The following is a 144,179-nucleotide window of genomic DNA, read 5'->3' on the forward strand; positions in this document are numbered from 1 at the left end:
AACTTAGAGTCAGACTTGTTAACAGTGGTGGTGAAAGGAACCAGACGTCCAAAATGTTTACTGTGTCTAGCGGTTACATCACAGACATTATTACATGAAATGTTTGCGAATATGTTACCTGACATGCTTTTACCTGACATTTGGCACAAAACATATATTTTAAAATATATGCAGGGCAGAGAGGTCCATGCATGGTGTTATAAGGCAAAATAGTACCCAAAACTCAGAAGACACGTGTAAATTGTCTGGTAGTTTGGATAGTACATACAATGTCTATATTTGCATTTGTAGACATTGCAACCCCTGGTTCCCATCACCACCACTGAGAAGAAAATCTAAGTTGATAAGTTTCTCACAATGCACCATATCAAAACACTCTGAATGACTTTATTTACATCTCAATTAGTGAATTATGCAGAAACTTTGAAAAATTGGTGAAATTCCCTTTTAAATTTGTGCACTCACCAATACACCGTGCACTCATACACTAAGCATAACACATCTAGTGAAATAAAACTGATTCTGCATGTCTCTCTTACAGGAGAGAGAGAAAATCTGAGAAATCGGAGAAAATGTCAAAAAATGATTGATAGATAGAAAGAGAGAGAAAGAAGTGAAGAATGACCTGATTTTGTCCTCATTAATGAAATGTCATCATTTGCTAACTGTTCAGCACTGAAAAAAAAAAAAAAAAACTTCTGCACTGCCGGCCCTCAGCGTACGTGCAGCCTGGCAGTGAACTTTATGCAACTCTCATGTAAGGAACACAGCTGTCAGACATACTGAAGGTAGTGTTGAGAGATCACTGGCATTAGCATAAATCTCCATCTCCATGTGAAGAACAGTTTTTAAGATTTTAAGCAGCGGTAACTCCTTAAATTTCAATACACTGTAAACATACAGTGCCCAGACATGAGCACAGTGACAGCTCTACATGCGTTTTACAGCTAAAGAATGTTACCTGCATCTTCAGTGCACACACTCGCAACATGATCTCTCTCATATCTCCACATAGATTCCTGACATTCTGAGAATGACATCACTCACAAATTCCTAGACAAGTCACATCCAGACCCCCTCACTATCAGCAGCTCTACTTGCCAATAGTTTCATATGTGGGAACATGATTGATGACTTTAATTGAGGGTGTACTTTACAGACTTCTTCAAAAACAACTGACTTTCTGCTCAGCTCGTACACAACTATTGATCAGCGGTTGACACCAAACTTAAAGTTGTCCTTCACAGTAAGGAATGTTGCTGTTTGACAGAAATAATATGATGAAAATAGTGTAGATAAGAGCCCTGTGGCTAAGATTCATCTGTTGCTATGTATCCTTGAGGACGCAGTCATCTACATTCTCATCAAAAGACAGTCTTTTCATTACTATGCAGCACTGTGAGCAATTGAGAGTGAGCATGGATTTACAAGGCAGTTACAAGACTATTGTAGAGCTAAGAAATAATAGAAATTACCACTAGCCACAAGTTACTATCGTGCAAACTGCATGCTTGATTTATTCAACCCTTACCACAAAATGAATTAAATTGTTAAGTAATCTCAAATAGACTTCCATAATCTCTGCAGAAGTGGGTATAATATACTAAACCCATATTCAAGTAAAATAAAAAAGGTGAAACAAACATTCAAGTAAAGTAAAAGTGAATTTCCAAAAAAATATTTTGAGTAAAAGTACAAGTCAGTAAGTAAACAAGTAGCAGACTAAACTGGCAAACCCTATTTAAAGCTACACTATGTAAGTTATGGGGATTTGAAAATATTTAATTGCACATGATATGTGGACAAACATTTTGTAATGTCAGTTGTGCTTTGGACCCCTTACCTAGTAGCCTGTCCATGATGTTATAAGACTTATGTACAGCAGCGCATGAACAGCATTTCTTAGCATGTTTTTTTTTTTTCTGCTGACTCAGAGTAAACCAAAAAATCTTACCTAGTGCAGTTTTAAGTACTGAGTAATCTATAAAATTGCACTGAAGTAAAGTACAAACCTGTAAAGTACAAAATTTTACTTAAGTATGCATAAATGAGTAAATGTTACTATGTACTACTCACCCTGGGTTTCTGGCATTGTTTGACACACTGTTATCTTTAAAAACTAAATTCACAAAAAGCACTTTTATTCATTTTTACAGATAGCAGTTTGTCATACAGTGCCATAAACCACGTACTTTACAACTGAACATAGTTTGAGAGAAGCATGTGATGATTCAGGCATGCAGTCTGTACAATGCTAATGGGTAGCTGTAAGCTTGTTATAAACTCATTAGCTACATTATAAACTTGTTCTAAACCTATTAGCTACATTAGCCTTGTAGCTCCAGTGCAAAACCAAACAAGCAAACTTTGGACATCAAATTGAGCTAATTGACTTCAGTTGGTGTAAGTGGAAAAGTGTATACATTTATTTAAATTTTTGGCCAAGTGAATTTTTGCTTTAAAAAAGCCAGGACCTGCTAGCAGGTCCAAACTTCCAGTTTGTAATGTAGCCTCTTAAAATAGATGCTAGAAAGGGGTCTCTGCAAGATGCCATATTTTGGTTAACTAAAACCCTCTCAGTTAATTATAATCAATATTCAAATAAATAATCAATAATGCAAAGGTTCCAGGATGAACCCATAAATTGGTATAAAACATGTACATGATGTGAAGCTTCCTTTAAAGGTTCTTCACACTCACAAATCCTTTTCAATCATTTTCAAACATGGTTATTTAATGAACTTAATGTGGTTCTTCTATGGCATCACTAAAGGAACCCTTTGTGGCACCTTTTTTAAAGACTGTAGTCTGTAGTTATTGGACAATAAGCCTTAGCACGTTATAAGCTCTATACAGACCAGTGCTCATATGTATCGTAGCTGTAAAGTAGTCTATTATGAGCTCAGCCCTCTCGGAGGTGTGTTGAGTGTCTGATGTGTTAACAGTGCAGGAGCGGTGTGTGCTGATAAGGGAAGTAGACTGTCATCAGGCCCTGCCACTGATCCTCCTCTTCCTTTCCTTTCATTCTCTCTCACGCACCACTGAGATGTAAAAGCTTTTTTGGCACAAAGTATAATTTAAGTAAACATACCCAAACGTAAGTAAAGTGCGTTGCTGTCCCCTCTCACCCTCAGAAGCAGCTTTTTAATGTACAACTCTCATCGTAATGAATAGGACGACCAGCTTCCTCTCCATCTCTCACTGAGATGCTTGTCCCTCTCCTTACATTTCTATTTGTTTGTCCCATGTAAGCAAATCAGTGTGACTTGGATTTGTGTTGCCAAAGCACTTCGAACAACAGTGAGGACATCTTTCCTGAACCTGCCCTTTGTCCTGTCCCTCTGACCCAACTCAGCCCTTCTGCCTAAGGCTAGTGGAGCGTGGTGTGAGAGATGAAAAGCAGATAGATTTGAGTGTGTTTGTGTGTGTTTGTTGGGGGGAAGGGCCTAAGGGGAAGTTGGAGACGTCACACAGCTTCCAGCTTATAACTCATTACTCAGCAAAAAAAAAAGCCTGTAGAAGATCAGATAGTGATCAATGAGTGTCAGGAGGTGAAAGCATTCTTTCCACTGGACATGGCTCAGCGTGTTCCTTGCTCCATTACTTCAATGACCAGTCCTTCTGTATTACAGAGGTGTAGTCTATGCTGTATGCACAGATATACACTAGGACCACTAGGATTTGCCCGCTTAATGCAAAATCATACATGTCTGTGTTGCAGGAGTGGAGCACAAATTCCAGATCCATAGAGGACCTGTGTAGTCAGCTTCCCTGACATGTGTGCATCCTCCTTAATAGAGTAAATGTTAATGCCAAGTTAGCAAAAATAATGAATAAAAAAAATCTGTGAAAATAATTAACAATAAAGCCATACTCAATGATAAAAGACATTCAGAAATATATCTAAAGTTAAAGTACACCATAAATGTAAGAGTGATGGGTATTTGAAGCTAACTAACTGTTGTGGTTATATTGCTATGTGCAATCTAGGCTAGTCTTGCTAACAGCTAATCACAGTACCCACTTCTTCAGGTAAGTTAGACTACACTACTCCTTTTTTCATACCCTCTCTCTATCTTTCAAACTGCAAAAAATGATATTTTGGCAAGTGAAATCATCTTAAATCTGGTGAATATATCTAATATTTCTCAGTATTAGACAGATAATTCTGCTTGTTTTAAAAAATAATGCTTGAAACAATCATCTGCCAATAGAATAAGACAACATCTCTAGATAAAATAGCGTAAAACAAGTAAGAAAAAAAATAAAATTATATAACAGTCTTAACAGACATATTCACTAGATTGAAGATTTCACTCACAAAGAAATCATTTTTTGCAGCACTCACACACACACACACACACACACACACACACACACGATGATCCGCCTGTTTTCACTCTATCTGATCTCCCAAAAGCTGGAAAACTTACTGATTGCTATCTGATCTTCTGCAGGTGGGTCAGTTTCATTATATGTTTGCAATGTAAATCCCATTTCCCATATCCCAAATAAAAGAAATGTGTACAAAAAGGAATCCCACTATTATATTCCATCCTGTGAAGTACATTATCCACTAGAGGGTCAGCATACGTGGCCAGTGTAATTATCTTGTCCCCACTGTAGAGTCGCAATCAAGCTTCATAGAATGTAATTACTTCATTCAACGTCATAGTTAACGTAACTTTAACTGCACCACTATCAAGGACATATTTTACAGGGCACCATTCATGTTTAGTGTCTACACTGTTGACTTATTAGCATGACTTTGTTCAGGATTTTTGTCCTGTCTATTCCCTGTAATATCAGTCTAATCTCAGAGAGTGTTGCTATGGGCCATCTCTGTAGTGCATAATGTAATATATGACCATATTAATAGTTTGCTATGGTGTTGATGGTGTTATCTAGATTAAAATAGAGCACTGAAGCTCAGGAAACTCAAAAAGACAAATGGCAGGTTTTAACTAGCCGCTGACTCAACAGTCTAGGATCTTTTCCCCCAGTTCTTGAAATACAATAGGGGCCATGGTCTCTATCTATTTTTACAAGAGCAAAACAACAGAACATATTGTTTGTCTCAGGCATGAATTGCCTGTCAAAGCCCAACCTGCATCTGAAATCTTATAAAACATAATATTTTATAGTACATTTCTAAACTTTACTGCTATTCCCCACCATAGCACTATTCTACCACAGGACTTTGGCATTATGCAATCAGTCGTGACACTGGTAATCATCCCATTCTTCAGACACTTCTCTCATAATGGCGGTTTAAAAATGACAGAGAAGCCTTTGACACTAGTTCCCTCACACTCTGTCCCTTGACAGTAAAAGCCAAGTTTTCCATTGGACAGATGAATGGCAGTGGTGTGAGAAGGAACTTAGCCGTCTTGCTCTTCCCCCACAGGCTAGAGAAAGCTGTAAAAGAGAGCGATACAAAGCAGAAAATATTTTATTTCCCAGCCGGCCTTTCACTCGTCACTCACTCAGCCCCAAAAAGCCTCTCTATTCAGGCTGTGGTCTTCCAGGCCATTTCTTTCTTTCAAAAAACCTGCTCTCCTTTGTGTTCGTGTTGTTTTCCTCTCTCAGGCTCCTCTAGCCTGAGGTTGGACTTCTCAGGGCCAGTCTGAAATACCAGCATGACATGAGAATGAATGCTCTATACAGAGAAAACACTGCATGGCAACAGGACTGAATAAAGCAATCAGAAAGAAGAGCAACTGCTTAAGCACATTTATACAGCTACACTCCACATAAACCAGCAGTTCACCTCACTGTCACTAAATATACAGTATAGCAGATAATGTACCAATATGAATATATACTAAATGAAAGTGGAATCTGTAATGAAAACAACACACATGTTTATTGTATGACTAAAAAGATCTTTTTTTCTATTCATTTCTCTTCAAGACTTTAAAGTATTAGTGTTTCAGTGTTTATATTGACATGCATTTCATTTTTATTTTAGATACAGGAAAATATATGTACACATTTGTTTAGAATTTCAGTATATGTAATATATGTATTAACACATATTGATCATTTAAAAAAAACAGATTCAAACTAATTCTGTAGTGGAAATCACTGCACGGGCTCAGGAACACTTCCAAAAACCACTGTCTGAGAACACAGTTTGTCACTGCATCCACAAATTAAATGAGTTAAAACTCAAAGAAGAAAACATATATAAACAGGATCCAAAAATGCCGCCACCTTCTCTAGGCCCAAGCTCATTTAAGATTGACAAAGGTGAAGTGGAAAAGTGTCCTGTGTCACATCCTCCAGGCTGAAAAGGAGAGGGAGCATCCAGCTTGTTATCAGCGCACAGTTCAGAAGCCAGCATCTGTGATGGTATGGGGTGCATTCGTGCACATAGCATGGGTGACCTGCACATCTGTGAAGGCATCATTAATGCTCAATGATATATACAGGTTTTGGAGCAACATATGTTGCCACCCAGTCTATTTCAGAGAAGGCCTTGTTTATTTTAGCAAGACTGCCTGCAGTCCAGACCCTGTCCCAACTTTTTTGAAATGTGTTGCTTGTATTAAATTCAAAATGGGCATATATTTTTCAAAAAACAATAAAAACGAAAACATTTTTTAGTTTCAACATTTGATATGTTGCTTTGTACTATTTTCAATCAAATATAGGCTTTAAATTATTTGCATACCATTGCATTCTGTTTTTATTTGTACAGCATCCAGACTTTTTTGGAAACGGGGTTGTACATACATCCGATTTGCCTGGAATTTCAGTGCTTACACATCACATACCTTGATACACAGTGCCGTAAAAAAGTATTTTCCCCTCACCCGATTTTTTTTTTTTTGGTAATTTGTTGCTGTTATATTTCAGATCATCCAACTTAATTTAACATAAGATGAGTCTTTTATATCACTTTTTCACAGCACTGTATATTGCGCATATATTTCAGCAATGAGAAAATATGTTTACATATATTTTGTTTGTTTGAGATTTCAGTGATAACACATCACGTACATCAACATACAACATACATTCTAAATAAATATTAGAATGAGGAAATATATGCACATATGTTTTTCCTCAGTATGAGACTCCTAAATATTACAATCTGTGGTTTTAGAGAGAATTAGAAAACACATAGATGACACAGAGATAATAGGCCTACTCACTGAGGCTGTGATTCACTCCAGTAAGTTGATTCTTGTTGGAAAATGACTCATCCTTTTAGCACCATAGTTTCCCTATTATGTGATCATCAGAGTTTGGGAGTTTTCCTTAACAATGACCAAAACACACCTCTCCATTTTTCATTCTTCTGTGAGGACATGGAAGCTACATGTCCTGACATGCATCTCATGCTTGTATGTGGGCATATGCTTGTGTGTATGTGTGTGCACATGTATGCATGTCTATTAGTCTCACGAAACATGAGTAAAACTGGAACCCAATTCGAAAAAATAAATACATATGTATATATTCACACACACACACATATATATATATATATATGTGTGTGTGTGTGTGTGCACTCACTTGGCTCTGATCTGTCTCGTGTGTTAACGGAATGTCCAAGGTCAATGGCATGGCTGCTTTTGCAGTCCAAACAATGGCAGCCTTAAGGTGTCACAGCCTCGTACTGAAGTCGGGTCTTCAGTCTTCTCCAGTGTGGCAGGGCATGAAGAGCGCCCCTCTCTTTCTGCCTCCTTCATTTTAAGTTTAGACAACCTTAAGAAAACATCCGTGCCCTCACACGACGCTTCCTCCTCCTTTTAATCTCTGAGACAAAAAGCTTTTAAAAAGAGCTGAAGAGGTTTGGGGAGAGGGGATCTGCCTCAGGAGTACAAAGAAAGGGAGGAAACCACAGAGATAGTGGCAGAGGGGCTCTGTAATTTATCACCTGTTGCCCCTGGGCGGTCCTGTATGACAGGAGCCCTGTGACTGTGTATGTGTGTGTGCAGCAGAAGAATGTGTGTATAGGAGATATCGGGAGATCTGTTTCTCTGTCACAAATTATGATGTTTTCATTATTTTATTCATCAACACCAGTTTTTCTATCATGTTTTGGTGAGATCAGTAATACTGTTTGAAGAATCAGTATGCATTTCTTTATGAGATGGCCATTGACATAGTACAATATAGTTTATCTGTCCTAGTCATTGGCTTATGGACTAAATAATCAGGCCTACAGGGAAACATGTTAAACACTAAATGAGGGAGTGCTGTAGCCATTCACTAGTAGAAGAGAGCAGCATCTCATATAAGAGTTCTGTGTGGGAAAGAGAAAGATTATCTATGGTTTAACTGCCACCATGTGGTCAGCTAAAGAATTACAGTATTGCTTGTCAAAATGTTTTAGAACGCATTAATGCAGACTTGCACTTTTTTCTCTACTAAATATGTTATTTAATACGGTTCAAGTTGTAGCTTAACATATCAAAGTATCCACATCCTACTTTTTTATCTTACTGTCTACTTATGAAATTCGTGTACCAGAGTTTATGTACCAGAAACAGTCATAACTATGAAATGTATATTTTGAAACTTTCACACTGTTTATATATTACTAAACCTGTACTCAACTACGCCCTGAAGTTAAACTAAAGTTAGGCTGATCCAGCGCCTGCGGATGAGCTGTGACATTAGTGACCTGTATGCAAGTCTCTGAACTGAACTGATCTCAGATCAGCTCGGAGTGGTTCTAAATCTGCGTAATGACGCAGTCGCGGTTTGACGTGTTGATGGCAAGTTTGATTCAGTTTGTACGAACCGATTCTTATGAACTGTCCGGTTCAATCAACCCAACTACGGATTCAACGATTCTTTGATTCACAAATCAAGTCAACTTTACTCGCATTTCATATACGATGAAGAGGTTCTTAATGTGTCCCAGTGTAGCACTTTATTTTATGATTCTATAAGATTAAAATAGTTTACGGAAAAATCTAATGTACAATTTCTCCCCAACCCCGGACAACACTAAGTTAGTTAGGTTAGCTTACTTGGCAAAGACATGACTGGTGCCCAAAGTTTGCTTCTTTAGTTTCGCAGTAGAGCTACAAGGCTAATATAGCGAATATAAATATCCATAGTCTTTCATCACCTGTTAGCTCGCTAGATTAGCCTGGTAGCTCCACTGCAAAACTAAGCAAACTTCGATGACCAACATATATTCACCAACTTTTAAGTGGGAATTTTTGTACAAAATTTTACGTTGAACCATTCATTTAAAGTCTGAACGATAGTTGGAATTGTATTATGAGTCTTCAGCCTACGAGGATGTAAACATCGAGTTGTGCTACAAAACCATTTCTATTCGGTTAGCTCTTAGGAATCGGTTCGGCCGAAAAGAATCAGTTCACAGGAATGATTCATTCGCAAGTTGAACACAGGTAGTGGTGGAACAGTGAGCGGTGTGGCGGTGGTAGGGAAGGTAGCTAGCCTGCTGGCTAACAGCACTGGAAACGGAGTAACAACAAAGTATTGTGTGGAAGGAAAAACACAAAACTATTACCAGAGCCCAGCTGAGTCCAGGTCGTTTCACAGCGGGGTCGACATGTCAGAGACATACGGTAATGTTGCACACTTTAGCTAGGCAGTCCGCTCATGCGAATAGGCTACTGCAGATGGGCTAGCTGAACTGTTAGCCTGCTAGCTTACTGACACATCAACATAAATCTGTAGTTTTTGACAGCTGGTTCACCAGATAAGACAACAGGCCTGCCTTCAGGTGTCTATAGTGTATGTTGCAGGAGTCCATATACACCATTCATTCAGACCCTGTTCCTCTACAGTGAGAGAGCTTTTGGCGGATTGATGATTTCAACACTGCATCCGCTTCCAAAATGGAAGCTAGCAATCAAGCTAGCCAGCTAGGTTAAGCTAACGACAGTTGTTTTGCGGGTGATAATTTTGTAGTCTGGCTGGGCGGTGTAGTCCATTATGTTTTGTTTCTTCTTCACCTTTTTCAAGTGCACATTTTCTTTTTGATAGAGCTGACATTGTAATAGCGCATCAGTCTGTAATTCGTTATGCGCTAGTTAATTAGCTTGATAGCTGTACAAACATCCAGTGTAACAGCTGTTCACTCCAAACTAGCTGGGCCAAGTATGTTAGTTAGCTAAATAAGCTAATGTTAACGTTACATCACCATCCTCGCTAACATCATTAATGTCAAAACTGGACATGAAGTCCAGTGTTGTGAACAGCACACTGTCCTCGAGTTAGTTTAATACGGTTCTGAATCATTCATAACAGCACCTACGCCGTTTGAAGCAAGCTTGTGCTTACGCGTCTCTCTTAAGTGTGGTTGCTTTTCTGCGGTAGATGAATCACACGACTGATCTAAGACAGAGAAATCATTTTGAAACTGTTTGTTCCTGGTATTGCTCGAAGCAGGGGGGCGTTTGTAGCTCTGATGTGGTAAAGATCAAGTGTGGAAAGGTCAGTACTGGAATCTTTCCCACATTGGAGAGCTACCTTACCTGTCTGATTATTTGAACTTGGTAGTTGCAGAAATGTTTAATCTACGTGTGTGTGTGTGTGTGTATATATATATATATATATATATATATACACACACACACACACACACACACACACACATATATATATATATATATATATATATATATATATATATATATATAGGTGTAACATTCCACAGCACTGCAATTATATATTACACCAATTAATGTTTTGTAGAAAAAGACTACTTTTATTAAAAGTCATTTTTTATGTTAATATAAATAATACAACACTTGATGCCCATATTTCTAGCTTTTTATTAATTGACAGTATTTTCCATCAGAGGTGATTTTTCAGTAGTATAGCATAATTGTTATACCATTAGTAAATACTATCTAGTGTCAAAGTCAAGTGGGGATCATTTATATGCAAAGTTATTGATTGAAAAATCCATTGAGATTGTATTGGATTTCACATTGTTATCTGCCTCATTAAAAGGCCTTAATTCAGATCTATGTGAGATCAAGTCACTTTGAAATCCATATAGGTTGTCTCTGTTTTCTTGCCCATCTTGTGTCTAATTTATTGCCTAATGTGTTTGCACTGTAGTATGATGAAATATTCATGGTGATGTCCGTTTCAGGTTGCTCAACCCCCCCAACCCCCTTCCTCTCTTACTGAAATTGAGCGCTTTTCCTTCTGTTCCTTCTGCTCTTATGCTTTATGCAGATAGTGAATGGTGTATGGCTCTCTCATGTGCTGGAATTGTCCTATTGATCTATTCAGTTTATGCACAGTATGCATGATTCACTTATTGTGCAATGTCAGTAAATCTAATGCTTGGCGATAGTTATCTTTAGCGGTGCCAGGGTGATGATTTTCAGTTCAGTGGTACCTAATAAATAACCATAACATATTATTCCACACATCTGCCCTGTGTGGCCTTTGTGTCTAATACTGTGTGCTTCCAATTACTTGGAAAGAGCAGTTTAAAATATATAAAATAAATATTTCCTTTCTGGAAATGAGTTTTTTGTGTCATGTTCAATAGTGTTTAAGGTGTAGTTTTAAGAGAATAATATTGAACAAAGTGATCCATTTAAAACATCTGTTGCTGTTTTGGGATTGCAAGATTCTTTTTAGTCTAAAGTACTAATACTGAAGAAGTACAAGTTCATTAACTTAAATACTTAGTTAAGTATCTTCGGATACACTAAAAAATGTCATGTATTTGGAAGAATGTCATAATATTGAGGTTTATCAATACCGCCCAGCACTTGGTGTGCCTTATGCGGATGCAGCAAAATATGCCCTGTGGTTCACTTCTTTCTCTTATGTTGTGTGTCATCGTGGTTCATTCTTCTGAACCAACTGACCTGTGACTCTAGAGTCAGGCTCGAATAACACTCTTCTTGCGTGTTTACTTACTAGGAATCCTCTTTTAGTCACTGTAAAGAGGATGTTTTCAGTAAAAGCTCAAAAGTTGTTTGTCAGAGCTACGTGTCTCACACATGTCTCACAAATGTTCTGTGCTGAACAGCCATAGGAAACTTAAGTAGGGCACACACAGTCACTCTGATGCTGTCTCATCATTGAAAGCATGGAAATCCCCTTTCGTTGCACACCAGTTATTCAAATACCTTACCATTTGTTTGAGTGTGCAGAGAGATAAGAACTTTATCATTGTTTCATGAGCCTGGGCATGTTAAAATAGGGAACGTGAATTAGATTTGTCAAGGTTTATGATACGCTGTTGTACAAACGTCAGTAAAAACGCAGCTACTCAAGCGTGCACATTAGACCTGATAAACTATGTGATTGAAATGATTTCCCCTCCCCCCACGTCCTAAGAAAGGGAAGTAGTGCACTCAGTACGTAAGTAGTGCACGCAGCAGTACGTTTGCACTATATAAGCACAGACGTAGTTATAAGAAACTATTATATCTCCTTTATCGGTCATTTAAGGCTCATACAGTGGATGGTGAGGAAGGCCATTGTTGATGAAGGAGGGTATGAGTACACTTGCACCTTTTGATTTTCCATGAAGGAAAGTTTAAGGTCATGTTGTCAGAACACACATACACTCGCACACAATAAACAACCCATAACACACTAAGTTCATTGCTTATAGACAGGATGTTGGTTCAGTTGGTTAAATAACACAGACGAGTAAAGAATTTGTTCCAGTTTTATGCATAGGTCCTTTTCACAAAGTGACTTAGTGACAACAAAGTTAATATAAAAGGGATTTCTCCTATAATTGTTTCATTCTGTTAGAAATTTAAAGTATGATTATCCAGGCTAGTTTAATTTTATGTTTGAAATCTTGACTAATTATTTACTTTAAGTGACTGCAACTTTAGAGCAATGTAGTGGACTTCATTTGCTGCAATGCTAACAGAGGGATTTAGAGGTTTAAAAGCAGTTAACCTCAAACGTAAGCTGATGTAAATGGTTTTTGAAATGCAGAGTGTGAAGAGAAATGTTTTACACATTTGCTGTTACTCTCAGTTTTATTAATGCTCGTACCAAATCATTTGAACCGTTTGAGCAAACAATTGAAACAATTGCCGAGATCTCATTTGAAGTTTTGAAACCCATGTTTCGCACATTGCCTGATGTCATATAGGCTGCATATTGTATCATAAAGGTTTATATATTTGGTATGAACTGACAGCTCAGTGGGAGGTGCATTCCTTTTCACTGCTGGACAACACATACTAATATTGTCTGTGCACAAAATAGAGTCCCTTCGTAAGTTTACAGAGGTGTCAAAACAATCTTTTTCTGCTAAACTTGTTTATTCACGTCATTCAGCTGGTGTTGAGAATTAATCCTAAATATGAAACTCTGTTTTGAGGGTCAAAAAGCACCATAATGCCAAAAAAAGTTATAATAAATTAGGAGTGAGTATTATAATAATGTTTTATAGTATTGTGATAAATTAGGTCACAATATGGCACGATACGTGAACATTGTCAGTTCAAGGACCAACTGCATGTTTCTCTACTTGGAGCATAATTACATAATTATTCTTGTTTGACTGTATTAGTGCTGCACAGTATATGAAATGTTAAATAAAAATAATTGTACTCCTATTTTTTGATCATAGTTTTATAAACGTGGCACTGCTGGGGGATTATGCCTGTTACAAATTATCATACCTCAGAAAATAAATATTGAGATGCATACCGTGTATCATAAAAATGTCTGTTATGTATTTTTGCTATATTGCCCACCAGTAAATATAAATGTCCCTGTCTGTCGCTCTCATTTATTCCAAACTCTTTCCCAAATGACAAACTTTAGTGCTTTGTTAATTATACACAAGAATAAGGCACAGATAATCAGTATTATTGTGTGTAGCAGCAGCAGCAGATGTATAGGTAAAAAGAAGGTGCATTTCAAACACTTGTAGTCTGCCTCGAGTACAAGGGTCCCAAAAGGATAAAAACATTAACCATTGTCTCGCTCATTTGTAGCGTAACTATTCTCCTCTCAATGTCATGCTGTCCATGTCCGTCTTGGGCCCTGTTGTCTATTTAAACTGCTGCTGGCCACATCCGCTGGTGGAATGAATCCTGCCTGTGTTCAGAGCCTTGTGGTTGAGCGGCTGCCCGGCCTACACACACAGATCCCTCCTCTATCAGTAAAAGGGCTTTTGGGACAGGCCATGCTCAGGCAGGTCGGCACCTCGACCCTGTGCTCAGCTGCGTGGGTGGGGTCAAGATTTCAAGTCAGTTTCAGCCTGCCACCACATCTGCGTACCCCTTTAGTGTGCTACTAACATGATGTCACTTGCTGTTGTCAGTGGTAAACAGTGGTACTGTTTTTTGTCATGGCAAAACGTGACGGATTGTGAATGTGTTATTTAGGGATCTGCTTCAGCACTTTACCCACAAGGCTGCCAGCTTGTTGCTTTTCTGTTCTGCTCTTTTCGTTACCGTTCATGGTTGGTTTCGGTCACAGTACTAACTTCCTGAAACTACCAAACTGCTTCCCAAAACTTCTCTATATTACATCTGTACGAACTTCTATTCTGCTGTAGCCTAGATAGTTAAGTCACTAAATGATAGTGTAGTGCCATTGTTTGGAACAATACTAAGACCTTGGCTTGTAGGCCTGTCACAGTTGTTATTAAATAATAGTCTGATTGCAGTTATTTGAGCTGATTGCAGTTATTTTACACAATTGTTAGCTTTTACAGTCATATGTCAGTATTGTATTGCAACAAACACAATGTGAATTGGGTGTTTCTTCATCCATTCAGTTGCTGCAAATACATGTAAATAAAAGAGAGCAGAAAATTTATTTAATTGAAGCATGTCATAAATTCTAGGAAAACAACAATAATTCTGACTTCAGACTGGTGCTGTGACATTTTAAGAGGGCAGCAGTAAGTAATGTTTGTTTTAAACAGGTTAGCTAATCAGTCAGCTTTAGGTGTGTACGTTAATATACAGTGAACAAAAAAGACCATGTTCATTGTAGTTGCTAAGGCAATTAATTGTCAGCTAAAATTTCATTGTGACAGATTGTGACCTATTTGCTTGTTTACCTGCCGTGAGATTGTCAGTGCGAGGTTTCAAAAACAAATTCCCCACCCAAAAGAAGTAGCAGCTTAACACCGTAAACTGCTCAGCATCTAGAAACCTAAAAGCATGCACTCTTAAAAAAAAATATATATATATATATATGTGTGTGTATGTATATGTATGTGTATATATATATATATATATATATATATATATATAAACATACACACACACACACACACACACACTTTTGTATGTATAAATCTCTAGCAAAATTCAGTTACCACAGAGAATTTATATAGGTCTCTGTACTTAGAACAGAAACTAACTCTAAAGACATTGCTCATTGGTTTCTCATTGTTATGAGCAGGTTCTGAGTCAACAGGGTTTCTGTTCTTGGAGTAAGTACATGTAAAATTATTGTCCATGGTAATCGACCATATGTTACTGATGTGGAAGATAGAGATTAGGTTGAAAAATACTGAAGTGTTCCTGTAAAGCACTAACCACTGAGAGGTTCTTCAGGGAACGAAAAGTTCATCTCTAAAGCACCGTTTATTGTGTGGAGTAAAGTTATTGTATCAGACCTCACAAAAAAGTAAAAAAAAATGTATACAATAAAGGTAGAGAAAGATTGAAGGATGATCCTTAGATAATAAACTGGTTGGAGGTAGAACAAAGACAGGCTTCTAGCACTCTCTATCTGCGATTGTCTTATTGATTTTTTTTTCTCCCCTGCTCTTTCTCTCATCTCTCTTCTCTCTGCCTTTTTCTTCCTCTCTGTTCTCTGATCTCTCTCTTATGGTTTCAGATTTCCTGTTCAAGTTCCTTGTGATTGGCAGCGCAGGGACTGGAAAATCCTGCCTCCTTCACCAGTTCATCGAGAACAAGTGTAAGGGCTTACTGATACTTTACTACACACACACATTCTCACACTCTGAGGCTTTAATTAAATAATGACCTTTAATTCCCTTAAGTGTCAGCAACATGAGAGAAAGGCCTTGTCTGTTAAGCTCTTTGAAGGAACAGTAGTTTTGAATGCTTCTGAAATGTGAATAAGGCACTTAAAGTGAGATCATCTAAAAAGGCGAGTGAAAAGTGCACCGTCAGGTAGCATAGCAAATTCCCTGCTGACATGTTCTATGCAGAAATGTAGAAATTGATCATAGCGAACTCTGTCTTTCATTCACCTAAAAGATGAAAAAACATGGCTTAACAGCGGAAAGGTTCTGTGGACCAGTTAGCGTTGTGCAGCTTTTTAATGATCCATGAGCAAAATTAAGTCTGGCCAAATATTTATTTTAAACTGAATCTCAAATTGATTCAGCATAAAGAAGAATAGACAACTTAATACTTTAACAATTAAGGCAAATGAAGTAACAATGTATGATGTTTCAGTCAAACAAGACTCCAATCACACTATCGGCGTGGAATTTGGCTCCAGAGTCGTCAACGTTGGTGGCAAAACAGTCAAACTGCAGATCTGGGACACGGCAGGGCAGGAACGCTTCAGGTAAACCATATTATTAATTGCTGTGGGTGATGGCAAGTCTTAATACTGTTGGATATTGAATAATCTAATCTATTTGTGATTTTTCATAGGTCAGTGACTCGCAGCTATTACCGTGGGGCAGCTGGGGCACTTCTTGTCTATGACATCACAAGGTAAGAGAGAACCATCAAGGGTCACTTTTGGGTTTAGGTTTAGTCTACCTGAACCTGAACTAGTAGATCACCAAGCGATTTCAGTTTAGCACTGAGAAAAAAAATAATGCATTGAATTGAAATTTAAAATAGGATTGCAGATACACCCCTCTGTGTCTTCTGTGGGTCTCTTATTTACTGTCTTTCATGGAAACCATTGTCAAGACTAGGCCTCGTAAGTGCAACTGATCAGAGTAAAGTGGGCGAGGAGGAGGAGGAGGTGGTTATGCTATGCATGCATCCATGGTCAAATGACAGTACTTTTGCTGATTGCTTATAAATTTTAAAAATATTTTGTTTATTTATTTATTTTTTTATTGTAATTAATTTTGATAGAGGATTATCACAGTGGGCACTGAAAACGTTTTATTCTGCACATACACGTATCCAGTCTCTGAAGAATTGAAGTCATTTTCAACACATGGAATATCAAAAATAGCAACAAATCTTATCATATAAAATCTGAAAGCATTGTTACTCCAATGCAAGGTTACTTTTGCCTGACATTTTACATAATTAAACACTAGCATGTGAGGGATCTAGGGGTGCAAAACTGCATGGAATTATTGAGACGTAGGTAGAACCACCTGTTCACTTCTATGGCAGTAACATATCTAGAGGGTGGCAGTAGTGCTTTATTTGATAAGCTCTGGGTCCCCTTTGCGCTGTCTTAGTAATAGAGATGGAGGGAACGGCGTGATGTAGAGTGACAGGATTGTAATAAAGTGTCATCTTCAGGCAGGCAGCAGCCCAGAAGAGATCTAGTCTATTATATCTTGTCTATTGCATTGACTGGGCTGCGAGCAGAAACTCGAAGACGAAGGCTGAGGGAGGGGAGGAACTAGAGTGTTGGATTAAGTGTGTTGTGGTATTGTTCAATAAAGAAAGGATGTATGTGTGTGAGTTAACAGCTGCAGCCCAAGCGTGCACCCAATGCCTTGCTCATGAAAAAATATTCTCTTAAAACATTCTCTTATCCTTGCCGTCAGCATGGTCTTATGGTTACCATGGTGAGTGATGACTCAGTCAAAACAAGTTTCCTGACAGAGAAATGTATGGTGCAAGATGAGTCAGTCACAGATTATTTAACTGTTTTATTTTTTTAAAACATTCAGGTGTCTCAATCATTTAGTCAGAAAGTTTTGAAATAATGATGACTAATCTATACAAAAATGAGGTATAGTTCAGCACTAACCATTTACAATATTAACCTAATTAATACTGCATGCAAGCTGTCCAACTATGACTCTATCCAAAAGTATCTAGACACTCTTTTCAATAAGTGGATTCATCTTTTCAGCACCAATAAACCCTTTTTCACACTTCTGTTTTCCATGCCACAGGGGTCATCATAGTAGGAAAAAACATTACAGCAGCAGCAGTGTTTACGAATAAGAATGTAGAGACATTTGTCCTTTACATTGTCTCTGATGTAGAAGACCTGCTTATTTTTACATCAATATTAAGGTATTTACCTAAAGACATCATTTGTTTGGTGGAGCAGTTTTCATTTCCAGAGAGGAGCAAGCTTTACAAGGTCTACAAGCTTTTCTTTGAAAGTTACCTGCATGACTACAAAGCTAACTAAGGTAACATCACTCTTTTCTGTTCAAAAACGGTTTTTACCTTCTTTATACTGCTCGCCCATCCATTGCTGAAGCTGCATGTGCCAGTAGGCTTCTAATAATGTAGACCATGTGAAGCTTGCTCCTCTCTGAAAATGAAAACTGCTCCACCGAACAACCAACATCTTTTGTGGAAAAGTTAGGTAGCTTTTAGGTTAGGTACCTTTTATAATAATGTAAAAATAAGTGAGTCCTCTCCGTTCTCATTCTTAAACACATAGCTCGTGTAATCTCCTCAGAAAAGCATTTCCAGTAGTTGTGATGCTCTAGAGCAGCTGCACATGAGCCTAAGCTTACCATGCCAAGTACCAAGTGTCAGCTAGAGCGGTATAAAGCCTCCCAGCACTAGGCTATGGAGCAGTGGAACTGCGTTCTCTGGAGTGACGGAGCACCATCCAACACCTTTACCATGAGTTGGAGTAGAGCACTAATCATCTTACACCAGTACCTGACCTCACTAATGCTCTTGCGGCTGAATGCAATGAAACCCTCACAGCAATGTTCTAACATCTAGTGTAAAACATTCCCAGATGAGAGAGAGAGTGGCAGAAGGAGAAAGTTTTCTTTGCATTTTCCTGGGTGAAGGAAGCAGTGAATCAAAATGGCAGAATTAATTTTAAGCAGTATGGCTCATATTTTGTTGTGTCTGTGTCTCGTTAGTCGAGAGACCTACAACGCTCTGACTAACTGGCTGACTGATGCACGGACATTGGCCAGCCCCAACATTGTCATCATCCTGTGTGGGAACAAGAAGGATCTGGATGCAGATCGTGAGGTCACATTCCTAGAAGCGTCTCGCTTTGCTCAAGAAAACGGTGAGCACCCAATAATGCCATTTTGGTTCTTTGAGATCAAAGTTTAGTTACTTCCCAAATCCAACTATTCACAGATGCTCCTGAAAACATTAGTTAGCTAGTAAGGGTGTACAATATATTAGTGGCTTATGTTATTTGCAGATAAATCTGAAAATTTCATTATTATTATCGGTCCAGTAGTGAGATTACCAGTGGTTTGCAATATAGCAAGGCAGAAATGCACCAAAGACTTTCAGTACCACTAATCCAAATTTGAAAATTCATTATTCCAAAGATTTATATAGCCTAAAGCATATGATGCAGTTAGCATATTTAGAGTTTGAACCGGTCTTGCTTGCTTGCTGTACTTCTTATGGATTGTACTGTGAACTTTGTTTGAAATGCAAAAAAAAAAACAACTATATTTTATTGGTATCAGTATCAGCAACAACAAGATGTAGGTTGTGGTTACTTTTGTCCACCCAAAAATTTTGTTCCCTATTAGCTACATTAAATGTGATCAAGAGGGTAATTCTTGAAGAGCGGGTTTGGATTTGACCTGAAATGTATTTGCATCTTGTATTTTATTTAATAGTGTTGAGTTTATTGGAAGACTTTGATTTAATGGTTTTGCATGAAACACTGTGTTGGGTGAATTTTCAAAGATGGGTCAATCTGTGTTATTACTTGTACTTTTCAAGCAGGACAGATAGACCTCTTCTCAGTCATTTCATTTACTGATTGTTACTTGCCTTTTTTGCCATAGAGTTGATGTTTTTGGAGACAAGTGCTTTGACTGGGGAAAATGTGGAGGAGGCCTTTCTTAAATGTGCCCGCACAATTCTTAACAAGATAGAGTCTGGTAAGAGAAAAATCTACAGAAGCTAAAAGAGATCCGTCCAGAATGGTTACAGATGTTTCCTAATGCCTCTTTATCAGGATAATATTTGATGATGAACAATTGTAGTTGAAATTCTATATTCAGAGAACTCTTTGTATGTGATTATGATTTAATCCCGTTATATAAGCAGCTGAGAGTGTAAGGAAACAGAGAAACCTTTGTTGATCGGTGTTTGATCTTGTATGTCTGTCCCTCATCTTTGTGTGTTTGGGTGTGTGTGTACACGTACAGGTGAACTGGATCCTGAACGAATGGGCTCTGGTATTCAGTATGGTGATGCATCTCTGAGGCAGTTGAGGCAGCCGCGGGGATCTGCTGCACAGACCAAGCAGCAGTGTAACTGCTAGGGGTCGGCCCCGTTCCCTTCCCACTCCCTGACTCTCTACACATTACCTCCCCCGCTTTAGGTGAATGCAGACCTTCAAATGCAGTGCTTCACTGTCCAGTCTTTAATTAAATTGAGTATTACCTTAATGTCCTACCCTCTTTTAGTGCTTCACAGATTTACACTGGGAAAAGCTACAGGCTGTAGTGTACAGTTAATACCCAGATAATGTAATCAAAGCCCTTAATGATGAAGTTTAGAAGATAAGGAGCCATCAAAAATCACTGCAGTTTTCAAACTTGCAGAAACTCAGGCAATAGATAGTAAGGTCTGCAGTATATAGTGTAATAAAAAGTGAACTGAGATAATGAGTTTGAAACTGCTCATCTAGTGTTGTTTTTATGCTTTGTACCACACTGGAAGAGCCTAAAATACAGTGAAGATTCAGTTATCCCTCTTTTGAATGCATTTAGACTTACATCTCTCTCTTCTCTCCCTCATCTCTCTCAGCTCCGGGTGTCTCTGGGTTTGCAGGTTAACTCCCCTTCCTCTGTCCCACTGCAACCCTCCACACCCAGACACATCTGGATCGTTTCTTATGAAGTCCATCTGCAACCTTCGCCCACTGACCTTGGGGAGTGCGCGGCTGGTCTTGGAGTGGTGACCCTGACCGAGTGTGTGGGGCTGGGAGATATGGCCAGTAGAGGTGACTGACTAGCGAGACTGCAGCCTTGGTGGCCTGGGGGAAGGGTGCTTTGTAGGGACCTTGCAGATTTAACCTTATCCTGTGATTTTCATGTGTATATACACAATCACACTCACATTGTTTGTGTAGATAAACAGCCATCAACCCCTCTCTGCCCTGGGAAAAACAAATCAGAGAGAAGCACAGGTAATAATATTCTTTATTGATATAAAGTCTTAAACAAAATTAACATCCATTAGTCAATTATTGCAAATCCCAAGATTAAAAAGAGTAATAATTTAAGTTGTGCTTGGGTTTTTCCCCTGCTTAATAAATATGCTGAGCAAACTTGAAGGGGTTGCTGGAGAAAGTAACACATTTGCTGTTTCCATGAATACCCACGCACATCCCCAGCTTTGAGGAAATGTTGCTCATAAAGTACAGTCGACACTCTGTGTTGTGCATTTACTGTAAGTTCCCTTTTATGCCTTGTATGATTATATACCCTGTAAGTCCTTGTGTTGGCTAAGCACCTAAAGGGAAATTTTCCAGTTAGCATTCTTGAAGCACAAGCAAGGGGAGATGGTAGATCATGTGAACTGGCCCTTGAGACACCCTTGGTCACCCTTATCTGGTGCATATCAGATGTTAACTGCAGCCCTGGCATAGTTTGGGCCACAAAGGCTATCTTAATGATGACCTGCACAAGCCATTTTGCCCTGCTCTTCCTCCATGGAACTGGTGTCCATTTAATGTAATCTGAATTAGCTAGCTGTATAACTTTTACTCACGTGCAACATACTGCGAGCCTCTTGGGCCCAGAATGGACTGATTTTATTTTCCTGTTTTAGCCTTAGTGAGAGATTTCTTTATGTCATACAGCTCAGTCTCTCTGTAAAAAAGCTGTAAAGAGGCCCCAAAAATATAGCACCCTAACTGACCTCAAGGCCCCACCCACAAATGCATTCTTTTATAGCAACAGCTTGGACAAGCTTTATTGAACGCTGACAGTTTATTCAACCTATTGTAACACACTTCAGGTGTCTAGTTTAATATTGAATTTCCAGTTTAACATGCTGTGCTACTAAACTGGATTGTGTAGCTAACCGAAACTAGGTATTTTGGAAATGATGAATTTGAAAACAAATTAATACATTTAAAAATATATATCCAAGCCTAACAGTGTTAGTGTGTGCCTTGTCAAACACACAAAATAAATACCATTTTAAATTTAAAGATACAATTTGAAATTAATAACAGTCTAAATGTAGGATTTTTTTTTAAATTAGGTTGAATGGATTTTTTCCCAATGTTCTATGAAGTTTCTCCAACCACAAAACAGTAGCTACAAAAGAACACATTTGTGAGTGGAGCATAGGTAGGTCGATTAATGAGGTTGATTCCAGTAGTAAAGTGCTTATGTGCAGTTCATTGAGAATGCATGGAAAAACCTGAGTCGTGATTTCTAGAGTACTGAAAGTGCATATTTGTAGTATATTGTGTATCCCAAAAGATTACGGAGGCTGATTTTTGCACTGTGTGCTGAGCTAAGAACCATCGCACAGCGCAGTGACTGGAAACCATCCTCATAAGGCCACTTGACCGACATGAATGATCAAACAAGACTAATTAAAAGAGGGTATTATTCCTGAGTTTAATGATCTGCCAGACAGGCTTGTTGTGGGTGTGGCAACACACAGCTGATTACAGGCGATGACCAGCACAGTGCCCTGCCCTCTCCCACCTTACTGAATCGCATCCCCATTCCCCATAACCAACACAGTCAAGCCCATTTCAGCCTCTGTGTTTTAAAAATACCATCTCTGTGATGTGTGGTGGTTCTTCTGTTTTTTGTTTTTTGTTTTTTTTTCTCTGCAAGTGCACTTTTTTTGACTGTTTATATACTGTACCTATAGAATTGTAAAATTTATAGTAATTTAAATATATGCTGTAATGAAAATTATTCAAGGAGGGATCATTCCTTACTAAAGAACAACTGAGCTAAGTCCGACACCATTTCAGTGGTCCGAAATGAAGAAATAACTGTATGTGCTATATATAGTATATACGTATGTACTATACGCACTGGGCAAGGAGATTTCATGTATTATGATAAACTAGGCAGTGTGCCTTTGGCAAAGAACGTAGCCTCAGTTCACTAACAATGCAAACCCAAGTCTTAATCATTTTGAAAGGGTTACATTTAATCGAGAAGGTGGTGCGTTCATCGTTCTGCCTCAACTATTCTGAAATGCTGTTGTATGACATGGTGCTTGTCTTTGTTGAAACCACTTAATAATAATAATGACTGGACAGACTCCAACCACTATTTCTTGATTAGTAAATAACAAAGTTGACATGAATCTAGCACGTGTGCATTGGCAAGTGAGTTTAAAACTGGTTCTAAACCACCACAAGGATCTTAAATATGACTGCCTGACTTTGAGGTACATGAAAGTACTGCTGACTAAGCCGACTAAAATGAGTTGTATGTTACTGTATTTAACTGGTTTTGGTAGCAGTGTCTGTGACTACATCTCTCTGAACTCTAGAGTTCAAAGAGTTGCCCAAATACTGCAGAAACTCAGTTGTTGCTTAGTAACCAGTGTGATTTTGTTCATCCATAAATACTGTATATCTGAATCATCTATGCTGTAAATAAGATTGAACTTGTCTATTGAATTGTTTTGGGGGGAGTGTGCTTGTTAATTTTAAGGATTATAAGTAAAGTTTGCTTTTTTATGTTACATGAAGAATGAGGGTTTCTTTGGTGTCCATTCCATTTTATATATGCTTTCATCTTCTGTAGAAATGTGAATACACACCTTTATGTTCGTTTGGAAAATGTTTATTTCCTGAGAAACATCCTTTTACCTTAGTATTGTTTATTACTAATACAGATGAAATATCTTTGAAGACGGGTGCAGGAAGAGTCCAGTTTTGCCTGCTTAGTGTGAAAACTGTGTTTAAACTTCAACTGTGATGAAGATGTAAGCATTTGGTCTGGTTAAACTATCAACTGTGCCTTCTTTCTATGCTCAGAAACTGTAAAAGAACACTTCACCATAACACAAGTGAAGGCAAACTCATTCAGGACTAGTTAGCATGCTCTCATTTGCTGGTTGCTTTCATATCGCTAAATTATCAATGCTGGCTTTTAGTTATTAAGAAATAACTGAAAGACAGTTTTGCAGGACTAAAGGGAATTCTTTTAAATAAGTAAATATTGGCAGAGTTTCAAAATTATATTTTTATTTTTACACCTTGAGTATACCATTTAAATGACCTTTGCTGGTGTAACAGCCCCCTTTCCACCAGTAGATGGTGGTGCAGTACAGCTAAACTTCTTCACCATAGCTCTACATTAGACATTCTATACTCTCAGGGCAAACCATTTAGTTTAGCAGCTTAATTGAAATGAATTACAAACATCTCAGAGCCAAAATGAAACCAATCAACTGAACATTATTTCATATTTTATTTGTCTCATTTCTGTGGGTTTACATATTGATACGAATACACCGAGTGGAAACATTTCCTTCAGTCTGTCATCTCACAAGGACAAGTGCATAAGATTGGATATTTCAGACAAAGGCAAAAGGAACAATGAGGAAAAACAATTAAAATACAAAAAAAAAGAAAATACCTCATGAAACTAACAGTTAAGGACCAGTTTCAGATGCAGATTAAACCTAGAGCACAACCAAAAATACTCAGTGATTTAGGAATAACTCTCCTCAGAACTAAGCTTAATCAGTATCCAGAAAACCAGTCCAAAGAGACTCAAGGCTGAACAGAGTGGTTGCTATGGAACCACTAGTACAGGGAGCAGTGCCACAGAAGTTGGAGATAAAAGTAAATGCAGTCTTTTGTCGTGGGTTCTTCCTTTGAGAGCCGTAAGATCTGTTCAGCCTTGCTTGCTAAACAAGCTCCGCATCAGTGTATGCCTTTGTTCACATAACCAACACACCACAATTACTGGTAATAACTCGACTTCTTCAAGGCCTGTTAGATGTTCATATAGCCTGTGTGCTAATGCTGGAACGGAAGGCTTATGTTCAGCTCTGAACGTGTGCACGTTGTGAGGATGTAAAGACGAAGCTGTTTGCCTACTGGAATGAAAATGTTTCATATGATCAGACCCAACACATACATGTATATAATGCATCGATACACAATATAAAAACACTTCACATTAGACTGTGAAATTCTGGTTTCCACTTTCCTTAAACTGGTAATTTTATGATTTAAAAATGAAAAGGAATGAATATTGTCTTCCAAAAAACAGAACTCCTGGTGCAGAGATTCACAGATGAATAAAGCAATATCTACTAAAAGAATTCATGGGAGATACATAGAAGCAAATGGACAGTTCCAGTAACATTCCTTCAGAATGAGTAGTGTAGACCTCAAATAGTCAATGGATGTCATTCCCAGTGCCAGGGTGGTCTTTGTCCATCAAGTTGCTGGTTTAGTGTCAATGAAAGGGTACAGACAGGTTGTCAGTGCCACTCTTTTGTGGCAACTGTTTCACAACTGCATAAAAATCCAAATCTCACAACATGAGAATACAACTAGGGGAAATACTTGGACAATATTAAACCACAGAGGCCCCACAAAAATGCATGTCCACCTTGAGATTCATAAGTAAATGCACCACTAAAAAGAGAAAGGGAACAAAATGGCCAGCACCATTTTGTGACCCAAAAATGTAAGCATATATTATGTAAGATTCTGTCAACATTTCAGGGGCATGTAATGTGTTTATACTCCTTTCATGAATGAAGCCTTTCCAGAAAAGATCATATCTGTAATTTTGCACCTCGTTCAGAATCTAAGCGTCTTGGTTAGACACCAGAACGTCTGTAAGGGCAATAAGAAGCAGAGATGCAACATACAGATTCAGGCTTTTCACTAAAACCTTCATTAATTTGTCCATTCCTGTAGATTTTCTTGTCATTACAAAACACTCTTACACATCAAACATCTTAAAATCTTACATAGCATAGCTTTAAAGAAATGCTGAAATGTTCGTTTACATATTTCATGAACAACATCCATACACAGAAACAATATCACTGGCTTTCAGCAGCAGGAGGAACCTGCTCCAAGGGTAACGCATGGCTGCGACGCAGTAACATCTCTATTCTAGTGACTGCAGCATGAGAAGCTGTTTGAGGACCTTGGTCTGGCTGGTCTCTCGAATCTCTCCTGCCAAGAACATCTCATCCACTACCGTGTACACCTGAGATATAGCAGCACAGGGCGTCACAAATAATCCACACTTTTACAGAAAGAAAACATACAAAATGAAAGCTAAACATAATCAACCGTTTCTCTGGAAATACTACACCAAAAATGTGAACACTGCAAACAATGAAGGGCCCATAGACATCATACCAATCAGGCCCATCCACATATTGTTCACCATTACACACTGGCCCTTATTCATCAAAGCTGCGTAAAAAAAGCGTAGATTTGATGACGTACAAACAGCTCTGGCTTTGGTACAAGGCAGAAACATGCAGAAAGATTTGAGGACAAAAGATAAATCAGCTTCAGTGTGTTAAATCAAGCGCCAGCCTAGTGGTACCTCACTTACATGAATCACACCCTAATTCATGTAAATGTTATAGTAGGGAACCAATAAAACGACAGCATTTAGCAGCTCGTGGGCCGCTGGCTGTAGCTTTTAGCCGGAGTTTGAGGTTAAGCGGTGACTGCACTCCTCCCCCTACTGACCAAACTTTATAGCGTTAAAATTACAATTCCTCGAAAGAATAAAAAGTAAAATAGACAAAATATCTTTTTCTTTTTTAAGATGGTAGAGAGATGTGATTGAGTAGTGTGATTATTTAATATTTAAATGCTGTATTATTGCAGTGTGTGAGATGCTTCTGCACTAGCTGTGTTTTGTATCTCTTTGACTGTGTCAAAAACAATTTTTTTTTCCAAAAGAAACATTACTGTTATTTTCTATTTTTATTCTTATTATATATATACACACACATATACATACATATAAGATGAGTCTGATAATAGTTTTGGCTACTTAACCAAAATCCGCAAATCGAGCATTCTTTTCAAGTTGGTAAACTATTCCGCTCAAATTTAGATGCACTTCTACCAGACGTGAGTTTGATCATATAGATAAGCCAAAGATGAAATTGATGAAAATGACACTGTCAATGAAATCTCCGTGCACTCATTTTATTTCAGCAAAATATGAGACTTGACCATGCGCAGCGTTGATGAGTAAGGGCCGATGTCTCTTTTGTAAAATACTCCTTTAAGAAAAACCTCAATACATGCTCATAAGATCAAGAGCAAGAGTGAGTGATATCTATACGACAGATCATATAAAGCACCCATTAAAGCCTGTGTCATTAGATGTGATAAGGGTAATTATGCGCAAATGAGCTGATTTTCTGCACTGTGTTTTCTTTCTCTTTGCATTAAAGAGGTTAACAAAGAATGCCGCTGCTGCTGCTACTTCTAGCGTGGGCACAACTTTGTTAAGGCTCATCCAGTAGGCGGATTTAAAAATACATCAGGCAATTAGCGACAGAGAAGCTGAAGACAATTATCAGAGGCAACTCTTAATTGCTTATACTTTTCCTTAAAGAAAACCTCCCCCATGCTAAAAAGATGCGGATGCTCTTAATTGTCTGATTGTTGTAATTATGCATCAAATACCTGTTGCCATGGTATTGAATTCCTACAAGGCTGTTTTTTTTTTGTCCTCCTCTGCTTAGTATTTTCTATAATCTTTAGCCACAGAATCATCCCTTCAAGTTAACACAGTGAAAGCTATCCTAGCTGGTAATTACAGTGTATTTTTTTTACTTACCTTATAGAAATTGAAGACCAAATCTAATTCACACACATTGTGGAAATATTCATTCAAAACCTGAAGAAAGGCAAGAATGAAGTATTTAGATCAGTCCATAATGAGTTTCATCTCCCTTGTTGTTGCAAATTAGGTTCCATACTTCAAAATTGCTAACTTAAAACTCATTTTGTGTGAGATGTAAGTTCAGGGATGGGGAGAAACCAGTCAACTACCCATATGAGCAGCTAAAACAGACTGCAGCATTAAAATCCTGTAGCTTTAAAGAATGTAACACATAACACTACTATGTCAAAGTAACATGTCAAACACTGAACAAATTACAGTTACAATCCTACATCTAGGAGCATGTCTATATGCAAAAGTCACAAATTATTCAGCTGTTTCCATTAGAAAGCAAAGGGCCCATTTCATGGAAAATTTCATTTCCTTCACTTTTTTGGACATAAAGGGAGTTTGAAGCCATATGCAAACAATGTTTAAGCTTGAAAACGTACTGTTCACTACCCAGTCCATACAGTCCATGTATGGAAACTATGCTGCATTTTGAATTCATTGTTTCTGTGAAACTCATTTACATATATCTACCCATCAGCCTATAGCAGTTCAGCTCCGCCCATTCATATTTAAGTTCTAAGGAGTGTTTCAGCTCTTGAGTGGTTCTTGAATGAAGCATGATCCAGGGTAGCCAATTAGACCAGAGGTCATTTATCTTACATTAGTCTTATAGGCAAAGTCACAAGAACAAGGTCGGAAAATGGACATGTACACATTAATTGTGACCATTTCTGGTACATAAAACCACACACATGGAAATTAAATATAAGAAAACATGTAGAACAAATGTAGATTCATAATGTGACTCCTTTATTTGATTATGACTACTTAATATTGTCTATCATAATTCAACCACTGCAGTGATAACCTTCCCAGAGTACTAATGTTTTTTTTTACGGTTAACCGGAATCTAGGGTAAAGGTCCAAGAAAAATCTCAGCCAAACTTCATGTTAAATAATTGATGGCCTCTTATGGGCAACATATAACTGTACACATCCTTTACACATAGCAACATTAAGCATGTCACTATGTAAAGAGCTCACTATGGGGCCAAGCTGATGGAGGGGAGGGGGTGTTGGTGGGGGTGATAGGGGGGCTGTGTATAGTGCCGGCCAGAGGAAGTCCCAGCATTCCAGGTCACAGTGCTCTTGAACTACTGAGCACTGGACTCCCTCACAGCCACATTCCGCCTGTTCCTCATACGTACAGCCTCAGAAACAGGTTAACAGGTACAGCTCAAATACTTGAATGCTATAAGATTTCCTGTCACTGAGTTTGTTTTAGCTGATTATATGGTTACTGGATTGACCCCTCCCCATCCCTGGAGTTATACAAAATGTGATATTTAATTTACCATGTCTGAAATATGGAGTGACAAAACAAAATTTAATTAAATGAAATAAAAGCATAGAAAACTGTCAGCAGAGATAGAAAAGTGGTAGAACTGTCAAGATTAAAACAGTAGTCATCGTGATAACAGTAGCGAAAAAAAACAGCAGTATATCTGGATCTAAAGTAGACCTAAACACCAGAGTTCTAGAGATGAAGAAGGAGAAACAGCTAAGAACTATTTAAAGGATTACCTCCACAAAGTTATGAATGCCCTCCAGATAAGCCAGGTTATTGTCAGTGACATCCACGCAAATACAGAAGTACAAACCAGCATACCGTCTGTAGATAATCTTGAAGTTTCTGAACTGTAGTGTAGAGAAATACAAATGATAAGGCTTCAAGTTACCATTTTGGAGATACAAGGTTTTGTTCTGACAGCGACAACATACATGTCCAAAAGTTTGTAGACACCTGCTCAAACCAACATTCTTCCAAAATCAAGGTTATAAATAGGCGGGGCACTGCTGTGTGGATTTAACTGCATTCAGCCACAAGAGCATTAGTGAGGTGAGGTACTGATGTTGGATGATTAGTTCTGAATCACAAAAGCCACTCTAACTCATCACAAATGTACTGGCTGGAGCTCCATCACTCCAGAAAACGTTGTTCCACCGCTCCACAGCCCAAAGCTGGGGTGCTTTATACCCCTCTAGCTGACATGTGGCTCATGTGCAGCTGCCCTTTTTTTATTGGCAATTCTTTTCTGTTGAGATTGTGGTTGCTGTTGGAACAAAACCTTGCATCTCCACTTTGCATGCATCTGACTGGGTGCACCTTGAAATAGCTTAACTGATTGATCAGTAGGGGTCTCTGGTTAATTTTGGACATAAGTGTAGTGAAGAACTGATGGTTCTAAGACTTCATAGAAGACATACTGTATGTATGTCTTCTGTGAAGAACAGTACAGAAAACATTTAACAATTTATCGTGCCCAGGCCTAGTAGAGTGGTTAAATCTAGCAGGAAAAAAGCAAGTGTTTTAGGCAGTGGACAGAAGAACCGTGTACCTCTACAAAGTTGGTGTGCTTGGCATCACGGACAGTGACCACAGCATGCACCTCTTCAATGAGCTTCTGTTTCTCATCATCATCAAACTGCATGTACCACTTGGCCAGTCTGGTCTTCCCTGCTCGGTTTTGGATCAGAATGAAGCGAATCTGCAAAAAGGGCACGATGTACATTAGTTTAACATGCAGAGCTTCAAGCAGGTCATTCTGATATTCTAACAAAACACTCATAACCACCTCATAGATAGGAAAAAGTCTTAGTTTATCTTAACTGTGGTTTATGGGAATCAGCTGTGAGCGTGTTTTCCTGAACAGATAGCTATGTCCCGTTAGCTTCACATCATCCTTTAATCGTTTCCACACTTCGTTACTCGATTCAGCTCTATTAAATGTTAATAATAACATAATATAGGGGATAAGGATTGGTCAACATGATTAGCTAGGACTAACTAATGTGCATTATGTATAGCTAGCTGACTAATAACGTTATCTAAGCTGGGTTATCTAGCTAACGCTAGCTACGCCTATCCTAACAGGATCTAGTCACTGGACATAACTGTAGCCATTTTTATGCCGAAATAACTTTCCTACCAAATGTATTAAAAATTTACATCGATGACAAATCTTTACTGATACCTGTACTGCAACAAGCCGGTGAAGTGTACTGTAACTGGATTTAACACTACGTTAGGTCAGATTAGCTACGAAGCTAATGTCAGAGATCTAAGTAACGTTTCCCTAGCGGAGGCTGGCTACCAAGTAGAAAAACCAAAAATCAAACTCACCATTGTGCTCCTGGTATACGGACAGCTGAGGTATCGCTCAGTGTAAGGTAACAGATAAAGCTAGCTAATGAAGCTTTGACAACGTCTGCACATAAACATGTAATTAAAATAAGAAGAGCTCTATGGGCTGCTCCTCTGCCGCTAACCTGCTGTTTTTCTAGCTAAGCCGCTGAAGGCCCGGGGAACTCTGAATCTTGGGTAATGTAGTTTTGTAAGCGCTGTCACTATATAGCAGAGGAGGGGAAATAATCTATTCAGAAACTACAAATACCGTCTTTTATCTCTGTGTATAATGACGCAGAGGGCACGTTGGATCATGTGAGCCGTTTCATTTGATTTTTCTTTTCGTTTAATTTTATCTTTGGTGAACATTTCACCGTGTACGTTTATTTTTAGCATAATATAGTGTTTTTAAATTCCCAAATAGAGAAAAAAAGTAAAAGAGTTTTTAAATCGGTTTTACATGGAGCGTGTGGGTAAAATACAGAATGTATATGGTTCTTCAGACTGATGAAGAATGTGTTGTATATGTTCAAATACAGAATGTCTGTTGGTCATATACCAATGTCATGGAGTAATGCGTTATAAAAAATAAAAAAAAACAAATAAAAAATAGAACAATCACCAAAGAAAAGAAAACAGAATACGTATTGATAAACAAATAAAAGTACAGCTCCAGGCTGACTATGTTGGGTTGAGAGTTTCATTGCATCATAAGTCCTGTCTGCCCAGTGTGTACACTAGCTTGTTTGCAGGTGGAGAGATTATCCTATTTAGTGTTGAACATTGTCCAGACAGCTTGGACAGTTTTGTTGAGGGGAGAGTTTGAGCTTTTGATTGCACAACTGTGAGGGAAGAGAATGTAGTGGCCCTCGGGACTAAGAAATGTTTCAGCTGCAAACTTGAGGTAGGAGCTGCAAACTCTGATAACGTGATATTTTCACTGCAGCAGTGTTTTTGTAGGATTTGCTTGTTTTGGAAGAGGTTCATGTTGCTTGAGCTGTATGACCTGTATTACTCCTGTAAATCTGAGTCCCTCAGAGTGTATATTAGCCTTCATTAATCTCAGTTTTTTAATTAGTATATTAATATTTAAATAGATAAATAAATTAATAAATTCAACTTTTTTTCTTTTTTCTAAAGATGTTATCTTTCAGCATGTGATTACCAGGCCAATACATGTACACACACAAGTCAGATTTTTTTTTTTTAATGGGTGACAACATCAGATCTAGTTTGAATTATTATTATTGCTGTTTATGTTGATGATGCTGATGATGTTGTTTAGAACCACACCAGTAGTAAACAGTGATCACTTGTAGGCCTATTTAGGTAAATTAAAAGAGAAATGTAAGATTGTCCTATAGACTTTGCTAAAGATGAAAAAATACAACACACTGAATTGTATTGTAGTGTATTGTACTGTATCATTATAATGTGACTACTGTTGACTACTAGCCTGTGGCTAGTGTGTAAGCTTGGTACTATCATATGTATGATGTGGCTAAAGCCTTAGATCAGTATAAAGCACAACTTTTGTTTAAAATATTATACTTTTATAGTATTGAATGCTTTAATGATTTTCTGTATTAAAAATCGGGTTGAATTGTGAAATTACTGTATTGTATCAAACTGAACAATGAATATTGCAAATCATTACATGTAGCCCATAGCATGTCCATTGCTTCATCTCATAGCAGCTGAAAGATCCATATGACCACCTTTTTTCCATTTCTCTCTGAAACAACACATTTTCTTGGTTCTTAAATGTATTTGAATTCTCAAACTTTACTTTCATTACCACCAGTGCCTCAGGGACTGTATTCTTTGTAATTGTTTCATCAGAGAATCAGAAAGCATAGCGCTCGCTCCCTGCTATTAACAAAGCAGGACTGAATATCAAAAGGAAAGAAATAGAGTCAGATATTATGTGTTGAGCTGTGTAGTGATATATAAAACTCTGAAGTTTTAGGCCTCAGTTTGATCCGTTTCATACTCAAGAGCTATATGCATAATGTGTTCTCTTAACTGTGTTCAAAGAAAAATGAGAAAGATTAAAAGACATGTAGTGGGAAGAATCAGAATTAGGCTTTATTGGCCAACTACATTTGCAAATACAAGGAATTTGTCTTATTGGCTTAATTACAATGACAAAAAAAGCTGACAATAGAAGTTCACATGCAAAAATTTTTCAAACAATGTGTGAGCATAATTCTGAAACATATTTCCACATATTTCTGACATATATGTACATATTAAAAATTGAGACCATTACACACAAACACACACACACACACACATATTATATATAATATATATAATCTACAAATATCTGCAACTGTTCAAATATAGTTACATATGTGTCAATAGATTGGCATATATTTAAAAGCTACCAAATGACACAAGATCCCATCTGAAATGGCACTTAAACCCTGGTCTCATAAAGAACATCATGTTCAATTATAACATTATGGCTGATTTCACTAGCCTAATCTTTACTTGATAGTTTCTGTAAAAGTTTTGATTAACTTTGATTACCTAAGCTGGACTCTTTCTTTAAGGAAAGAAATAAATAACATTAAAACCCCCACACAGATACACACATATCTTTCTTTGGAGTTTTGGTGGTACAAAATCACACATGTTGACATATATTGCACATATGTTTTGTGAAGAAATATATACATATTTTTTTGTTCCATATGGCGAACATATAAACATATATTCCTGTTGACTAGCATACATACAAACATCAATAATTGTAAAAGAAAATTGTAATTGTAAGAACAGAGTGCAGAATATTTGTGTAAAGTTGATCTGATTGAGATAAAGTAAATAACAGGCAGACATTGATGCAGATTAAAAACAATGATAATTACTTTATATATATATATAATATATATATATATATATATATATATATATATATATATATATATATATCATTACTATTTGTATTTGTCTTATTGTTTTATTTATTTATTTATTATTTTATTTTGCATTATTAGTGTCTGTGTGTGGTGAGTGGAGTGTAGTGTAATGGTGTGCTTTGTGTTAGTTGGGTGTTGTGTGTCCAGGCGCTGTAGAGCTGCTGTAGAGCTCAGCTCTGCGCTGTTCTCCCGGAGTAAAGGAGTAAAGGGAGGAGAGTCTGGGAACGGGAGAAGAGCCGCCATTATTGGGAAGCTGAAAAAACGCACTTACACACGCACACACATCCACACACACCGTCAGAGGGTTTTTTTGGCTGTTCGCGGTGTCGAAAACGCTTTTCGCTGAAGAAGAAAATCGCGCTTTGCTTTGGCAGATGACATTAGTGCTTCTTCCAGCTGCGAATGCTCCAGTAGACACGGGCAAGTCAGGATGTTTGGGGCACAACAAAGGAAATAATAAGTGGTCAAAAACAACGTGGTGAACCCAGGGGAAGACACAACGATACAGGGCTTTCTTTTTTTTTCCCTCAACGCCCCCTCCTTTTCTTTCCAAGCAGAAAATACAGTGAAAGATCCAGACATTCCGGGCTGCCCGTTCGTTGCTTCATTGTCTTTCTGTTTCAGCAGTAATAACAGAAACACGTTCAGCAGATTGTGGCGAAAACTTTTCTTTTTTAATGGAATGGTGATTGAAGGAAGAATACTTTCTGGAAACGGACAGCAGCCAAGAAAGGGAGCTATTGAAATTTCTGGGACTACGGGAGCACTCTTATTTCTCTTCTTTCTTGTCTCTATTTCATTTCTTTCTTGAGCCGGTTGGGGCTAAACAAACGCTGCTGCTGCTGCTTTGGCTTGGCTTGGTTTGGTTCGGTGAGCCTAGCAGAGCAGAGCAGCCGAGAGAGAGAGAAAGGAGTGAAGCGGAGTGGTGGAGAAGGCAGGCAGGAATGCTATGGTATGTACCAGTCTTTTCCTTTCCTTTTTTTCAGTTTCGATAAAAAAGAAAAGCACTGTAAAAAGACAGTAAATTAATGATTTGGTGTCCATGTATCCTCACAGTCACTTGGACAGGGGGGTGTAAAGCTGAGGCAATAGCACACAAAAGTGAACGGAGTAGCCTACAGATAAGACAATTTGCAAAAGAGTAAGCTTTCCTGTTTTTATTACTAGCAGCTGGCATGCCCGTGTATCATTATAGTTAGCTGTTTTACCTCCTCTGGGCCAAAGAAAGTGCGGGCTGCAGTTATTTATTTCTGCTTTATTTCATACCAGGGCTGTGGAAGCTACTTCTAGCTATGGCTGTCATGTGGCGAGTGTAAGGGTAGAACCCAGTGACTAGTGCAGTCCTGTTGGTCCTATTGTTATTTCTTATACAGCCTTTCCTCCTGGGCTTGTTCTGGCAATACCAAGGCTTTTATTCAGATAAATCTGAATTTGTCTAGTGAAGATGGACATGGGTACATATGTAGATACTGATGGACAGATCTGTAAAGAAAAGGTAAAAAAACCAAACAAACAAACAAAAAAAAACTCCACAAAAATGAAGGTATTTACATTGTGTTAAAGCTGGGAGAAGCTTGTTGCCTTTTAGCCTTAACTCAGCTGAAACTGTGCCCTGTCTACACACAGCTGTGGACAAGAAACCAGTCCTGCTCCTCATCTACAGTACAGCTTATGACATGTTGGGTGTTGGTGTGGTCAAGGTTGCTGTACGAAAAAACAATGTTAGCAGAAAAAAAGGAGGGTTCTAAAATATGAAAAGTGAGCTAGTGTTTTGTGAAGGAAAACATGAGCCCTTCCCTGCTGTTGCCAGGCCTCATAGCCTCATAGCTCATGACATGTTTCTCACCACTGGGTCACCAATTCACCACACAGCAGTGAAAAATATATCTGTAAAGATGTTCAACGAAGGCCTCCACTCTGTAAACTAATTCTGTTAAGCATTAAGCAGTGCGCCGCAAAGTTTAGCCCATAAACTTGTTGTGAAGGTTTCAGTCAGTTATTAAAAAATTGCAAACTTCAGACACCAAAAATGTCTTGGCCAGTCGACTGCAGTTGGAGTAAGGGGAAAATTCTGTAAAGTCAAATTTTTTCGGTGAACCTTTTTCATTGTAATACCAACAAGGCCTCAATTTTGATGTCAGAAACCCATAATGTTTTTTTCCCATTTTAATATTTTGACTTGATGAGGCCTCTTGAAAAAAGTCAGTTCCTCATTTTAAACATGTCAGGCCACACTATGTATCATGTTGCAAATCAGGGTAGAAGTGGATGTTTGTGATGATAAGTTAGTGTTTAATAGCATGGCCTTTCAGGTTGCCTTCAAACCGGACTTTGGATGTTAGTCAATAGCTGTGTTTGGTCTAAGAGTGGATACCATTTGGATGCATGTTGCCCACTTGTAAGCGGTTGTTTAATTTAAGGACTTTTTTGGGGCTACATAGTGTAAAATGTGGTTTATTGGCGTTCCTGCAGATTTACATCCATGGAGGCCTAGCTCAGAGGGAATATAGAGAGCATTGAGGAGTTTTGCACGTCAAAGAGTTTGAGGAATTTGTTGACCAGAGTTAACGGAGCAGAAATGAGCCCATGTTCCGCGGCTAAGGTCATGCAGTCAAAAGTTTATCAAATCGGGAATGAAGGGTAAGGGAGAATGGAATGTCTACCCAGTCAGTCTTTTCTGTTGATGTTTTCCTTTAGTCTGCCCACCGCATCTCAGAATTTGGATCAGTTGTGTCATTTCAAGTAATGTTTCATAAATGTAATAAAGTAGGAAAGCACTTCCAAGCATTTTCACTCTCTTATGTTCACATTCACATGCATGCTGAACTGTATTATGTCACCTGGTCATTGAATTTGTGTAATTCATAAATCATGCACTTTGTGGCATTCATGAGCCTGTATTCAAAGACAACATGGAATATTTTAATGGGCATTGTATTCATGCTAATTATATCAGAATGGATACATAAATGCTCACCAGTTTAACAGAGCTTACCTTCCACTTTAACAGAGCTTAGGAATGGGGCATTATACAGCAGGCTGGACTCGAGGTTAGATGTTAAAACATCATCCACCCCCAGGGTGGTTTCTGTCTCAAAAATAAGGTATCACAATACTTGAAGACATTTTTGTGATATGTATTCCAACAGTTGGTTTTTCAGATTTTTGATAAAGTGTCATGTTGCCCACCCCTAGAGCACCCTGATTTTCATTATTCAGGTTTTTGTGCACTGTGATGCATTAAATTCAGTAAAAAGAACTAATCAGAATGCTCTATTTTGTAATGTAACATGCAGTGAGTGCTCTTTAAGCACTGATGATATTCACACTATGCTTGGAAAAGCATGTTATGACATCATATTGTATCCATTTCCCATCAGTTTTTTCTTCATTCTGTTTCCTTTTTTTGTAGATTAACCATAATATGCCATCAAATGACCTCAGAATTTTCTAACTTTTCAGCATTCATACATTTTCTGGCAGTGGTACAGTTGCATGCAAAAGTTTGGGTGCCTCTGGGCAAATGCTTTCATGTATATTAATTTTAATGTAAAACCACTCATTATTTGCTGAATTTAACATATTGGAGGAGGTAGGGCATAGGGGAATCATAAAGTGTGGCCTGTGCAAAAGTTATGGCACATTTTATGTTTTATATTTCCAGGATGTTAAGGTCAGCATATTAATAGAAAGTATGCAAAACATTTGCAGAAAAATGCCATATTTTAGTTTGCTCCTTGAAAAGGGGGTGTTAACTCATTTTCACTTAGAAAATCAAGTGTAATTTAATTGAGAGTGTTCAAACTTGTGCATACGACTGTATCTGATAACTGTATATGTGTCAGATTCATGCAAATGATTTGGCCTGGGATATTTTGTGCGTTTTTTGCTTTTGGTACTTTCTGCGAGTATTCAGTTATATAAGGTGTTCATCTGCATTACTTGACCACACCCATTCCTTTCCTATGTGGGGTAGTAACCAAACTGCACATTGTTCAAACATCTAAGACTCTTCTCTGTTAGCAGTTTCTTTGGCTTTTAGGGCTTTTTCTCTTTCGTGGGTTCATGGTGATACTACATGTGTACACTGGAAAATGAACAAGCTTTTGCCTGGCTGAGTGTGTGGTACCCATGAATGGACAGGATAAAATTCAGCATTTATTGACCTTCCAATACAAATCACTGCTTATGAGGAGCATTAGTGTTCAGTAATTTATGTTCTCTCTGCTTTACTTGAAAATAACTTACCTTCATTGATATTTGTTTTAAATATGGAACTTAGGAATGTGTTTTATCATCACTTCAGTATTTCAAAAGCTTCTTGTCTTCACAATTGCAATCAGTATCTTTTCTTTCTGAGAAACATCCAAACATTTCAAGTTGGGCGATGAAAACGCTTGATAAAAGGAGTCAAGGGCTTACACGAGTATAATCTCTCATTCCTGAGCTTTATCAGCACTATCTTACATATATATTCCGGCTTGTATGTGCTTCAGTTACCCAGGCAACTCAGCCTCGTTTTGGCCAAACACATTGAAAACATTTTAAAGCATATTTACCATCAACTTTTAAATAGTTGCCATGTTTTTTGAATACTGCTAGAGGACTTTGACATAATGAGTTAGATATTTAGACATGTGGACTTGACTTTGGCATTAATTAAACCATTTGCTGGTCTGGCAGGCCTGTCCCATATTCTTCTCACATTCGCTAATAGCCGTGCCATTTGCAGAGGCAGAAGCCTCTTTGGTGCATCTAAGAACCTTAGCCTCTCCACAGGCTGCAGATAATGCTGCAAACTATTATATCTATTATATGAGATTAATTGGCCCAGTGTCTGGGCAGTATGAGTTATCTTATTACCAGACTGGTTAATGAAGGATGGTAGCTTTTCATAACATTTTCATGTACCTTGAGCATTGGGCCATGGCTTTATAATCCTGATACTGAGTCTGGTTTATTTTCAACCAGTGTGTCATTCGTTATGCATTCTGAATCATAGGTGATTTCCATACTGTTGCAAAGCAAGTGATGCCTTGTTTAGGTCAGGGAGTCAGTCTTCGAGTTTTCATTTTGTGAAAGAAGGTGGTGGCCTGTGAATCCAGTCACTACAAGCCTTGACTGCACCCTAACTTGCAGCCGTTGTCTCAGTTGAATCCAGTGTTTTTTAACAATCGTTCTCAACTTTTCATGCGCAAGTATTGATCTGAAGTAACTATTTGCCAATATCAAGCAGAATATCATTTTAAAGGGTTTGTTTTATGAGGAATTAAGTGGGTTTGATTTGAATCAGAGGCTTGTGCTTGATAAAGCGAGGGGCTAATTTTAGCTGCCTTAGAATGTCTACCCCAGATTACACTGCTCCTGTTCTGAATGGCTGCCTTGTTTGAGAGTGGATTACAACAGAAGGAAACTTGCATTTTGTAATGTGGAGCTGAATTTCCATTAAGAAATCTGCTGGAGTTGAACGAGTTCTCCTGACCGCCCCCCAGCCACTCACACCACCCCCTCTCCGTGCCTTGAGTCTTTTGATAGTGCATTACTAGAAGGGAGTGTCTCCCAACAAGGGGATTCAATATGAACCAACATTAACTGTCAATAGTGCCCCGAGAAGCCTTCTAGAAAGCTCTGAAGACACTAGAATCAATAAGAAAATGATCATGCGACTGTAATGGATACCGCCGACCCTGTAGACCGCTCTGTTCAGATGCGTTCACCACAAATGATCACATCTGCAGTGGTCTTCTGGGGGGAGGGTAGGAGGGTACCCTTTAGTCTAAAGAAAAGGGGGCTAGCCATTGTCAGAGCGTTTTGAATCACCCGCCATCGGTCTTGCCAACAATGGAGGGCCACGTTGTTTTAAAGAATGGTGTCCATGGTGATGGAATCCCAGGACGTGTAGACGTTCTGCACACACGGCCTTACTTGCTGCAGCGCCTCAGTCCCTATTTGTGTCATTCAAGAAACAGAGGTGGGAACAAGTTGAAAGACATATCTAAACCCTGTTCTTGAGCTTTAATGCTGTGCTGGTGCATTGGATCAGCGGATGATGAGTTCTGTCAATAATCTGTCCTCTCTGCGTTCGCGCTGTGGCCTTGAGTGCGTATTGCAGTGACTCAGCATTTTACCTGAGGAGAGGAGGGTCTGGAGGGGAGAGAAAAGTGACATAGTGAAAGAAAGAGAGAGAAAGTGAGTCAGGCTTATGCAGGGCAGTGAGGCAGCGGTCAGAAAGTGTGTTCATAGCTTCCACCCTGCAAACATGGCAGACTCCCTGTAGTCTTTAGTTTAACTTGTGTATAGATCTGTGTTCAAGGCCATATATATGTGAACTGATGTTTTTGCACATGCCACCAACAAGAGACGGTGTGAATGGACTGTTGCCATGGCCACCTCTCACTTCTACACTGTTCTTTGCTGTTTTTTAGGGCTGTGATGATAACTCAATTGAACTTTATTAAGAAAACAAACCTTCTTACTGAATCAGCAATGACTATTGGCAATGTATATTTTAAATCCTCTCCTACAGTAAGAAACAGCCTGATGCACACCTAGTTATGCATTTTTGTCACACAGTATTTTTTAAGGCTTTTTATGATTATATGAAATATCGTTTAATACGTGGCATGGTAAACACTTAAATACTTTGTTTTAGTATTATCAGTTCTTTTAGTGGTCCCATGTGATCCAATATTTTCCTTCCTTTTAGAAAAGTTTGATGTGGTGTGTAAAATATGCTGAAAGTTTCAAAATGTATCGTTCACTTTCCAGTCCATGCAGTCCGTATATGTAAACTAAGCTGCAGATATGAATTCATTGTTGTGACGTCACAAAAACCAGCACATTTACATACATCAATCTGTTTAGCCTACAGCAGTTTAGCTTCATTCATTCACATTAAAGTGTTTCAGCCTGTACTGCTTTTTGCAGTGAGGCACAATTCAGGACACCCAATCAGAGCACAGATCATTTACATATATCAGTCTTAAAGGGACAATAACAAAGTCAACCTGTGAAGTTATAAAGGATAAAGAGAGGTTGGCAAATGGTCATGTAAAAATGAACCCACACAAACGTCATAGGTGAACCTCAGTGGAACAAAAGACAAATGTAGGATGTGGCCCCTTTTAAATAGACTAACACTACTTTGGCATTGTATTTTGTAAACCAGTAAATGCTGGTTGTTTATCAGGTTTTATGTATTAAGCATTGTGATACTCACTGTTTGTACCAGTGTCAAAGTTCTGGTATTGTGGCAACTCTATTTAAAATCTGTGAACCTATTAAAACATATTAGAATCTATGAAATGCTGCGCCTTATTTGCTATTATTCATTTAAGCCTATTTTTATTGTTTGGCCTTTTTCAAAACTCAAGTCACATAATCGATAGTGACAGCTGTAGTGATTTTACTGTTCAGCACTGAACTCTACAGAAGTCTACTTTCTGTCTGGCTTTGTTGCACTGGTTTGTCATCGTTTCTTTCTCTCTCCCCTCATCCTTGTTTCATCTCCTGTTGGCCTCCATTTCCTCGCAACTTGCTCCTGTAATTTTGCCGCTGCTTTGCTGCTGGTGGGATTCCCCCCTTCAGCGCCACTGTTTCCTGCAGGATGTCCCACCAAAGATGCCCCTGGTAAAGGGAGGTGGGGAGAGAGACGAAGCAGGAGCCAGTGTTCAGGAGCAATAGACTGTAGTATGAGAGATGAGAGGCTTAGCTGGAGCCTAGCCCTCTCTGCAGGGGACATCCCAACATTATTACTTACCTCCGTTCTTTACTCTGTAATGTGATGCTGGTCATTGAAGAGTCAAAGCTGAAACGTGCTTCCTCTTCCAAAGTGATTTTCATCTCGCCAGATATGTTACAAAGCAAGTCATGAAGTAGTGGCTTGTGGTCGGTGTTTTGATTTCCCCTTTCGTTTTTTTTTGCGACATATTGTTTTTTAATGAAGTATTTTTAAAACTCTCCTAGTTTATTTGTCCAAAAGTATTTTAGAAAAAATAGTCAATAGACTACTCATACTATTGTAATCGATAGCCCTAGATTTGGTTCAAGCGCTATGAACTGTGGCTTCCATTCACCACTACGGCTTTTCACACTTTTGATGGCTTAATTGTGACTGTCACTCCCACCTGTGTGAGTGAGTGTGTGTGAGAGAGAGAGGGGGCGTGTAAGCGCGATGAGCCTGTAGCAGCAGATTATAATTAAATGTGGCAGGTTTAATCACAGATAGATCAGTAGTCATAAGAAGAGGAGAAAAAAGAGCAGAGAAAATCCATGATAGACAGAAGACCAACAGCAATGTGAATGTCTGTGGAGCTCTTGCTCATGTCCCCTAATATCTTTGTTCAAAAATGCGTTCCTTCATAGCGACTAATGTGAGGTTGGACAAAATTTAAGAGCTGTGGCCAAAATTCCATTCAACCTAGTTAGATGTTATACGACAGTTAGTTTTCGACAACACAATCTGAAAGTTATTGTGAACACTTCTCAACCAGTCATTCAGCTGAGCACCAGTTGCTAAGTAATGACATGTTTTACACTGCAGGTAAGCATGACTAAATTTATTTTTAGGCTTATTGTATTGGGCTGTGAAAATGCTTTACAGACCAGCTGGAACAAAAGGACATTCATGTTAATCTGGTGAATATAAACTGAGCTGAACCTGATATTGGGACAGCTGAATGGCTCTGCAACACAAAATGCTGCAACTTTTATAGTGGAAAGACACAGTCGATACAATGTTCAGGGCTTCTTTTCTTTACTGTTTTATTTTTTACAGGATTGTTGTATGAAAGCAAAAGAACACTTTGTTTAGATCCTCCATATAATGTTGCATTTCCAGTTTAAAATGCTTTGCCACTGCGCTGATCTGTGTTGTGGCTAATCAAAACTTGGCAGTAAGGTGGGCAGTTTTATGATAAATTACATCACGACATACTTTTCAGAGTATATCGCAGAAATCGTTAGTACTTAGAAAGCAATTTCCAGCAGTATGTCTGATTAAAAAGACAGCATAGTTAGTCCTGTTTAATTGTATTTAGTGCAGTGCAGTATGTTAAATGTTGAATACAAATCATTGTATTTGTAGTTTTGGTGTGATGGTATTTTTTAAAAATGTGGCACTATTTTATCTTATTTAAAGTTATCAGATGTCAGGAAAAATGTATATTGTAACATATCTTGAAAAGTTCTTGAAATATTGTGATACTATATTTTTTTGCCATATCACTCACCTGTACTTTTGAAACAAGTTTTGCAGTTTTGAAAGAACAGCAAATTTGTCCCCATTCGCTCATTGCTTAACATTAACTTACTTACTTGACAAAAGTAAATCAATCAAAACAGTGTGATCTTTCATACACATACAAAATAAAATAATTTTATAATTACTAACACTCCAAATATAGATATTCTATGAAGGTTGTCCAAACTTTCAACTGTTGCTGCAAAAGAATGCATTTTGTGGCCAGAGTATGGACAGGTCAGTTTTAGCATACGCCCAGGCTGATGTCAGAAGCTGTTGGTCTGGGCCCTCTGGTCTAAAAAATCTCATGACCATTGTGGTGTCCTTTAACACTGCCCAGTGCCTACTGCGCAAATTCAGTGACCACAAGGGTGGAGCAATGGCATCAGCGCTGTACAAAAACGACCTCTAAGGCAGACAGTGTTTTAATTTAATAAGGTCTGAGAAAGGTCTGGTCAGGCACATATATAGGCATTTCTGTTCTTTCTCATTCAGCCATAAATTAATGATAAAGGCTTCTACAGCTGTTGTCAAAAGTAGATTTGACACGTCTCTTTTTCTCTCGTATGATAAGAGAGACATTTCGGACCATATTTTATCTGTTCTGACACATTCCTTATCTCACGCCCTGTCCAGGGCGCTGGTCGATGACCAAGTGTGGCAGGGTGCTGGGCATGGCATCATCGATCGCCCCTGCAATGGCTTGTCATCCTGGCACCACTTAGCTAATGATGTCCTCGCTATCGCAGGGAAACCGGGAAAGGGGCCATAAAAGTCGGTGCGCAGCGGCCGAGGGAAGATAAATGGGATTCATATAGGACAGGGAGTCAAGTGTTGTCCGAACTGGCAACAAGGGGTTTCTGTCTGTCTTTGTGTCTTTCTCTTTTTTTAAATTCTTTTATAATATTTTTTTATTCCAGTTCTTCCCACAGGGCTTCTCAAAAGAGGAAATAGATTCCTGTTTATTTAGTTCCACCTCCATTAGCTGCTAAAATGTTATCTCTGCAATCTGGCTCAAAGTTTGCCGCCTCTAGCCCGGCCGTATCCTGCCCCAGTGACACTCTCTCTCCGGATACAGTGTGTCCTTTGTTTTTCTACAGATGTTTGGGTGACCTGTCTGGGTCCACTGGATAGGAGCGGTATCTTAAAAGTATAAATAAACAGCAAACACTTCAAATGCTTCATTGAAGCCACACAGATACCGAAGCATATGAGTAATTTTGATTCTGAAAAGATTTTGAACATTGGGCATTATTTGAAAGGGTTACAGCTTACCCATTAAAGAGTCATGTCTGCAACCTGAAACCTCATGACCATTGGTTAAATGGAGAGCAGAAGTGCAAAGAACATGTATTAGAAGGTGTTAAAGGGGTTAAGGTTTCATTTTTATGCAGATCCATGATTCAATTTTGAAACAAAATGTAACACAGCAGCTTTATTTTTTCTTAACTGCAGTTCTGGAAAGATGAGGTTCCTTGATCTTTATATATTAATCCAGCTGCAGTATTCTGCATGCTTTGCACTTTTTGCTTTGTGCAGCCTGCAATACATACTGAACCGTGGCATATTCAGGGCACCAGGCAGACCAGGCTCCAGCAGGTTTTCTTCCACTTTTTTTCTCATCACAGGCAAGAAATATAGTTGTTTGGAAGCTTTTCCTTCTTCATGGTCAATGAGTTGGTCGCTGCTGAACTAGATGGTGATGCTTGTTAGTTTCAGGAAGACTTTTACCAACACAGGCTGCCAGATTGGTTGTTAGGTCATAACCTGCTTCTTAGGATTAAAACTCTAATCCCACAATGATTCAATTCAGTTATGATTCCTTAGGGAATGATTCAAAGCAAATTCACAATTTTATTATTTAGGTATGATTCAGAATTACTTTTTAAAGAGTACTAAATGCACAAATGTGACTGGAGAGTTTTTGGGCCAAAAAATGTGTGCATACTTCATTGAACATTGTTATAATCAATAGTTATGCGCTGAAATGACAATCCTTGGTTGAAACCAAAAACAAAATTCAGGACACACTGGGCCAAAAAACAGTGCTAAAATTATAACAGTATGTAGGTGACAGTCTGTGACACCAAACCTAATGTCCAGGGCCACAGAGAATGTTTGGCCATTAAAGGCAATGAACTGCATTTTTAAAATTTTGTTGTACTTTGCACTTTGCACTGTCGTTTGTTTTGTAATTTCAAAAGCTGTGGCTACAGATGGCGTCGGCATATGAGCAGGAACTTTCCTTTCTGCTTCTGTGTGTTGCTTCGAGCAGGAGGCCATGTTTTTAGGTGGTCTAAAACCTGACTTATGTCCCTCTTAGAAACCATGAAACAGTTCCATGTTGCAGGTATTTTCACTGTTGGCCTGCTGCTGCTCAAACTGTTTGAACGCGTCTGCAGATGTGCTGACCAGCACGCAGGGGCAAAGGAAACAGTGTTTAAAATCAGAATATAAAAATAAAGTTTCTCATTTTTAATACCATTCAAATAATTTATGAAGTTGTACATGTTGACACTTTGTTTTATGCAAAGTTTTTGAACAAAATTCTCAGCTGTTTTTCTCTTGTGACTAAAAACTGAAGAGCCATTATTGGCCCAAGATTTTTGTTGCCCAAAAGTTTGGCGCATCCCAAAGTCAATTTTAACATTGCAAAATCAATGCTGTCCACGTGCCACCTCCATGCGTCTAGTTCATAGTGAGGAGTTTAGGCAGCTGGTGTAATTTCATTACTTTACGTGATATGTGGTAGTACCTGTAGTACCTCTGAAGTGCAAAACAAGAAGAATATATGGTCTAAACAAGAACATTCAGACCAAAGGTACAGGACCTTTGACACCCAGTGCTTTTTCATGAGTCGAAAGTATGTCATGCAGAGTAAAAAATGTTGTTTGTGAAACACCAGATTTCTTGTAATTATAGTGCTGGACTTCTATAGAGGGAATGCAGGCACCTTGTTAGGGGTGTGGAGTGGAAAAAAAAGAAAGAAAACATCTTAGTTGCTGGAATGTTGACTGGCCGGTAGTGCCATTGGATGCTGAAACTTTTGGCTGGTTTTGGCTTTCATGCTAAAACCCAAAGAGGGACTGCTCCCTGGGTCAGCTGCTCTGTCTGTTGACATAACACAGCCAGGTCAGAGGAGCCACAGCACGAGAGATTGGGAGGCATGTTGTCTACATGTAGTTTTCTTCTCACAGCGATTGTGACTAACCTCTCTGTGACCCAAATAAGCGAGGACGTTTGGTAATATGAACAGACACGCACACACACTCTCTTTTTCTCTCCCTCTCTCTCTTGCACACACATACACGCAGTCTAATCTCTCACACTTCCTGCAGTGTCCCATAGTGCAGGCCTTGTGTAACTGTGGCTGAACAGATTCTGGATGGAGGCTGTAGGGGTCAGGGGGTGAAGGCTGAGTCCTCAGTAGGCCTACAGTTATTCTGAAGGCAGATAGCAGTACTGGAATTAGTGCTGCACAGGGGGAAACAACACCAGTGCTTGGCTTTTGTTTAGGCTCTTTTACGTCAGTGCAAAAAACAGGCATGGTGGTTTTGGGTTTGGATGTTGACGAGCCTCTTGACGGGGCCTTTTTGTTGAAGGGTTGTTTCTTGTTCCTTGCTTTCCTTGTGGTACAGACTCAGCTCAAAAAAGAAAGAAAGAAACAAAAAAAAAAAGCTTGGCATGCCCTATCTTTGGGAGATGGCAGGTTTGATCCCCAGCAATGCCATAGACCATGCGTGGCTGGGAGTCTAGGAAAACGCAGTTGACCTCACTCTCTTTGGGCTCTTTTTCCTATCTCTCAGTGCTGTGCTAGGCAACATGCACATCTGTTAGGTATTGTAACTGCATTGACAGCGTTTTCCTCCAAGTATGTTGGGCTAAAGAATGACGCTGCGTTAATGGCAGTTTAGCAAGATGCAGCGGAGCTTCATGTGACTCAGGATGCATATGCAGACCTTCACACTTCCAGCTGTGTGATGGGAAAGACTTAACTAGTGGTGAGAATTGCCATAACGTAATATGGGCTAGTATTTGGTAAAAAGGCAAAAAAAAAAAAAAGACCTCAGTTTTGTGTTTCTCTGGCTTCTTTTGGCCATGCAGCTCATTTTTGCCTTCAGTAATCCAGCTATGCTTTTCTTTTTCATTGGTCTTAATTGTTTCTTAAATGTTTCATTTACAGGCTGTTGATTTTTAACAGGTTTAGATTAGCGCTGTCCCAATTACTCAACCAAACTTTATTACTCAATTTAAAAAGGAAAGATCTATTAAAACGTACCTTCTCAATGAACTGGTAATGATTAGTTGGTAGGTTGCAGGTAATAATGCATATTTTAAAGTCTTTCTTACAGTGAGAAAGAGGGCCTAATGGATACACCTATTTATATGCAGTTTTTGTCACAGTGTCTATGTTTTATTTAATGAAGCTGCCATTTTTGCTATTTGGCCTTTTTTAAAACTCTTATTACATTTAGAAATCTAAATACTCAATTACTAAAAGAATCGATGGTGACAGTCCTAGTCTAGACATGTTTCACAGTAAGGCAGCCTGTTTCTGGACTCGTTTGACATGCAAATTAATTAATTTCAGTAATTTCAGCATATTGGCATGATATGTCCCATAGTGTACTGAGGAGGAATGCAGAACTTTCCGGATGGAGAGAAATGTAGTAAGGGTGTGATGCTGTGACAGCCCAGAGAGAGGGAGAAATGAGAAAGGAAATGGATTACAAACAAGAAATCTTCACATCACAAATACACAAACTCACCAATGTGTGATTTTTATTTTTTTTCCTGGGGGGAGGCACATGAGGGAGAGTGTTAAATTCAGTCCTGTAGTTATCCACCACACCACCACCCTGAGCTGATTATAAGAGGTAGTCCGCAGTGGGTGCGGTGAGGTGGGCAGCGATTGGCTGTATTAAGGCTGGTGCGCAGGTTTAGATGTCTAATCTCACGCAGATCTGGACGGATGGGGATTCACGAGAATGAGTGTGGGTAAATTACTGTTCCAGGGTAGGACAAATCCCCTCTTATCAGATGTGCGCTCTTTCTTTCCCTCTTACACGCCCTCCCCCTCATCTATCGCTTTATCTGTCCCTCTCTCCAGGCCCTTCCTTTGCGGTTGGCTCTGTGTGCCTGTGGGGACACGTTGTGTTGGGGTCTTGTGGATAGGCCGACTTTCTGACAGATTTGTTCAGTATCTGGCTTTCAGCAGCATCCCAGTGCTCCGTGGGTGCCAGCAGTCTGCTGCCCAAAGCTAGGAAAGCAGGCTTGTTTTGTGTATCTGCAGTAGGGCCTGACCAATATATCTTTTTGCTAATAATATTGGCTTATACAGAGGTCCCACAGATTTATCAGTATTGTCAAAAATCCTACCAATGAAGAATACAACAATAGTATTTGAAAGCTTGACAAATCATCAACTAATATTAGTATTAAAAAAAACAACAGGAAAACAAATAATATCGGCATCAGCCACAATTTTCAAATCATTCAGGCCCTAATCTACAGCTGGACTTCACAGCACCACAAAAACATCTCCCCTGTGTCTGCCAAATGGACTGCGACGACTTCTCCTCTCTAATCAAACTGCTCAGTTTATGACACATGCAGTCTGTTTGGCGTTATTGTCAGCCCGTGTACAGCAGCTTGCTTTCATCCATGGATCAATACTGCCTGTAGCTTGGCAGGCTAAGCAATATTGCGTGGATTGATGTTGCACTATGTGACAAGCAAGGCAAACCTCTAACTCTGTTTGATAAAGACTGTGGCCTGTGAAGGGGCCGTAAGTCTGACATTTTTGGACCAAGAAGTCCGGCATAAGCCTTGCTGGAGCTCAAAATCGACTGTGAAGAGGTATTTAGCGCTAACATTCACAGGTTAAGCTTGGTGGTGGTAAAAGGAGACTGCTGTGAGTCTGAAAGCAGGAGTTTATTTGTATTGCTTGGATGTAGCTTCATTGAGATGGAGGGCAGGTTGATGAAATGTGTTAGCGGCCCGTCCACTGATCCGATAAATCAACATAAGTGTTGATGCGTGAACGCACAAATAATTAGAAATCATGTTTGCTCTTCTTGTTCTCTCTTCTTTCTTTGAATTGGACCTCTGTTTATACAAAGGTTCTCATTTTTATGCTTTTTTATGTGTAAGCATTGTGGCTCATCTAAAATGGAGCTGAAAAACTGGCCATAAACCTGTGGCCCTCGGAGTGTATACATTTTCATGTCAGGCAAGTAGATTTTGTGTTCCTGGCAGCCACAATGTGGGCAAACAGGACTAACCGGTTCGGAAACAGCCTCAGTGTCATCGGTTCACGTTGGTGTCAGCAGGCACTGTGCTGTTGTGCTAAAGGTGGTGGTTAAAGCCAACACTACGCATGCCTTAAAGACCTCTACAGGAATCTCGCCCGCTTCTGCAAACAGGCTGAGCCGAAACCACCCGCAAGCGTGTGATGACAGAATGCTGTCACCGAGCAGCACGATGGAAGTAAAGCTGCCGTGTACAGACGAAATGGCATCTACGGAAGCTCTCCTCTACTATAGCAAGGTGTTACCTTTATCATCAGCCGTTAACTTCAGCTGACTTCATATTAACACACAATAAGAGGTCTCTGATTGTGTTTATGCATTGAAAGATCACTTTAGTTTTGTGATATGTTATTTCATAGAGTAGTTTTGCAAAAAAAATCAGATTTCTTTTGAAAACTTGTTAGCTACATTAGCTCCACTGCAAAACAAAGGAAGCAAGCGTTGGACACCAAACAATTTTGATTGGTGTGGTGTGAAATGGTGCATTAGAGGAACTTCTCAATTCCTTTACAGGGGTGGTAAAGTGAACTAGTGGCTACAGTGTCTACAACAGAATGTATAGACGTTTCATTTGCTGTCCAAAATGACTAGTGAACCTACATATGTCTTCTGAGCTTTAATGTGCAGTGCTGATAATGGTAAAATAGTGTTAAATCTAAAACAAATGTGTTTTCGGTTACTATGTTGCTTTTCAACACCCTGCATGTGATGTACCTCTCTGACATGAACAGAAAGAAATATTTATTTGTCAAAACCTTTTATGTCTCACGCATCAGTGGAGGTATTTGTATTCATTTTATGTAATAACTCTGTCAGGGAGATTTTAGAGGCATTAAATGTTTCAGATGTCTGATTCCTTTCACCACCAGTGTGAAGGATTCTAACTCGATATGGTTCTGTAGAGTGGTGCGTTTCATATCTAATCCCTCTAGATGACTTTGTTTACATCTTTATGATTTAATTATGCATAACGTGTGAAAAATTAGCGGAATTCCTCTCCAACTTTAGCATCCTGGGTATACTAACACGGGTCAGCAAATGTTAAGAAGAGACGTTTTGTCCTTTCAACAAAAATCAAACCACCTTGGGAGACATTTTATATCCATTTTACCATTTTGGCTGTAAATGTGTCTCAGGATGTGCTAATGTCCTAGCATAGGATAAAAAATATAATTAATCTCTGGCAGGAAACAAAAGTAGAACAGTTTCTTGTAAAATGTCTCTTTCACCATTCAACTTTTTACGAGGCTGAAGTCACTTCTCATTCTCCAGCTTCTTGTTTGAATTTTCCCATTCCACCTTAAATGGTACCTGAGGTGCCAGTAACTGCAGCACCATTTAAGGTGGAACGGGAGAATTCAAACAAGAAGCTGGAGAATGAGAAGTGACTTCAGCCTCGTAAAAAGTTGAACGGTGAAAGAGACAATTCAAACAAGAAGCTGGAGAATGAGAAGTGAACTTCAGCTTCACTACTTTTTAATGTATTTCAGTTTCTCGTTGTAGATTAAACGTATCAGCTAAAGTGCTTGTAAATTCAGACGTCAATTCGTCTCCAAATGATCCATGTTCGTCTTAAATCTCTCTCTTTGCCCTTTCGTGAGCTACTAGCTAGGCAAGATTGTTTTCTGCATTGCTATGTGACCAGCAGTCTGTGCGGCAATCTTCAGGGTTAAAGGTTGGTGAATTAGCAGTTGTAGACTACATTAATTCCAGTACATTTATAGTTATAACTGTGTTACTGTAAAGAAGGAATATTTTATTTTTCCCTAAAAATCTAATTCTGCCGTAGAGCTGCAACAGGGCAGTGAAAGAGCCGCTGCCGACCCCTGCCCTAACATCTGGACACTGCTAAAGAGTGAAGAAAACCGCCAGTATTAACTATACTACACATTCCAGTATACAGTTCCAGTGGAATAAGCCTCTTTCCTCATACTTGCCCTGTCAATTGTCTGTCCATTTGCCCTGTCGGTCATGCTAATATGGTGTATCATAACATCTTGAGGCCCTTGCCTCGCTCTGCTGCAGGCTCAGAGACACCAGCACAAGCTTGTTAGGGTGTCTGTAGCAGCTGCCGCTTGCGTGCGTTAAGCTAATCTGCGGCATACAAAAGACATGGAGAGGAAGAATTTATGTCATACACGTTCGGAGAAGAAAAGGCAACGGGAGCAAAATCTTTTTAGCAGGTTGACAGATAAGGCTCTTCCTTTTTTCTGTGTGGCGGTTTTTAAGCCACGTTAAGCTGCTTAATTAGTCATAATCTACAGGCCCAGACTGAGGCGTAGCTAATGAAGTTAAACACACAAATCCCATCCCACTATCCCACTGTGTGGGATTGGACATGATTGAAGCGATGGCCAGCCGCGTGTGTGTGTGCACGCGTGCGTGTGTGTGTGTATTTTTGGGATGGGTGGGGGAATTGTAGGTGGGGAAGAAAAGCTGAGAGGATTTTGGAAGTCTTTTTATACAGAAATGGAGGATTTTCATGTTTTGGAATATGTGCAGTTTTGGCAGCAGGGACTGTGTGGCACAGAAACAAGGCTGATTCCCACTAGGCATTGCTCCCCTTTTTTGTTGGATACTGTCACATACTTAAATGTGCTCTCTGTCCCTTGAGTCCTAATCGTTGTATTCACATTAGGCTTTTTGTATTTACATCCAAAAATCCAGATGCAAACAATGAACCATAATAGCTCAGGATCTTTACTCAAACTAGGATTGGACAAAGCAGTGACCACAGGGTAAAAATGATCTAATTGAGAATTATCATTGTCAGAGGAAAACCTCTGGTTTTGTTTGTTGTTGTTGTTGTTGTTGTTATTATTATTATTATTATTATTATTATTATTATTATACACTATTTAATAATGCCTGCTGGCCTTTGCATTTTGTGAACATTTCAGAACGAATGGACCAACAGAAATGGTCCACAATTAAGTTGAGTAAGACAGGAGTTAGATGCATTTGTGTTTCAGTGGCTGTATTTTAATATGGCTTTTTGCATTGTGCAGCTATGGATTTGTTATGTTGTCTTATGATTCTACAAGGGAAATTTGTCATTTTGCTGCTTAACTATGCCCAGTATGGGAGCAGCACAGCATCGCTTGCAGAGCAGTGCCACCTGGGGCAGTGGGGATTAAGGGCCTTGCCCAAGGACACAACCAGGAATGGTATTTGAACCTGCAACCTTCCGATTGTGGAAAATATCTAGTAATTATTTTTTTCTGGCCAATATTGTGATTGTGATTTAAATGCAGTTGTTTTCTGTAAATTAAACTATAATGTTTAGGTTAATTTTTTCAATTTAGACAACTGTGAATAATGTAGGATATATTTAGGGCTGTCATAATGATTACATAATCATCTAATCACAGTTGTTTGAGATGATCACAGTTATTTAGCTGACTAGTCATTTTCCTCAGTTGTTAGATTTCGTTCTTATTGTGCTGCAACAAACAAAATGTGATTTGGGTGCATTTAGGCAAATAAATATAAATAAAGAAAGCAGTGAATGTGTTCGTTGAGACATCATGGGGCTCATGAAAAATAGAGTTCTAACTTGGTTCATTCTAATTCTAACTTTTTAGCAGGTAGGTGGCCGAAGGAGTGTTTTGCTTATATTTTCACTCCTGTGAAGAATGTGTTGCCTAGCTCAACATAATTCTGTGTACCTGTAGACATTTTTGTGAGTATGCACAGAGTATTGATTTAACAGTACAACCAGTGTTAGCTATCGATTTTAAAATTGCATTCGTGCAAATTGAGAATTGAGATAAAAAAAAATAATAATAATAATAATAATTTCCGTTCACAATACAGGGCAGCCAATTAGAACAGAGGACATTTACATATCAGTCTCTGATAAGTCACAGCAACAAAATCAGCCAGTTTAATTATAAGGGATAAACACACTTTGAAAAATGTTCATGGAAAAATTCACATATGACTTATAAGTGAACCTCAGGAAAAAAAAGATAATACAAGAGAAATGTAGGATATGGGTCCTTTAAATCATTAGTCAGAATGAAGAGGATGGATTTGTTTTAACCTACTGAACTCTGGGTTATACCTCAGCCTGTTTTACCATCTCCTATTTTCATTTCTTTCCCATTCCTCCACTCTTTTCCACTGGACAATCTCTCTCTCCCTCTCTCTCTGTCTCTCTCTCTCGCGCTCTCTCTCTCTATTCTGCTGACACACTCTTGCTCCACTGAGCTATAGCCGGCCCCTCCCCCTTTGACTTTTACCCACATTCCTCAGTTCCTGCAGACTGCAGCCATCCCAGTGCCCTTGTATGTGCATAACCTAGACTATGTGTTCAGTCAGTGAACATGGACTGTGGAGAAGAGTGTGTGTGTGTGTGTGTGTGTGTGTGTGTGTGTGTGTGTGTGCACGCAGGCGGGGGATGTTCCACCTCTGGGACCCCTGGATGATTTTTGTTCGGCCTGTGGAATGCTCACTCAGATGGTAATGACACACAGCAGATTTTCTTTCAGTAGACTTCATTACTACTTTAGATTATACAGTGTCGCCTTATTACATTTTTTCACTGCCTTTAAACTCCACAGTATTTTAAAGATTAATCCAGCTGTTCTATGGATTTTCACTGTAAAATTAAAAATCTGCACTATTATACATACATTATACATACCTCATATGTCCAAAGACATCCAGACACTTCATTAAATTAGTAAATTCAGCCACCCATTGCTGACACAGCTTGTATAATCTTCATAGGATCTTCATCCTGCCAATAGAATGAGATCCTCTGAAGCAGCAGCAGTGCATAAGCTGACTTTCACTATGCCCAATGACATGCATTGTCTAGAGCAGAGGTCTTCAAACTGGTCCTCCGGGGCCCCCAGACAGTCCACATTTTTGAAACAACCTAACTCACAATGCGTAAGGATGGAGCAAAAATGTGGACTGTCTGGGGCCCTGGTGGAACAGTTTGAAGACCTCTTCTCTAGACAATGGGGGGCCCTGAGGATAATTTTTGAAGACTTCTGGTCTAGATGGTTACAAAGCCCCCCAGCATTTGGCTGTGGTGCAGAGGACCTGTGTTCTCTGAAGTGATGGAGCTCTATCCAGTACCTTAGAGATGAGTAGGAGCAGTGTTTGTGATCCAGAACTCTTAATCCAACATCAGTACTCTGCCTCACTAATGCACTTCTCATTAATGCCTTTGTTGTAATAAAGGGGGCACAAACTCCATATTATATCCTTGATTTTGGAAGAAATGTTGGATGAGCAAATCCAACATTTGTTTTGGACATGTAGTGTAATTTAATATTAGGGACATGTCTGTAAACATTCACTCAACCAAAGATAAGGTAGAGACCTTTTTTCTGACCTCCTATGATTGTTTATCATGCAGTAACATTACATACAGTGAAGTTCTTTGGAGTTGAAGTGAAACAGTGTCTATGATATTAAAGCGCAGAAGGTCAACATTTAAATAGTGAACTGTATGTTTAAAAAGGCTTCGATGGCTATATACATTTCACCAAATGAAGATGTAAGTACCTCTTAATTAAAGTTGGCATTTTGCACTTTGACCTTAAATTGTTTTAATTCAGATCCAATGTGCTGGAGGACAGAGTCAGTTCACTATCTAATTGGTTACAGATTACACCGTATTATCATGTGAAAGCATTATTTATTTTACCATTGTAAGTTTTACTTCTAGAGAAGCAGTAACAGTGATATACACTGATGTTCAGTGCGGCCCTCAATGAGCAGAGTTATTATACCTTCAGCTGGCTCAGTGGGCCAGGCATTGTAATACTGTCTCTAATCGATAAGCCACTGTAGATTAGATGATACGTTAATTCAGAATGTAAGTGGCCTGGTCTAATTGCAGTTGTCTGTTGGCTCATGGTCTTGCTTGGACAAAATGTTTACATAAAGTAAACAGAGCTTTTAATGTTAATGGCTCCCTCTGCTACAGGTTTAAAGATTGCTACTCTCTGCTTTTTCTTTCCTTCTTTCTCCATCGTTCTTTTTTTTTCAAAAACAATGTTTGCTTGTTTGCCTCTGTCATTTTCTTTCTTGCTTTCTGTCTGTCTCCTCTCTCTCTCTCTCTCTCTCTCTCTCTCTCTCTCTCTCTCTCTCTCTCTCTCGCTCTCTCTCTCTCTCACTCTCTCACTCTCCCTCTCTCCCTCCTTCTCTCCAGGGTTTCTCTATACCCCTCATGACTAAAGGCTGTATGGAGCTGGGTGGAAGTGGTTGATTAGACTGCAGAACGCTGAGGGCTGTTTTGTTTGGCTCGTGAATGAGCCGCAGTCTTGGGACGAGTGCTGGTTTTAAAAGGCCGGGGGAAAGTGACCTCTCCCCTCGCTCAGATAGAGCACCGAGCTGCCTTTCCAGCAGTGGACAGGAGCCATATCTTCCTCCAGCAGCGCACCTGGCTGCTTGCTCTTTAGATTAAGTAAGGAGGGGTGTCTGTATGCACCCGAGTGTTCTGAAAGGTGCTTCTTGGCCGTGCAGCTTTTAGAAACCGATAATTTTTTGGAGCTTCTCCGTTCTGTGACTTTGAATTACACACATGCATGCACACACATACGCGCAGCGAAAGCACAGTAACAGTTTAATGCATTCATTACAGAGAGAATAGTTGGAACTTGACTTTTCTCTTGCATTCATTATTCAGTACAGAAAAAAGCAGAAAGCTTGCAGGCATTTATGGTGTGTTTCTGTCTGTGTCTCTGTGTCTGTCTGTACGCAGTCATTAATTTATGCATTATATTAAAAATATCTGTCTCTCTAATGTTTCGTATGAACGAACCACAGGTTTCTAAATAGTAATCTGTTCACTCTCCTTTCATTTAATCCTGGCCTCCATCTTTAAACAGCTTTACAACATAATTTGTTTGCTTACAGCTGCGTTCCCTACCCACTGTTCAGGTTAATATGTATTAAGTGGATTACCACACATCTGCCTGTGTATTTGAGTTTTGTGTAAAAGTGTGTGTGTGTGTGTGTGGCCTTGGGCTAAACTTCCAAAGGACAATTTGTGCAACACAGACAACCCCAAGCCCTCCCACCTACATGATACATCATCAGAAGGTAGTCTTTTATTTGGAGAATCTCGCTTCAGAGACTACTTTTGCCCTACTGTAGGTAGAAAGTTAGCATGTTTACAATAGTAAGTAGTAGGCCTGGGCGATAGGGCAATGTAGTTGGATATTAGAGATGATGGACTCAATGGCAATGTGTAAAAGGGATAATTGGTGTTTTGATAAAAGAACTAAGAGAGAATTAAAGTGGACTAATTTACCATTAAACAACTTGAAAAATAGGTTGTGAAACTGGGGTTTATGTTTAAGAAGTGTTCAGGCTCACGCACCAGTAGTCAGATTCACAGAGAGAGAGAGAGAGAGAGAGAGAGAGAAAGTATAGATGCTGATACCAATTATATCAATATATCAATACAAATAAGTATTAAGGAGGGCCACTCAGTAATCCCCCTCACTAGCCCACTAATTACTTGAACATATTTCTTTTCGTCAGAAAACACGAAGACGCATCAGCAGTACACTAGTTTTTGTCTATGGTGTTTGATTGTTTACTTTGGCTCTGTGATATCATGCAGAACATGGTTCATTCTAGCTAGAAACACTACATAATAGGGATAGACCGATATGGGAATTGTGTGCCGATATGGAAATCTGTTATTTTTCATGTATGCATGTGCCAAAACCGCTACCTTATTTGTTGAAAGTTACAGACATCATGCAGACACCTGAACATTCTGCTCCTTTAGAGCACAATAAAGGTCATGAAATGTCAGTTTTAAAATATCAGCCATATCTAATCCTCTGTTTGATGGCAATATTTTTTTCTTTTGGGTTACAACTTGTAGTCCTACTGCAGCAGTAGCCCTAGGAAGGTCATGTAGGCTAGGCTTGTGATAGCGTGTCACGGAAAGTTAGCTTGTAGAAAGTCGCTCAATCCTCCACCCCTCGCCACTGTCAACAACTAATGCTGCACAGTAATAAAAATGTTCAAGGGGTTCTGTCCAGAGCATAAGAGAGCTTCGACTGAAAGCTCAGAGGAACTAAAGCTAGATGAATGACTCCAGACCCTGAAAGACAATCTATCTCTCTTCCACCTTTCCTACCTCCCTCAATCCCTCCTTCATGTATCCCATCATTGCTTGGATTACCGTCCACCCACTAACATTTGCTAAAGCCAGCTTCAAATCTCTCTCTCTCAACTAAGAACTGTTTACAGTGCCTATGCTGTTAGTGTCCCATAAGCCATCCACTGGACCCTGCCAAGATATAATTCCACTCCCTCTGTACTGCCCTCTTCCCCCTGCACTCCTCCTCCTCCTTCTCTTTCTCCTCTGTGATCGCTCTCTGCTGTCCATCCGCTGTCCAGAAACATCAGCAGTGAGCCAAAATTAAAATTGGGTCCTGTTCTTCAAACCAGAACAAGGGCACTGGGATGAATCGGCGTTTTGTCTCTTGGCATTCATAGTCAGGGCATTAGTGCCAGGCCAGGCTGCAGCAGACTTGGCATGGTCGCTGATGGTGTACTCTGATTATGGATGATGATCAGGGGCCTTGTGGTAATGAGTAAGAATTGGTTGTTAAAGTGTTGAAGAAAGGACTGAAGAGATTTTCAAGAGATAGAGAAGCATTGTGTTTTTGTGTATGGATGTGTGTTTCTGTGTGTTTTAAGTGCTTAAAGGAACAGTGTGGTGAAAATTAAAGTTTTACAATTTTTTCTTGCGTCACGTGTAGCCAGTCAGCCATTTATAAAGTTTAGAAATTGGGTCTAGATCTACCTGGATTAGCATTAGTGTTACAGAGAAATATGGCATTTATTTATGTAGACATCCCATTCTAAATCCATAGGCATTAATATGGAGTTGGTCCCCTTACACTCTTCTGGGAAGCTTTCTACAAGATTTTGGAGTGTGTCTGTGGGAATTTTATTCCATTTATCCTGAAGAGCATTTGGTGTTGAATGAGAGGACCTGGCCCGCAGTCTCCATTCTAGTTCACCCCAAAGGTGTTCGATGGGGTTGAAGTCAGGGCTCTGTGCAGGCCAGTCAAGTTCTTCCACACCAGACTCATCCAGCCATGCCTTTATGGACCTTGCTTTGTGCACTGGTGCTCAGTCATGCTGGAACAGAAAAGGGCCTTCCGCAAACTGTTCCCACAAAGTTGGAAGCATAGAATTGTCCAAAATGTCTTGGTGTGCTGAAGCTTTAAGATTTCCCTTCCCTGGAACTAAGGGGGCCTAGGCCAACCCCTGAAAAACAACCTCACAGCATTACCCCCCCTCCACCAAACTTTACAGTTGGCACAATGCAGTCAGGCAGGTAGAGTTCTCCTGCCATTCGTCAAACCCAGACTCGTTCATCAGACAGCCAGATATAGAAGTGTTATTCATCGCTCCACAGAAGTGGAGTGCTTTACAGTACTACCCTCTGTATATATATACACACACACACACCTTGATGAGTTAAAAATGTAGCTGCACAGTGCCTTTTTTCTGGCCGTGTAGTCCTAGCATTTAGCATGGAAACTGCATGTCTAAATTATCATGGACTTGCCTCAAACTGTGTTTTGAATTGTTAAGTAATCTCAGATAGACTCGCTGGTGCTTGCTCAAATAGACACTGTGGTTTCTGACACTGTATGACATACTGTTATCTCTAAAAATGGGCTGTAAAAAGTAAGGATATAATTCGGGCTTCAAGACAGCTGCTCCCATTGCTTTTAGCTATTCAGAGTCCTTTTATGCATTTAGGATAAGGGAATAATTGTGTAAGCTTGGATTTTTCACTTAACTTTTTATTTTAATTACTTGTACTCTTGATCTGTTAGCATTCTAACAAATGTATGGTGCTAATGTGTCTCCACCGCAGTGGAGTTTTTATCATCCCAGTAACGTCATTTTGCCTTTACTTTTTGCAGCCCTCTGCGGTAGGCCTGAACACTGGCCTTCCTCTCTCATCCTTTCTCTCCTTTTCTGTGTTTGTCAGTCACACATACATTGCTGAAAGAAAGAAACCCTTATCTTCCACCCCAGATTCACTCAGTTCATGCAGTTGCATGCAAATGAATAAATATTCAGTGTTCGCTTCCTCACTCTCTCTCTCTCTCACACACATGCGCACACACACACTCCAATACATTATCTATCCGTATGTGTGTGTGAGTTGGGTGGTGCTGTCAGGCGGCCATGCCATGCTTGATGAATGGTAGCGTTGTCACTGCAGTCAGGTTCGGCTCTTTTGTGCCGTGTATTTTATGCCGTGTCTCCGCACAATGCAGCCAGACGTTGCTGCTGTATGTGGGGGTGTGTTTTTATTTTCCTCTGAACAGCTCTTTGTTTGTTTGTGCTTGGACAGGACCATTTAGATCAGAGCAGTCATTTTTCCCCATGCTAGCGCCCGTGGCAACAACCGTTCAATCAGATAAGTCGAAGCGTTCGTAAAAGTGTGAAATATCTCGATTTCCCCCCACCGCCACCCTGCACTGTCAATATTGCACTTATAAAGATGTAATACTTGGTTACACTCCCCCAACTGATTTCAATCTGATAGCCTGAACATACTCATTCATAGATAAAGTGCATCTGTAGATTCACAAGAAACTGGTGTAGACAATGATGTCTTAATTTTATAAGACATGTACCCCCACCCATTGTTTATTTCTTCCAACATAAAACAGAGTTGCTCCATCCTAGACCTGGAGATCTACCACCCTGCAGAGTTCAGTTCCACACCTGATCCAGGTTATGAAGGCCATCAGGGGCATCTGAATATTAGAGCCAGGTATGCTGGATCAGAAATGTCCAGAGTAGTAGATCTCCAGGACCAGATTTTTCCACCATTGATATTGAAGGACTATTGAATTTGTACACTGCATAATTTGTATATTCTGCTTTTTGAGATAAATTTGTTTGTAATTTGATTCAGTTAAACTTCATCATTCTTTATCGTTTCAAAAATATTTTTCAAAGTGCGACCATTTGTGTATAAAATGCCCCTGAATCTCAGTAAGTGAGGACAAAAATTTGCCCCTTAAAAAAGGATTATTTCCTACTCTGCTTACGTAGTTTTATGAATGATGGACTGCTAGAAACCACCCTGATGGCAAAGGCGAACACAGGCCCACGCACAGGTTTTCCGTGTAGTTGTGTGATTAATGAGCGGAATCGGCAGTGTGAAATCTGAGAGCCTCTTGTACTGCCTGCCTTCTCCCTTAGGAACTGTGTGATGCATATGCTGTAGTCTCAGGGAAAAAAGAGGAGGGAGACGCGGGGGAGAAAGACTGAACACCCCTCTTTCCTAGCAAGAGTTTGCACAGAATGCTTCTCATAATCAACTTGAATCTACCCCAGTTACTGCTGAAGAGCTTCATACACTGATAAATGATATGTGATGTATATCGGCTGGGAGAAGCTTGAGGTAACTCAATGGGGCGATGCTGGATTCAGTCTCAGTTTATTGTGCGAGCTCTAAGGAAGCTGTCAGAAATCCTGCCTAGCTGACATAAATGTATGTAGTTGGTACTTTCTCTGCAGTGCAACCAGTAGCCCCATAAGAGGAAAAAAAAAAACTCCTCTATTTCAGAATTTTTCAGACACTCTGTGGAGTAGGCAAATACATTTTCAAGCAGCTTTTCAAGTGCACTGTAATTTATCTTGGTAGTTATGATTGTTGCAGAGCCAGGTCACATTTATAAAGTTTCCCCTCAGTGAAGTTAGTGTTAATGTAATGTCTGGTCTAGTTAACTTTTACAGTGGTGTTTGGGAATTTAGAAGTTTTACCTGGAGTGGACTAAAGTATGCTTGCTGTTGCATGAACTAGGGCTGGGCCAGATGATGATAAATTGATGATGGAACACTTTACTGAATATATCATGGTATCCTCACTATTTCTAGAACATTGAACAACTACATGCCTCATAAAAAGATACATAAACATAGAACTACTGTTATGCTGGTTAATTTTGTCAATTACAGGGTGAATCTCATTAGAGCTAAATATTGTAATTCATATTGCGTATCATAAAGATGTCTTCAAGTATCATGACTCTTATAGGAAACTCCAAGTAGGAAAGCACATGAATGACCACACACATGCTGTAATGGCCTCCTCTTCCAAAGAGGAAAGAGCTTTTAATATTTAGACATATAACCCTCTTTTTAAGGGAGTAACAGGAGTTCCAGTTCCAGCACTAAGAGTGTAAACCCATAATACGACAAACATTGAATGACGAGTGAAGAAAACTGAGCAGATTCTCTGCCCAGAATGGGATTGAGAAACAACTCCTACCTTTAAAGATGTTCCATTAATCTTTAAATGGTCAGGCTGTTCAGCTATATCATAATTTCAGTTCCTCTAATGGATTCATATTGACAAATCAAATTACAAATTACCTTGGAAGTCTGTGGATTGTTTGTTCAGGAACACTGTGATAGGGAAGGAACCCAGATGGTCTCTTCTGTATTCCGTTGATAAATTATTTAATTTCTTTGGCAGAATAATGCAGCCAAACAAAATGTACCTTAAATGTATATATAAAACAATCAAATTTGATTTAAGAAATGACCATGAACGGTAGTAGTGAATTGTGGCAAGTGAATGCAAAAGGAGACACAATCCTAAGTCTGTGAAGGTGTAGAACTTGTTGAGTCCTTTTACCTGCTGCACTCCTGCTGTTCCATCATAGGGCATATGTCTAATCATGCCCATTTGCAGTAATGTTCAGGTTTTTAGTGGGGTTTGTGGGATGTAAGGGTTGAATTATTTACTGGTGGCTTCTGACAGGCGTTCGAACATGTGCAGAGAATATAACAGCCAAAAAGCAATCAGACACTCACCAGGTGGGAGCTAAATCTTGACGTTATTTCTATGAAACTTGACTTCCCTTAGGCTCTTGTAGGTTTTGAAAGCTTCTGCTATAAACTCGAGGTCGCTTCCTTCAATTTCTTCGCCTTGGCCTCTAATGTTCTCTCTATTTCCTCTAACCTTCGCGTTTTCGCTTGGGTGTCTCTGAAGCATTCCTCATAATTGCTCGGGTACAGTAATGGCAGAAAGAGCACTTAGACCTCTCTCTCTTAGCTGCTCTGCCTCTCCAGCCTCATTGCCTCCTGCCCCAATGTTTGCACTCCAAAAAGTAATCAGTGCAAAGGTTTATCTGAGCCTAATTCATTCATTCCTCTCTTTCTTGACGTTTTTTTTTCCATCCTCATGAAGAATGGTTTATTATCTCAGCTGCTCTCCTCCCCCGTGTTGTGGGCGTCGTCTTTGAAGCCCCTCAAGGTCGTTGAGCGTGGTGCGCCTACCTGACTCTTTAGAGAGCTTTGAGGTAATTTCCCTTTATCTCAATAAAAAATCTAGAAGATGTCAGCTCATCTTCCACCCCTCCCTCTTTCTGCCAGGCCTGTTGTCAGGCTCTGGTGATAAACGGTTCTGGAAGCACTTGAACCCACCCCAATAGCAGACAGGCATCAGCGTAATCCTCTCAGATCCCCCATGACAATCAATGTCTATGAGAGAGGATGGTCTGTGAAAGGAGGTAGCAGCCTCAGGTGGACAATGGAAGGGAGTGAATGCAGATTGATTAGGAAAAGATGAGAAAGGGAAGTGTCTCGCCTGCTCCCTCACTCTAGGTGCTGTCAGATTAAAGGACTTTTGAGGCGCTTGCCCAAACTCGTGCCAGACAGGGTCTCTCAGCGGTCAGTAAGAACAGATGAAGGTTACTGTACAGCTTTACATCTCTCGGTTCCTAAGAGCACAAAAGAAATAATGAGATTAGATCATGGGAAGCGCTGGACCTTTCATGGACACTAGGATTTGTATGAGTGTCTTCATCAAGGCATGAAATGTATTTGACCATCTTCCTCATGTTGGAGAAAAGTGTCAAAACTACCAGCGCCGCAGGCGGGGCTGTTGTACCAACCCCCTAAAGTCGTTATTGGCCCCCATATATCACTACTTATGTGATTGTACAACCATTACTCAAGCGTAGTTGTGATGACTTTATAAAATACAACTATTAGCCCACAATAGAGCACAAACATATTGTGGGCAGTGTGAAAATGATTATTATAGAGATAAATTACAATTTTCTGAGCATATTGCGGATACCGTCTGTACTTAACGAATGCTAGACCATTAACCATCATATTCATAGACCATTCATTTCTTTTCTTTGCGCTGAGCCCATATGATCCCAGTTATGCCACTGATGATGGACATTTAAATCTGATCTAGTTGTGGTGTCACCAATCTGCCTTGCCCCAGAAGTGTGCTGATTGGCTGTAAAGTGCAGTGAGGTGTGGTCAGCCTGGCTGAGAAGGCCCTGGGAAAAGTGGTGGCAGTGGGAGGCAGTGCCAGTCATGAGCTTGTGAAAGCATGCTGATGAAGGTGGGGGAGGCACACTAAAGCTAAGTAAAGGAATTCAGCAGGAGGGGTTCTAAACCTCTCGGATTAACACCGCAAGGCCTGTAAAATACAGCTTTTTTTCCTCCCTTTCACTCTGGTCCAACAAATGAGGCAAAATCTCGCTCTCCCACCCTCTTCATTGTGACATATTGACCTACTTTTGCCAATGCAGGTCAAATGTAAATTTCACCATTGATAGCAAGCTTCACTAATGTACTGCTGAAATCTGCCTACTGCTAGCACTACCCACGTTAAGTCCTTTTCCCGTGCGTAGCTGCTGTTTCTTCTTCTGCTTGGCAGAATCTTGGCAGAGGGTGCTTCTGTGTTGAGTGTGTGAGTGTGCTGGTGGCCTCCAACTGCTGTCCCATTGCTCTGGGTCAGAACGAAGTGAAGGAGACATGTGGAGACTTCCCACCACCTGCTGCGAATCAGATGGTATCTCTTGGACACGTGGTGGTTTTCGCAACTGCAAGTCCAGTCTCATTTGGTCAAAAAGCTGGTGTCAGATATCGAGCTCTTCATGCTGGAGGTCTGTGGGGTTTATAGCAATGCCATTGTTCTAAAAGTCATGTTTTTGAGTTGCATTTCTGTCACTGTCTTCCACCTCGTTAACGTCATCCTCTGCCAGGGTGGTCAGGATTGGATGTGGAGCAGCGGTAACAGTTCCTGTAGGTTCTTGGGCAGCTAATCTGCTGTGGTAAGGAGTCAGTGGTTATTGCTGACCATTACTGAGAGAGTGCAGGCGGGATGAGGCTAATGGCATTCCCTCTCTGACTGCCCATTTAAAATGGACGACTAGGCACAAAAACCTCCAACCTCTGGCTGCCTCAGGGCTGTTTTTGCAACTGCTAAAGCCAGAGGCTAGTGTGACGGAGGGGGCAAGGAACACTCTTACACACCTACACAGTTTTTTTTTCTTCCTCTCATTTTGACAACAAAAAGTAGAGAATTGACTTTAGTAACAGAGAAAGGAGAAAAATCAGTGTTTTTTTTTTTTTCACCCACTACATGATTCACGCACTCTGAAGAAAATTAACAGGAAAAATCTCTGCAGCCATCTGCCTCTGCAGTCAGAGCTGGTTACTGTGGCAACAAGTAAAAAGTCATTATCTTTAATTGACACTGTGGCAAGTTCAGGTGTTTTCAATTGTATCGTTTGCTCTTTCTCCCCAGAAAGTGAGTCACTCATCTTTGACTCGCCTTTAGTTAGAAAAAGTTGTTTTTTTTCTTTGTGCCTCTTTCCCAATCACTCTCTCACTCTTTACAGCTCTTGTTGTCTGTTGACATTGAATGATTTAGTAGTCTCTCTCTCTTTCTCTCTCTCTCTGAGTATGTGAGGTCACGTGTCCCTTAAGCTCCTGTGTGCTGTTATAAAAGAAGGTGAAAGCGCTCAGTCATCTTTCCGCCCATTCACGAGCTGGCAGCGTGTCCGGACATGTTCACACAGTTCGTAACACTCTTTAAGTAGCCGAGGCCCATTAGTGAACTACTGCTGCTCAGCTGTTCCTAAAGCCCTGTTAACTCCCTTGCAAATCATTACATTCTCACTGCCACTTTCTCCACTCTTTCACAGCTTCCCCAGTGCTGTCATATCACTGTATGTGTCCCCTGCTCCAACTCATCAGATTTAACTCATGAATGGCTTGATAATGAAAGGATGGGTTTAATCTAGAGTGCTAAAGCAGGTGTGGCCCTCCAGGACTGGAGTTTAGTTCCACCTGGACTGCAGCATGTCATACTCAGTTTTCCTATCTGAAGCAGGTGAGAATAAATTGAATTCTTTATAGTTGGGTTGCTCAATCCTCGTTCTGGAGATCTACCACCCTGGAGAATTCAGATCCAACACACAACTGGCTCTAATGCTCAGATGCCCCTGCAGGCTTTCATTACCTGAATCAGATGCATTACGTTAGTGTCAGCCTCTGCAGGGTAGTAGATCTCCAGGACCAGGATTGAGCACCCCTGCTGTATAGAGTAAAAGATAAAGTGGAACGCTACCCAAAATAACACCAAAAAGGTTCACTTAGGTCTATTAGATGTAGTATTAGCACTCTGAGATTAGTCTCATGAGGCCATACATGGTCATGTGAACAGAATACATGACTGGGGACAACTTATTAAACTTTAATTGCTAGATGTGGCAAAATATACTGCAGACAATAGTATGTCCCCTCTAAAACCTGCCCCCAAATTTGTCTAGTCAGTACTCTCTTAACACAACACAAGCACTTAATAACATAAGCAAAACAAGTTAGCTAGTGCAGTACTATCGTGGACTAACCTAACTGTTTTTCCTCTTGCAAGAGGACATGTTGATTTTTACCTCAGAAAATGTGTTCTCTGCAAAATCTGTTTTTGTAGCGACCTTTCAGCCATGCTAACTTATGTCACATCCATGAGCTAACGATAAGCTTGTTGTTCTTCATTCCTCTTCTTTGGGCCCTGCCTTAATAAGGTTTTGGATTGATTTTGAAATTTCGCCCTTTGTTTGTTCCCACCCTAATATGTGTTCCCCACCCACATTTAGCCCTGGTTTATCATGATTGTCTGCAGCCCAAATATTCACTATACATTTGTTGAGGAATGAGGCAAGTCAGCAAGGCTCTGGTTAGCTAGCAGTAACACCTCAAACTCTTATAGGTGCATCCTCCATTGTCATGATCTTTTCTTGTTCTTATGAGGTAAATCGGCAAGAACATTCTACCCAGGATTGCGTCAGTCCTTCCCAGTCCCTAGGGCTTTGTTTAGAACCACTGGCCTATGCCAGTGTAATGCTTAGGCTAAAGTTGCTAGATGTATTTGACAGCATGCCAGAAAATGAACACATTACATGCTCAGCAAATATACATTTTTAATGACAGCTGTTCACTTTTTGTAGGTTCACACTATAGTTTCTCACTGTGCTCGAGAGATTGAGTGATTCAGGCTCACTATGTGAGCCCCCAAACACTGGAGGGAATTCAGTACATGAATAGAGACATCTGAGAATCCATCATCTGCTCTAAATTTAGCTTCTGTGTTTTCTCACTAGCTGAATGTAGTCACTTGGTGCACTACTAGTGATTTTTTTTTTCCTGTTGTTGTACTGTAGGTGCTCTTGCTTGGATGCAGAATGTGTGTGATTGTGTTCAGGTATTGCTGTGAGAGCAATGTAGTGGATTTGAAGCGTCTCGCACACTCCTTGAACCCAGATGTTCCAGATGAATAAACTTGCATCATGCATTAAGCAGCAGAGAACATGATCAATGTTGGAGTGCAGTGATTTGTATTTGCTTTGATATGGAATTAATGAATGTGTTACCTGTGTACTTAGTATTTCAAAGGAAATCTGAGAAGCTGCATTGTGACTGACTGTTTAAAAAGCACTAAAAATAAAATGACAAACTGAAATTCAGGACACGTTGGACCAACAACTGAAAAAAGGTAACAATATATAATAGGTGATAATATATAATATAGATATTAAATAAACTTTCTAACATTACAGTTTGTGCCATGACATCCAACATACTCAACTACAGGGAACGAATCATCATACTTTGCATGAACAGTGATTACAAATTGCTTGTCTAACGTCCCAAATACAAAAGCATGAAATACTTTCACAGATTATCTTATCAAAGATTTCTGTGTTTTCCTGAAAGCGCTGGGCCTCCTAATACCAGTGGAGACCATAACGAGAAAAGCAACAGTCATCAGTTTCACAAACCAACATTTAAAAGTTTTAAATAGTTTATTTACGTTTGCTTTTGTGCACAGCAAAATTAAAACCTGTGCTGTTTTGGCTCACAGTGATTGGAGTAATCATATGAAAATGGGCCGTTTGAACTGTTTAGTCTTTGAGAATGAATGAGAGCATAAATTTAGTGGATTTCTCTTTCTTGGTTAGGCTTGTTATAAAAACAGAAAGGCTGATTATGCTTGTAATAAAAAGTTAGTATCACCTAAGACATATGACTGTATAACAGTGTGAAATTTTGTTTAGAATTTTCTTATTTGTTTACTGAATTGGTGGCCTGTAAGGTTCTGAAGTTGGTTCTACATTTGGTGGACTGTTAAAGATCCGATGAATCCAGTCCTGTAACAGATCTAGCCTGAAATGTCAGAGTGATGCCATGTTAGCATACATTTCTTCCTGTGGGGTTGTAGAGTGTTTGAGTAGTTTGAGCGTGATGGCCAACTCTTAGATGCTTATCTTAAAGGGGGATTCCACTGATTTTTCAAAATTTCTGCATAATTATGTCATTAAAATGTAAACAAAGTTATTCAGTAGTTTGATCTGATATGCCCTGCTCTAGAGAAATTTACCAAGTCAGAGTTGTTCACAGTGGCGGTGATAGGAACCAGATGTCTAAAGAGTTTAATGTTTCTAAAAAATGCCTCACAGAAAATAATTACACTACACGTTAACAAATAAACAAATAATGGCTGAGACATTGTTTTATGTTAGTTTTGCAATAAGCTAAAACATGGACGTTTAAAGCTATTTTTGGTATTTTTTTCCTCTACCATAAATATAAAAATTCTCACACCTATCTTGCACTCGCTGAAAACACGTAACTGTGCAAACGCGTAACTATAGGCGTGCCTGCTTCCCTACCTGCACAGACAGTTTCACACTCATTCACATACACACCCATACAAGCCTTTGATCTTCTGATTTTTATTTTTTTTAATTGGTCTCTGGATTCAGCCCTGCATGAACGCATTTTTCCTCTGAGGGAAAATGTTATATATTTAATTGGTGTATTTAAGTGGTGACCAAAACATGTCTGTGTGTGTGTGTGTGCGCACAAGTTGTGTCTGTGTATGCTCACTGTTACTACTGGAGCATATGGCATGGCATAAGTGGAGAATATGTGTGTAGAGGCCATCTGTTGGAAAGAGAGATGATGTGCGTTTGGGCAGGCCTTTTATTACATGTAACTCACATAAGCATAGAATTATTATCGATATTTTAATTTTCTGTACGCAAGATTTATTTCATATTTTGGACCTAGTTGACATGGCCTGGGTTTCCAAAACATCCATCAAGCTTTCAGCAGCACCAAATTTGTTTTTTTGTTATTCACCATTTCTACCTGAAAGGGCCATATCATAGAAAACTGAAGTTTCCTCACTTTAAAGAAAACTTTTTTTAAATAATACTTCGAAAACAAAACTTTTCAAAGCATATTTTACAGTCCAAATATGGAAATTGAGCTACAAAAACAGCCTGCTTTCTGTTAAATGTTTTTGCAATGTCATGAGAGCCAACTCTTACACAAAATTCATTAATCCTTTTAATATGATATAGTGGTGCCTCCATACATTTTTTGATACAGCAAAAGTGGTTCAAAGTCTGCCTTATAATAATGTGTTACCATTTTCATTCTGTTGGAGTACATAATGTTATAAAAGTAATGTTACATTATAAAATAATGTACATTATAAAAGTACAATATTTGGGGAAAAAAAAGCTGTGCCTTATATTGTGTCAATCTAAAGCCAGCAGTTTACTTCAAACAAAAGAATATTTTTTTGGCCAAAATGATAAGGTTTGAGTTTGCATATTGCATTATATGCTGTTTGCTGAACAGAACTACTCATCACCTCATTGTTTGTTCTGAGACCTCTCTATGACTGTGATTGGTCCTAATCACCGTGTCATGTGTTATGGGACTTCCCCTGACTGTGACTGGTCCACTGCACAAAGTGGGCTTCTAGCTGTGCTGAGATATACATCAAGCTCTTGTCAAGTATACTTATACAATAGCGTGTTTGGCTTTAGTTCGATTTTGTTTAGTTCTCTTGTTGTGTGAAGTATACTGCCAGCTTAATGCTCTAGCCACAAGCTAACACATTAGGTAATTTGCTATTCATAACACAATGAGACGATGCAGTACGCTGCAGAAGAATAGAATAGAATACAATGAATTGTATTCATGCATTTCTATTTATTACAAATCACTGTTTGACAAAAGGCTTCTATATCGTAGCGAAAAAGATTTCTTTGACTCGTAACGGTAGTGGAACCCTTTTTGATACTATATAGAACCATTTTTAAAGGGTTCTTCAAGAACCATAAACAGCTGGTTTACCATCATAGAGAAGGATCATTTTAGTTTTGGCTTGTACTGCGTTTTGCATGCATAGCACAATACATGTCAGCCAATCAGGACTGAGATCATTTTCATATATCAGACTTAAAAGGCACAGTAGTAAAAACTGTTAATGAGAGGATGGAAAATGGTCATGAAAAAATGAATAAATGGCTGTTTTTGGTACATAAAGCCACACGAATGTCGTAAGTGGATCACAGGGGACAAAAATTAAGATATAAGAAAAATGTAGGACACCGGCCCTTTAAGTTGTATTATGTGAATGATATTTTACCTAATGACGGTGATGTTTGAAGATTTGACTCTGAAGCCAAATGTTGTACTCACTGAGCCCTAAGTGCTTGGACTTGGCGATCCATAGTGTAAATGTAGCCCTTAACACCTGCAGCATCAGCCCAATTAACCAGCCAATTAGCCTTTTAATCTCTGTCACTAGCGTGAGAGATGGCAGCTGGGAAGGGAGCGTTCGCCCCTGGAGGAGGAGGAAGAGCCACTACTGTCATAATTGCTGCTCTTTGTGTTGATGTGTGTGTGTGTGTGTGTGTGTGATGCGTGAGATTCAGTAGTGAATGTGTGTTTGTGCATTTGCACCTGCCTAGTTGTAAATGACACACAAGTGCTTGTCCAGGCCTGAAGTGTGAGTGTGTTTGTGTGTTTGTCGTCCTCGTGTGATAGTGTAGGCTGTTTGTATGTTGTAGGATTAGGCATCGTACACTGTTTGCTGACAATTCAGTATTTGGCTCCAGTTAGCGGATGCCTCCTACAGAGGAGACCGCACAGTGCTCAAGCAAAAAACTCCCTTACAGCTAGAGTTCTGATTGCACACAGCACAGAGTTTTGTATCAAAACCCACTTGTAGCCTACCAGAATTCTGTAACAACTCTGTAGAGCAAAATTCTGTCCAACAGCCAGAGAGCAAAGTTAGGCTGGCAACTAACAATAAATTGATCAATGAATCTCTTCCTCAGATTAATAAAAAGTTAATTTAACCATTATGACTTCCTCTGTTTCCTAGCATCCTGCCATGGCATGCCATCAAGAATCTGAGCAATGATTCATTTCTTTTTTTATAGTGCAGTGAATTAATGAAAGCCATGTCGCCCCCAGCACATCCTGTAGTGTACTGTAATCTGTCGGAATGATTGCGTGCATCACATAACATTACACTGTTTTACAGAACGCTTTTTTAAAGCAGTCAATGCATCAAATTTGTCCATAATTGTTGGAGATAAGTAATCAGCTTTGTCGACCAATCATTGCTGCCCTGGTTGACATACTTGTTAAGTTACCTTAGAGGCTGTAGCTATGCTTTCATTGACTTTCTACGCAAATTTCAAGCTGTAAAATGAGAGTGTGTAAAAAAAAGATTGTGATTTTGCTCTTCAGCAGTTTGTTTCCATCAAACTTTTAGTATTTTTTTAGTATCTGTTTCAGTCATGTTACTTTTTCATGCAGTGACCATATAGATGAAAAATGAACACCAATACTGAAGAACCAGTGATCTGTTTAAAAAAACAAAAATAAAAGACCTAGCAGTTACTGATTTAAAGTCTTTAACAATGCACAGGACTTGCTGCCCAACATGCAGGAGACCAACATTTTTTCCTTGTTCAGACACAAACACTGTTAAACTGACATACTTTGGCACAACTCCTCACACTACATCCCCCTAAAGTGTTGATCAGTTTGATAAGTTTTGCATATTAAACCTTAATGATATTTTTAGTGATACTGATTTTTCCTGCTACCTTGACAAGGAGTCATAAAATGGACATGAACAGCTCAAATGTAAGCTGTCCAAAATTGCGCTTTAATTTCAGTATTCAATTTTAATTTAATGCAGGGGTAAGTTTAAGTCACAGTCCCTTAAAGGTGTTAGACTGTGGGGAAAACCCTCAGTCAAATCAGGTCAGATTGGGCTTGTTCAGGTATTTTAAGCTTTACATAGATCTGTGCTTCACTCTCGTTCACACTGTTCTCCAGGCACGCAGGTCACATCAGCTCTTAGGCCAGAGGCTTCGGCCTGCACTCAGCTCACTCAGGCAGACCTTAGAGACGCAATGAGCAGAAACGTGTGGTGTGAGGAACGTTCAGCATGCAGCAGGATGAAAGCGAAGGTCGTTATGAGTGTGGGGTGTGTAGTGCTGTGTGAGGTGGCAGAGGCTGGCAGTGATAGCTGAAGGAGGGAATCCTGATTGCTGTCACCTTTTCGGTGCTACGCGCTGGTGTGAGGGATTAATAGCTGTCATCACACTCCTCTCCCCACGGAGGTATATTTAGCGTCTCTATCACAAAAGTGCCACACCAGTGCACAGGAGTTAAAACAGGCAATAGCCACCTTTCTCTGTCTCTCTCTCTCTCTCTCTCTCCCTCACTTTTTCCCTTTGTCTCTCTCTGAATGAAGGATCTAGTAGTGCGCTAATTGTGATTGGATGGTTCCAGTTTTTTTGGCTGTTCTTTGAAAGCTGTAAGCAACAAAGATAATGATGTTATTTATTTGTCCTATGCCAAAACTTGAACTTTGCTGCCTAAATGAGTGCACTGATAGGAAAGAGGCTGAATAGACCTAACGTGCATGCACAGCATTTAAATCCAGTGCATATGTACTTGGCTGGTTCACATCAGTTATTTACAAATTTTTCAGGCAAAATGGAAAAAAAATCATCACACAGTCACACATTAGGTCAAGTGCACACAAAGCAATTTATTTAATCTGCAAGTTATCGATGACATGATTTTTTTTCAAGAATGTTTGAAATTCGGTAGTGCTGACATGGCAAAATGAAAGTCATGATACTTCATACATTTTCTCAACACAAAATAAATATAATATTTAGTTTTCCTGAGGTTTGACAAGTTTCCTTCTGCACAAATTAAGTTACCGACAAACACTGCCCTATATCCAATTAAACGATTACCTTTCAGCACGTCAAGTGCCGTTAGCCAATACCGATCGAGGGCAGGATTAGATTCCACATTCATAGGTGCAGTAAGTAGTTCTGGAGAGCGATTGTTGATATTTGAACTCAACAGCAAAACAAATACACCCCTCCTTTCAGTGCTTTATCAAAAGCTCCAACCCCCATGTGTATGGCCAAGGTGAACAACACTTTTTAAGATCTTTGTGGCCAAATTGTTGCTACAATTGCTGCTGCGAAGCTAACCAGTTGGGAGTGGCTGTAACAAACATGAGTAAATGGGACAAAACAATACAAAATAGGTTAGTTATCCACCTGTCAAGCAGAAATGGAGGAAACTCCTTATCGCTTATCATGCCTTTCAACTCTCTAAGAAGCTGAAGTCAGCTTCTTTTTTGCCAGCTTCTTGTTCTAATTTTTTCCATTCCACCTTAAATGGTGCAGCAGTTTCATTCTGGCACCTCAGGACGTAACAGTCCTTCTGCTTCATGGATGGATTTTTGTGATTAAAAAAAGGGCTGACATAAATCGCTTTTGCAGTTCTGTGTCTTATTTTTATTTTCAGCCCCTGCCAAAGCCGAAGGTCACCAACGTAGAACGGTGTAAGCTGAGATTAGCACTCGGATGCTAATATGCTCACCTTGAATCCTCAAATGTCTTGATAACAAACCACGTTAATAGGAGCCAAATATGTACTGTACTTCAGGAAAATTAGTGAAATAGATATAAGGTATGAGAGATGCTGAAGTTGGCTTTCTTTTCACCAGCTACTTGTTCAACCATTCCCCCTTAATTGATGCTGCAGTTACGTTCCATTTACATTGTGTAAAGTGTGAGCCACATCTACAGTTGATTGTGTAGTGTGCATGTTGCAATGTCGAAAAAAAAAAGACGAAAAGCATCATGTAGTGATTCAGAGATTTTCAAAGTCATGTAGTACTTGTTAAGTTTGGACGATAACAGAAATTTAGACAATTATTTTCCCTGATGATAATACAGATACTGTATAATGACCAATTGGACTAGCTTCTAAAATTGTTTAATGTGTAATTATAACTATATTCTGCACAGATGGCCTGCAGTGGTTCTCCTCATTTTTTTGGCTGAAAACCAAAATATTGCAGAATTAATGTTATTCGTTTGTGTCATTAAGAAGGCCATGTCACCATGTTGGTAGGCAAACTGTAACTTTGTGCTCTGATAGAGTTTGTTTCCTCACGCTTGCTGCAGCCACAACCCTACAGGTCGATAAAAGACAAGCAAAATAGAGCAGTGTTATTTTACAGTGGTATTTTATAAAAAGTAATACAAGTGGCTACCAAAGCTCTTAAATAATATACTCATATATACGCACTACATATCACTACAGCAACAAACCAAATGACATCAAGTCAATACACGCAAATAGATTGATTAATAGCTTTAAAAATGAGATTTAAAAAGTGTTTAAAAACATGTTTTACTGCCTTTGCTGGATTGATTATGGCTTTATCTCATTATAAACCACCACAGCACTGCTGAATGAACTTAAAGTTGTCTACCAGAATGGTGGCAGCGCGATTGTGGTATCATCAGAATACTATCAATTGTGTGTTGTCACCCTTCTGGATAAGCTTGTCCATTTTACTCTCTACCAGAAAGTAGATCTAAGATGTACTGGAGCTTCTTTTGTTTCGAGCCAGAGCTTCTTTTGACATAGACATAGGACGTGGTCAGTAAAACCACCGTGAGATCAGAACCAACACATCTGATGATCCTTGCTGGACGATTCTGGACGATTCCACTGATTCTTGGACCTCCAGAAGGATCATTTTGCGGTAGAATATCAGTAGCTTAATAAGGTGTTGAACTCCTTGAGCTAGATATAAATAACACTAACTAACTCCCTCTCTGCTTGTCAGAGCAGGCCAGGTTGGCTTGTCCCTCTCTGCCTCTCCCAGGCCTTGGGCTGAGTCAAGCTTTAAACCAGACTTTTTTGTTTGCTTCTTCCTTTAGAAGCAGACAGACATGGCAGACTGCTTCTGTTTCCTCCAAAGCGAGCGGAAGGTTGCAAAGATTGTTAAAGGAGATTAGAGAGTAATAACTCTAATATGTTTGCAAAAGAACAATAGAGAAAGAGAGAGTGTGTTCACTCGGGTGGACTGCAGTATGAATGCTGGACAGAAGCCTGGCTTAGCTGAGCCAAGTAGTTCAAATCTACTGATAAAACTCAGACCACTCCAACCGCTACATCCTTTCAGCATGAGGAAGTGGACTCGTGCTACCGCCCGCAGTCTGATTTGCCCATTAAACTGAATGCTTTCTGTCGTTTTAGGAGCTGTCTGAGGGCGCTGATATTTGCCGTGGTTTGAAAAAGGGCAAAGTGTCTTTCGTTAGTGAAGGGTTTGACAGAGCAGCCAGGCTGGATTAGAATCTCAGCCTGTGCTCATGACAGCCGCTGCGTTTTCTTTACATAACAGCATCAGATCATCATCCACCGAGCCGTCCACTCAGGAAATGTGGAGATACAAAGGCCCCCATTAATCCACAGATGGTATAATCCAGTCGAGAGCCGACAAGCCAGCCACAACGGGATTATAAGAGTGCGATGTGGCTCATGATTGAGTGTGTTTTGTATCCAGGTATATGGGACAGCGTGTCTGCATGTGTTTATGAGAGACTAAGAGTGAAGGCAGTGTCTTATATGAGTAAGTGCTGCAATGTGAGTGGTAATAGTGGGTGATATGGCAGAAATATAACATCACAGTTTTTAAAAACATTAAGATACATAATATATCACAATATAACATCTTATTGAAGTTTGCGAACAAGTTGGAGCAGACATAATGCACCAGCAAAACAGTATTGACAAGTAAAAATAGGCTTAAAAACTTAAAGCTTAAGTTATCTGTTTTTTGTTTTTTTGTTATGTGTTTTAAAGAACAAGAGAAAAAACACTTGGTCAGAAATAAATAAGGCAGTGTGCTGATGCCCAATCAGTTCCTTGTTACTATGCAGTTTGAATCTAACAGTGTGACACCAGTTTTTACATACTCTCTACAATTGGTCTAAATCTCATTTATTTAAAAATTTAAAACATTTATTTATTTGTTTGTTTATGTATGTATGAAGTATGCAGTTCTACAAGTGCTGACAATGTGATGTTTTTCAGGACAGTGAACTGTGTAACCATTGATACATGGCCCATCCCTAGTGCATGGTGTCTCTCTGTTTCTCTGTGTATGTGTCTCTCTCTCTCTCTCTCTCTCTCTCTCTCTCTCTCTCTCTCTCTCTCTCTCTCTCTCTCTCTTTCTGCATCACTCTTTTTCTGTCTGCATCTCCCTCACTCTCTCTCCCTGTCTCACTCCCCAGCTTTACTGAATATTTCATATCTTCATTCTAATCCACTCATCCCTTTGTATCCCCCGCACCCCACCCCCCTCTCTCTCTAAGCCATGAGACCTCTCCTCCTGCAGGAAGTGTTGTCCGTGTGAGGGCTCTGTTACCCCACTGCCCCTGGCAACACTCTAATGGAGTCCAGGTCTCTAGAGAGAGAGTGTGTGAGAGAGAATGGGAGAGAGAGAGAGAGGGAGAAAGAAATGGATGGAGAGAATATCTGCTCTTACCACTGCATTAGTGCTGATTCACTAAGAGGAATAGGCTGGAGAGGAGCATCCGTCAAGCTAAAGTGTGTTTGCGCGTCTACCGCCTTGCTTTGTCATCATCACCATCATCCTTGGTTATGATTCTTTTATGAAATATGGCATTGCCAAGGACAGGCCGGAAATGGAAGGAGCCACCCTAGCGCTCCTTTGGGAGAGCGCTTTGAACGGCTGCTCATTCTGTGCACTGTGTATATTCCAAAAGATAACACAGTGGACACGCTGGCACTGGTTCACACTGCAGCAATAACTCTACCAATACTTTCCCATCATCATTTTATTACAGTGATATGTCATTGGGGATAATAGTCCTAGCAGCACATTATTACTGTATTCTAATGTCCTCTCATTCATACTGACTTTCTTAATACCTTAACAACAATGCACTTCACTAGTTTTACTGATGTTCAGCAACATACTTATTATCCACTGCTTGGTGAAGTACAGACTAGACTGATGGTGCTGCTTTTCTCTGTCATTGTGTGCCTTTGTTTAGACAGGCCATCGCTCAGTGCTTCAACAGGAAGCAAATTGTAGTTTTTACTTGTATTGATATTTAATTGCAGTCCTTGGCAATTGTTTTTCTCTGCACTTTCATTATGAAGCAACAAATCCATCGATGCTTAAGTCTTGCAGTTGGCATCTACTGTGCTTATGCTGGTTAGACATTCGTTCATTGGTGAAGCAATGTGGAAGCAAAAGCAAATGGCCAGCAGGGTAAGAAAGGGAACAAAAGAACAGATTACAAAAGGGCAGATTACAGGCAACCTTGGACACAGTGGGCCATTTTCAGAAAAAAAGAAAAAATAAAGTGAGATTCTTCATTTACAGTAAATAAATTGAGGAGGTCGAAAGTGCCAAACATACAGAAGAATGAGTTGTCTGTTTTCTCCCATTTGCAGTTTATTGCTCCCTTTCCCTTCATCTTTTTTTCTCTTTTATTTTCTGTTAATCATATACTGAGGAGAAGAAAAATGAGAGCAGCCAGGCTGGATTACTTTTGTTTGTTTTTGCAATATGCTAACTCAGTTTCAGTATCATGTCTCTGAAATCATGAAATCTAGTTTATGAAAGCTACCTGCCAAGAGCATGATGAGCACAGAGTCACACGGCACCTAGACTTGTGAACCAGACTTCTCACTACTGTAAGAGGGTCTGGTAGGTTTTGTTGCTCAACATGGCCAAGAACTACCTATTTTGACAGTTCCACTTAGCATGCAAACTGACCAACCACAAACTAGAGTGACCATATTAGCACATAATATACATCAGATGGCCCTTGTATGTCTGTGGGTGGAGCGTTTCAGTCTGAAATGACTGGGCAGCATGACCTCTATGACTGTAGAGTGTGCAGATTCCTCACTCTGTTCCAGCTCCATTTTAACAGCTCGTCATGCACATGTGCAGGACAGACCAAGGGTTTATGGAATGTGACCTGTGTTTAAGAGCAGTCAAAGGCTCTAAAGGCCATTCGGAGTTGGCCAAGATCAAACCTTTACAGTCTCCTAGAGAGCAATCATGCCTCTAATGAACGTTTTGGAATGCTCTGATCCTGCATGGCTGTCCCCTCTCAGAGACTAACACCCTTTACCGTTGCTGCCCACCACTTGGAGCGAGCGTGAACTCCATGCCCTGACAGTCATGGCTTGCCGTCACAATGTTTTTGATTGTGTGTGGCCATACATGGCCCGTCGGTCCACCGCTTGCCGATTTGCCAAAGGTCATGTCTCTGAGTCACAAACACCAGCCAGGCCAGTGACCCACTTCAGGCCTCTCCACTTGGCAGGTGGGCTGAAGGTGAGTGCTAGCCCAAATCTATCCTCATCCATCAGCAGCCTTGTCCCAACATGCAGGACACTGTGAGAGCCTCAGGGCAGCCAGCTGCGCTTTCGACTATCTTTGGTGGGGCGGGTACCGTTCACTTGTATCCAAATATGGATATGGACGCGAGCATATCTCTCTGCTGAATGGTAGATTGGTGATGGATGCCTGCTCATTGATAGGTTTAGGTGTTCGGCTCCTCAGGCTAATACTTCAGTAGAGATTGCCTTACTGAAAACAGCAAAACTGCTGCAGTATTTTAAAGAAAGAATAAAAATGAGTGTTTTATCAAAGCTCCTTTAATGCACAATGAGTCTGATGTCACGAAGAACCAAATTCAAAGATTAATTTAGAATTGGTAAGGATTATTCTGACAAATAATTTAAACTCAGTTTACCGTGGATGTGTTTTAGCAGCAAGAGCTGCTCCAAGAATCTTAAATGAAGGAGCGATTCAGTCCAGAGCACATTTCAGTGTCCCAGAACAGTTTACTCTGCACTAACTGTAAGCTGTATAAAAAATTAACCGATTTAAGCCATGTGTGACTCTACTGAATCTTGTATCGCACTGTGGGGGATTCATAATTTACAACATTTACATATTTTTTTTTTCTTCTGGTTATCCATCAGATATTGCCCACTACAGTATGTTATCAGTCATATTTGTGTCTTGCAGTTTATTATTGCCTCTATGCGGCAACAAGCTCAGACATTTTGTTTGGCACTGGTTTTGAGCTGTGTTGCTAAATTCCCTAAGTACTGCACTATATGCCGAGTATGAAGATTGAGGAAAGACATGAAAACACTCAGCTGGGAGTGATGAAGCAGATGTGGCTGTGCTTGTGTACCCTGAATGAGCATTTCTAAGGCACACTGCTGAATAACAGCCGACTTAAAAGGGCTTCCTTAATTGGACTAATGGCTTGCTCAATTGCTTGTGAACCTGTAAGCAGGGCATGGCTTATTGCTTGGGTCACCCAAATGACTGCTCTCATATCTAGACAGGGCAGAGACTGTTATCACCACCTGAATGTATGTGTGTGGTTATAGGTGTCAGTCATGCACATGTGGGTCATTGCTAATCTGTAGCCAAGCAGCTGCCCTGGTCATTTGTTAATGTATCGCTCCTGTTCCACAGACTGAGATGCCTTTTCTCACTGCATTTTTATGTTTTATTTCATAAGTTTGATGTGTTTTGAAATGGAGAACTAAGCTATAAGTAGTGTTTATACCTCTTCAGTCTCGTTTATTGCATTGCGTAGGGTGTGTTTCTGTGCCCTCTATCTGCCTGGATTATATAACCACACCCTCAGTGTCTATTAACCGATGATAAACACATCTCATGGAATGTATTTATGGAATGCGGTTATCTCTTTCACGTGGAATCAGAAACAGGTCATGCTTTGTAGGTGAGGAGATTCAAGAGGGTGCTGATATTTTTTGCCGTCTTGTTGGTGTGAGGTTCTTACAGTGGCCAGATTTAGCAGGATGGTATTGATCAAATTCAGTAGTATATTTTTCAAATATGTCATGTTATCATGATACCAGATAATATTTAAGTTTGCTTTAGTCCAGTTAATGAATCCATGGTTCCAGAGTACTGGACTGCTATGCTAAAGGAATGTCTTACAAGCCTCACATAGCTTGTAAGACTGCTTCTTTGCTCTCTTACAATTACACCAAAGCGAACCTTACATTATTTATTAAGGAAATCTGAATTGTGTTATTCAAAATAATCTGAAGCATTCACCGAATGACACAATGCAGTTGACCAAAAGGTTCTGCATAACAAGTGTACAGTGCACAAAATATACAAACACAATTTCAGTTTAGAATTCCAAAGAAGTTGGCATGTGAAATGATAACAGAAAGTAGTGATTTAGTAAATTGTTTGACTGTATTAAATTGAAAACGGTACAGAAAAACACATTTGCATTTTTCCTACTGTTCCAATTTTTTTGAAATTCCAAAACAATTGGAATTGCTGTTTGTTTTTAAAAATAAAAACCCTGAAAACTGTTTGATTGATCAGGGCATATCTATTGTATGGACTGTAATATTATGTGACATCAATAGAGATACACTGCTAATGAAAATATGTAGAAACTACAGCCATTGATTTCATTGATGCAGTGATTACCAGCTGATTTGCAAGTCCTCTTTAAGAAAGCACCAGACTGACCCGCCCTTGCTACATTACCACTTGGAAGTTCCTGTCCTTCATTCTTTAGGGAGTGGGTGGGGATAGTATAACTGCAGTTGCAGGCTTTTCTGTCATACTTCTGCAGGTGAGGCTGCAAAGCTCACTTTGTGTTTGCTCAGTGGCAAGTGCTCATTGATTGCTGGCTAATCAAACAGCAACCAGAAGCCTGCTAAAAGGCCTTGTCAGGAGGCAGATATGAATAAACCATGAATCCCTTGGTCTTATCACCAATCCAGTATTGACCTGCAGGCTGCCAGTGAAGCACTAAGCATTCGTTACAGGGCTTGTGCACTCTTTACGGCATATTTGATGCATGTTTTTCATTCATGTTTTCTAAATATCAAAATATGAGCGGTTACTTTTGATATTGATTTTCTTTTGTGCAATTCTGGCATGCTTGCCGTATACGCCATGTTAAATATGAAGTACAGGAATTCCATTTCCCCCAGACAGTGGGTTTGATGCCTGAAACTCCAATCCTCCTTCCTTAGCTTGTACTTGCTTTATAGCTTGTTTGAGAATCACTTGTAGTGCATTACCTGGTCATGCCTTCCAGGTGCCTTCTTTTTGATATGGGAGAAGAATCTCCATGGAGCCATTTACAGTGTCTCACCTTGGCATATTTCCAAAGTAAAGCTTTGAGCACTCCCAGTCTCCAAAGACAGCTCCCTGTTCACACTCCCTCTATGACTAACTAGATTCAGTCAGAATCAAGTACCTTCTCAGCCCTGATTGAAAAGAAGCTTTCATTATCAGTAGTGGTTTTAATGTGTGTTTGCCAAACAAATAGCTGAATAACCATGAGCAGGGTGTGGATTCTTGATACTGTATGCCTGTGTTCAGTGATTACAGCCTTGTCTGTGTTGTTACACTTCTCACTGAGCTTGACAGGCTAACATGGTGCGGCGTTTCAAACACAGTATAAGTGTTTGTGTCTCTTGTGTACTCCCCTCATCTTTGTGCAGAGGGTTCTGTTCTGTTCTCTAACCCTGGCTCACACTGGTGTTGGCTCCAGTTCCTTGAGTGTAAATGTATTTCCTCTTATAATACGTCACCTATACACTCACAATGAAAGTTTTGGCTCTCAGTTTATGAATATAATTTTGAGGCATCACATCACTTAATTTACAGCGTCACTTGAGTTGTTTTGTTTTCTATGAGGACTCATCGAAAATATATTCTTAGTTTAGATGGTCAAAAGCATACAGCTCTGCCAGTTGAAAGCCATTTGGATTCCCTAGTTGCCTAATTAACAACTCTAGCACTCAAGTACTTATCAAAGCTTTCTCATCTATGCGTGTTGTGTTTGTGTATGCGCACATTGCATACCATGAGAACAGGAACGCCATGTCTTGAAGGAATGTTTGTGTCGCACATACACCTATCTGAAAAACCATTGTATTTTTGTTTTATGATACTCTTTGTAGTTTTCTAAGTGCTAACAGTATTCTTCTTTTCTCTTCCAGGCTAAGATCCAGGCTAGACAACCCTAAGACCTTGTTCTCTGCCATGGAACCCTTGAGGAGTGGAAATGGGCCAGTGTAGTTCTGCCTCTTGCACACCAGTTTAGATCTACATTGAAGTATCTCCCCTTCCTCCCATATCCTCTTCTATGCTCCAGCCTTTTACCCTTGTTCACCTACATTGACTCTGCGATTCGCAGCTTTACTGACATGGACAAATGACTCTGTATTTAAAATTTGGCCACTAAAGGCACTGAACCCCTACACAATTAGGCAACTTAGGACAACCTTTTTGTCAGGCCTGAATGCACTTGGATGGGATATCAGCCCAGCAGCTTTCCAATTAGAGCTTCTGGGAATGGCAAGATGAGCGCCTTCAAACGATGATGATGGCAAAAAAACAAGATGCCCGGGCGCCAATCTACAACCTGGTTGTGGTAGGTTTGTCCGGGACTGAGAAGGAGAAAGGGCAGTGTGGAGTTGGAAAGTCCTGCCTTTGCAATCGATTTGTCCGTCCCAGCGCTGATGATTTTTATTTGGACCACACCTCTGTTCTGAGTACCAGTGACTTTGGTGGTCGAGTGGTGAACAATGACCACTTTCTGTTCTGGGGTGAAGCAGCACGAGCATTGGAGGAGGCACCGGAGTGCCGAATGCATGTGGTGGAGCAGACAGAGTTCATTGATGACCAAACCTTCCAGCCACATCGAAGCACTGCACTGCAGCCCTACATCAAGAGGGCAGCTTCCACCAAACTGGCCTCTGCTGAGAAGCTCATGTACTTCTGCACCGATCAGCTGGGTCTTGAACAGGACTTTGAGCAGAAGCAAATGCCTGAAGGAAAGCTTCTGGTAGATGGGTTCCTTCTCTGTGTGGATGTAAGCAGGGGTATGAACCGTAACTTTGATGACCAGATGAAGTTTGTTTCAAACTTATACAACCAGTTAGCTAAGACTAAAAAACCAGTTGTACTGGTCTTGACCAAGTGTGATGAGGGAGTTGAGCGATATATTAAGGACTCTCATACTTTTGCCCTGGCCAAGAAAAATTTGCAGGTAGTAGAAACCTCAGCACGCTCTAATGTCAATGTTGACCTTGCCTTCCTGACCCTGGTGCAGTTAATAGACAAGAGTCGAGGGAAGCCCAAGATCATCCCTTATTTTGAGGCTCTCAAGCAGCAGAGTCAGCAGATAGCATCTGCAAAGGACCGCTATGAGTGGCTGGTCAGTTGCATTGTGAAGAACCACAATGAAACATGGCCCAATATCAACCGCAGAATGCAGACCTCCCCCGAATACAAAGATTATGTCTTCCTCGAGGGTACTTCCAAAGCCAAGAAGCTGTTTCAGCAACATGTGCACAGGCTCAAGCAGGAACACATAGAAAAACGGCGCAAGATTTATCTCAGCACGCTTCCACAGGCTCTGTGTACTTTGGTACCAGATTTAGATGAGATTGACCACTTGAGCTGGTCAGGTGTACAGAAGGTTCTGGAGACAAAGCGGGAGTTCTCACACTGGTTTGTTGTATTAGATGACACACCATGGGAAACTACTCCACATATCGATAACATGGAGGATGAGCGGATCCCCCAGGATCTTTTGGAAACCCCAGCAGCTGAAGTAATCTATGAGAACCATTTAGAGCACCTGCGTAATGAGCGCAAACGGGCAGAGATGCGTTGGGAATTCAAAGAGAAACTGGTTGCGTCACCATTTGTCACCCCTGGCAAACCCTGGGAGGAGGCCCGCAGCTTTATCATGAATGAAGAGTTTTACCAGTGGCTGGAGGAACCAGAATATCTTGATATCTACAACAAGCATCAAAAGGAGATTATTGACCAAGCCAAAGAGGATTTCCAGGAACTCTTGCTGGAGTACTCTGAGCTATTCTATGAGCTTGAAGTGGATGCTAAGCCCAGTAAAGAAAAAATGGGTGCTATCCAAGAGGTTCTTGGAGAGGAACAGAGGTTTAAAGCCCTACAAAAGCTTCAAGCAGAGAGGGATGCCCTGGTGCTCAAGCATATCCATTTTGTGTACCACCCAACTAAGGAAACCTGCCCTAACAGTCCTCATTGTGTGGATAGTAGGATTGAACAGATCCTTGCTACTCGGTTTCCTACTAGGTATGCATTTGATGGCACCTTAAGGTCTCAATATGGTGAGGGAAAGGTAGATAGGATTAATCTTGTAATCCTTGGCAAAGATGGACTTGCAAGGGAGTTGGCCAATGAGATCAGAGCATTATGCACCAGTGATGACCGGTACATGCTAGATGGAAGGATGTATGAGCTGGCTCTGCGGCCTATAGAAGGCAATGTACGTCTACCAGTTAACTCCTTTCACACGCCCACTTTTACCCCTCATGGTTGCCTCTGCCTCTACAACTCCAAGGAATCATTGTCTTATGTTGTTGAAAGTATTGAAAAACTTCGAGAATCAACTATTGGTCGAAGGGATAACAGCTTAGCTCAGCTCCCTCTGTCTCTCCTGCTGGTTACCAAGCGAGGAGTTGGGTCAGTCGGGGATATAGGAGGGGAAACTGCCCAAAGTTTAATAATACAGGGGCAGCAGGTGGCTGGCAGACTGCAGTGCAGTTACTTGGATCCTGCCTCCCCAGGTGTGGGATATGCACGTAATGTAAATGAAAAGCAGATCAACCAAGTTTTGAAAAGCCTTTTGGATGTACAGAGACCCTCTGGTAGTCTTGGAAGTAGCTCCCCTCCTTTGCAGGCTCCACCGGCACGTTTCAGAGACTCTCACCCTCAGCAGACCTCAGAGGCAGATTTGCATATAGTAATGTGCCTCATGTGTGGAGACATGTATGATGTAGACCAACTTTTATCACCCTTCTTGCTTCCCCAGCACTGTAGGCCTTCCACCAGTCTATCCAGTGGCACATCAGTGTTGTTGGAGCTTACTATTGGTAGCCAAAGGCAAAGTATTGACCTTGCTGTACTCTCTTACCACTCATCTTTCTCCTTACGCAAGAGCCGGTTAGTGCATGGATACATTGCAGTATATTCAGCAAAGAGGAAGGCCTCTATGGAAACACTTTGCGCCTTCCTTTGTGAGGTGCAGGACATTATTCCTGTGCAGCTGCTAGCAGTTGGGGAGAGTCAGGCAGAGTTGACGGAACTTGAGGTGGCTCGGGAGCAACTGAGCCAAGGGGAAGAATTGGCCCATGAAATTGAGGGGCATTTCAACTCCATTGTCTGTGGATCTGGTGGGGTGGTAGGTGGCTTGCATAGGATAGACCTCTTCCAGCCTTTCTTAAAAGAGGTAGTTGAAAAAAAGACAATTGTGGAGGCTACACATACATATGAGGTGGCTGAGGCCAGCAGTACCAATGAGAATGTCCATTCACCTCGATGTGGGTCACCCAGCACCACCCTGTTGGACTCAGAAGATGATGTTGAGCCCTCACCACCATATCCCACTCTGAGGGATGATAGCACCCTGACACATGGAGGGAGCTTCAAGCTTCCTGACCTGGAAGGTAGTGATACCTTCAGTGTTATCTCTGAAATCAGCACCTTTGAAAGCAAGCTCAATAATAAAGTTCCACCTCAAGTGCGGCCCAAGCCTACGGTTACCTTTGACTTTCGTAAAGTTAGTCTCAGCTCGTATATGGACCCTGGGGGTAACAGACGCTCACTACCTTCAGTCACATGGGCACCAGGCAGTGATGGTGGTTATGATCCATCTGACTATGCTGAGCCAATGGATGCTGTAGCTAAGCCTCGTCCCACAGAAGAGGAAAACATTTACTCTGTACCACATGATAGTACACAGGGCAAGATCATCACCATCCGCAATGCAAATAAGAGTCATTCAAATGGTGGAGGCAATGGCTCAGACAGTGAAGCAGACAGCAGTTCATTAGAGCGCAGGCGCAAGTTGTCTGCTCTTGGTGTGAAACCACGACTATATCGTGATCGCTCGAAACGATTGGGCAAGTTCAGTAGCTTCCGCACAAGCTTCATTGGCAGTGATGATGAACTTGGAGGTCCACCCAAGACCAAAGAGGATGAAATAGGGGTGCAGAAAGGGGATAATTCCCTGAATGAAGAGGGTGAGGACTCTAAGAGGAAAAATATCTTGAGGAGCCTACGCAGAACTACAAAGGTAAGTTTCAACGAGCCTATATATTTATCACAATTTATAAATTAAGCAACAAAATGTAATGGTTAGAGTCCTGGAAAGAAATTACATATCTGATTTGCTGCCCTTGGCTTGTAGTGTTCTTGTTAGTTCTCCATGTGTAATTGAAGTGATGCATCCAAGTTTCTTTTTTATATCTGCATTGTAAGAATAACCTTATGGAAAAAAAATGAAGTACTCTGACATTAACATTTTTATATGATTTTGACGCTACTGTGCAGTTCAGTGTTTAAAACTAGGAAATAAGTCTAGGCCTTTACTGCTTGGTTTAAGTATTTTGATGCCATATGGCAACAGCATGCGACAATGGAATACAGTGGTAGTGAGTACACTGCTATTGGACACTGCCATTTTTATAACTTCTCTACATTTCATGTAACATTATACCGTATTAGAACTGTTGTGCATATATGCCAATTATTTTTAATTTCATGTATATTACATATATTATGATTGGATGATGAATCTGTCTGTGTTGCAGTTCCCTTGTTGCATGAAGTTGTCATATGGCAACAAAGTGCCACCTTCCCATTCATTTTCGATAAGAAAACCTTTTTTTATTTCATAATTCATGTGCTAAATGGCTACACATATAGTTAAGGTGCTGTCATTTTTTTGTCATGCCCAGTACTTTTTATTTAGAAAAGAAAAGAAAAAACTCTGTCCATTTTTTTTAGGTTGAGTTGTTCTTAATTTGAACTATTCAGTTATTTCTTATTTTTAATTGTTTGGTCATGTGTTGGTACTCCTCTACATCATTTGTTTAAAAAAACATCCTGAATGTTATTTTGAATATTAGGCATAAAGAAAAGAAAAAAATATTAGGTTAATGCTAGTCAAATAATGACAATTTTCCTTAAAGTTAGCTGGCTGGCTAGCTTTGTTTGTGCATAAACATGTTCAGCTAGCTGTGATAAGCAGGTTACCTTGCAAGACAGATAGGAAGGTAGAGTGTAGGCACAGCGATCAAGGCTAAACTAGACTTGCATAGTGTTGTTCTCCAGTTTTTCAGGCTGCCAGTACATAAATATGTTATCTGTCTGATGTAAAAAGTCAGTAGTTGTTTATAAGCACATCCAACTCCTCAGGTTATGCTATTGATCTTTGTTTTGTCAATGCTGTACTGAAGGAATATTCCCATCCAGTTTATTCACAAGTTCCTTACTGCTCTATTTTTAAGGAGTTTTGTAACTAAGGGCAAGATTACGTTTGTCATTGTTTTAGAGCTCTCTTGAAGCTTTTTAGATTTATCAACCAAGAAGTTTATGCAAGTTAAGGCCTTGATTACAGTACAAATGGTCTGTTTTAATGCACCAGAATCAGTGTTTTTTTGCACTTTGCTATACTACATAAACCATTTTTAATTTTACATATTGACATGTTTAAATATTTGACAGACCTTATGTTTTGCCTCTCAGTCGCTCTCTCACTTTCTCTCTCTTTCACTCTCACACACTCACCTCACTGCTGCTTTGGTTTATCCCAGATTAAGGCAAAGCTTTGACCCGTGCTCTAATCGCAAATTACAAACCTGCTGCTGTAGCCTGATAGGTTGTTTTTTTAAACTCGCTTTTCAAAAGAGAGATAGGGGAAAAAAAATAGGAGAACCAACTGCCATTTTAAATACCTTCGAGGTGGGACCCACTTTAATCCAGGAACCGGTCTGGCTGCCTCAGTGCCCGTGTCCAGCCCAGTCAAGCCTTGCTCTAGGCTTGGCTTGGGTTTTGTTAGTTGTGTACATTACATTGCAGGCCATGGTTTTGCATTGTGTTTAGAAGTCTTCCTAGGTGTTGGATGGAAGGAAAACAGGCCTTATTACTAACTAGGCTACCTGCTCTAGCTGATGTTGGTTAGGTCCAGAAACTATACTTCTCTGACAAATAATATGTTGACACATTGCCCACTACGGCGAGAATACCTGTGGAGAAGACAAGCCCTCAGACACATAATATGCAAAAACCGATGTCACTGTTTTTGTGCAACACCAGTGCTGTCACCTAAAAAGGTGCCTAAATTGTTTTGGGCCAAATTCCTTTTAATACCTTAATAAAGAGTTAACTCAGCGTAACAGCCAGTTAATTTAGTCATCTGCCGCTCATTTTGTAGTAGCAGAGTATTGAAATATTAATATACAGCTAATGTACCTTAATGTAGACAGTGATACACCAGTTTTTCAGGATTATGCAAATGTGTAAATTATATTGTTACAGAAGTTTTATAAGACTACAATTATAAGACAGTTTCAATTTTAGAATGACCATCACATAGTGGCTGTTTACACCTTCCTTCAGCATGTCTTTTTGGTAATTAGACCACGTCCAGATTTTACTTACCTGCTTAAAAAGCCAGATGTAAATTCACCTAGAATGCATTTTGATCGTATCACATTTGGAGGTGGCCAGAAATGGCTCCTCCTTCAACAAACGTGTAAATGCAGTGTGTTTTCTTTATCCACATACAAAAACAAAAAAACTTTTCTCTTGTTTCTGAAAATGTTAGTGGCACTGACCATAGCGGAAATCACAGCAGCTCCAAGACAAAGCCTTGCAGCTGTTTCAGTGCCTGTTTTGAGTGGTTTCTTCTATAACCTTACAGCATATAATACACTGGTAGTAACAGGTGAGAGGTGATATTATTTACTGTAGTTTACCAGGCTTTAAACAAACACCGAATGTGTTGTGCTTATGAAAGAAAGTTATGTCAGATCTCACTTTATTGAAAACTGTAAATATATCTTTAAATATCAGCATACAATCCAGGCATGAAACACATGTTAACACAAGGTGTAAACAAGCTCTAAGAAACAGTATTGACTGTGCATCTAACTGATATCCAATCCCTTTAAAGGTCAGCATTGGCACCAATATTGAATTGAGTCTTGGTGAGACGCTTGTCATTGTATGTTCTGTTTTTTATAACAGAGGTGGCTGTAGCTGCTGCCTCTGTAGAGCAGGCGACCACCTGAGGGCCAACACTGGTAACATGTCCAGCCCTCCTCATGTCTTTATTACTTCACGGGAGTTAAAATGGAGCCATTGAGTTAAATCACCTCAGCCACATCAGTTGCCTATCGAGGCCCATCCATAAAGAAGCCCAGGAGCCCTGGGGGACTGTACTGGTTTAAGCTATTCAGCAGGGTCCATCCCTTTCAGCTGCACAAGAGTCAGAGCAAGAACTCCTCTTCTCTTCTCTTCTCTTCTCTTCTCTTCTCTTCTCTTCTCTTCTCTTCTCTTCTTCGTTTTTCTTCTCTTCTCCCTGTCTTCTCTTCTTCCTCTCCTCTCTTCTCCTCTCCACTGTTCTCTGTTCACTGTTTTTTTTCTCCTCTCTTCTTCCTGTCTTCTCTTCCTTTCACCTCTTCTCTTTGCTTTTCCCTCACGCTTTCTCTTATTTCTCTTTTCCTCTACTTTCTTGTTCTCCATTCTTCTTTCTCTCTTATCTTTCCCTTTGTCTCTTCTCCTCTCTTCTTTCTTTCTCTAGCTTTCTCTTCATTTCATCTCCTCTCTTCTCTGTCTGTTCTTTCTTTTTTTCCTTTTTCTCTCTCTCTTGCTCTTGCTGTGTTACTCTTGCTTTCTCTTCTCTTTGTCTTTTCTTCTCCTTTCTTATTTTTCCTCTCTCTCTCTCTCTCTCTCTCGAAATGTTCTCTTTGCTCCTGCACCCTCTTAAAAACTCGTCAGCCCAACTAGGCGAATGTTTCAAATTCCATCTCGTTCCAGTCTAATGCCCTGTAGAGAGTGTGTAAGAGGGAGGTGAAGGGTACCTAGGTGAAGTTGTTTCATAATTAGTGCATTGAATGTATTGATAGCAAGTGGGGCTATTTTAGAATCTGATTCGTCTTCCTTCCTGCTGGAACTTGCCAGATTTGTGTGTCAACAGGCGTGTGGCAGAGGCCAGTGTGGGAGATGCTGATGTAGTCACATCCACTGTTCACAGTTGACCTCCACTGTTCTGTAAACACATTATTTTTATATAAAGTTGTCATGCCAATAATGCTCCCAGTGAACTGTAATTAGAGCAGTGATTCTGTAACGAGTGCTGGGGGCTGCCTGTAATTATGTTACTGATCTCTCGAAAGGAGACACTAGGAGGTGGGTAGACTTTATAGGCCACTGGAGAAACAGCAGGACAGACAGACATTTGGATATAATTAGAGCTTATGGAACTGCATGAAAATATTGGATAAATAATCCCAGTTTGATGTAAAGATTAGTCGTCTTCAGTTCATGACACAGTGTGTAGGTTCTGTTACTGTCTGTGCAGCTGTAGGAGAGAGATGCAGAGCAGCCTATAAATGCAGCTTCTTGCCTAAAAAGCAATCTCTCTCTCTCTTTCTTTCTCTCTTTCACTCTGTGTGATGGTGCTGCAGACACGCCGGCTGGCCAGCCAACTGTGACGCTCCACTGCAGAGAGTTGTAGTCATGGAGAGGGAGAGCAGTACATATTTCTGCACAAATTTCAGTCTAGAAATATTGATGCTAAATATTGTTTGTGTGTTCCCATTATTTAATGCTTTGGTCGCTTAAAACTGCTGAAGTGCATGCACAAAAAATGCTGCCAAAATAATGTGTTAGGATGCATATATGAGTTCACTTATAAATCTAATAAATCAATATTAAACGAGTCTATCTGCCATTGATAAATTGGCTTTACTCGAGATTGAATGGCTGTCAACAAAATACCTTGCAGGTACTGATGATTTTGCTCTCTTTAATGATTATATCTAAATGGGTTCATTTAGCTGGCTCGCAGCAGTCTTGCTAAGGTTGGCTAAAACGTGCTACTGTTTACATACTATCAAAATTACTTGATAATTTGTTTGTTTTGTAGAGTGTCAGCATTTGTGTGTAAAATGCCCTTTCAGTCACTGAAAAGTTGCCTCTTAATAAATATTATACACTGTCTCATGTGCATAATTTAATTTTCTCTTACTTTAAACTGTACTTCAACATTAGTAACTCTGAGTGAACATTAATAACTCTTGGTAAAGAACTCTTACAAGAATTGATTAATTGAATTATTGCTAGGTAGAGCATCACTCTGAACTGGGAGCTCACCCAGTGTGACTCTCGTGAACGCCCAGCAACAGAAATATAACATGTTATTTCTGTAAGTTCACAGATGCAGCAAAATGAATAAAATGTGAACATTTTAGCGCAGCAGCCCAGCGTCACCTGAACGTTCTGCTGCTCTGGAGTACAATTAAAACACCATCAAATATTCTGTTGAAATAACAAGAAAATCCATTTTTAAGCAGTTGTCAGCTGATACTGATATGATTCTGATATTATCAGTGTGTACAGATAGCCAGTAACCAGTCTAGAATTTGGAAAACGGGATCACTAACACTGAAGAGGTATTGGAATTGGGTTTGGATTGACACAAAGTTGTAGTCTGTGCCTGTAGAAACTGTGTCGAGCTGTTCTCCATTTTTTTTCTATATCATTTCATGATGAATGGAACAATGTAAATGCTCAAAAATCACTTGGAATAAAATAGCTTTACAATAATTTACATTGGAAGCAAAGAACATTTTTGTAGTGTGACTAGTGCAAAGCAAACGAGAGGGCAAGAAAGAGGCTGACATTTGTTATAAAGCAACTCAAATTAATTGAAGTGACTAGTTTATTTTTTTAATTTTAAAATAATTTTTCTTTTCCTCAGTGTTATGTTGTGAATTCATCTGTGTCTCTATGCTCAACAGGCAAAGTGCTATTAGCTATTTCTGTAAGTAACTTCTGTTTTTGTCTTTTTTCCCCTTATGCTTTGCAGAAAACAAGGCCAAAGCCTCGCCAATCCATTTCCAAACCCCTGGAGAGTAACTACTTTGGTGTTCCATTGGCCAATGTGGTCACCCCCGAGCGTCCCATTCCACTCTTCATCGAGAAATGTATCCGCTACATTGAGGCGACTGGTGAGTCACCTTTATCCCCATGTAGCAACCACAAACAACAAGCCACATCACATCACTCAGACTGACTGCTTAAATACTAAACTGCGACTATGGAGCTTGTGAGAAGGGGCAAGGTTGTTAGTTTTTGTCAGCTTGTAGCTTGCCCATGCATGTTATCTGGATTTACTGTCATAGTTGAAAGTATGATGGATAACTTTGAACAGTCTGAAAATGCTGACTTTACAGGGTGAAACTTTTATGCGATTAGTTGCAGGACAAAAGCTGAGTGAAACGTGATTTCCATGCAACTTGTCAGTTACATGACACAGTTGAAAACTAATCAAGTTGCATGCAACACATAGTAATTCCACTAGTGAGTAAGATTAGCTGCTAGTATTTTTATATATCCTTTCATTCTAGCAATATAAAATCATCTGCAGTGTTTATAGCCTGCATTTGCATCTTTTGTATCATTTTTATGTTAATAATAATGTTTTTATGTTAACTACTATCTTAGTTTGGCAGGCTAACAAAGCAAATTAGCACTGACACAAGCAGCCGTTCAAATAGCTATATATGTAGCTATTGTAAACTCAGGCTGGGTAGCTAACAAGCTAATTAAGCAAACTGCTTTAAACAGCATTGTTGCTATAGACCATCTTTATGGTTTTTAATTTGTTTTATGCGTTGATTGTAATCAGTAAGTTAAAATGATGTTTAATGTTACAGCCATTTTCATTGGTTGTTTCATGAAATTTGTTTTACAATGTGGAGATGGTTGCTACTTCTTTAGCTGAATTTGTGGCTTTTACATTAGGGGTATTGAGTTCCAGTCCTTGAGGACCGGAGTTCAGCACAGTTTGATGATTTTCCTATACAAACACTTCTGATTCAACAAATCTGTGAACAGGTTTAGTAGATGTGTTTAAGGAGGGAAATCACCAGACTGGGCTGGACTCCTGCTCCCCAGGACTAGAATTGTTTTACGTTGTGCAGCAAGGAATTTAGTTTGATGCAAGTTCCAAGCAACTAAAGATGGCTTCTCAAAGTCTTGTTTAATAGGACATAAAATGTCCAAACTGGTCTTAGATCAGCTCTCTGCCTGGGGAGGAGCAGATGGTGCAGGCCTGCTGAACTGAACCCTGTTCAGATGGTCAGACCGAGATGAGGACACTGTGCCTGTCCCCTGTGTAGGACCACTGCTCATGGGTCATGATCTGCCTTCATGACCACAGACACTGTTGAGGACAGTGAGGATGCACAGACAGATTAGTATGCAGCTTTAGAGAGCCCTCGCATGTCATTTCATTCCTCATTTTCTCTCCATCTCTTGCTCTCACCTTTCTTCTTCACCTCTCCATACTTAAAAAAGTTTTTTATTTGAAGTACTTTTCAGTTTTTTTTCTGTTCTTTGTTTCTTTTTCTTACCTTCATTTCTTTTTTTTTCTTTCTTTCATAGTCACAGTGTCACTTCTTTATTCTTCCTTTTCCTTTCTATCTGTTTTTTCCTTCCTTTCTTTCTTTCTTTCTTTCTTTCACTTTGCTTATTTCCTTATACCTTCCTCTCTTTCTCTATCCTTCTTTTTGTCTCACACGCTTCTTGGGATTTTGAGTTATGCTGTCAGTTATCAGTGAAGTTTGATAATGTGCTCTGTGATGTGTTGCTGTGCTCAGAGGTCATGAAGAGGGAACGTGCTACTCAGTCCTGGCTCTGTAGTAGTGCTGTGTTGGGGTGGATGTACACACGTTAAGCATGTCTGTGTGATTTGATTTGGGTTCATAGCGCTAGCGTGGTTGGCTTGCAGGGATTAGGCTTGTCCGTGGTGAGTGAGCTCATTGGCTGGACTGTGTGGGTGTTGGGTAATTCTGTGTTTTGGGAACGCATCATGGTTCCCTCTGAGAGGCAGCTGTCCAGCACTAGTTAAAGTTAAGTCATAAACCATGAGACTTCCTCAAATCTCTAAGCCTCTGGAAGCAGAACAGGTTACGTGGTTGTGTAAACTGAAGCTGCAAACTGACACATTTACAGTTTTCTGTTTTTGTTTTTTATCTGTACTGTGGTTAAGTTTCAGCTGGTTGCATGGTTACAGTCCCACATCTCCTTATAGGCCTGATTAGAAATGGAAATCTTAATGCTAGATCATGGTTCTTGTGAATAACATGCAAACCCCACCCTTTGGACCAAATGCTTGTACCACTAGGGGGCAGAATGAGGCATGAGTGTCCCGATGATTTCCCTACTCTTTAGTCGTGTTTATGTGTTTGTGTGTGTATTTGTGTTTTGTGTGCACTAGCTGTGGGATGCGGAGCCCCTTGTGGTAATTTTCTGCCTGATAGCTTCCTCATTGAGATCAATATCTGCGAGCAGGAAATGAGAACAATCTTTGGGCTCAGCTCTTTTCTGGGCTTTTTGGGTGGAGTGCAGTGCTACAACAGCCCACAGCCTGATGCACTGATAGCATGCACTCTCTCAAACATGCTTACTCACCCTCCTAATTATACCACCTTCCACACGTGACCACTGATTAGTGTCCATGTATTAAATCACTCTAAGCTGCACAGCTACAACAAAAAGTGATTTTGTCTGATGATGTGATTACAGAATAGATATGTTTCAGTACATAATGCTGAGAGGTAGGAGGGACAGTATAATGCTATAATGAAAATTGGTAAGGGCAGGAAAAAATCAATACAGTCAAAATATTTTGTTGAATTTAAAATGGTATTCATCATAGTAGTGAGATTTTATTGTTTAATTAAATGAATTACATAATAGAATTAAATTGTTAACTTGTTTGCTTTTATTCTCTTTTGTTTCTTCTGAAATCATGAGTTTTACTACATCACTTACTATTACTCACAGATGTTTGCAGTGAGTGGAGTACTCGTAGCACACTTTGCAGAAAATCACTGTTCACTGAAGCAATTTTTAATAGTGGGGTTTAATGTAGCAGTCACAGTGTTGCACTGTAGACAATAACTTGGGCCTTTAACAGTTAGCTAATTACAGAGGCCAAAATTGGAGTAATGATTAATATGCAATTAATTGTTCAGCCCCTGCATGCTCCGCATCACTCAAGCCAGCCATGCAGGCCCTGCTGAGAGCTGAGTTAGGCTACTTTTTCTTAATGATCTGGATTTTTTGGCCTGGTATGCTTAGTCACAGCTGCCAAGGTTCTCAGTATTTTTAACACACGCCAGTGCTGTTTCTTCTTCATTCCTTTATGTAAGTGGACATGGCTCTCTGACCGTCAGTGAGCACTTCACTCTGTGTTCAGACAGGGCTGATTCATTTCTCTGCTTGATATAGGGGGAAAGAGCAAAGATTTGCAGTCCATGATGTAGGGCACCTTGTCTATATTATGAGATATACGTCAGGCCTGAGGAGCTGTACTGCTGTGTTACTCCAGTTATCCATGTCCTTCCCTTCTGCGATGGCCTTCACAGTGCTAATGCTTCGCCCATCTATTGTTCCTAGATCCTGTTTATTTTTTCTCAATTTTACACCTCGCTCTGTCTCTCTCTCGCTCTTTCCCCTTGCCTGAATCTATGCCTTATTTATTTCATGGCACCGGGTAGTGCACTCTTACTGTCCCACAGTGAAAACGCTGCAAATAGAAGCAATATACGCTACTGTTCAAAAGGAATCACCATTTAAAAATTTTGAATCAGTGTTTTTGATAATATGAAACCAAAGTTATTGTAGATGGACATACACAAGGATTTCGATGTGCTTGTTTTGTGCAGTTTCACAGTTTTCAAATAATTAATACGAAACCAGAAGATATGGGTAAATTACATGTTTTGCTGATTTAGGAAAAAAGTGGCCTGTGCAAAACTTTTGGCACAGTTAATGTTTTATGTCTTTATTTTTCAAAGTATTAAACTCAGCAAATGGCAATTATGCAGTAAATTTTGTAGAAAAATTACATTTCTGTTCGATCTGTATAAAATGACAAAAAATATTAGTATGACATATTAGTATGATGAAGTGTTTTGAGCATTTGAACACTACTGGAACGTTGTCGTCACTGTGTCGTGATGGAATGTAAGTGTTCTTGTAGAGTGATGAGCAAATCCGTGTGATCTTACCTTCCCTATAATATAGGGATTTAATAGGCATGTACAGTTTTGAACCAAAGTAATAATTAGAGATGAGGCAGTGAGAAGGACCATTTCTACCTTATTAGCTCTGTTTAGGTGGTGGTAGCAGACTGTAGAGGCTTGTTTTTTTTTCTTAAATCTTTCACATCATCTTGTGCTGTACATGTCTTTCTCTGTTGTTTCAGCAGCAGAACAGTGCAGTTGATTGCAACAAAGGATCTGTGTGTGTTTGTCCCTCGTCTTGTCTGCCACACATTTACAGACATAATCATTAAACATAGCGTCATTAAGGGCTTGCATGGCTAATGTAACTTAGGTGCAAAACATACTGTTTTTACTGAGTGTTATCAACTGTCAGTTAAACCTACTAATGACTAGGGTAATTTTATCAAATGTTTTGTAGCTATGTTAAAATTAGTTATTTTGTTATATTTTGTCCAGTGAAGATTTGGATTCGTAATTTATATATATTTAAAACATCCATTTTAACATACTTAACACATGATTCAGTATGTTGAGTATTATATTTTGATAACTGAGTATATTAACTGAGTATGTTTTGAGAAGTGAATAAAGTAATGACATAAGAAAAAAATAGAAAAATGTAATCAAGGTTTGAGGATCTCTTTGTCTCTCCCAGTAGTTTCAGGATTATGTGAGGACTGTATTCTAGTGTGTGTGGGCATGCTTCCTCCAGCTGTCTGGTGTAAAGGCCAGTGGGCAGTGCCGTCTCTGCAGCATGGTGACCAGCTGCCCACAGCCCCGTCACTGACAGCAGTGCTGTCCCGAGAGGCTCAAGCATTTTAAAGTCTGGCTGAGGCTTAGGAAATATGAAAATGCCACAGTCATATAGGAGTGAGTTCATGTAGAGATGAGGGGAATTTGTGTATACTTTTTGAGGAAATGTGTGCTGTGAAATGCACAGGTTGGTGACAGTATATAGCAGTAAAAAAAGCCTAGATATGACCCAGCTCTGCAAAAGAGAGAGAGAAATGCTTTAGTCCTGCAAAAGAGAGAGAAAGAGTATTTGTAGAAGGAGAATAATACTGCTGAAATGGCATGCGAAGCTGAGGGAGGATATGCACAAGATGGCCACAGGAAATGACCTGGTCTGGGGGTAGTGTGTGGTGGTCAGGAAGCTGTACATCAGAGGTGCTAAAGGCCACAGCAAGCTTCTGACCTCTCCATTTTACGCTCTGTGAGAGAGCAGAGACGGATCCTTCTGTCTCTGAGTGACCTTACATTCACTGATCTCGCAGAGAATAATAGAGGATGACTTTAAAAGCCAGAGAGAGAGAGCGAGATGAGGGAGGACTTCCTAGTATTGTCCTTGACCCTACACATTCGTACAGGATGCAGTGTTTCTCTTCCCTTCCCTTCTCTCTCTCTCTCTCACTCTCTCTCTCTCATGTATACACTCATGTGAAAAAGTAAGTACACCCCATGAATGTTTGTTTTTTTGGGGTTTTTTTTTGACACATGGGCGTATGAGTATTTGATCATCAATTAAACAGTATGTATAGATAAATGGTATGTAATAGAACAAAAAACAGAAAATTTGACTTTGCAATCATTTATTCAAAAATAAATTAACTGATGTCTTTTTTTCTTTTGAAAAAGTGAGTACACCTCTGGCTTCAGTAACAGGTTTTGCTCTGGACAGAAATAACTTTATGTGGACATTTCCTATAACTTTCTGCCAGTTTCTGGCATCTACTGAGAGATTTTTCTCCTCACTCTTTCATGTGGAATTTCAGCTGTACAATGTTTTAGAGGTTTCTTGCATGTACAATCCAATTGTAATCGCCCCTCTAGGCATTTCAGTGGGATTCAGATGTGGGATCTGACTAAGCAATTCCACAAACCGTAGTTCCTTTCTTTTGAACCGTTCCTTGGTAGATTTACTTCTATGTTTGGGGTCATTATTCTCATAAAAGGTCAACTTCTTCAGCTTCACCTTTTTTTTTTACAGATGGCATCACATTCTCCTCAAGCACTTTCTGTCAAGAAAGAGGATTCACAGACAGTTCTATGATTATAAGTTGTCCAGGCCCTGAGGCAGCAAAGCAGCCCTAAACTGTAATGTCCACCACTGTGCTTTACAGTTAATATGAGGTTCTTCTGATCAAATGCTGTCTTTGGTTTTCACCAAACATGACTTCTGGTACTTGACTCACCTGTCCATAGCACATTCTTCCAGAAGTCCTAGCCCTTAAGTCTTAAATCTTGCCCTGATGTTCTTTTTAGAAAGCAAATTCTTCCTCCTGCAGCACCTCCCATTTAGGTCAAGTTTGTGCAGTCTCTTGCATGCACCTTTACATCAGCAGTGGCAGGAGCTACCTGCAGATCCTGTGATGAAAGTTTAGGGTTCTTAAAGACTTCTTTTAGCAACTTAGTCTGCTCTTGGGTATGGACATGTTTGCAGTGGTTTTAAACCTCCTCTTCTTGTAGATGATCCTTCGAACAGTGGAAGGATTGATTTCTAATGTTTTAGCAACACTTCTCAAACCCCTTCCCAGAGTCATAGGCATCTACAACCTTCAAACCACACATTTGTGTCCAAATATGCTTCTTTTTCTCCATCACTTCTGTGTTCTTTTTCTTTCTCTCTCCCTTTCTTTGTCTCTTTCTCTCTTGCTTTTTTCTTTCCTTTTTTCTCTTTCTTCTTTCTCCTTTTTTCTTTTTTCCTTGTTTCCTTCTTTTTGTCATTCTTTCTCTCTCTCTCCAGCCTGTTTGTAAAGTTGTGCGAGACTGTATTCTGTCCTGGTTGGGTGCAGAAGAGAGTTTTCCACTAGCAAAGTGTGAATGAAGTTCAGAATTAATTTTTCTGTCACTCAGCCAAGAAGTTCTGTTGTTCTGCCTGTTTATTTTCTCCTCTCTTCCTTGTTTCTCTTATTTACATCCTGAAAGTTATTGAGGAATTGGCCCAGACCATTGCCACAGACTTCTAATGCACCTCTTGTGATAGGTTCCTGCTGTGGCTTGTTGTTGTAGGGTGGCTGTTTGGGCCGCCAACTGGTTTTTAGTCATGCTGCCTCCAGTTTGATGTTCTTTTCTTTGTTTGTTTTGGCTGGTCTTAAAATTAAAACAATTGATGGCTCAGCTGTTGGTTCTACATGACACATGCATGAGTCTGGTCTTGTTCTTGTCAGAAGTCAGTGGAGGTAATGTTTGTTTAGGAATAGATAATGAACTGTGAATTTGTTATATAGTGATCACAGTTCCTTGAGAAAATGGTTAAAATTGACTTTCTTCATGAACCGGAAATGATTAGTGTGCAATTTGCTGATGGTGATGCCTTAATTTCCACTACTGGTTTGCTTTACAGTAGAAAACAGAGGCTATTTATATTCATGTGTTTTTTTTTAAAGGCTTATTAATTTATATTTTTCCAGGACAGTATTTTTATTTGAAGGGCTATACATGCTTTTTTGTTATGTCCACTGATTACACCATCAAGGTCAACCTGAAACCACAAACTGACATTTTGTACATTGTTATTTCATGTTACTGGTCATATTAAGCACGATTCATCATACTGTACCATTTTGTTGTTTTCCTGTAATTTTCCATCAAAATGTAATGACCACTTTCTGCCTTTAGAAACTCTTCTGAGTTTTGTTTACGTCACCATGCACCACCTGACCTCCCACTTACCTTCACCTATCATTGTGCGGAATGATCATGTAGTTTAAAGACACTCACTGATACCATGTTTCACTCGGAAGTACGTCACAGTGTTATGACTGATATATATTGTCTTTACTCATTACAATTATATGTGGATAAGTAGATTAGTTAATCACTAATGTAATCAATAATGTCATGTTCCTTTTTGATGTATTGACCTCTGTACCAGGACAGACATGTTGGCAAGCTGTAGTGGCATCCAGACCAGCAATCAGTTCACCTGAACGCAATGACAGATCTTAATGTCAGGATTTGATCACCCTGTTGAAGATCATTCTGCAGCAGTGACTCATTCTCTGTACTTTTTCTCTTGCTTTCGGACAGCGGCTGTCTACCTCTCACCCTGTCTGCTTCTCTGATGTTGTCCTCCTTTAGCCTTTTTTCATGAAACAGGCAGCTCTGGCAAAGACCCCTTGTCGCATCTTTCTTTTATGCATGCACTCCCCACCCTGAGGCTCCGTAGAAAAGCTTTTGTGGATAATTATTAGTAGTAGGTGGCAAATCGATGCAGTCTGCCTCTGCCTCTGCCAGCAAAGCTGCTTTTTATTTGAGTTTGTTTCATGGTGTCTGTCTCTCTCTGGCATTCTCCACAAGCGATCTCTCCTACTGCAGCATGACTCTGGATGTCCAGGAGGACAAACAAAATGACTCCATGTCTGAGTGTCGCTGGTGGTTTTTACATGGTTTCGCAATGACTGTGAGCTAACCACAGCAGGCCTTTGAGATTAGCTGAGTGGAGTGGCGCTTTCCGGTCTACATCTCCAGAGCTTATCAGAAGCCGGGAGTGCATCAAATGAAAAGTTTAGACTCCACACTTAATGTCATCTCTCTCTTTCTCTTTTGTTTCTTGTCAGGTCTGAGCACAGAGGGGATCTACAGAGTGAGTGGAAATAAGGCTGAGATGGAGAGCATGCAGCGGCAGTTTGATCAAGGTGAGGCATTCCACCATTACAAATACATACAATTTCACCCACTGGTGATGATAAACTCCCAGAATGAATGTATTCTTGACAGCCTATAATGGCTGTACACACATACAGATACTCTCATTTGATTTTTATTATTTGTCATTTCCTTAAAGGGCCTGTATTGTGGAAAGCTGAATAACTTTTTGAAATAATGGTTTTCTTTTCAGAGTTTCCATTAGCTGCTTAATGTTAATATATGACTGTTCAAAGGGTCTGCAAGGCTGCACAGTTAAAATCACCCGAAAATCCATATCAAATTGAAAGTCAATAAAATACTGTGGCAACATGTTCCCCTTAGTAGTTGACTCGAGTACTTGAGTAGTTGACTCGAGTAGCACGTTTCTATAACCTATATGTAACTCGAACGGTTTGCATTGTTGTCCATGTAATTCCTGAATAATAAGTCATAGTATGTAATAAGCCTGAGATTTGAAGGGTTTAAAATATAATTGAACACTTGAACACACTTTTTTGTTTCAACAAGACTGTAGAATGTGTATTTTAAGCTGTGCCACTTGGACACGAGTGCCTGAACGTGAGCGTGTTGACATGGATGCATTAAGTATGTGACTGAGAAGGCAGATGTAGTGCTGATGTCAGTTCGGTCCAGATACAGTGAAAATATCTTCTGACACGTCCTCCACTGAGGAGAAAATATCTTGTTAAAAATGACAAGTCCTTATCAGCCTCCGGTGAAATAGCAGTTAGGTTTAGTTTTAGCTCACAAATGAACTACTGATTCCTCTGCTTTTTTTGAAATAATGAAACTTTTTTTATTGTTTTAAGCCTCATAACACCACAGCTATCACCTAAAAGAGTGAGCCTCTGGCCATACTTTTGTTTTGGCTGAAGTACTTTTTTCTCTCAAATATCAAAATTAGTCAGACTGCACATCCCTATCTGTCCTGCTGGTCTGCTGCTGTTATACAAAGAACTTTTGAACTTTATCAGTTCTGATAAAACAGAAATGTGAGATTTATAAACTTAAATCTTTTTAGATTTATACTTAAATCTCAAGCTACCAACTTCAATTCGCAGAGGTTATGAAAATAAAATGTAATTACCAACTGTATGCCAACAATATATTTGATAGAAAACTATTTTTTGTTAGTGTTTTTTTTTTTTATTGTTTGTTTTTTTTTGGTTGTTGAACATGCAAAAAGTAAAGTTTGGACTAGCCTGTGATGATGCAGTTTTCTTACACAAACTAAAATGCAAACCAACCAGCAACCATGACCAGAATTTTACACGTTTCTCTGGCAAACTGAATCATTCCCAGGCACTGTGACTGGCAACAGAATGTACTAGTGGAAACTCTAAAACATTGTTCAATTTTTCAGCATTCACTTCCCAGTCCATACAGTCCATATATAAAAACAAATCTGCAGAAACAGCCCTATTTTGAATTCATTATAATGTACAACAAACAAATTTACATAGGACATTCTGTTCAGCCTTCAGCAGTGTAGCCACCCATTTAAATTAAAGTAATAAAGAGTGTCGTTACTGCATAGAGCTAGTAGCACAATTATAGAAGCAGAAGATTAAACAATGTGCTTTTCCTGGTAGTCAGGAAGCAAATGTACCATAGAGTAGTCTTTTGTTTCAAAGGTGGGGCTGAAGGCAAAGGAACAACAACCACCTCTTCATTTAACAGGGATTTATGGCTATTTTTGTGTATAAAACCACACAAATGTTACAAGTGGACATCAGGGGAAAAAATAAATACATAAGAAAAATATAAAAGATGTCCCTTTTAAAGATCACATGAAAAATGTAGAATATGGCCTAAAAGGTTAGGTTGACAAAACTGCTGACAAATACCTGCATCAGGGCTGTTTTCTTTCAGTACTGACTTTATAATATGGACGAATCATGTTTCTGTCAATAAAAGCATTGCACAGCTGATTTGCTTAATTAACCTGAAGTAATCCACAGCCATTGATTCTGGCTACAGACTATTTATGTTAGGATCATACGCATCATATGCACTAGTGAGCGTGTTTGTGAACGCAGTGTAAAGTGTGGGCATGCTTGTTTGTTTGTATCGGGTTGATTCTGCCCTTGCATCAGTATACACGCTCGCTGTGTGCATTGGCTCATTGTCAGCATCCACTCGTCTGTACGCTTTAGAGAGAGAAAGAGGAGGTCAGTTAATTACCTGTGGATTGGTTTAGGTAATGAAGCGCGTGCACACACACGCTCTGCTGCTCTTCTAGGTTCTGTCAGGGTCCGGTCCGGTCCGGCATAAGCTAATAGGAGGTGAAGGCTGGTGTCCGATCGATCAAACCCTCGCACGGCCTGGTGGAAATACAATTATCAATACAATTACTGCCGAAACCGCTGCACAGGTGACCACTGAACAGCAGCCCCTCTGTCCGTGCAGACCACTCAACCATGAACACACTGATCCACAGTCAGTGCCGGCCATGTAACCTGCTCTGAACTCATGCTGTGCTGTCATGTATGGCAGATGTTTATATGGAAAAGTTTATTCACTGCCAGAACTAAATATGCTGGACACACAGATCTATTACTTAACTAGGGGTCAGTTGGACTTTTAACCCTTGCTCTGCATTCACACCAGATATGACACATCAGCATCACGCTGACATATCGGAAGTGAAACATATGAGACCATGGGTCCATTAGGGATGCACCAATATCTGAGCAATACTAGTACTGACCTTGTTTAACACAGTCCTGATATGTGCAAAGTTCTACCCTTACATATGTAGTTCATTTATTATATATAATTAGTATTTAGTATTATATTATTAGTTATAAGAACCATATTTAACTTTTGACTTTCAGATGTAAAACTGCATTCAGCACCACAGTGGGCTTTACATATGTGCTCCCTTTTCTAATTAGGGTTAGAAAGCAATATTGACACCTGCTTCTGTATTGTTAATTTCTGTTTTTACCATTTCGCCCAATAAAAATATTTTAGATTTACTTCAGTTGTTAAAGATGGTTCTTATTAAAAGTGAAGGGACATCCAGAATAATATGCCATTGTTAATGTTGTAATGTATAAAAAAACAGTTATGTAAGCATCCAAAATGATTTTATTTGAAAAAATAAAAAATAATATACTATACTGAGATATGTACCAAAACCGTCAGTAATCTTAATAATCCTGCAATAGAAATTTTTGCCTAATTACTAAACTGAAGTAAATGCAGAATATTTTTACTGTGTGAAACAAGTGATCAGTAGATGAATAAACCTGTGGTCTGAACTTATAAACATGCAGCAGCTTTTCTCATTTTCAAACACTTTTACAACATAGTAAAGGTTTTATTATTATTTTTTTTTTATTATAAAAAAGCCCAATTTAGTCATGGCCAAGTCCCACCCACTAGCTAGATCTTACCCTACATCACAGTTCTACCAAGGAAGGTGAGGGCTAGCACACATTTCCTCAGTGTCACATAAAGCTCTGTGGCATCTTTGCAAAATGCCACAAACGCATCATTGGACTGCTCAACCAGTGTTCACCACTGTCTAGTGCAGCTGGTGTAAACTGAAACATTAATTAAGATAAAGCATATCTGTTCCATCAAATAGACAAAGTTGAGAAACATTTTCAGTGCTGTTGCTGCTGTTTTTCTTTATTATTAATGCAGTAATATACGAGAAGGAGTATCGTACGTGAGATATTGGCACTGGTGTGCTTCAGCCATAGGCACAAGGCCAAAGTTCACAACTATGCCACTCATTATACTGCTGATTATACTAGTCATTCATTTTCCTATTCATTTTTATATTAGAACACATTTAAAAGCAATATCAGTAGCTCACAGCACATTAAAAACATACAGCTACTGACAGAAATGTCCAGCAGACTAGCAGTGTCCTTATAAATATTAGCTGAAGAGTTTTGTGCTTTCAACAGATTTTTTTTTTTCAGAATTTTCCAATTTTCTTTCAGTGCGAATGAACTAAACAAAAAATCAGTAGACTTTTTGTGGCGTGTTTACAGTGTCAGACCTAGGAGCGTTGAAACATTGTCATAAAAACAAATATATCTTAAGCCTCCTCCACCCAGCCAGTGCTTTTGATCACCTGTCTGCTCTCTTCTGCCTCTGTCCCTGTCTTACCACCTCTCTCATTCTCTCTGAAAGACGCAAAAAAGCCTAATCAGAAGAGAGCTTTTTAATTAAGTTCAGCTTTTTCCCTCTGCAGCAGGCACCCTCATCCCATCTCCTCTCTCTCTCGTCTGCAGGGTTTAAAGTGTGTTCTTGCAGAACAGGCAGACCCTGTGATTACACTTGCTTTATAGTTTTAATCAGCTCGCTTTAGTTTGTTTCCGGCCCCCCATAACCTTTCTCCCCCTGTCTCTCCCGTGTCTCATACAAGGCACACTCACCTCACTCGGTGCGCAAGTGCTCCAATTAAGCACATATTTCACTGGATTTGAGGGTGAATTAATGATGCACAGAGACAGCAGCTCAATACGACATTGTATCGGACAGGTTTGACGCAGAAAGTGTGCAGTAATGGTTTGTCAGCCAGTGGGTAGGTTCTAAAATTTGAAGGCTGACTTTCACGTAGATCTGAGCTGCGCAATACATACAAAATATCACATTGCGATTCTGTTGCTAAATATTTCCATCGTGATCTGCCTTGAAGTATATTAAAATACAATTATTAAGCCTTGATGTCATGCAGTTAAAGACGGGCCTACATTATTTTGAACAAAATAATTTCCATTTATTTTTTCTTTTACATTTGCAGAGAATATTTGTGATTTGGTCAGGATGTTCACAGCATGCAATAAACAGATTTGAATTGTTAGAGGGTTATTTGTATTTTGTAGTCTTTAGCAGGCAGCGTTTTAACTCTGGAATTAACGGTAAACAAGCGATATATTGTGCAACCCTAATGTACATGCTTAGTGAAAGGTCTATTACTTTTGGTAATAGCAGAACCACTTCAAAATGTTCTTTAATTAAGCAACAGAACACAAGGGAATGGATTATCATGAGTAATACATGACCTCAGGGTTTTATGCAACAGTTCTACAAAATAAAAAAGAAGAGCAAAAAAATCCCTTAACATTGTATCTGCTTTAAAATTTTCAGTTCTTCCGTCATATATGTAGTAGCCTTTTGCCTAAAACTGTCATACTATCAGGTTCAGCCCAGCTATTTTAGAACTCTTCTTGATTGCTGAATTGTCTTCTACTTGTTTCTGTTAATTCCAGTTTTAGTTGTTCTTTAGTTTTAGCTGCAGACTACAAAGCTTGCTTAGAGGTAATGACAGGCTTGGAATTCAATGTAGGCCTGCTGTCACACTCTTCTTTAGAATCTGAGCATATATTCGGTCAGGGTCTTATTAAAGTGTCTGTTTCTGTATTTGTGTGTGCTAAAATAGAAATTTAGTTGTGGTTAGTTGCAGCATTAAACAAGTAGACACTTAGCAATCGATGCTCAACAGAATGATGCAGTCATTGAGGGGAAAACGTGTCATCATTTGTGATAGAACACTGTGGTAGAGCACTTCTTAACCAATCAGATTTTGTCGTTGGAACTAACTGTATAAAGAACCACATGCAGCAGTTTCTTTTTTATTGGAGAAGGACTGTTAAACCATGTAAAGGACGATTTAACCATTCACATGGACCATTGAGGTGTCAGTGCCTTTACTAAAGAACTCTTGAAGAAACGCTTTTTAAGATTTAAGTGACTGCGTTTTGCCTCAAAAGTTTGTCTTTACTTTCCATGAAAAGCTGCTGTTACACTGTTTTAATGATGTATAACCACGTTGATTGGAATACAGTAAGCTTGGCACCAGAAAGTACTTGATGTTTTATTTAATGTTTCAAATTTATTCAGAGCAGCAACAAGGTATTAATGATTAATTGAATCATCTGTTTTCAGTCATTACCACAGGATTTAATCACTACTTTTCAAATGAAAGGCATTCTCTGGATGTTCGTTTTATTATTATTTCATTCTTACTGTTATACAGGCTTCTCAGTCGTTACAGAATCATCTACAGGTCTGTTCATCATTCTGGTCTAATATTTTTTTCAGCTTCCGTCAAATTAGTTGAAAACTAAAGTTGTAGAGTTGTAGCATTTCAACAGAATCCTTTTAAACATGTACCTGCAACAAAATTGGTTTTATTTTACTGCAAACAGGGATTCCAGACTTTTGAACACTTTTTAACAATATTCATGTCTTTATTTCTTTCTGTTAGATCCCAGCCTGGACCTGGTGGAAAAGGACATGTCTGTGAACACGGTAGCAGGAGCCATGAAGAGTTTCTTTTCCGAGTTGCCTGAACCCCTGGTGCCGTACAACATGCAGGTGGAGCTGGTGGAAGCCTTCAGTAAGTGACTGTTTTCAGAACAAGCTGATGAGAAACTTTTTTTGCAAATTCAAAACTTTATTGGGTAAAAGTGCTCTATATTACCTCACTGAAAATGCTGTATATGAAATATGAATGGAAAAGGCTTCAGCTGGAGAAGAATATCTGCAGTTGCCTCCACTCACAAAGCGCCCGCTCTATATTCACGCAGCGTGAAATGCTGCGTGTTTGGCTCTGGGCATCCATCCAAGCTGAGGATGCGCCAACAATGAGAGTGAAACTGCAGCTTATGCCTGTAGTTAGTCTGCTACTCAGGAGTGTGATTCGGCATACTACTGAAAACCCTTTTAGGTGCTCCAGTTCTTTGGAGAAACACTTTAGCGCACCGAATGCAAGTGTGTCTGCCAAGTGGAAGATTGAATGCGGAGTCCAACCAGTGTGACAGCACTTAAATTTTGACTTGGAATGCTCCTAGATTGGTAGAAATGTGCAAATATATGCTAACACAATATGAGCCAATGGATCTGACATAATAAATGCAAGTGTTCAGCTTTCTTACACTGTTATTATGGCAGTGTTTCAAATTTAGTACTGAGAAATATGTGCTTGTCAAACATAGAGCACTCTTAAGGAAGAAAATCTTGCATAAAATGACTGAAATGTGGCTCTGCAAATACTGCAATAACAAAAATGATGTGTTTGAGATGGGAATAATAAAAAAAAAGGCCAAGCCGGATGGATGGCAGAGGGGAATGGACAGACGGACGATCACCTGACTGCAGAGTCACTCCCTGCAGGTGGTGGGTGGAGCTCCAGCCTGGCCCGTCTGTCACTGGACGTCATGGCAACAGCTCCTGCGCTGTTTCTGCTGTTATCAGTGCAGATCTCCAAAGCACCTGCATTGCGCTGGCATTTATTCAATATTCTTTGGCCATGGCTAATGGATTTGTTATCCGTGGGACTTCAAAAAAATTGGGTGTCTGACATATTAAGATGAACTGAGATGAATTGGCTTCGTTTTCGATGCAGCAGAAGTTACAGCAAGAGCATCTATTTTGATCTGATTTCGATTGATTCTAGGCTGTTAGTGTCTTTGGAGATGAAATCACAGCATGGTCTCACTTTAGAGGGTATTTTTGTGTATGTTACTACATTGAATTGTGCACTAGTGGGTGTGTGACAGAGTGTGAGCTGTGCTGGAATGCTGACATCAGTGTGTGTGTGTGCGCGTGTGCGCACGTCTATGTGTGTAAGATGCTGACATCAGTGTGTGCGAGTGAGACTCTGGAGGAACACATCTGCCATAGTGGTCACGTGTCCTGATAGAGGGCTCGCTGTGTTAGAGGGCTGATGTAAGCCGTTCTGACTCACTGCGGCCATCGTTCCTGCAGCACCCAGGGGACGTGTGTGTGTGTATGTATGCGTCTCTGTAAGTGTGTGTGTTTCTGTGTGTGTGTACGTACTGTTTTGCCCTTGCCTCATCCAGCAAACATCCCTCAATCTCCCCTGATGACTCTGACAGGAAGTGTTGTGCTATAAGTTCTAGAAGGATCCACCTCTTTTCACTGCTGCAGCTGAAAATGTAGTCTTGATCTTTGATTTGGATGTGTATTGGCTCTGCACGTAAAACTCCTAAATGACCTCCTCAATAAATTCCTTTAACACATGATCCAAATACAGTTGAGTCACAGTGCGGGTGGTCAATATGACGAAATGTCATTGTGATAAATTACGATACGCTTTTCTGCATTTCACCCTGATGAAGCAAACACCATTAGAACCAATAAAACCTCATGGTTTTAATCACTAATGGTAATTGACTTAATGGTTAACATTGGAGACAGCTAGTCTTCATTAGACCACCATTAGATCCCATCAGAAAACCCATCAAATGCATCTGGAATCAGTCACAGCTCAGCTGTAAACCATTAGGATCCTTTACATTGTGATATTAACCCATCAGGAAAACACAAGATGCACTGTGAACCCAGCAGAACATAGTTTCCTTTACTTCCTGTCCTATAGGAATCAGCTAAGTCAATAAGCTAGCATGCTGTAAAAATACATTTGAATAAACACACCTGAACTTTGCTTTGCCTAAATAGTCCCCCCCAAGTAGCTAACATTTGATAGCCAATAATGTGAACTTCATAGCATTTCACATTATTTTATACTTAGCAGCACGTGGTGAGCAAAAAAGCACTTAATGAAGCAATGCTTATAAATGTTTTTCAGTCTATGACATTCATGTACATTATATGGCCAAAAGTATGTGGATATCTTGACTGTCACACCTATTTGAGCTTGTTGGACATCACATTCCACAACCATTGTCATGAATACAGAGTTGAACCGCATTTGCAGCTGCAGCAGCCTCCCCTCTTCTGGAAAGGCTTTCCACAAGATTTTTGGAATGTGTATTTGGCAATTTGTGTCCATTCAGTCAAAAAAGCATTTGTGAGATTAGGCACTGATTTTTGGATGAGAAGGCCTGGCTTGCAATTGATATACCATCCTGAAAGTGTTTAATGAGGTTGAGGTCAGGCTTCTGTGCAGGTCACTAGCATTCCTCTACACCAAACTCAAACCATATCTTTATAGACCTTATTTGTGCACAGGTGCACAGTTATGGAAACAGTGAAGGCTCTTCCCCAAACTGTTGCTACAAAGTTACAAGCATACATTTAAAGTCACTGAGCTGTTTGGTATGACCCATTCTACTGCCTTTCTTTGTCTGTGGAGATTGCATGGCTATGTGCTTAATTTTACACACCTGCTAGCAGTGGGTGTGTCTGAAACACCTGAACTCAATAATAAGGAGAGGTGTCCACATACTTTTGGGTACAGTGTTGGTAACAACACTTCATCCAACAACATTTCTTCCAATAGATCCATGTCTCTGGCAGATGGACCAGCCTGGCAAGGGGGTCCACCATGGTCACCACACCATTGTCCAGCACAGTTTGGTGACTTCCTGCTCAAACACACCTGATTCAAATCATGTGTTAATTTCATGGTTTAATATTGTGTTTGAGCAGCGAAGTGACCAAACTGCTGGTCCTCCTTGACCAGACTTGAAGAGCCCTGCTTAAAGGGTTAAAGTAAACATTCACAAACTCCAAGATCTTGTGTCTCATGCTGTTTTCTGTTTGTCTGCTTCTGTCTGCCTGCTCTCCTCTCTCTCCTCACCTCTTCTGTTGCTCTTGTCATTATGCGTCATGCTGTGCCCTTCTGTGTGTCTGCGTTTGGACGTGTCTCTGAGTGTGCGTCTCTCTATCTGAATGTCTCTGGCTGGACGTGTGTGTCTGTTGGTGCATCACTGTGTGTGTGTGTGTCTAACTCTGTCCTGTGTCTTCTGCAGAGATCAATGATCGAGAGCAGCGTCTCCACACAATGAAGGACGTGCTGCGCAGGTTCCCCCGAGAAAACTACGACGTCTTCAAATACGTCATCAGCCACCTGAACAAGTGAGAGCTGTGCCTTCACTGCACTTAAGCTGCAAGAGCACAAACACACACGCATAGACATGCATTCAAAACAACAGCCCACCTCATACACCCACCTGATAAACAGCAAACACAACCCCAACGCGCTTACTCTCTCAGTCACTCTCTGTCACACCAAGGCACTCACTATACATATTGCTCTGCTGGACATGACTGGTCAAAGTCAAGCTAATCACAGTTATTTTTTTCAGAAATTTCAGAATTTCAGAAATGATTTCTGATTAGATATAACTTAATAGGCTTATGAGATTGTGTGCAATATGACATCTAGCCACCAATTGACAGTAATATCATGAGAGTGGCAGGACAGCAAGGAAAAAATAAATGAATAAACAAACATACATAGCAGTTATCTAATTAAGGACAGCAAGTAGTGTAATAATGCCACAAAGGAAGCTTTCTTAAAGTTGGGAAAATGAACATGCTTGTGTGTCTGGTCAGAAGCTTGATAACTTACTAAGCTAACTTTCTTTTGCACTTTTACAGTCTATAAAATGCTTCTCATAAAAATGGATAAAGCTTACTGTGTTAAGTTAGCCTACATGCTGTTAATAGTCTAAGCTATGTGCCTTTTTAATTTTAAAATTTTTAACAACTTTAAATAGTTTATTCATTTGACATGGCCTCAACAGTAGTATTGGAACGGCATCATTTATTATAACAATTATGCTTAAGCACCAGGTGCACTGTGTTTAGTGTTTATAGCGAAACACTAATTTACAACACCTATCCACAGAAGGCTTTTAAAAGTCAAAACAATTTAAAAAAATAAATAAGTGAAAATGGCACATCAGTCAGTTAAGTTAATGTTCATGATTAGCAATGCAAAAATTTCCATTTAATTCAAGTAATTCCACAGTCCTGAAAAAAACAAAAGTGTTGCCTTGTGCTGCTCTAGAGTGTTCTAAAGCCAGACAACATATCAGGACTGATATATGACATGGACTAAACAGTGCCTAATCCTGGTCCTGGAGATCTACAACCCTGCAGAGTTTAGCTCCAATTCTAATCTAACTCCAGGTATTGAAGGCCTTCAGAAGCGTCTGAACATTAGAGCCAGGTGTGTATCTGGTAGATCTTCAGCACCAGGATTGGGCAGCCCAGGACTACAGATTAAAAGAAAACACGGATAATGAGACACATATTGTTGCACATCTAAAGCCTTTTGGTGTCTGATTTGCAATATTTAAATCTATGTTGCATGAGTTACTATTGGATATAAAATAACAAAATTTATATGACAAAGCAACAAACTTTTGAACAGCAGTGTGTGTGTGTGTTAATGAATCTGGCTATTTATCGTGTGATTGTTCATGATCTGGCTGTGTCTATCCCATTCTGTCTTTCTCAGGGTGAGCCAAAACAGTCGTGTGAACCTGATGACGAGCGATAATCTGTCCATCTGCTTCTGGCCCACACTGATGCGGCCCGACTTCACCACAATGGACGCTCTGACAGCCACGCGCACCTACCAGACAATCATAGAGACCTTCATCCACCAGTGTGCTTTCTTCTTCTACAATCAGCCGCTGGCCGATACGCCCAGTGGCCTGTCTGGCCTGCCGGGATCACCCACCGCCACCTTGAGCTCCGCTTCCTCCATAAGCAGCTCTGCTTACACCTCCTGCTATGCTCCGGCCCAGCCAGTGGCCTCGCCCTTCAGCCCGGTGCAGCAGTCCCCACCCCATTCTCCACCCCCTACCCCACAGTCACCCATCCAGAGTTTGCTTCCACCTCTGCATCCGCACCACACGCCTACGGAACAACACACGCTGTGAACCAGAGAGAGAGAGGTAGAGGAAAAGAAAAAGAAAGAGAAGCTTGGAAATCGAGATTGAGTTGTGGAAGTAGAGTCAAGAGAGATTACCTGAATGGATAGAGATTGGGTTTTTTCGGGGGGGATTTGAGAGAAAATAAAAAAGAATGAGATTGAGGAAATGTGCCTGATTTGTAGTGGCTACAGGCGAAAGAGAATGGAGAGAGGGGAGAGTGAGAGCATTAGAAAGAGCGAAGAAGGTCAAGCCACTTCAGCTGTGAGCCACTCCAGCTACACTTCATCTCTCTCCTTTATAGATCACTGCACTCATCTATTCTCTGCTCTTTTGCATTAGAATAAAAAGATGTTCACATATTCTCCCCTGCACATACACATACACACACATGCATCTTTATTGAGACAATGCAGGGTCAGTGGGGTTTATTGGCTGTAGCCCTTGGAGCCTGACTTTACCTGAGAGGTAACCGAGGAGAAAAGTGGCTTGTAGAGGTGGGGCTTATGGACTTAAAGACAGAAAACTGAACTAAACTCACCCCACAGTCCATTGACTCCTCTGCGTTACCCTTACCCTGTCACTACCAATAGGAATGAGGTTAAGTGTGGCAAGAAGCCATCCTTAGCATTCTCAAGATTCTTTGTTTTGTAGCTTTCAACCACTATTATCACTTTTTTTGTAAAGATAAAAAAGGACTAGAAGTTCTAGCTCTCGATACGGCGCCTCTCTCAGCCACATTCCTATTCCTCCCTCGTGCTGTTTGACTCACAGCGACCATTTAAAGAAGAACACAAAAAACAGCCCTTGACAAACCTGACAGACTAGATCTGGTTTCGTTGGGAGTGGAACATACAGTAAACTTTGGTACTCTCTCTTTTTTTTTTTTTGGCACAGCATTCTGGGATTTGAAGTCTTCTGGACGTCTCTGCTTGTCTCTCCTTGCCCTTGTAATGAGCCAGAGTCTCCAGACCACGGTAGACTTTTTCCTTTTTCTCTGGAGGAAAAGAGAATGTCTTAATTGACCCTCCTTTCCTTTTCTTCCAACCTTTTCTCCTCTTCCCTCTTCTTTTTTTTCCTCCCCAATGGATTAAGTGTCAGTAAACATGGGAACCATTTTGTTTCTTTCTTTATGGTGAAGTCTCCACCCTCACAGCTCCACATAGCTCCATGGCCAGGTTTGAGTGCTTCCTGTCCTGTGGGGAGTGAGCAGGGATTACTGGCACAGGTCGGACCAGTGAATGTGCTCCTGCGGAGTATTAAAAGCTCTGCTGTTTTAGTGTACGTATTGGTCAAGGTTCGGTTGTGCTTCACTTAATGATAGATCTCAGCAAGGTTCCTCTTTAGAAAAGAGATAATATACTAAATTACCTTCTGGTGTGAAGTCTGTAGTGAATTGGAACCTTAACGTATGTGTGGGTGGGTGCGTCTTGCGTTCATATGTGGGTCTGCCTGAATGCTGAATGTACACTTTATACTTGTGAAATATCACTGAGATTTTGGCAGCTTTGAAGATGGCTTGATGGAATGTTTGGAGGTATTTCATCGCTGTTATATTAAAACCTTGTAAAACTCTCTTTTTTCCCATTTTTATGTTTTTACACTATTTGAAAACACCAGCTACCCTTTACATTTTGTGAACATATAATGATGAATATCCCAACAGAAGTAGTCCAGAATTATTTGGAATAAAATCGTATTACATTAATGTACATTAAAGTAAGGAACATTGGGCTTCATTCACCAATATCTTCATAAGTTTTTTCTTAAATTTGTTCGAGAAATGTCCTAAGAAAAAGTCTACGTCAGATTCATAACGTGTGTAGATTCTGTTCTTACCCAATAACAAACCCCAAATAAGAAAACAATGGTGAAAATGGTGAAATGAGTTTTAAGAAGAAATTTTTTAAGAATGGTTGGTGAAAGAGGCCCAGTTTTCCTTCTCTCATAAAGTTACTATTTTGGAGATGTGACACACTGTAGTTCTTTGTTTTAACAATGAAACAATGACCTTTCTATCTAAAAGGGCCGAACTCTGTACTATTCTTCCAAAGCAAGAATGTAATAGAGACTGAGAAGAAAAAGAGACATGAGAAACTCAGTGCGGAAACCTATGTAGATCTGCCCTCATAGTATGGCTTTCAGTGGGCCTTTATCCTTTTGCTCATTCGAAGGGCACATTACTGCCACCTGCTGTACCAACAAGATACTGCACCTCAGAATTCAGTGTACTTCACATGCATAGTCTTTTGGAGTTTTTCCCCCCTCCCTTCAAAGAAGTGCTGAATGCACATCCAATCATGAGTCTTATTCACAGAGCTTGACAAAAGAGAAATATGATAGTGAATTCAATAGCCGGTAGACACTCAACGATGTCCTGAAGAGACTGCATCCTCACTGGCCCCTCTCAGCACTTCATATTGTATTTTATCTTCTCAGGTTGCAGCCACAAAAGGAGATAATGGCTTCATTATTGTTGTGACTTCAATATTGTTTTTGTTGTCTCGTCACTAAAAAATCATGATGCTGATGTCCTCGGAAATGGCTGTTTTGGCATTGAACAGAGTTTTTAAGCTTATTTTAGGACTTTAAGGCTAGAGACAAAGCAACTTTTCTTATGGTGCATATCTTAGATGGATCTCCCCACCAGTGAGTGAAGCACAACTGAACTGCCCTGCCTTTGCCCTGCTAATCATCTTAATATTCCTGCCCCCAGTTCAGTATTTTCAGGATATTCCTTCCTTTACAATCTTTCTTACATCCTAGATGTTTCAATTTTGTCCTTTCAGTTTAAATGGTATATTTTGGGAAAACAGGGAGAAGACAGCGCCCTCCTGGTACTTTTGCAGTTGATTGCTGGCTTGCTGCATTCTCTGTGTAAATCATAGTCAATTCTGAGCTGATCCTTAGCAGCCAAAGACTGTGTGAAATAAAAAAGGGTGTCTGACCGAGGAGGAATAGCAACAAATGGGAATTAATTAAAATGTGACGTTGTTTCAGCAATCTTACGTGGCTGCGTTACTTTATTTTTGTTGTATTGTTTTGTTTTCCTTTTGCAACAATGGTGACAGATTGTCTGTTAAGTTAAATGAGACGCAAGCGGAACTATATTCAAAATGGTTGTTTATTTGTATGTTAGGGGGTCTAACACTTTGCCCTATAGTTAATGGTGATAGAAAAAAGTTTCCTTTTTATGTTTTATTTTAATAATTAAAAAAAAGACAAATGTTTTTTAACAATTTTGTGAATGGTGTAAAGGCCATATGATGTAGTGCATGATTCAACCCCAAGTCCGGGCCTTCCGCTCTCCATATTTAAGAAAAAAAAGAAAAAAAAACATGAACATAAATGAACAAGAAAAAAAAATAAAACGAGAAAAAAATAATGAAGTAAACTGAAAAGATACATCAACAAAATAAAAAAAAGTCATTATTTGCTAAGAGTATGGTCATTTGTCTCAATGGGAATGGTGTACAAACAGTAAGGCCTTACGTGACCTGTATTATAGTTAATAAATCAATCTTGTAATATGTGTCCTGTCTCATGTTTTTGTAGGTGGGGTTTCATATCACAAAAGCACCGAATCTGCTTCAGTATTTAGATTTAATGCTGAAAAGCTTCATTTGTAGATTGTCAGCTCCAGAATGTAGCTGCCAATACTTGGGTATTTTGTGCTGTCTTTCAGTTGTGATCTGCTTGTTGCATTTCTCAATATTCTTAATGTGTTTATGATACACTTGTCAAAACAATTGCTTTATTTTTCAACAGTTCTTCACAAAGCTCATTTGCATATCCTCTGTTTCAAATCAGTGCCTCATTCAGTAATTTGTAGTACATTCATCGCTGTGGAGTGAATGCCAGTTTAATTTTTAAATAAAGCTGCATTTTTTTCCTACTTGGCCCCAAAAGTACAAACTTTTTAAAGTGGTTATTTTACTTAGAAGCTAGAAGTTAGAAGCATTCACCTTCTGCAGAAGCTTGTTTGATATGCAGGTTGCATCACAGAATAAATGTTAGCATGAACTATGTAAATTTTCTGTTTTTAGTTGAGCTCTAAGGAACTATTATGCATTCCCAGTACATGAGCACATATATAGCACGTAATGAATTCAGTACAGTATCAAACAATATTGCAGAGACATCTGTCAACCTCTCATAAACTGTCTTTTGTGGAAACCACAGTCAGTGACAAAACTGGGTCAAACAGCTGAGTGGATGCTATCAATTTTTGCATTGTTTGAAGTGCAGTTGCATACTAGTAAATAATTACAGCTCTGTAGAATCAAAACATTAAAAAACAAAACATCACAAATCAATTGGATTCACAACTTCAAAATCTAAAATCATATCATGCCTGAAAATGTGTATTCTTACATCCGTAATAGTATTGTCCCACACTTCTGTTCATCAGCTGTTTATTTTAGCCTTTGGAGCAGGGTATCACTCGAAACTGTGCCACAGGCCCTCCATGACTTGCAAAGCAGGGCATTGATCTATGTGCTCACATTACACAAGGCCAAAAAAAAAACCTATTTGGTACTAATACTGGCCCTGCTGGGTAGATTATAGACAATACAATTGCACAAATCCTGACCAGAGGCTTCTGGTCTTTGGGAGGGCGACAGATTATGTACCCTCCCGTGACCTTTTCATTGAGAGAATCACTTTGATGGTCAGAGAATCAGCTGGCATGGCCTTGGTCTTGTCTTCTCTGATTTATGAAAAAGAGGCTTTACACGGGCTGAAAAGGGCAGCCATGTGCGCACAGAACAGCTGAATTTTAATCTCTCCGTCATCGTGGTTTCTAGAGTCTGCATATGATTTGATAGCTCTTTGCTGTAGAGGATTTCTGTCATGTGCATGTGAAAATAGACTGTACGGTGTAGGCTGCGGAAAGGAGAGGAGAACCCATTTTTCTCTTGCATGTTACAACAGAATGAGGGCAGTGCAACTGGCTTAGTAGTTTCTGGCTTAAAAGTTTGTTTGTGGGTAGAAATTAGATTTGCTCTGGCAAGGAGATGAGTTTACACGAGCCCAGCGAAAAGCTTACAAGCCTCAGGTTAGCTGTTGAAGAGGTAGATACTTTGGAAGACTCCAGCTATCCAATGCACAATGTTTCTGTTAGCAAAGCTGATAATTGGCCTAATGCCCTAAACTTTAGCCTTGTTATTCAGTTATTAATGCTTATTACCTAGTAATTACTATGAATTATACCATACTATTTCATACTGTGAAATTAATATGTAAGGTATGTCATTACCATTGTTTAATGTAATACTTATAATTCGGTGCAGATTACAAATTATGTGACTAAAATATAAAGTAATCTTTTAGATTATATATATATTGCGTAATCTAATCTGATTACTTTTGAACTACTTCTGATCAAACTGCTACATTTGCTTTCATAATTGATTACCTGAATAATTCATAAAGCTGAAACCATCTGAAGATATAGCTCTTGCTTCCTTAATTTCCCATTCTTTCTCCTAAAACCACATGTAACTATTGTTATTAGGCATAGTGATACAGCTGGTGTGAAGTTTATAGACTGATGCATTGATTATTTATTTATGAATGAGTCAAGGTTTTAAATAGTAATCGTTAACAAAGTAATCTGATTACACCTATATTCAAAGATGCCCTATTCTTTGCCTAACTTCATGTAATCTACATTGTTTGCAGTCCATTATGACCCAGCACTAGTTATGAGGGTGGGTAGAAGTCTTGACCCCACTGAGTTTAAGATGTTAACATAGGCATAGTAACATGATGTGTTACTATGATGGGCACAGGGTTAAAGGGTGTGTTGTTGCACACAACTCTGGGCCCAAATGGATCATTTTCTACAAGCTCTTTGTAAGGGCTGTGTGCTGTAGATCTGTCTGCTTAGTACATGTACTGGCAATGAATGACCACTAGGCGGCTCACTTGTCTCACTTGTTAATATTCTTGGTGAATGTCCTGGAATTTTCTTCCTTGGGGTGATTTCTCCTCGTTAAATGACGCCCTCCAGCCAACTATAAGTGATAATAGTTTTATTAGTGTATTTAAAATCAAAACAGTTTTAAAGATTTAATAATTATAATTTTTGACGTTCATTTTAGAGGATTCTTAAACATCCTCACTTTTATTAAATCATAGGTGTAATTGATTTAAAGTCTAGCTTGAAAAGTGTTTTTGAAAGAGAGATGGAGAAGTGATTCTGCTCAGTCCATCTTTTGATCAGTCGGGGCACGTATGGCGTTTCATCCGTGACTTTTCCAGCTCTGCAGCTTCTGCAGCAGTTGCCTTCAGACTCAATCTCGCCGGTGGAGGGGGTGCTGTCGATAGGCCTATGGAGGTCCTGATCACCTTCATCAATGCTTTCCGGGGACCCTGTTTGCCCCAAAGTGGCCATCGATTGTGTGGGTGATTGTGGTCTTTTCATATTGATACCTCAATTGATGGCAGAGCCAGCAGTAAAGATGCATTATCGATCATTTGAAACTAAGATTGTCAGATTGATGAATGTCTGTATAAAGGGTTTTGGCACGTCTGCTGCAGCCATAGTATGGCATTGCCTAGAATGTGATTCTAAATTGCCACCTCAAACCAGAGATGCTGGGTGTGTTTTCTTTTCTTTGTTCAGTACAAAACTGGGCCAATAGGCTCTATAGTGACAGTCATTAGTGGGTCCTTCCAGCCAGGGCCAGTGTCGGTCACTGCACAGACTGTAATGTTGAAATGAATTGCACAATTCCAGAGGTTATTGCTTGTTTATTGGAGCTACAGAAGAACAACTTTTCTCCCCAAAACAGTTAAATGAGCTCATATCAAAACATTCACTCTTTTTTGCTTCTCTGTGTATCTTTAGATAAAAAAAATAAGATAAAAAAAATAAAAATTCCAAAGCTTCAGGTCACTAGTTTTTGGCACTCAATTGGCCAGGCAGCTTGGGTGGCATAGATTACTCAGTCTGTTCATATGTTAACTGATTGCATTTCCTGATGTGGAAAAGAAATGCAATTATTAGTAAGTGTATGAGCAATGCGCTTGTTTTTTAGCATGATTAATTATGCTGTTTAATTCTGAGATCCACCACAGCTCGGCTGTAATTTCCCAGTGGTCTTCTTGTATTTTTTTTATTTATTTATTTATTTATTTTTTCCCACTCTCATTTTGTAATGAGCCGTGAATCTGAGCGCCAAGTTCACCGTCACCCATGGGAGTCTGGAGAAGTGATTGCAATGACCAGATATTCAAAACACCAAATATGGATGCCTGGCACATAGGATGCTATAGCAAGCAGCGGCGAAGCGAGCAGAGCACACCTAGTCTTCTTCTGAGACAGCTTCTTCTTCTTCTTCTTCTTCTTCTCAGAGTTCTGACTCGCGCTACTTCTATGCCTTCCATAGAATATTGAATAAGTTTCGCCATGCTGTTGTGAGCTTATGCGAGCGCTGCCGTGCACTGAAGCGGGTCCCTGCAAGTGTCCTGCCTGGCTTTCCAAAGCCCTTCATGCGCGCGCTCTTGACAGTTCCAGGTTAGCTTTTCTCCCATCCTCTGCTCCCAGGGCTCCTGGGGAGGATTCGGGCAAGATCCAGGCCTTTGAGCCCCAAAGCCTGGCCTTAATCCCCACCATCGATCACCCTGAGAATTTCCTCCAGAGCTCAGCAGGCGGGCCCAGGGCTCCGAACTGTGCTGCAACCATCCACTTCCTCTCAGACTTCCTTCACTCATACAGCCTACTTCCTTTACCCATCCGGCTTGCTTTCTCCCATCACCAACTTCGTGTGCCTGGGTTTTACCTTGTGTAACTTTCAAAAGGGCTGACAAATGGGGCGACGTTGTCATTTAGTGTGTAACACCAGGACTGTAAAGTGTGTGTCTTGAGTCAACAGGTTTTCTGTTCTTTTACTAAGTATTATCTGTGGTAATTGATAGAATACTACATATGAAACAGATAAAGATTAGGTTGAAATACACCAGAGTCTAAAGGCCATCGCTCACACTGCATCGCATCACACAGCACCCACAAATTTAAAACCCATTGTTTTTGAACCACAGTGAGCCACTCAGCATTTTGCTACTACTGCATTAAATTACCTGAAATGTAGACCAAAAAAGGCAATCAAGCTATAATATTTAAGATTAACTGACAAATGCTAATGGTCTCGTTACCTCAGCTAACATTACTGGCCTAGTCTTTTTCTCTTCATAGCTTTTAGCTTGAAAACAGCAATTATGCAGAGTTAGTTGGCTGACACCAAACATGATAAACAAAATAAATTCACTAAATGTTGTTGAAAGTTTTGTTCCATTAAATCTACACAAGTACAGTGTAATAACTTTGAGCTTGATGTTTATCGCTGCTCCTACTTCGACACATTCGATGTGGTATAGCTGTGCTTTGTGCTACATGATGCTATGCAACTCCATGTCCATGTGTGGTGGCCTTAAGCGTTGGCTCTGCTGTCAGGAGATTGTGAGTTCAAACCCCAGCAATGCCACAGTGGCAGACGTCCACAGATAGCCTTCTATCTCCTCGTCACTGAGCACAATACTAGCCAATGTGGGTGTCTCTAACCTGACACAGAACTGCCATTCTCCAAGCATGTTGAACTGTCCAGTGATGTTACTCTGGAGTATTGCTTTGTTTCTGTCTGGACACATTTTTAATAATAGAAGCTGCTTTTTAAATTATTATCTTTAAGGTTAGGGAAGAGTGGCTCTGGATCTGCACACAGAGTCTTCTGATTTCATTGTGTTCCTGCAGCAAAGCACCTGAACGTAAGTGCTGGAAGCAAAATAAACCATATGTTTTGCTTTGTTCAAACTTCTATACCCGAGAGCTTTTCCTTCTATGCCTGCATATAAATGTTTTCAGTCACTCACGTCACTGGATCATCTAGTGTTTGTAAGTCAAGGCAACTGGACTTGCAGTGTGATCTTTAATGTTTTGCTACTCATTAAAGATGCATTATCAGCTGGACATCAACTCATAACTGGCAAAACATCAAGATTGCACCACAAGTCCACTAGCCTTGACTCACTTTTACTGGATACTTTTCTTTCTATGGCACAGTCGTGTATATAAGTTTGGGTGCCCCTGGACAAATTATGATTGATTGATATTTTAAGTGAAAATAAGTTAACACATCCTCTACCGAACACACCTCTGCACATTTTAATGCATGGTTACTCTTTATTTGTTGAAATTAACATATTGGAAAAAAAATTAAGCATAAAGTGGGGACTGTGCAAAAGTTATGGCTCTATCTTGTTTTTTATGTTCTATTTTTTCCTATATGTTAAAAAGCACACTATTATGTGCAGAGAAATGCCATATTTAAGTATGTTCTCTGCAGAGAATGTGTTAAATTATTTTCACTTACAAAAAGCAATAAAACGTACTTTGAGCAAACTTTTGCATGTGGCTGTATACTCACTGTATGTGTCTAAAATGATATGTTAATTTCATGGAGAGGTCAGCCTAATGCCTTACTGGTCACTGCAGATGGAGTCCTAAGGTCATTGTAGATGCACAATTTACTATAGCAATTCTCCAGAACAGCCCGGCAGATAAGCCGCTTTTTCAAGGAGTCAAATGAAGTAACCGTAATGCTTGACACTAGCACAAGCATTTAGCTTAGCTATGAAAAAGTTTATGAGATCAGATGTGAAAAATATTTTTCATGTCTCATAAGTGATCAGCAGAACGTGAGACATAAACTGTGCAGAAAACTCATAAGACTGCAGTGCTCTCAAAAACATACCCTTACTGCCATAACATGTTAATAATTCATTAACACACTAGAGTGCAAGGTTATGCGGAGAGAGTGTGTGCTCAGAGAAACATACACATTCACCTCCAGATATGTTTATGGGCTCCATGAAGAGGAAGACTGGCTGTACCTAATTATGAAAATGTGCTTGAATTTCTGAGTATTCACAGAATACCTTAAACATGTTCCAGTGGCCTTAAACACATTCCAAATTGAACTGAATTGGGTTCAAGTACGGCCTTTTTAGCTGTAGACTCTGCAGCACTGTGTTTGTCTTATACCTGATGGTGAGTTTTTGCAAATATACCTGGCCCAATTAAATGCCTGCTGTATCCTCCTCCCCTCTCTATCTGCTTTATTCATTTATGCTGGTGTTATGCAGGCGATGTGGCTGCGCTAATGAAGGCTTGTATGTAGATGAGGGGCTGAGGTCGTCTCCGGGGCAACGGCACGCTGTCTGACCCTATGACCTCCACCGCCGCTCTCTGACTGCCACAGGTCACTGGCAGCTGTCAATCATACAACACACACACAACTATGGGATAACTCCGCAAACACACACACAGATACATGCAGTCATGTTCTTGCATACTGAGAAAAATACGCATCAGGTAGACTCACACATATAAGTGGCATAATAAAAAACAACTCACACACACAGAGATCTGCAGTTAGAGCAAGTTTGCATACTGGTGAAAGCGCGGCTATAGGGTAAGAGGTAAAGTTAGCTACACCTGCTAGTAATTTTAAGCATATTTCTGTAACAGCATATCTAACATCAACTGAACAAACTCATCAACAAGTTAATGAGCTTACTTAGGTAGCTCATTAGCTACTTGACTAACTTCCATCCAACCTGAGGCTTTGCTTAGCCCAGGGCCTGGGCTGCAGCTAGATGTCACTCAGCTACCGCTTGTGCTAAAATAGACACATTGAGCACTGGGTGTACAAGGTCACAGAGTGTCAGTGATGCGTAGCACCACTTATCCATACCCTGTGTTTTTTTGTTGTTGTTTTTTTGTCTTTGGTCATCTTCGCAATCTAGCTGAAGTACTCTAGTTGTTACTGCCTACTAGAGAGCTGCACAGGAATGGGGATAGCATTAGCGAGGTAGCTTTCTGCAGTAATCCGTGGGTATGGGGACGATTTTTTTTCTGGCAGTGAAAGTGAGAATGGGGATAATGTTTGAGGGGATAAAAGGCCAATCTCATTCTCATATCTGTCACATACCTAATTTTCTTAGGCCTCAAATCACTGCTTAGCAATCTACCATTAGCTTGAAGTTTGTTCAGTTTAGTTCTTTATCCAGCATGTGCATATATTTTGAATATAAAGCTCTAGATATGATCAGATGTGTCTGGGGGAGATGTGTCCAGTTTTTTAGATAGTTAGTCAGTTAGTCAATGAGTCAATTAGTTTCTTAGTTAGTTAGTCATTCAGTTAGTTAGTTTCTGAGACAGTTATTTGGTTAGTCAAGTAGTCTGTTACTTAGTTTCATAGTCAGTTCATTAGTTAGTTAATTTCTTAACTAATTTCATTCAATTTCAATTTAATTGGTTGTTTGGTTGTTTGGTTGGTTAGTTAATTTCATCATCAGTTACTTAGTTTCTTAGTAAGTCAGTTAGTTAGTTAGCTAGCTAGTTAAATTCTTCTTCTGTTACTTTGTAAGTTAATTGGCTAGTAAGTTAGTTAGTTAATTTCTTCATCAGTTACTTAGTTTCTTAGTAGGTTAATTGGTTTGTTAGCTAGTTAGTTAATTTCTTCATAAGCCGGTTGGTTAGTTAGTTGGCTAGTTAGTTAAGTTCTCCTTCAGTTACTTAGTTTCTTTAAAAGTTTATTGTTTATTTAATTAGTTAGTTAGTTTGTTAGTTAGAAAATTTCATTATCAGTTATTTAGTTTTTTAGTAGGTCAATTGGTTAGTTCATTAGTTAGTTAATTTCCTAACTCTTCTTAACAGTTACTTTGTTTCTTAGTAAGTCAGTTGGTTAGTTAGTTAGCTAGTTAGTTAAGTTGTCCTTCTGTTACTTAGTTTCTTTGTAAGTTAATTGGCTGGTAAGTTAGTTAGTTCATTTCTTCATCAGATACTTAGTTTCTCTGTAACTCAATTGGTTGGTTAGTTAGTTAGTTAGTTAACTTTATCATCAGCTACTTAGTTTCTTAGTAGGTTAATTGGTTTGTTAGCTAGTTAGTTAAATTCTCCTTCAGTTACTTAGTTTCTTTGTAAGTTTATTGTTAGTTAGTTAGTTAGTTTCTTTATCACTTATTTATTTTCTTAGAAAGTTAAATGGTTAGTTATTTTGTTATCATCAGTTGCTTAGATGTTTAGTAGGTTAATTGGTTAGTTAGCTAGTTAGTTAATTTCTTCATCAGTTACTTCATCAGTCAGTTTCTTAGTAAGTCAATTGGTTAGTTAGTTAGTTAATTTAAGTTTTCCTTTCCTTACTTAGTTTCTTAGTATGTTAATTGGTTAGGTCGTTTCTTCATCAGTTGGTTAGTTAGTTACTTATGCAGATAGTTAGGATAGGATAGTTAGTCAGATATAGTCATGTAGTGAGGTAGTCAGTTAGTTAGTTCGTTTAAAACTAGGCCCATTAAGTGCTTCTAATGTCATAAAATAAAAAAAAGTGCCTTCACATACAAAAAGTCCATGCTTCTGCCCTGACCCTGCCCTCTTTAATGTCCCCAGCAGGCCACCATACTGTCTGTACAGTTCTAAACACACAGGTCACCCTGCCAGTGTAAGTGGAGACTGGAGTCAAGCTCTAATGGCCTCTGAGTTAATGTGCACACATTTGACTCTGTGCATGTATTCATATGCATATGTGTGCTTTAAAGGGCTCTTTTGAGTTCCAGTGGTTTGTGTGCTCTGTGAGAGTTTACAATGTGTGTAACCGTGTGTGTGTGTGTGTGTGTGTTCATGTATCACCTCCCCATATCTCTATTAGCAGTAGAGTGAGCACCCCACCCTTCATCTGCTGCTCATATCTATGCAAAGCCGGGGTCCTGCCAATCAGTGGCCTTGGTGACACGGGGCTCCACCTCTCCAATTAGACCTGACAGGGCAGGATTAGGTGCGGGGCGACCTGCCTGCGTGTCAATCACGCACTAGGCATCCGCATGGCTGTTTACTGTCAGATCCCATCTCCGTCTGTCAGCCAGAGAGAACTGCCTGGGGAAGGGGGGGGATGTGGGGGGGAGGTGGGGGGGAGAGATCTGATCGGAATTAACTATGCCTCTCCCTGCAGACTGCTCTTTTAATTCATGAAAGAGGGTGAGAAGAGAGGGAGGGAGAAAGGAAATAAGAGGGGAGGAGAGCGCTTAAAATCTTAAGCAGGCTCACAGCCTCGTTTGAAAGTTGGGAAAGGATCCGTTCAGATTCTCCTCCGTTTCTTTTCTGGAAGCGGGCACTTCTCCGAAGGATGAGAAGCAATAGTGTAAATTCAAACACTAATTGAAGATTACATGACAAGAACTGATTGTTAGACACTGAAGTATTCATTTATCCCAAGTAAACTAGAGACAACAAGAGACTTCAGTCCCATAAACTGTAAGGGCCTGTGTGGGGCCCTACAATTCAATTCCTCATTCTCCTAACTACATAACTTATATATTAGTTCCATAGTAGTTATTAGATGATAAGTCTTAAGATTAATAACTGAATATAATGCCTAGGGTTGATGGGGTTAAGAAGCATGGTGCTATGCATATTGCCTTTTACCACTGCAATGGTCTTAAACTGCGCATAGTGGTATTTGAACAGCCTAATAAAACTAACTAGCCAAATCTGTAGCACTGTCTCAAGTGTAATCTATTCAGTCTATTTATTAAGTATGAAGTTATGATTGCATCTTCATTTTGCCTCCAGCACTATCTTTCTTATCTTTTTTTAAGTATATATTTATTATGTGTGTGTATATACATACATACATACATATATATATATATATATATATATATATATATATATATATATATACACACACACACACAATGTATATCTTACATATCATTTGAGTTATTATAATCACTATGTACAGTATGGCTTAACGGGTCAGTGTCTGCCTATACATCTACAGATAAACCCCTCCCCCTTTCTGTGGCCCGGCCGGTAACCCTAGAGACATGGTCCAGTGCCCCGCTAATCCAGAGGCAGACCCCCATCAGTGGGGATTAGAGACTGATCAGTGAGGGGGCAGCCACCAGCAGAGCCACCAGAGACCGTGACATCATAACCCAACAAACATTTATAGAGCCAGTACAGAGAGTGAGAGAGAAAAAGTGTGTATGTATGTTTTAGTTACTGAGAAAATGGACTGTTGGTGTATCTGTGTTAATAAATATAGGTTATAAATTGGTTTTTGGCATGGACATACAATTCTAGGAAAACTCCTTAATTTGTACCAAACTTTAGCTTTAAAAACGTTCTTCATGCACAAATTTCCTCTACAAAAGTAGTCATTAAAGAACCATCCACTGAAATATTCTTTAGGGAGCAAGGAGTGGTTCTTTAAAGGCATAATTTCAAAAAAGCCATTTCGGCTATCTTACTTTTCAGAGTACATAGGTAAATGTTAGGAAATACAGTGACATCTTTAAATAAGGTCTTAACTGTTATTATTACTGTACACTATTACAGAAGTGGGAAGGTGTTCAGAGTGACTGAAGTAAAAGTAAAAGTATCTTTCAAAAAAGTAACATAAGAGGAGAAACACAAAAGTAACAGTTTAAAAACCTTCTTAAGTTCCTTTAAAAAAACTGTGCTTCAAAGGTTTTTTAGTAAAAAAAATAAAAAGGGTCTATATAGAACCATGTGCAGTCAAAGAACTCTGCATGATTAAAGGGTTCTTTGCATCATGAAAGGGTTCTTCAGATTGATGGAGAATGTTCTATATAGAACCTTTTTGAAAAGGGCTTTATATAGCACCAATCTTCTATTGTTACGATGTCAGGCTTGTTACAATAGAAAAACACTTTTTGGTGCTGTATAGAACCTTTTTTAAAAAGGTTCTACATAGAACAATCTACAGCACATTCTCCATCAATCTGAAGGACCCTTTCATGATGCAAAGGAGCCTTTAATCATGCAAAGGGTTCTTTGAGTGTTCATGGTCTTATATACAACCATTTTCTTACCCTTGAAGAACCACTATTTGTGTGTACTGTGTAACTTTTAGCACTGCAGTGGAAATTCTTAGTATATGCAGCATCTAGTTGCATAGGAACTGATGTTTGGCTCTGTTCTCTTTTTAAAGCACTCTTTCTGAAATAAAATCACACATGTGGCTGATCGCAAAGCAAACAGATACTGCAACACAAATACAACATAGAAACTAGAAACTAAATGTAACTACAGTGTTATTACAATGTAAATGAGTGCATTAAAAATTAAATTACCCTAATTTCCTTACAAATACTTTCCAGGAAAAATATTTTCATTTGAAAATCAAAAGTACAAGTTTATTAAAATGTTTCTTTGTAACTGTACATGTATCTGCTTGAGTATAACTACCCATCTCTGCATTGTTATGGCTGCACGCTAAAAATAAATATAAATAAGTTAAATATAACTATGAGTGGGGGATCAAGTCAAACTAATAACATTCATATGCATGTATGTCTCTGAAATTCATTCATATGCATGGCCTCCTTGAAGTATTGAGTTACTACTGTTGTTATTAATGTACACTTTTACTGATGTACATGTGAATTTTCTGTACCGAAGATGAAAAAGATAAGGCTGCAGTGCAGAATGTCTACTTTTGTTTTTGTTTACTTTTGGGGTAAATGTGTTCAACAGTTCTAAACAGCACTTCTGGTGTCCTTTAAATCTTCTGTCCGAGGTGAGCGTAAGTATTGGGACATTTTGACGGAGCAGTGGTTTTAAATGGTTAGATGCATCCGGTTGCATTAACTGTGCATTAGAGAGCTGCGGAGGGGGCGGGTTTGTTTTCAGCATTTTTAGCCTTTGCTCTTGTGTTTGCCATCTTTTGGAGTTAATGAGCATAAACAAACATGGAGACTCAATTAATGTCTCAGCAAGAGCAGAAAGCAATGTAGATGCTTAAAGAAAAGGAGTGTTCAGACATAAGCATAGCTGATAGATCTATCAAACTCAACTATTTAGGACTTCTAGAAGATGAAAGGTGGACTTAGCAGTGGGCAGCATCTAAGCTGAGGAAAGCAACTGTGGCTTACAAAAAAAAAAAGACCACAGACATGAAGAAAACAACTGCCACTGATATCAACAAAATTCTCTGCAGAGTAGGCTACATTTTACTAGATTAAAAGGAGAAATCCCCCGCTTTTGATGAAAGGTCAGAAACTCTTCAACATAATCAACTCTAAATGGCTGCAGTAAACACTTGGGAAAGCATCCAAAAGGAAGCTGATAGAAAGACTATGGCTCAGTGTAGTTATTCATGCAAGGCAAAAACCAGCTTCATCCGGTATATTTCTTTCATAATTTTGTCCATACTTTTGCTCACCGGGGGACAGACAAGTATTATAAATACTAAAGGTTAAAAACTACCAGTTTACCTTATATTTTCAGCTTTAATGTGATGATTAATTCTTAAATGTGCACATTAATGCACACATTTATCCCAAATGTAGTCATCACCCAAGACATGCTTGGCATCCAAAGGTTATTTCTCCAGTTTTGCACTGGAGTTACAAGGAAGGTCGGGACAGCTAACAAGTAACTGGAAAAAGTTTCAAGATAGCTGCTATTACTGTTATCATGTACTTTTGTTAATTTTTCTAGATGATAACAGTGTCAGAATCCATGTGTATTCATATATACAGTTCTGTGAAAAAGTATTTTCCCCTTCCCAATTTCTTCTATTTTATTGTTGCATATTTGTTACACATGAATGTTTCAGATAATCAAATTACTTTTAATATTAGACAAAGATAACCCAGGTAAACACAAACTGCTGTTTTTAAATGCTGATTTCATTTATTGAAGGAAAAATGCTGTTCAGCCCTACCTGGCCCTATGTGAAAAAGTAATTGCCCCTTTAGCTACTTAGATCAACCACTTAATCAAATTCAATTGACTATTGGGTTTAGTTACACTAGACACACCCAGACACAACTGCTGCCAGACCTGTTCAATCTAAGCATCACATACATAGAACCTGTCTGGCAATGTTAAGCAGGCTAGAGGGTCTCGAAAAGCAGCACATGATGCCACGTTCTAAAGAGCATTAAATACAGATGTGAAACAAAGTCACTAAAATATACCAGTCTGGAAAGGGTTACAAAGCCCTTGCTAAGGCTCTGGGCTCTGGAAGATATGGGCCCCATTACATCTGGCATAAACCCACATTCCACCACATTCTTCAAGACCTGGACGACTTGTCATAATTGATGGAACCATGAATTCCGCTCTCTTTTAGAAAATCCTGAAGGAGAATGTCCACGCGTCAGTTTGTGATATAAACCTCAAGCACAGTTGAGTTATTCAGCAGGACAATGATCCAAAACACACAAGCAAGTCCACCTCTAAATGACTCAAAAGAAACAAAAGTAAGGATCTGGAGTGGCCGAGTCAAAGTCCTGACTTGAATCCCATTAAGATGCTATGGCAAGACCTTAAACGTGCATTTTATGCTTGAAAATCCTCACGTGTAGCCGAATTAAAACAAATATGCAAAGAAGAGTGGGCCAAAATTCCTCTACAGCGATGTAAAAGACTCATCACATGTTATCGCAAATGTTTGATTGCAGTTGTTATAGCCAAGGGTGGCACAACCAGTTATTAGGTTTAGGGGGGCAATTACTTTATCACATTGGTGAAGTTTTATCTTTAATAAATTTAAAGCTGAATTTTGTGTTTACTCGTGTTGTCTTTATCTCATATTAAAATTAGTTGGATGATCTAAAACATGTAAATGTGACAAATTAGCAAAAAATAAAAGAAATCGGATGAGGAGCAAATACTTTTACACAGCACTGTATCTAAGAGTACATATGAATTTATTTTAATTTTTTTGACAACTAGAAGAGTGTGTGATGATGATGTTGGGGTTCACATTTTTTGTGGAAAGATTAGTGGTTGCACATGCTGAGTGCCATGAATTGTTTAATTTTACGAATTTAATTATCATAACATGAACAAAAAGAAGCTTTTTTTAGTTATGTTTTTTTTTTCTAGCAATGCTGCACTGGCTAGTTAATGGTAAATCACTTTCTAAAAGAGTGAGTGCAATAGCTGTACAGTTGTATGCAAAAGTTTAGGCATACCTGCTCAATTACATGTTTTTTGGTGATTTTAAATTTAAGAAGTGAAAATAATCTGCTACATTTCTGCAGATTTTAATACATAATTACTATTTATTTGCTAACCTTAACGCAGTGGGAGAAGAAATAAAACCTAAAATGTGGCAAAAATTATTGCACTTTTCAAATTTTACATTTTATTTTTTCCAGTTTGTCATACTCAGCAAATAAATAGATACTGTGCACTTACATTTCCAGAAAAAGAGCATATTTAAGTTTGTTCCCTGTAGAGGATGTGTTAAGGTATTTTCACCTAGAAGATATGACCAGGAGTAAAATTACAGCACTAAAGAAGCAGACTTTGGATACCAAACATGTCTGTGCTGATCGACTGCATTTCAGAATAAGGGAAAAATTGTCTACATTAAATTTTTCACCCAACCATCACTTTAATCTACAGAATTTGAGAGCACAGCGAAATTGACGTACCATTTATTCTTTCTCATATTTTTCCGCATGCATTAACTCTCACCCAATCAAACACAGAATGTATTTTCACATGTAAAATTCATATAGTTCACAAAACGTCCACCAGTTATGGGCCGTGTAGTCTAATAAAGACAGACGTGCAGGGTCTCTGTGGCTCACAGAATAGAGAATGACTATCATAGCACTAGATGTGTAGCTTCTTCCAAGAAAGGTGTGAACAAGTCACCACTCGAGAGTAGCAGGCAAGAAACAGGTCACCTCTCTCTGGACCTGTTCTGTTGTTTATTTAACATTTGTTTGTCAGCGCTTTTTTCCCCTTTTCTTTAGCTCTGTGTTTCGCATGTAATTGATCTCCCTTTGTGACTTATTTACTTGCTTTATTATTGAACAAGACAGCCTTGGCCTACAGGGCTTAGCTGAGCTCTTGTACAAATTAAATTGAGTTTAGCTTGATGAACTTATTGTAACATTAAAATGACGTGACTCTAGTCAGATTTCACTAGCACTGGTGGAATTAACCTGAGATCCTTTCTTACAAATGAGTGCTATTTTTTGTTATAGTTTTCCTCTCTTTCGTTATGGCCTGATACCAGCATCCGCTCTGGCATGCGGTCTGAATCGGTATTTTTGTGTGTGAGTCACCCCTCCAGTCAGGCTGGTAGCATTAGTATGAGATAGGGACATCAAGTTAATTGCCTTGTATATTGCTGAGCAGTCAGCCATGTCAATTCGCATTCGCAGCATATAACACGCAATCAGAGCAGCATCCCAGCCAGACACAATACAGCGTGCAATGTTAATAATGACTCCAGCAATGTCCTGTGCCCCATTCCCTTCAGTATTATATATCTCCTGCTGTACCTCCGTTTGGCTCCTTATTACGGCCTTTTGGGCCTCATTCAAGGGTGTGAGTAAATATGATCATAAGGGCAGCACATTTGAAACATTTCTACATGTGTACCAATAAAATTGGTAATATCACCCTGCCCAGACACACAACCCTTATGAAAAAGATCTGCGGGAGAGTGGAGCACGACTTAACGCTTTTTGGCTTTTGCTAAATCATTTTTAAAATATTTGCATGAGATTATTAATTGTTTAATGTTGTAAATCTCCACATCCATACTACAAATGAAGAAGTACCATTTGTAAACAGTTCACCAGTAACATAACAGCAAATTTTACAATTTGACCCATAAGCAGGATTTACTGTAACAGATTGAGGGGCTAGTTCACTAGTTAAAGTAAATTAAGACAGTTACTACACAGATTTTAGATTTTAGAAGTACTGTAGGTTACTATAGAACAGTACGACAGGAATATTACACAGAAGGGAAAATGATATAGATGTTTTAAAGAAGTATTATACAGCACTGTAGACATCTTATTTTTTATTATAGTGAGACCATAAGTGTAATATCACAACCTCACCAATAATTATGACTCACTGACAATTAATTGATTTTGATAATAATTGATATTAAAACAAGACAAAAATATTGTTTTTACTGAAATACTAAATGCTACCTATCAATTTAGCAGCATTACTAATACTGAAACAAACAATATTGAGTGAAATATTTTTGCTGGCCCCTCCTCCGGTTCTTTGAAACATCAGAAACAGCGAGAAACAGAAGTTTAAACACTCTCAGGCTTCACAATGAATTTCACCCATTAACCACATTATATTTAACTTTTCTATGAGTTTCTGTGAGCTAATGTATGCTTTCTGGTTATGTTCAGCACATATTTTGATGTTACTGTGTGACAAAAAGACATTTAATACAAAGTGCTTCCTCCGGTGTTCAAGCCCTTACATTCTATTACAGATCTTTGTTCATAAGGGAATGTGTTTTCAGCCCAAGACGTTGAGGTGTACATTCATATTGACTTATGGTCAGTTTAATTTGTAACTGCCGTCTCCAATAGACTTGTATTTACCACACAATGACAAATTTCATTTTATTACCTCTTCTGGCCTTTGATGGTCTACTCACTCATGATATAAGTGAGCATTTTCTTTATCTTGACTATGTGGTGGCTTTGAGTAGAAAAAGCAATTTATCACATGAAAAGCCATGAGTGGAGAAAAAGGCAGTAAAACACGTCTCCATATTTTATCACTGTGTGAATGGCTGCTGGGGGTGCAAAAGCGCAGATTGTTGAACATGTCAGGTGGTTACTTTCTCACAGTGCAGATGGTATGAAATCCCAGCTGTAGAGTGCAACACTGTACTGTTAAGCAGCGATTTTACTCAGATGTGTTTCAGGAGGCCTGTACGTCAAGAGTATGTTATTTTAAAGTGAATCCTGTTTAAGCTTATTTGAAATCCAAATGTCTCTAATTATGTGTCAAACTGTCATTGTCTAGAAGTAGCAGTTTATTTTTTTTGCTATTTAGTAAGATTTCTTTGTAGTTTTCTGAACTTCATTGGTCACTTCATAATAAAATAACTGTGTAACTAATAAAACTAATGAACTAATAGCTAATAAAAATGGTGTTTTACAAATTTACGAGGTGAAAATCTTTACAGTATTTTTGAAGTTACAATATACTGCTTAGTGTTTAAAGTCAGTAAGGTTACAGAGCGTCACTGATGTGAAGCACTTATGAACCATCAAAAGCTATTTGGGTGCCCATTGGGGAGAATATTTAGCCAGTTGAACATAAGTGAGTGAGTTAATTACAAGCCAGGTCCTTGAGGTGCTTTGAATCTACAAACATAAACTACCATTCAAAATTTTGTAATAATATATTTTTTTCATAATATAAAAATATGTTTTCAATAATATAAAGCCAGTATGGAGGCAGAAACATGTATACAATGATTCTAATATTGTCCTGTGCAATTTTATAAGTTCGTATAAATACATATGATGCTGTAAAAATAAAAATTAAATAATTTTAATAAATTAAAACTTTTGAAATGTGTCCAGAAAAAATGAATAGGGTTATAGGAGATTCTAAAATGACTGCATGAAGTTGTAATAAAAGTAATATCTATAATACCTTGTATTTTAAAAGTCACAATCAGATCTTGAAGCAGATAACTTACACATTTTGTAAATTTTCTAAATGAAAATAACACATCCTCTACAGAGAACATACTCAAATATGGATTTGCATTTCTGCCATTTTTATTGCACAATTTCTATTTATTTCTTAATGTGCCATAACTTTTGCACTTCATATTTTCTGCTTTTATTTTTTCCCTAAGATGTTACATCCAGAAAATAAACAGAATAGAAAGTCAACAAAACATAAGTAATTTGACCCAGGGTGCACAAACTTTTGGATATGACTGTATTTCATTTATCCTTTAATAACTTCTTTTTGCTGCGAAATACTTGAAATATTGATAATAACATTTAAAAGTAACTTTTGTTTAGAATACCTAGTTTAGAATTTTTAAATCAACATCGTATAAGTTGTGATGGCATACAAAAGAACAAAAATATAATATAAAAAGTGATTTCAGACTTTTTAAAGGTATACTGTACATGATTTTAATTACTATTACTTATTATTATTCATTGCCTTTATTCAATATTATTACGCACCACATTTTCATTCATTTCAAATAGGATTGTGTGCATATATGGACTTTGTTACCTCGACTAAAAATGCAATTGCAATTTATGTAGAGATATTTTAAGTTTGTAGCGTACCTTTTTTAAGTGTGAGAGGTTAACTGCTTTTGAAAAAAAAATTATATTAGTTTAGGGAATCATAACTCAAGTGTGAAACCGTTTGCTCTTGTAGTGGGTGTATCTGTGTAGAGTGGCACAGTGCTGAGAGTGAGGAACTACATTCACCAGCGCAGTTTGAGAGCTTTGGTTTAATGGTTGTGGTAGAGCAGAACAAAGCAGAAGGACGTTGTCACACATCATGGTTTCCGATGTGCTCTTTCTGATGGTGCTAAGGCGCAGATTGACCTGAAGAGAGAGAGGAGGGGTGGGAGGCAAATGAGGGAAAAAAAGAGAGCTTTTTTCTGACAGGTTAAACAAAGGCTGCTTTTGAAGGATTTCCTTGACCAACTTTACTCTAATACAAAATAAAAGTTTGTAATTGGTTTATGGCTTGGGCAAAAAAACATTTTATATGATGTGGAGATTCTATGAACTTTATAAAGGTTCTGCACTTGCACATGTCTTTTACAGCAAGGACACAGAGTCTCACTGACGTAAAGCACCACTCTTGTGAAGCATCAAAAGTTATTTGACTCTTGTGGAAAACTTTCCACCTGCTAAATGTGAGCGAGTGAGAGGGTGAGTTGCAGGCCAGTTCTATGATTTAAAAATGGTCCTTTCAGGAACTACCATTTTTTAGGAACCCAACCATGATTCTTTTGTGGCATTACTCTAAAGAACCCTTTTTGACACTTTACTTTTAGTAGTGTATCTAAAGGAAATCTGGGGTATCTTGTTCATTCAGGTTCTGTGTTAGAACATAGTTTGCATTCAGTTTCAAAAATGTTTGGATTTTATTGTAAAATGTGTTTTGTGGTTTAGTGGACAGACTCAGAGAGGGTGTGTCGGTGCTTGTGTGCAGGTTTGTTCGTAATTGTATTTCTCTGAACTGAAGCATTTGTCTGTGTCGTTTCTTTCCCCTTCAGGGTGAAGATGCACCCAAGTTAATTCTTCAATTAGCGCGTGCTAGATATTCAAAAGAGATTGGAGGGCCTTGACAATCGATGTCCAATTAGCTGGGGCCTTTTGGTGAATGTGCATGGGGGTTGGGGGTAAGGCTGTGTGTGTGTGTGCTGTAGGAGATTCTCCAGCAGATGTTATGGATGTTACATTCTTCCAGCAGACCTGGCTTGGAGGGAGCCATTAATTCAATGCAAATGCCTGATTGTAGATGACTTTGGGAACACAAGAGTGTGCGTTTGAGTGTGTGCATTAGTGTGTGTATCTGTGTCTGTGCTGAAAGCTCTCTTTGATAGTTAAATGAAACATTTTGCCTCTTTTGCATGTTTTTTTAAACATGCTCAAAATAAAATAAATGTTTGTGAACGCTACAGTTGAGTCGCTAGGCTGATAATCACAGAGCCAGTGTCAGTGTCGTCTACAGAGCAGATGTTGGCTCAGCACACCCCTTAAAATACCAGGCTGATTATATACTTTTGATCTTAATATTAAGTAACTGCATGGACTGCAGTGCAAACTGGCATGAGTTATTGCTTAACTAGATCCTGCTGGTGGGTTATGGTTATGTTGTATTTTATTTTTTACTCCAATTATAAGTTCCACTTATAATTGTCATTATTTGTTTGGTGTTGTGTACCAAAAAAGCCACCATTCATTTTTACATGACCATTTTCCAACCTCCCTTTATCTCTTAGAATTAAACTGGTGTTTTTGTTACTGTGCCTTTAAGACTGATATATGTAACTCAGCTTATACACTCCTTAGAGTAAATATAATATAAACGGGTGGGGCTAAACTGCTGTAGGTTGAATAGGTATATATGAGCTGAAATCACAGTAACAATTGCGTTGTTTCCATAACAGGACCGTATGAACTGAACAATGAATGGTGCATTTTGAAACTTTAACACTGCTTACATATTACCTTAAACTCCTTTATTTCAAAAAGCAAAGGGGAATTAGGTTTTCCATGGCATGGGCCCTTTAAGGAGTTAAACTCAGTGTCTATTCTTTCTCACTCATATTGATATTGGTGGTCATACAGGCTGACAGCTGTGTTAGTGGTACCAAAAGCAGGGTTTCTTGTGTGTGTGTGTCTGTTTATGTGTGCCAGTGACTGACAGTGGACACAGCGTCACTGGTAATCTCCCTAGTCACAGCCAGCGTAGCGGCTGCCCCATTTGTCCAAAGCCTTTATGCAGGAATGAGAGAGAGAGAGAGGGAGAGAGAGAGAGAGAGAGGGAGAGAGAGAGAGAGAGAGAGAAAGAGAGAGAGAGAGAGAGAGAGAGAGAGATTGTCCCTCTCCCTGCTGCCATGGGCACCCAGACAGCTCTTGCGTTATGGGAATGCTAATTCTTTTGTTTCAGTCTGTGTGTTTTTTATGGCTGTCTGGAAAGTTGAGGCCATCATAGGACAAGTGTTAAAGGCATCAATGAAGTGGTCACTGGCACATGCAGCCCCTCAGTGTTGTGAATACGTATGTATGTATGTTTTCATACATTTTCAGGACAAAAATCCTGATTTTGTAATAAAACCAGAAGAAAACAAACCTAACTCACAATGTCTCATTTTAAGCAGAACTCAAAGATGCAAGCCAGTACAGGACTAGCAAACAGCTTTGAACAAATGAACACACATAAACTATAACAATGTTTTTCATTAAAACACAAAAACATTTTCTTTGCAGAAAATTTGTTCCAGCAGTGACAATTCTTAATGTTACACACTGATTTTCAGACTTTGGGACACATTTACTTCAAAACAATCTAACTGCAATGCAGTCTCACTTCCTGCTCTGAAATGCCAGGGTGTGGCTAAAATAAGACTCCACCTGTGAACTAAGACTCTTTGTGTTTCAGTAGTGACACAAAAAGATGGGACAGCATTTTTTTATTGTTTAAAAATTAACATCATAAATCTAAATCTTTCAATTTCACTTTGAAAGAAATTAAAAACAAACAACTTTGAAAAAGTTACATACTATACTATATATATACTAGCTATATATAAATATTGGATATTCAGTTATATGTAAAAGTTGGAATTACATGTTTTGTTAATTTGGAAGTGAAAATAACACATTCTTTACACACCTCTGCACATTTTGCTGCATAATTCCTTCTTTTGCTGGATTTATTTTATTGGGCAAAAAAAAACCAAATTATACAGTCTGTGTGGAAGTTAAGGCACATTTTGTATTTTATGCATTATTATATTTTTTATTTTATTTTCAGTTTGTTCCATGTAGAGAATGTGATGTGTTAACTTATTATTACTTAGAAAATCAACAAAACATGTAGTTTGACTGGGGTGTTCAACTTTCATATGACTGCACAAGCATACATATGTCAAGTATTACACACATTTACTTACATATATAACACATGTGGGACACAAATATAAAAACAAACATGTATGTGCGAATGTGTGTGACCACACTGTCCTCCCCTCCCCCTAGTCCCTCCAGCACCCCCTCCTCTCTTCTACTCCGCTGATGACATCATGTGTGTTCCTGAGTCAGTAGCCATAGCGACAGCCATGTAGCTCGGGGCAGGTCGGCGGGGGCAGACGCAGGTGACCTTGTTGACCTTTGCTGTCTGTGTCACTGGCTTTCACCTCTGACCTCTAACTCTGCCCCCTCCCTCATCAGCACTCGCAACAGGACAAAAGCGTTTCATAATATGAGCATATTGGCAATAAGAAAAGGAGGTAACACATTTGCTGTAGATAAAGAGTCATTTGTTTCATTAATCTCTGTAACCAATGTGGAATTCTTTTATTCAGTGTCAGTGTTATATGTGCTTCTCTAGGAACAGAAACAGAATGGCTGGATGGTTCTCTGTAGCTGGGCTTCTTGCACGTCATTTATTGGTTCTGCGAACATGCGAATGTGGAGAGAAATGGTTGCAGAGGCCTGAAGTGTGATCTATTTAGATAGCACTGACTCTGTCTCTCTCCCACTCTCTCTTTCTCTCTCGTTCTTACTCTCTCTCTCTCTCTCTCTTTCTCTCTCGATAAGCATGAGTGACAGCAAGTAAATATTTGACAATGACAGTGGCTTTGGCCAAAACCTCCCCTGCCCATTATTGTATTTAGATTCTGGGACCGATAAGCCTTTAGTTTAAAGTTCAAATAGACACATAACTTAATTGTTTCTTAAAGTTCTTCTCTGTTGACATTCATAAGTATTAAAAATACATATATTTGGAGTTTACAGTGTGGAGGTCATTCAAAAGCACCTAGGAAAGAAGATTATATAAATATATAGAAAAAAGTTATTAATAATAATAATAATAATAATAATAATGTGAAAGATTATCCTAACATAGGGTTAGAGCAGGAAAATCATCACATCATTGAAACCTAAGCTTACTAAAGATGGGCATATGCAAGAATCACTCAATAATCAGCTTAAGCATTTTAAAAAGTGCCCTGGAATAAAAACTATTTTTTCCCCACCACATTAATTGACGCATATTGTCTACTCATATGTGGGAGAACGTAGACTCAATTTATCACATTACCACTGCATAGGGGAGGAAATGCTGTTTTAACCCTTTAAATTCACATATTATATGTAACATGAAAACTATGTAAACTGGCTGAGTTATTCCCAACCCATTCCAACAACTAAATTTAGTATGATAACAATAAAATATATTCTGATTGGTCAAAAGTGATGGAATTATGTATAGCTACACTTTGGATGAACACTTCATCACATTTTTACATACTTACATACTTTTTACATTACACTTCAGTTTTCATATTTGTATTCTATTTTGTATTTTTCATTGCTCTGTTGTTTTTGAGGGATTTGAGGGAAGCTCTTTACTTTGATAGTCCCCTATAGATTATCTACAGGTGCTCTAATTATTATCAAGCTATGTGGTGCAATTCAGCTGATTCTCAACAGTATAAGGGTTATTTTAATGATTTACATAGGTTTTAGGGTCTCATTATATTCCATTACATTCCACATCTATTACATTCCACTTAAAGTTCAGCTGCACTTGGTAGATATTTAGTTCACTGTTAGTTTTAGATAAGATGAGCATCTACAGCATCTACAGTGGACTCTTAAAATAAAGTGTTAATGAATTTCTGATATGAACTTTAATGGATGCAGTTATAAGTGTGAACAATGGAAGCCTACACCTGCCGGTGGCTCTGAGTGTTTAAGGGTAATAAGTAATATTATTGCAATTAAGACGTTTCCATTGTTCTTTCTCTTTTTTTCTTCGTGCTCAGCATCAGGCTATTTCAGCTTCTTTTCCTCCAACCACTGTTAAACCATCCGTTTCATCTCATCATAGTATTTTCATCCTGGAACGCTAATTATTTTCGATGAATTTGTCTTGTCTAAAATATGTGTTCAAAGGCGCTCTATTAGCTATTCCAGTCTTGCTTAACGTCTCTCTCACATTCTAGGCCCATGGCTCCTCTGCCCCATCCTTCTGCTCTCTTATCTGTTTTCTTTTCCTCCCCGTTTTCCTTTCACCCCCACCCCTCTGCCTTCCTCCTCCATCTCTCTCTCTCTCTTTCTTCCCTTCTCTCTCATTCATTCTCTCGCTCCTCTCCCTGTCCCCCTGTGGCACACCGTGTCGTGTCCCTAATTTATTTATAATTAGTGCTCTTTGTCAGAATGCGGAGGGAATGTTAAAGTACATGCTGCTCCTGCCTGGGTACAAATGGGCCAGTGTCTCTCTCTCTCTCTCTCTCTCTCTCTCTCTCGCTCTCTCTCTCTCGCTCTCTCTCTTCTATCTCTCTCTTTTTCTTCCCTCTCTTGCTGTCTCTCTCTTATCTTCTTCTTGTTTCTCAAGAACACTATAGTTTCTTTCTCCTCTCTTTTACTAAGCTTCTTTTTCACCTCAAGATCTCTCTCCCTCTCTCTCTCCTTCTTTCTCTTAAGCTTTTTTTCCCATTCTCTCTCTCCTTCATTATTTTTCTTCTCTCTCTCTTGAATCTTTTTCTCACACCTCAAGAACACTCAGAACTCTCTTTCTGTCTCTCCTCCTAAACTTCTTTTTCAACTCGATGTCCTGCTCGCACTCTGTCCTTCATTCACTCTCAGCTTCCTTCTTTCCATTCTCTTTCTCTTTCTCTCCTCCTTTCTCTCTTTCTACATTCTCCCTTTAAATATCTGCCTCCATCTACCTCCATCAGGAGAACCTTACAGAACTATCCTGTTATTCTTGCTAATATTGACACATTAAATATAAGCACTTTGAAAGCTGAATTGTAGTGTAGTGTGGGGGTATGTAGTCAAAAATGGTGCACCTATTAGCTTAGATGGCAACAACTTAAAGCACTAAATTGCTTTGCTTAGAACACAGAAGCTGAAGACAGAAGCTCAGTATTAACCTCTTTTTGCAAGCCATTCTGATCCATTCCATGGTGCAATGGAAATTAAATTGGATATTTCTAATTAATATAATAAAATAAAATGTTTTTCACCATAACTCCATTAATAGATTAACTAGGAACCTGTTGGCTCTCTGTGTGTGCAATATTGTGACTCTGTGTTGAGCTACTAGCGAGCAATGTGGGGTGAAAGGGGAGAAGTGAGAACCCCTGTTGTGAAAACAATTCACACCTCTCCACAAAGACGGCTGTGCCTAAATAAAATGATAAACACAATAAAATTCATTTATAAATGTTGAACTGCTCGCTCACCTATAAAGATAAAAATTAAAAAAAATGTTTTCTTCAGTTTTGGAAATCATACACATTTCCATTGAAATGTGTTTCATCAAAGTTATTGAAAAACAAAAATCCTTATAGTTCATCTAAAGGACCTGAAAAACAGGATAAGCTTTTTATGGCTACTGTGAAAAAGGTTTAAATTATATGTCTCTTCCTTACAAGGGGCTTAACGATGCATCATGACATGGTATTGCACTATAAAACTCTGATAATATGTATCATGGCATTGTGGAGGATAGACATTCTATTTATTATGCCCTTTAATGCAACTGCACTGTTTAAAACCCAAAGTTTGCAAACTATCAGCACCAATCAGTGACTCACTCCAGCACTCCTGTTGCCTTGCCTATGGTTTCATAAGTAACAGTGGCGTAGGTTTCACTTCAACTTTAAAAGGGATGCACTTCTTATACTACCTGACCCATCATATGATTACATACATTAGGTATGTTTGGTTAAACTCTAACTCAAATTGCCAACTCAAAAATCTTTACCTGATGTATCTGATTTTCTGTGTTAAAACACCTCCTTACACTCACAGTTTGCCTTTGACACTTCAAAACGTTCTCTTCCTTTTCTCATTAGTGTTTACACATACAGATTGCTAATTACTCACACAGATCAGTGTAGCTGTTAGACACAGGCTGAGAGAGAGAGACATGCAATGACATAACTAGAACAGCACTTTATCATACTTCAACAAATCAAATGCCAAAGAGTAAAACTTAGCCAGACCTTTTATCCATCTGGTTGCAGTACCAACCTGGAACTGAAAAACAGAGCTCAAAACTGGACTCTCTGGTCCAAAACTGGACGCTGGCAACCCTAGTTTGACATATGTAGGTGTCACACAGACACAGAAGTTTTCAGGAGCTTTTTCTAGGTTTAATGAATCTAGGTTTTACTAGATCTGCTAAACTAGCTAGTTAGCTATATGGACTGCATTTCCCATGAGTCTGTGTGGGCAGGGACATAAAGATGTGATGGAAAATTTAGAATCAAATTAAATCAAAGAGGCTCTGTTTAAGCCATAATTGTTTGAAAATTATATGATTTAAGAATAGATATATTTTGGTCAATATTAACAATTAAAAGCAATCACAACACACTGCTAAAAGGCAATGTCCAGATGTGTTAGGAGGAAATTATTGAGGGTGACAATTCATCCCCCTCCAAACATTACAGAGGACCCCCCCACCTTTGATTAGCAAGTTGTGCAAAAACATGACATCATTTTTCTTCATTCAAATTCTGTTGAACATATCAGGAGAATGCAGAATCATGAACTTGATATACTGAATCAAGTTGTGGGCTGAAAGTATCGCTAAGTTTGGTTTTATTACTATAGTGCAGTAGTGAAATTCAGTGTCATTTCAAGTTTCAAATGCCATTGTGTGTTGTTTCAGATTTTAAAGCACTGTTACAAGTACAATGATATGTAGATTACACTCTCAGAAATAAAGGTTCCTAAGTGATTCTCGGCCTGGAAACAAACTTTAATTGGTACTGAACCTTTTATTGTGAGAAGTTATGTGGTTTGTTAAACTTTAAAAAGTGCCTATGCATCAAATATTTATTTATAAAAACAGTTCGTTAAAGAACCATCCACTAAAAGAACAAAAAATCATTTTTCTACATTCCAAAGTACCTTTTTTGGGACCTTTATTTGTTAGAGAATACCTAGAACCACATAATTATTTGCTTACTGAAAGAAAAGTGTTGATGTTTGCGGAAGTATGAATTTGCTTTTTTGGAATTTGACTAAATTAGCGTTTGGCATGATTGAATGCAGTGAATTCATCATCATGAAGCAGATACACAATAATTAATCTCTAAATGATAGTTTCAAATACCCTTGGCACATTTGCATCTGTTACAGTCATATTTCACTACAGCTATATTGTTGTTTATAACTTGTATAATTAGTTTTTAGTATTTATTTGTATAATTTGTTTACTATTTGCATTCTGCTTTGTCATTACTCATTTATGTATCCACCATCTCTACCAAATTAGTAGTACATGCGAAAGCACTCGGCCCAAAAGAGATTCTGATTCTACAACCTCTCTGCAAAGATATTAATAGCTTGTGAGCTACAGGTTGAAGATCTTTTCTCCAAATCAGCATTAGACATTCAAAGCAAACATGATGAGCGCTCAGTTAATGAAGAGTTTGACTAACTGGAATCATCTCTTTGTCCTTGGATGGGCCGATCACCTGGGTCCTCTCTCTCCTCTTGCTATGATCTCTCCATTCGCCTCTCGTGCACCGTATCCCCCCGTCTATCCCGCTCTTCCTCTACCCTTTCTCCACCGATCCCTTCATCCCTCGCTCCCTCTCTCCACTGCCCAAGGCAATGCCGTCCTGCAGGCTTTGATCACAGGGCCAGGGAGGAAATAGGAAGTGGGTCAGAAAGTTGTGCTGGAGACTGCAGGAGAACAAGGCTGGCATATCGAGTAGGTGAACAGAGAGATAGGGAGGGAGGGAGGGATGGGGCTAGAGAGAGGGAGGAGAGGAGCAAAGAACGAGAAAGGAGGAGGAGAGACAGAGGAGATTAAAAAAAAACAAGAACGCGAGTAACAGGAGCACACTCCAGAGATGCGTTAGAAAGGTATGACATCACAACCTGCTCTGCTTAGGAAACTGAATCTGATGAATGAACAAGCAGCTGATTGATAAACCTATACTATAACTAACTCTGTATTTGCCTGATCATTAAACCAATGGTTTAGTGAAAAATCACATTTGCACAGTTTTCCCTCTCATCCCAAATACAGTCGA

At 39.3% G+C, this 144,179-nt stretch overlaps 3 protein-coding genes across 6 annotated transcripts; 2 read left to right on the forward strand and 1 right to left on the reverse strand.

Moving 5' to 3' along the window:
- Positions 1–9,360: 9,360 nt before the first annotated feature.
- Positions 9,361–23,858, forward strand: rab4b (RAB4B, member RAS oncogene family). The gene is made up of 8 exons (XM_036563681.1): positions 9,361–9,560; positions 15,802–15,882; positions 16,389–16,503; positions 16,593–16,655; positions 18,980–19,134; positions 19,880–19,975; positions 20,246–20,421; positions 20,850–23,858. The coding sequence occupies exons 1-7, from the start codon at positions 9,545–9,547 to the stop codon at positions 20,359–20,361; spliced, it is 642 nt and encodes a 213-aa protein (XP_036419574.1). The 5' UTR covers positions 9,361–9,544; the 3' UTR covers positions 20,362–20,421; positions 20,850–23,858.
- A 1,421-nt stretch (positions 23,859–25,279) lies between these two features.
- ap2s1 (adaptor related protein complex 2 subunit sigma 1) lies at positions 25,280–31,297 on the reverse strand. Its single transcript, XM_036563669.1, has 5 exons — positions 31,116–31,297; positions 30,331–30,480; positions 29,516–29,629; positions 27,875–27,934; positions 25,280–26,269 (listed from the first exon to the last, which is right to left on the reverse strand). Exons 1-5 carry the CDS (start codon positions 31,116–31,118, stop codon positions 26,168–26,170), a joined length of 429 nt encoding a protein of 142 aa, XP_036419562.1. The 5' UTR covers positions 31,119–31,297; the 3' UTR covers positions 25,280–26,167.
- Positions 31,298–31,864: 567 nt separating this feature from the next.
- On the forward strand, positions 31,865–112,592 carry arhgap35a (Rho GTPase activating protein 35a). Of its 4 annotated transcripts, none has more exons than XM_036563705.1 (8): positions 31,865–32,022; positions 34,174–34,997; positions 82,172–86,283; positions 92,086–92,227; positions 100,855–100,932; positions 107,178–107,309; positions 110,650–110,755; positions 112,146–112,592. In XM_036563705.1, exons 3-8 carry the CDS (start codon positions 82,540–82,542, stop codon positions 112,570–112,572), a joined length of 4,629 nt encoding a protein of 1,542 aa, XP_036419598.1. In that variant the 5' UTR covers positions 31,865–32,022; positions 34,174–34,997; positions 82,172–82,539; the 3' UTR covers positions 112,573–112,592. The 4 variants fall into 4 exon arrangements, with proteins under 4 accessions (XP_036419598.1, XP_036419590.1, XP_036419606.1 ...); XM_036563689.1 differs by having other exon boundaries at positions 31,866–32,022; positions 82,160–86,283; XM_036563697.1 differs by lacking the exon at positions 34,174–34,997 and having other exon boundaries at positions 82,160–86,283.
- The last annotated feature ends 31,587 nt before the right edge of the window (positions 112,593–144,179 follow it).

Source organism: Colossoma macropomum, unplaced genomic scaffold (genome assembly GCF_904425465.1).
Source record: "Colossoma macropomum unplaced genomic scaffold, Colossoma_macropomum, whole genome shotgun sequence".
Classification (NCBI taxonomy): Eukaryota; Metazoa; Chordata; class Actinopteri; order Characiformes; family Serrasalmidae; genus Colossoma; species Colossoma macropomum.

What these genes read in the sequence shown, in the direction of transcription:
- arhgap35a (XM_036563705.1), top strand. Translation starts at nt 82,540, where the DNA reads ATGATGATGGCAAAAAAACAAGATGCCCGGGCGCCAATCTACAACCTG. An exon ending in GCCTACGCAGAACTACAAAG is followed by an intron (nt 86,284 to 92,085) that starts GTAAGTTTCAAC and finishes TATGCTTTGCAG; the next exon opens with AAAACAAGGCCAAAGCCTCG. An exon ending in GGAGCTGGTGGAAGCCTTCA is followed by an intron (nt 107,310 to 110,649) that starts GTAAGTGACTGT and finishes TGTCTTCTGCAG; the next exon opens with AGATCAATGATCGAGAGCAG.
- rab4b (XM_036563681.1), top strand. An exon ending in CTTGTCTATGACATCACAAG is followed by an intron (nt 16,656 to 18,979) that starts GTAAGAGAGAAC and finishes GTGTCTCGTTAG; the next exon opens with TCGAGAGACCTACAACGCTC. An exon ending in TCGCTTTGCTCAAGAAAACG is followed by an intron (nt 19,135 to 19,879) that starts GTGAGCACCCAA and finishes TTTTTGCCATAG; the next exon opens with AGTTGATGTTTTTGGAGACA.
- ap2s1 (XM_036563669.1), bottom strand. An exon ending in GCATTCATAACTTTGTGGAG is followed by an intron (nt 27,935 to 29,515) that starts GTAATCCTTTAA and finishes GCCTTTCTTCAG; the next exon opens with GTTTTGAATGAATATTTCCA. An exon ending in TGGTCTTCAATTTCTATAAG is followed by an intron (nt 26,270 to 27,874) that starts GTAAGTAAAAAA and finishes GCTATATCTCAG; the next exon opens with GTGTACACGGTAGTGGATGA.